Here is a 144,179-nt window from a genome sequence, read left to right on the forward strand (position 1 = left end):
GCTTCCTGGATTCCAAAGCAGCTGATTTGGAATCCAGGAAGCCATTTCCTGAAATACACACACACATATAAACCCACATCCCACAACACAGAAACTCGGGAACATAAGAAGAAGAAGGTGAAGATGATAACAACGCTCCACCCAGCAAACTGTTGAACAATCACGTTCACGTTGTAATGCTGTGTCACGCGATTGCAAAACTAATCGTCACACAATCCCTTCTAAAAGTCAGGTTGTGTCAAGAAACCTTCCTATTTTCCTAGAAAGTTAGTAATGTCACGATTTCTAAGCTATACGATATATATATATATATATTTTAACCTTTATTTAACTAGGAAAGTCAGGTGAGAACAAATTATTATTTGCAATGACGGCCTATTACAGAGGACAAGTTAATTATCTCAAATCCTGGAAAAGATTTGTAATGTTGACCTTGTTCACACAATTCTCGATCATGTTTTTTTTTTTGGTGCTAGTGCCCAATTGACTCCCATTAGGCAGGTTTCCATTGACCCAGGTTTATTCTACAAAAGCAATGTCGGCAAAAAAATTATTACGACATGTGTAATGGAAACGGCAGATATAGAATACATTTTATAAAGATCAACAACATTTTTATTTGTTCAACGGGTGGATTTGTATTTTATATACCTTTATTGCAGAAAAAAAAATCAAATACATTTTGATGGCTGAATACTTTTCAAGATACGCCGGCCGGGCACGTGATGTCATAACGTACTCGAAGCTCTACTCCATATTTAATTCTAAATGTCTACTGCTTGCAAAATAAAAAAGATTCTACTATAAAAAAAAAATTATTTGCAGGCAAGGATTGTCCTGACTTTCAAGAATGACTGAATTGGTTTGCCTTGCTTTTATGGTTGGCTAGCAAGTTTCGTTTAATTATTTTAGACCTACAGGAGATTCACCATGGCATGGACGTGGCGACATAAGAATGATTATAAACTTCGAGCCCTGAATGCTGATTTGCTGACAGTCGTGGTAAATTGGACTGTATACCATGGGTATGACAAAAGTTATTTTTACTGCTCTAATTAAGTTGGTAAGTAGTTTATAATAGCAATAAGGCACCTCAGGAGTTTGTGATAAATGGCCAATATACCACGGCTAAGGTATGTGTTCAGAACCATATACCACAACCCCTCATGCCTTATATCTTCATTAGAATATGGCAAATGTTATGCACGTGAGTGAGGACCCAAAAGCGGTTTAACAAAAACAGAGTCCTTTAATGTCAAAACACAGGTAAGACATAGATCCTCTTCAAATGTATATGATGGCAAAATAAACAACCCGCAGAGAGGGCGACAAATGAAACATAAAGTCCTTCTGAATATCACAGAAGAGTTCCCCTTCTAGCAGCAGAGGAGAATAGCTGGGTAGAGTCCCCTTCTAGCAGCAGAGGAGATTAGCTGGGTTGTAGAGGACAGAGGTACCTGATCACACGTAGCCTCAGATGAACAGGCAGATTCCGACAGGACAGGACAAGGTTGAAGCAAACGAGACGATAGTTTGGTTCTGGCATGAGAAACTCAAACGAGAATCTGACAAAGACAGAAGCAGGAACAGAGAGAGAAATAGAGACCTAATCAGAGGGAAAAAAGGGAACAGGTGGGAAAAGGGTGAACGAGGTAGTTAGAGAAGATGAGGAACAGCTGGGGGAAAGAGGGGAAGAGAAGGTAACCTAATACGACCAGCAGAGGGAGACGGAGTGAAGAGAAAGAACAGGAACAAGACATAATATGACAATACATGACAGCAAATATTAGTAAATGATTGCATTCTATCCATTCTGGCATTCCCTGACTACCTGAGACATGAAAGGTGGGAGGGCATACAGACTGTCGCCAATTTATTCATGCGCAATTTGCCTAAATGGATAATGTCAACACTTCAACCGTTACATTTCTATTAGATTGTGTAGGTTTTTACAGATCTGTTTTATTGGGTGGGATGACATCTTGATGTCCAGCTGTTTTTATCGACACAATATAGCTAAATGGATATGCACCCTAGCAGGCAAATGTCGCATCGATTCTATATTCCCACGTTCTATATGTAAAGAAAAAAATCACTTGACAAGTTAATGGAAACATAGCTCTCATTCAAGGAGTAAATAGCTATCTTTGTCGGTGTGTACCCAGAATGCACCGCAAGGCCATTTGCAACGTATGGGCAAAGTACACCGTAGGTTTTAATACAATTCCAATGGAGTTTCCCACCCCCTTAAAAGTATCTCTGATACACAGTAGGCTTTAATACAATTCCATTGGAGTTTCCCAGGCGCAACCTTGGGGGCCCCAGTGTGGAAGTGGTGTTTTTTCCTACCTTCACCACCTGGGGGAGGTCCGTCAGGTAGTTCCACGGGGCAGGGTTCAGACCCAGGGGCTCAAGCTTAATGATGAGCTTGGAGGGTACTATGGTGTTGAATGCTGAGCTATATTCAATGAACAGCATTCTTACATAGGTATTCCTCTTGTCCTGGGATAGGGAAGTGCGATTGCGATTGCATCGTCTGTGTATTGGGGCGGTAAGCAAATTGAAGTGGGTCCAGGGTGACAGGTAAGGTAGAGAGAGGTGTTATGATCCTTAACTAGTCTCTCAAAGCACTTCATGATGATAGAAGTGAGTGCTACGGGGCGATAGTCATTTAGTTCAGTTACCTTTCTTTCTTGGGTACAGGAACAATGGTGGCCATCTTGAAGCATGTGAGGACAGCAGACTGGGATAGAGAGAGATTGAATATGTCCGTAAATTCTATTTTCATTCTATTTTTACGAAGACTGCCTAGTTGAAATAACACAGGGAAAGCCCATTTAGAAGATTTATTCAGATTTGTATAGCCAGCTTTTTCATAGAACAACCAATGAAACTGTTTTGAAATACAACACTTTCCCTAATTCCACAGCTGTTAACTATGTAAAATGCTGGTAGTAGGCTATAGCCTATACAGAAACATCAAGGCTTTCCTACATGTTACAGAGCTGTTAATTAGCATGTTTCCAATCACTGACTCACCTTTCCACAGCCATCTCTGTGTTCTCAGCAATGGCTACAGTGTGTACAGTCTGTGAGACCTGGGGACTGGACGTGCAGGCCTCTGCTACTTACTCAATATCTGCTCCGGCCTTTCATCTGTATTTCCAGCACCCAGAAGACCCTCCTTTGTATGAGAGCCTTATTCCACCTTATTCCTTGAGCCTAAGCAGTGATCGTAACTAGTTCTCTTGTTGAGACGGTTTTCAATGTGTGGCGCAGTAGGAGAGAGAGGTGTATAGCTGGTTTAATGTTAACTGATGATATTTGGAGGTGAGGCCCGAGGCTGTGCTACAAGGCCTGATAAGGCATGCTTTACTGCAAACCCGTTACTGAAAAAAGTCATGAATTTCACATGTGAAGTGTTCCAAAAACCCATGCTTTAATGTGAATTAGCTACGTCTTATAGTGGTATAGAAAACAGCACCAAAAGTGAAAGTATCAGGTATAGGGTGGGTTAGTCCTAAGGTGTGGCCTTTGTCATTTTATAGATAGTAGGCCTAATTGTAGAAAAGTCAGATATGATATCGGCCCAGACAGTTATTGGAGTGTTACATTACATTTTAACTGTTGACACGATGCACTCAATCATTTATGTACTAATAACAAGAAGAATCACAATGTACATTTTTTTATTCTTTATTGTACTTACTTTTATTAGCACTTAAACATTAAGTAATGCTAAACTTGTAAACAAACACATTGCTCCTGTAACAACTACAGATCAATATAAGATAAAAACACTGCTTGTTTCACTCTAAATGAATTATAATCAAGTACTGTGCAATCAGAGATTGTATAACCACGAATAATCACGAATCACCATTTATAAGGTGACCTATTTCTACAATACTGCATTAATACTGAATCTGGTCTCAGGGAATTTTGTGTTATTCTGTACTTAAATCTGAGATGCATTTGGTATGGTTACATAAGACAGATGGTTACTCAAGGCAAAAATGAAAAGTTGGGTGGTTGGTCAGGCGCATAATGCGAAGGTCTAGCAACCCAAAAGTTGAAAGTTTGAATCTCATCAAGGACAACATTAACATTTGAGCTAATTAGCAACTTTCCAACTACCTACTACATTTTAACTACTTTGAAACTACTTAGCATGTTAGCTAACCCTAACCCCTAGCCTAGCTAACGTTAGCGAGCGAGCTATTGTTAGCCACCTAGCAACCTACCTAGAATTCATAACATATCATACGTTTTGATCATTCGTAATGTATTGTACATTTAGCAAATTCATGACATATTGCACGTTTTGCACATTCGTAACATATAATACGAATTGTAATTCGTGACAAATCATACGAAATGGGTAATAGACATCCACTAATTAATACATTAAAAAAACATTATTTAACCTTTATTTATAACATACGAAATGTATCATAACATACTATATGGGGTGTTTCGGATTGACATACAGAATAATACGAAATGCTCTTTAGGCAAGGTCGCAACACCACTTTTTGCTTTGGCACAGACTGATTTTCCAAGTTAAATAAAGGTTAAGAACAAAATCTTATTTACAATGAATGCCTACTGGGGAAAAGTGGGTTAACTGCCTTGACCAGGGGCAGAACAACAGATTTTTACATTGTCAGCTCGGGGATTCGATCCAGCAACCTTTCGGTTACTGGCCCCATGCAACCACTAGGCTACCTGCTGCCCCAGTAGGCTTAAATGTTTTGTGCTTATTGCAGCAGCAGAGGGCACTCTCTATTGGTTTGTCCCGTTCCCGTATAAAACAGAGCTAAACGAAAACAAGTTTGGAACTTCAGACCTTTTCCCAGTGGGGTCTTAAAGGTGAACAGAGAGGGGTTTGAAATTCTGGACATGAAAACATACCTTTCAATGAACAAGATACAAAACTAAAGGCATTTCTAATGTATCTTTTTATACAAAACACACAACATATAAAACCAGCTCTTTCAGGTTAAAATCACATGAGAAAAATTGTGTAGATCTGTTTTTGTCCACCTTGGAGTGGTTTGTGTTCTCAGACTGAGTCAGACAGAACAACAGCGCAGAAACTAGGCTCACAGTGCTCTGTTCCTAGTGCATCATTGTCCTGTTTACAACTACTGCTGAGTAGTCTTAATGACTTCTGCCATTGCTCATCAGCCTTTATACACACATGGATTCTTCAGGATGGTTGCATAGCAGTCTGTCTGTCCCCTCCAAACTACATTGTTCAGGCAATACCAATACTTTAGAGAGCATCCCTCCTTCCTTGGTTCCTCCCTTGAATTTGCTCTTTCCTACCTTCCTTGAAGGGAGGGAAGGGTGCATTTTATAAGTATTGCAACTGGGCCACTGTCCCCTACTCCTCAGACAGCCTGTAAGGGTTGGACCCGGGAGCCCTGGTATTTAGGCTTTCCACAGCAACAGCAGTGAACGCAGGATAGAACAATCATAAACAGGAAAGTGGCTGGAAGGAGAGAGAGAGAAAGAGATTTAGCTTTCTAACATTATTACAGTATCAATCAAAAGATTCAACGCACCAACTCGTTCAAGGGTTTTTCCTTATTTTTTACTATTTTCTACATTGTACATTGTACATTGAATAGTTAAGACATCAAAACTATTTAATAACACATATGGAATCATGTAGTAACCAAAAAAGTGTTAAACAAATCCAAATATATTTTAGATTCTTCAAAGTAGCCACCCTTTGCCTTGATGACAGCTTTGCACACTTGGCATTCTCTCAACAAGCTTCATGAGGAAGGCTTTTCCAACAGTGTTCCCACATATGCTGAGCACTTGTTGGCTGCTTCTCCTTCACTCTGTGGTCCAACTCATCCCAAACCATCTCAATTGGGTTGAGGTCAGGTGATCTGATGTAGCATTCCATCACTCTACTTCTTGTTAAATAGCTCTTACACAGCCTGGAGGTGTGTTTTGGGTCATTTCCTGATAAAAACAAAAACAAATGATAGTCCCACTAAGCGCAAACCAGATGGGATGGCATATAGCTGCAGAATGCTGTGGTAGCCATGCTGATTAAGTGTGCCTTGAATTCTAAACAAATCACTGATAATGTCACCAGAAAATCAACCCCACACCATCACACCACCTCCCCCATGCTTCATGGTGGGAACCACACATGCAGAGATCATCCATTCACCTACTCTGTGTCTTACAAATACACTGTGGTTGGAACCAAAAATCTAAATTTGGTCTCATCAGACCAAAGGACAGATTTCCACTGGTCTAGATTCCATTACTCTTGTTTCTTGGCCCAAGCAAGTCTCTTATTATTATTGGTGTCCTTTAGTAGTGGTTTCTTTGCAGCAATTCAACAACGAAGGACTGATTCACACAGTCTCCTCTGAACAGTTGATGTGTCTGTTAATTGAACTCTGTGAAGTATTTATTTGTGCTGCAATTTCTGAGGCTGGAAACACTAATGAACTTACTCTAAAGAACTTAACTCTGGGTCTTGCTTTCCTGTGGTGGTCCTTGTGAGAGTCAGTTTCATCACAGTGCTTGATAGATTTTGCGACTGGACTTACAAAATGAAAGAAACTTTCAAAGTTCTTGACATTTTCTGGATTGACTGGCCTTCATGTCTTAAAGTAATGATGGTCTGTCATTTCTCTTTGCTTATTTGAGCTGTTCTTGCACCAAATAGGGCTATCTTCTGTATACCACCCGTACACAACCACCCTTACACAACGCAACTGATAGGCTCAAATGCATTAAGAAGGAAAGTAATTCCACAAATGAAGTTTTAACAAGGCACTCCTGTTAACTGAAATGCATTCCATTTCATGAAGCTGGTTGAGAGAATGCCAAGAGTGTGCGAAGCTGTCATCAAGGCAAAGGGTGGCTACTTTGAAGAATCTCAAATATAAAATATATTTTGATTTGTTTAACACTTCTTTGGTTACTACAGGATTCCATGTGTGTTATTTCATAGTTTCGATGTCTTCACTATTATTTTACAATGTAGAAAATAGTTTTAAAAAATGTTTTTTTTTTAAACGGAACGAGTAGCTGTCCAAACGTTTGACTGGTACTGTATGTAAACAGAGACTAACTTGTTGCTCTGCCAATAACAGATTGAAATGTTGCATGATAAAATTCATTACTGATTACATTAGTGTAGTTGTGATCACTGTAATTCAACTCATGTGGTTTTACCCTGTTATCATTGAAACAGTCACTATGACATACTGTATGTAACATGCTACAATAACTAAGCACTAAGCGAGGCTGAAACAGTTGAGTTCTGGAACTGCCTTATGCTCCTTTCAGCTCTACGAGAGGTATCCAAGGGTTGGGGCTATGCCTCAACTCACCGACGAAGAGGATGATTATGAAGAAGGCCCCCAGCTCCAGCGAGTTGGCCTGAGGGAGGTTCTGTAGTTTAGTCCACACCTTATTTAGGATGTCCAACACCTCCTCCCTCACCTCCATCTTGGATTCCCCTGGTCAAGTCACACACAGAGGGAGACTGGGGATGGATCCAAATAGCTTTGGGGTAATGCTTTGAACTTATGGCACAGCACCTAAGGGGAGGATTAGGGTACAAAGACATGGAGAGAATTAGAGGATGTTTGCATCACGAGAGATTGTTGGTGGTGCTCATGCACGCATGCATACACTTTAGGCACACACACACTTCCTATAAGAACTTTCCTGAATGATATCTTTCATTCCTCACATCTATAACTGTGAACTTTTTGAGTGTTTCTTTAGGTAAAAGACAGTATTATGTGTTTGCATGAAACTCGCCCTTGACAAAATAGCCCTTTAACCCCACCCTAACCCCTCTAGTCAACTATGCAATTTGTTCTGGAAGCTCTACAATTACTCTCCACCATCTATGTTTTATGTATATTTATATCATTCTCTATATTTTAAAGCCTGTATGCTCATGCATTACATCTCACCCCTCTAATCAGGCTGCTGATGTGTGCGTTTATGTGTGTGTGTGTGTGTGTGTGTGTGTGCATATGCGTGTGTTTGTCTGTGTGTGTGTGTGCATATGCATGTGTGTGCATATGCGTGTGTTTGTGTGTGTGTGTGTGCATATGCGTGTGTGTGTGTGTGTGTGCGTGTGTTTGTCTGTGTGTGTGTGTGCATATGCGTGTGTTTGTGTGTGTGTGTGTGTGTGTGCGCATATGCGTGTGTTTGTCTGTGTGTGTGTGATGTGTGTAAGAAGTCCTGGTGTAGCTGGAACTGTCCATACTGTCATTTAATTATAACCCGTCCAGACTATTTCAGGATTGGCATTTCAGACTGGGCTCTGTCATCAGCTACAGCAGCTGTGTGTGGGCTATCCAACGCATGTTGATACTAGACTCAAATGTGTGTGTGTGTGTGTGTGTGTGTGTGTGTACAGTACATGCTTCCTTTGCACTTATCTAGTTCTCTAATCACTTATCTTTGTGAGAAGCTGCTCGGCACTGAGGTCAACTACCCAGTTACACCACTGTGTCAAATATCTGATGCAGCAACACAACACTCTGCCTGTGTACTGTTTCCTCTACTGTTACAGTAACTTACAGACTAACTGTCTGGGCAGTCTGCTCATTGGTCTTGTGATCTCCCTTATTGTTTCTTAAACGGTACCATCCCTGTACGAAGATGTTTATATGGAATTATTCACTATACTCTGATATTACAAGTAGGTTGTGTTCCCGTCTCCATCATTTTTTCCCATCAGACACCTCACAAGTCCTCAACTGGCAGCTTCATTAAATGGTACCTGCAAAACACCAGTCTCAATGTCAACAGTGAAGAGGCGACTCCAGGATGCTGGCCTTCTAGGCAGAGTTGCAAAGAAAAATACATTTCTCAGACTGGCCAATAGAAAGAAAGAACAAAATGGGCAAAAGAACACAGACACTGGACAGAGGAACTCTGTTGACATTGAGACTGGTGTTTTGCGGGTACTATTTAATGAAGCTGCCAGTTAAGGACTTGTGAGGCATCTGTTTCTCAAACTAGACACTAATGTACTTGTCCTCTTGCTCAGTTGTGCCTCCCACTCCTCTTTCTATTCTGATTAGAGCTGGTTTGCCTTCATTTCTCAGAACAAGAATAGACTGACGAGTTTCAGAAGAAAGGTCTTTGTTTCTGGACATTTTGAGGCTGTAATTGAACCCACAAATGCTGATGCTCCAATACTCAACTAATCTAAAGAAGGCCAGTTTTATTGCTTCTTTAATCAACACAACTGTTTTCGACTGTGTTAACATAATTGCAAAAGGGTTTTATAATGATCAATTAGCCTTTTAAAATTATAAACTTGGAGTGATAGTTGCTGATAATGGGCCTCTGTACGCCTATGTAGATATTCCATTAAAAAATCAGCCGTTTCCAGCTACAATAGTCATTTACAACATTAACAATGTCTACACTATATTTCTGATCAATTTGATGTTATTTTAATGGACAGAAAATGTGCTTTTCTTTAAAAAACAAGGACGTTTCTAAGTGACCCCAAACGTTTGAACGCTCGTGTATATGCTGTATTCTATTCTACTGTATTTTAGTCAATGCCATTCCAACGTCGCTCGTCCTAATATTTATATATTTCTTAATTCCATTCTTTTACTTTTAGATTGTGTGTATTGTTTGTGAATTGTTAAGATATTACTGCACTGTTGGAGCTGGGAACACAAGCATTTTGCAACACCCTCAATAACATCTGCTAAATATGTGTATGTGACCAATAACATTGGATTTGCCAGGGTAACTCTGAGGAATGACCTGACCTCTGCTGTTTCTCTCCCCCTCTTCTCTCTCTCTATGTCTGTCTATCTCACTCTATCCTACCCCCCATCTCATTATTTTCTCTATTCTCTCCCCCCACCCTGTCTCTCTCCCCTTTCTCCCATTCAATCTGTCCTGGACCCCTCTCCTGGTTCATGTTACTTTACGTGAATGTCTGAAGAGACCCCAAAGGTTTCACTGAAAGCCAACTTTATTCCCGAAATATCTGCAATGCTGAAAAGTTCTGAAAGTCATATTCAAACATATACTGTTTTCATGTAACAAGCAATTGTTAACCACTACAGTTTGTATTTTATCTTAGCAATTGAACATGTTAATGTCCGACAGACATGAAAAAAAACAACAAGTGTAAACGATATATAAAGAAATAAAACATCACTGACAGGGCAACTTCACTGTATCAAAAATCTTACCTTTGGGAGTGAATGAGTTTGGCAATGTATCAGTCTCTCCAACTTCAGTACAGAGTTTATCCACTTCTCTCAAAGTTTTTCAAATGTCCATTAAAAACTCTCTCTTTCACCATCCCCCTCTTCTTATTCCTATACCTTGTGTGGTCTCCTCTACGCCGTTTCACCTCATCTAATTAGCTTATTCCAGTTTTCCAGACTGAAAGATTTTACCTTTGTCCTTTTAAAGGTTCTGTATCTTTAGTTCTCTGGGTTGTCAGTTGTCTGTATGGCAGTTTCCAGCAGTTTCTCTCTTTTAAAGGTCTGTGTTCACTTACTGCTTTCTTTGTGCTGCTCTCGTCTTCCGAGAGAGTCTGTGTACCTCCTCTACTATGCTCTCTCTCCTTAGTCTTTTGCACTGGCAGTAAGTCTCTCCCCTCCCCTCTGCCTCCACTCCCCTCCGTCGCTCTCTTCTGGCGCCGTCTTTCCACACTCATTCACTCTCACTGTTTTTCTTGTTGTTTTGTTTTCCTCACACACCCCCTCTCAACCCCTACACCTCTCTGTCCCTCTCTATCTCTGGAGGCCAGCTGCTCTTGTTGCCCTGACTCCTTTTTTTGTGTTTGGTCACTGTGGAGACCAAGCTCCTTTTACCGCATAAGAACAAGGGATGAGGGATGTGTGTGTGTGTGTGTGTGTGTGTGTGTGTGTGTGCGTGTGTTTGCGTGTGTGTGAGCATTTGTGTGCGTGTGTGCATGTTCCGTCCATCTGGTCGTCTGCCAGCTGACACACGCATTCCTCAAGTGCGGGTGTGTGTGTATGTGTGTGTGTGTGTGTGTGTGTGTGTGTGTATTAGTTATTGATTTGATTAGTCCCCTTGCACTTCTCAATGTCAGCATGATACTTTAGTGAGTACTGCAGTCTGCGACCATGGATCTAACAGCACCCCAGTCAGCTCCAAGAAGCACAGTGAAGGTGGAACTGTTTTCCCGAAAAAATTTGTTATTTTACCACAATAAAAGCTCCCCTGTGTTCCTCCTTTATTTACTGTTCCATCTGATGTATTGGAGGTGTGGTCTCCTTCACTACGGAAGGGTTCCAGTAAGAATGGAACAGAGAACAATGTGGCTTCACCTCTGGTCTGTTTGTGTTTGTTCTCTGTAATAGAACCCTGAGCTACAGGGAGTGAGGGGTGTGTGTTGGCCAGTCAGAGGCAGACCTTTTCAAAGAAAGTATCCAAATGTTTATTTGGATCCCCTTTTTACTTTCTATTGTTAAATGTGGGAAAATGTGAAAGAATGTTAAGCGGGAAAGAATTCCCTATATGTCGTTTTTTTAGAATGTCTCCACTGTTCTTAAATGCCTGTTTGTTCCATGCATTTCCCTTTAAACACAGGATTACATGACCATGGTACTAATTGACGTAGTACATCTTGGCACTTTCTCTGGCAAAGCCACAGAATGAATAATGCTCTCTCCTCTTCTGCCATTCTCATCCTTTCATAGCGTCACGTCGTTGTGTCATTGTCAGACCCACTGTCACCCGATAGAACAGGGAGAGGTGGTGTGAATGTGGCTATTCCAACGACCGGAACACTAACTGTATGTGAGCCTGTTTCTGCCATCCTTCATGGTAAATACTGTTTTCGGTTCTGTTGCGTAACTAATTGGAAGACGGACACCGCAGCTCAGTGGAAAGAATAGATGGAACACTTTTCTCACAGACCACCAGCTATAGAAGAAAGTGAAGGGAGAGAATGAGAGGTTTCAGGTAATGCTAAATACTGAAACCTCAATTAAAATTACAGACAGTTGTAAGAATCCACAGCGGAAAGAGTGGGGTTGAAAGGTTCAATCGAGGTAACAATAAAGATACAGAATGCTCATTCAAATTCATGGCCATCACCGACAACAACCAATTAGTTGTAACAATGCAGAGCAACAATAGGCTGATCTGCATTGACCTCTGTGTGATCGGGTCAGTTTGGGGCAGGGTGAATGGAAGCCACAGCAGCAGTAGCAGCAGACTGTTGAGTTGAATCAGTATCATCCAGGCTTTTGTCTGGGCCAGACCGTGGCGGTTACACGATACCCTCTTAACTCTTTAACCCCTGACGCAGTCACACACACTGGGCCTCTGAGACGTACTGCCCAGGCAGGGTGCGTGTGAGAATGGAGGGGGTGCTGAGGGGGTTCTCTGTGTGTGTGTGCATGAGTGCAAGTACTAGTATGCTTCTGTGTGTGTGTGTGTGTGTGTGTCCAGGGTGGTAGAAGGAGGCCAGTGAGGTGGGGGCAGGGTTGTATAAAGCCTGTCTTTGTGCAGGTGGTCCCGGCCCTCTCTAGCTCCTCTGAGTCTCCAGTCTGCTATGGACAATGCTGTCCCTGTATGCAGAGCCTGAGTCCAGAGTCTGGTCTATACCAGAGCCTGAGTCCAGAGTCTGGTCTATACCAGAGCCTAAGTCCAGAGTCTGGTCTATACCAGAGCCTGAGTCCAGAGTCTGGTCTATACCAGAGCCTGAGTCCAGAGTCTGGTCTATACCAGAACCTGAGTCGAGAGTCTGGTCTATACCAGAGCCTGCTGAAGTGAATTTGGTTCCAACTGTAGCCATCATGGTGATTAATGGTAAAGAACCAAATGGGCTCAACGCTCAGGCTTCACCCAAAGTTGTGAGGATGATTTGGAACCAGACACACCCAGCCCACGTAGGCCAGAAACTCTTCATGAAACACGGGGCATAAGGAGGAGGATAATAGTATGATCAAATGTACATACTGTATACTGTTACATCTAATAGTAGGGTAGATTCCATTGCTGACTCTTTTAGCACTTCTCTCTCCTTCCAAGTCCACTTCCTTCCTTACTTGGGTATCCTTTCCTCTGCTGTATAGAGAAATAGGCAGAGTGGGCAGGGTACATGGATACTTAGTAAAGTGTTGTCTCATGTCGTATTAATGACGCTGTGATGACAGTCAGGGTTCAGCCAGGATTGGTCGAAAGGCAGGTTATTGGTTGTATAATCTATTAATCATGTATGAATATGTAATACAGTCTGAATCATAATGTGAGGAAGTGTCACCTGTGATCTGTTTACTCATGGTGTCAGTGTGACAGTCTACCAGGCTGTTACTGTAGGAGTCATGTAGCCAGTACTGTGGGGTAGAATGGAGTGTCACATCCTGTATAGCCAAGGCGTACACACATACACACTTCTCTCCTTCCTTCCTTGCTGTGGTACCCTTTGAGAGAGAGAGAGAGAGAGAGAGAGAGAGAGAGAGAGAGAGAGAGAACAATCCAGATACACTAGACAAGCAAGCACAAGAGGAAAGTCTCCCCCCCCCCCCCCCCACACCAGAAGGAGGAGGCACAGCGGCAGGAGAAGTTGAAAGCACTAGAGTAGAAGAATGGCTCCCCAGAGAAGCCAGCAGAACAGCCCACCCCAGATCCTGACCCCAGAGCCTGGTTTCAAAGACATTACATCGTAAATGTAAATCCAGGACACTCAGGACTCTATTTTAACAAACCTAATGCAATGGTAACTTTTTTTACCCCTTTTTCTGCCCAAATTCATGGTATCCAATTGGTAGTTACAGTCTTGTCCCATCGCTGTAACTCCCGTATGGACTCGGGAGAGGCAAAGATGGAGAGCCATGAATCCTCCGATACACAGCCGCACCAATGTGTTGGAGGAAACACAGTACACCTGGCAACAACTGTGTCAGCTTGCATTGCTTCTGGCCCACCACAGGAGTCACTAGTGCGAGATGGGACAAGGACATCCCTGCCGACCAAGCCCTCCCCTAACCCGGACAACGCTGGGCCAATTGTGCTCCTCCCCATGGGTCTCCCGGTCACGGCCGGCTGCGACAGAGCCTGGACTCGAACCAGAATCTCTAGTGGCACAGCTAGCACGGCGATGCAATACCTTAGACCACTGCGCCATTCGGGAGGCCTTATGCAATGGTAACTCGAAGCGTGGGCGGTAGTGCTATAGGTTCAGGGGTGTGTAAAAAATAATTTGAGCTATTTTCACTATTACAATTAACGACCTACTTGCTGGCATTAGCTCTAAAGGGCTGCGTTTTGATGAGTAAACAAGTTGTGGGTGTGTCGAGGCTTGGCCAATCAGAACGTGCTCCATAGCAAAATATGTAGTATTTATGGTTTTCTATGTATTCTCTTGGAATCAACTCCAATGTCATTGTTAGCCCATTATAGTTTGTTAAATGGCTTACAGAAACAAAATAACTAAATGTAGTCCTATATTTGCTAAATACTTTAACTTGAACCAATTTGCAGTCCACATTGTTCTAAGTTATTGCATGGCTTCAATAGCATTCACACTGATATAGGGGCCTACTGTAAATTACATTCACACTGATATAGGGGCCTACTGTAAATTACATTCACACTGATATAGGGGCTAGGTCTACTGTAAATTACATTCACACTGATATAGGGGCCTACTGTAAATTACATTCACACTGATATAGGGGCTAGGTCTACTGTAAATTGCAATATGGCTGAGCATGGGCATGCCAAACGTTGTAAAGTAGCAAGATTACATGAATTATTGATAAGGCCTAAAAAAGAGCACAAATAATTCTAATCAAAACAACTTGTTTTAAATGGGCTATGTCACACTTACAAGCACCATTATTTCTCCCCGTGGGCATGTAATATTAAAACAATGCAGACAATGGAGAGTTTAACGGACATCCACACTTTTCACAGGAGCTGGACAAAGATCCAATATAAAGAGAAAGGGAGAATGTCCACTCACCGTTGTAATGCTCCCAAATAGGCCTGTGTTTTATGAACAGAATAGGAACCATCTTACAGATCACATCGCATTCACACATCTTCTGAAGTTGCATTGCAAGCATGGCACGGACGTTGTCACCATGTCACGTTCTGACCTTAGTTCCTTTGTTTTGTCTGGTCAGGGCGTGAGTTGGGTGGATTGTCTATGTTAGTTTGTCTATGATTTTCTATTTCTGTGTTTGGCCTGGTATGGTTCTCAATCAGAGGCAGCTGTCAATTGTTGTCCCTGATTGAGAACCATATTTAGGTAGCCTGGTTTCCATTGTGTTTTGTGGGTGGTTATTTTCTGTTTAGTGTTGTGTTGCACCTTACAGGACTGTTCGTTGGTTGTTTATTGTTTTGTTTTCAGTGTTCATTAAAATATTTAAAATATGAACACTTACCACGCTGCACCTTGGTCCTCCTCTCCTTCCCCAGACGACAAGCGTTACACACCATAACATCAGGAAGGTGAATCGTTCTAATAAGTTTGTTTGTAAAAAAAAAAAAAAAAAGAACAATAAATACATGTAAAATGTAATGGTATCATAAAAATCGTCAGGATAAAAACAACAAGCATTTCTGTTGAACCAGCCTTCGTTATAGTGGGCCTAAGGGAGAGCTTGGATTTTGAACATATGAAACGAAAATCCAGAAATGCTTACAGGTTACAGATAACTTCGAAACACGAGGTTTATGTATTCACAGAGGTTTCATGTATTCACTCTCGTGTCATGATGGGCATGGACACGTAGCCTACATCGTGGAGGGGTTTTACGCATGTCCAAAACGGGACCAAAACGGGACCAAAACGGGACCTGCATGGCTAAGATAAATGGGAATGCCAGCTTACTGTTTTACTCTTTTAATATAGCTTTGGTGATGAAAATGTATTTCCAAGCTGTCTCAGGAACCAAACCCTTTATCGACAGTCTTGACTACGTCGCGATTGCATTGGGCAGACAAAAAAAGCCTTCATTGAAAGGAGGGGAGGCTATGCTTGGTTTTGAATCAAATAAAACATAATGGGAAAAAACATTTGTTTTATGTTTCTAAATATAAGTGTACATGCACCAAAAGCACATTAGGCTACTCTTGTTTCATGCACATATGGTCAGTGTGCGTCACGGCTGGATAGGCTGCTTTTCCATTGTCAAAAAGCATGCCATAACAAACTGTGTTACCTCTAAAACCAGCTTATGTTTGGTCTTAAATATCACTATCAGCGCTGCCTGAAATTTGCACTTTGGGTCATGTTTTTAAGGACATGCCTAAAATATTTCCACCTCGTCCATCTGAGTGCCAGCGAGCTGATATAAGACTACCAATTGCCGAACCTGGAGTTAGGACTGGAAAATGCAAGTGTCCCAGTTTTTTACATGACGAAATTACAAATGAACATGCGTTTGTCACCACTGTCGCCATAACGCCAGCCGAAAATAGAGCCCTCAAATTAGTATGATATTTTACTTTTGGTATGGTTACACAGTGGTGTAAAGTACTTAAGTAAAAATACTTGAAAGTACTTTATGTAGTTTTTTTAGGTATCTGTACTGTACTTTTTACTTCACTACATTCCTAAAGAAAATTATGTACTTTTTACTCCATTTCCCTGACACCCAAAATTACTCGTTTTCAATGCTTAGCAGGACAGGAAATTTGTCTAATTCACACACTTATCGAGAAAACATCTACTGCCTCTGATCTGGCGGACTCCCTAAACACATGCTTCGTTTGTAAATTATGTCTGAGTGTTGGAGCATGCCCCTGGCTATAAAAGGACATTTTAAAGACAAGAAAATGGTGCCACCTTTACTTTTAATCAAGTATAAAAATTGGGTACTTTTTTCCGCCACTGTGGTTACATAAAACAGATGGTTACTTGAGGCAAAAAAAATGAAAGTAGGGTGGTTGGTATATCGCAAACATCTAGCAACCCAAAGGTTGCGAGTTTGAATCTCATCACAGAGAACTTTATCATTTTAGCTAATTAACACATTTTCAACTACTTACTACTTTTTTTACTACTTTGAAACTACTTAGCATGTTAGCTAACCCTTCTCCTAACCATAACCTTAATCCTTTTAGTTAACCCTTCCCCTAACCTTAACCTTTTAACCTAACTCCTAAACTTAACCCTAAACTTAATGTTAGCCAGCTAGCTAGCGTTAGCCACCTAGCTAGAATACGTAACATATCATAGGTTTTTGCTAAATTGTAACATATTGTATGCTTTTCGCAAATTTGCAACATTTAATGCAAACTGTCATTTGTAACATATCATACTAAATGGGGTGTCTTTGCTTTAATTACAGAATAATACAAAATGCTCTGAGACCAGGTTGTAGCGTAACAATACCAAACGTAACATATCCTACTAACTTGAGTGTCCCGGATTTACATGTTCTGTGTTACGTATAGTCTATGAGACCAGGCTGTTGGATTGGGCTACACATAAACTATTGATCCTCTGTGGCAAAATTCTAGGCCTACCCCTGGTGTAGTTTCTGAGTTATTGTATTTATTTCTATACAGACAGCACTAATTCTATAACTTTATGTATTGAAATGTATTTCAATTTATCAGTGGTGCCGTGGCACCACCAGCACATAGCTCTAGTACGAATAGTAGAGGAAGGTAAATAAACAGATCAATTAAAATATTTACCAAAAAAATGAAAAAATAAATAAATGTACAATGTCGTTTGTGCTCCACTGGTTGCCCTTTTCTCATGGCAATGGGCCACACATCTTGCTGCTGTGATTGCAAATTGTATTTCGCCTAACAGATATGGGAGTTTATAAATGTTTGATTTGTTTTCAAATTCTTTGTGGGTCTGTGGAAAATATGTATCTCTAATGTGGTCATACATTTGGCATGAGGTTAGGAAGTGCTGCTCAGTTTCCACCACGCGTTGAAACCGGTTCAAGGAACAATTATTTTTTTTTAAGTAACAGAAATGGAACCAGGAACGAAAGTGATCCATACTGTTCCAGAACAGAACCTTTATTTTAAAAGCATGGAAACGTTATTTTACATTCTAGGCATTTTTTTTCTAGTCCCACAAAACAAAACAGAAAACAAAGCAACTATACAAAGCCCTCACTCGGTCACTCAGAAACTTATTCCAGGATCTGCCTCCAAGCTGAACATTCTTGCCCATGTCTGTGTGTTTAGACTACCTGCCCATCCCCCCTCCGAAGCATAGGCTACTGTACTGACTTTCCTAGCTTGATTCAGAAGATGGGGAGATTAGCTAGAGAAGAGATTTATTAGCTAGAGAAGAATGGATTAACTTTTTCAATGCTAGTTAAGGATACTATAGGCCTAGTTGTCACTTTTCACGTTGTATTTATAAACTACAAAAAAAGCAAGATGTGGTTTTTAATTCTGGTGCCACACTGCGCACAAAAGCTTGTTAGCTTGCTAGCTCAAGTTTGTTAGCTAGCTAGCTCAAAGGACATTCAATGGTCCTTCATAGAAGCCGCTCCTCATAGGTATAATTATATGGACCTAATTCAGATAATGCGTGTCATAACAAGATGCATAGCACTTCAAGCCTGCTCCTCAACCCTCGCTCTCTCTCTCTCTCTCTCCTCAGTTACATCTTGCACCATAGGCTACACTTGTCTCTCCATCACGCATGTAAACAACTAGCTTGCCTGCTCTATCCACACTGATTGGTGAAGTAATTTAATGAGATAAATGTAAAAAACTGTTGATTTCAAGAAGTTAAAAAAGGAACAGAAAGGAACAATATAAACCGGTTATTTTTTGGGGTTTGAACCGGTTTAGAACATTGGTCGGAACAGTGGAAACAAAGGAAAAAAATATTGGTTCTGTTCAGAACGAAACGACTGGAACATTATTTTGGTTCCAACTCCAGGTTTACAGCTCTTTTTGTGGGCAGTGGGCACATAGCCTGTCTTCTCTCGAGAGCCAGGTCTGCCTATGGCGGCCTCTCTCAATAGCAAGGCTATGCCCACTGAGTCTATACATAGTCAAGGATTTTATTCCTTTTGGGTCAGTCACAGTGGTCAGGTATTCTGCCACTGTGTACTCTCTGTTTAGGGCCAGATAGCATTCTAATTTGTTCAGTTTTTTGGTTGATTCTTTCCAGTGTATGAAATAGTTTTATATTTTTCTCATAATTTGGTTGGGTCTAATTGTGCTGCCGTCCTGGGGCTCTGTGGGGTCTGTTTGTTTGTGAACAGAGCCCTAGAACCAACTGGCTGAGGGGACTTTTCTCTAGGTTCATCTCTCTGTAGGTGAGGGCTTTGAGGTGGAATGTGTGGGCATTGCTTCATTTTAGGTGGTTGTAGAACTAAACAGCTCTTTTCTAGAGGGGATAGTCCTATTTCTGCTCTGCATGCATTGTATGGGGTTTGTATTGTACATATAGTATACTTTTGCAGAATTATGCATGCAGAGTTTCAATTGGGTGCTTCTCCCATTTTGTGATTTCTTCGTTGGTAAGTGGACCCCAGACCTCACAACCATAGAGGGCAATGGATTATATAACTGATTGAAGTGTTTTTAGACAGATCCTAATTGGGATGTGGTAGAATGCCCTTGCCTTGCCTCAGATTGTTTACAGCCTTGTGGAAGTTACCTGTGGTGTTGATGTTTAAGCTGAGGTAGGTATAGTTCTTTGTGTGCTCTAGGGCAACTATGTCTAGATAGAATTTATGTTTGGTGTCCTGGCTACTGGACCTTTTTTAGGAACACCATTATTTTTCTCTTACTGAGATTCACTGTCACGGCCCAAGTCTAACATAATCTGTGCAGAAGATCTAGGTGCTGCAGTAGGCCCTACTTGGATGGGGACAGAAGCACCAGATTATCTCCAAACAGTAGAAATGTGTTTTTCGAATCTAGTAGGGTGAGGCCGTGTGCTGCAGTCTGTTCTAGTGCCCTCGCCAATTCATTGATATACAGTACCAATCCAAAGTTTGGACACATCTACTCATTCCAGGCTTTTTCTTTATTGTTACTATTTTCAACATTGTTGAATAATAGTAAAGACATCAACACTATGAAATGACTCATATAGTAACCATAAAATTGTTAAACAAATCTAAATATATTTATATTTGAGATTCTTCAAAGTAGCCACCCTTTGCCTTGATGACATCTTTGCACACTCTTGGCGAGTTGTGGAGAAGTACAGATCAGGGTTGGGTTATGAAAAAAGATTCAAAACGTTTAACATCCCACGGAGCACCATTGAATCCATTATTAAAAAAATAGAAAGAATATGGCACCACAACAAACCTGCCAAGAATGGGCTGGCCACCAAAACTCACGACCAGGCAAGGAGGGCACTAATCAGAGAGGCAACAAAGAGACCAAAGATAACCCTGAAGGAGCTGCAAAAGCTCCACAGCGGAGATTGGAGTATCTGTCCATAGGACCACTTTAAGCCGTACACTCCACAGAGCTGGGCTTTACGGAAGAGTGGCCAGAATAAAGCCATTGCATAAAGAAAAAAATTTGCAAACACGTTTGGTGTTCGCCAAAAGGCATGTGAGGGACTCCCCAAACATATGGAAGAAGGTACTCTGGTCAGATGAGACTAAAATTTTGCTTTCATCGGGCAGGGACTGGGAAACTGGTCAGAATTGAAGGAATGATGGATGTGCTAAATACAGGGAAATTCTTGAGGGAAACCTGTTTCAGTCTTCCAGAGATTTTAGACTGGGATGGAGGTTCACCTTCCAGCAGGACAATGACCTTAAGCATACTGCTAAAGCAACACTCGTGGTTTAATGGGAAACATTTAAATGTCTTGGAACGGCCTTGTCAAAGCCCAGACCTCAATCCAATTGAGAATCTGTGGTATGACTTAAAGATTGTTGTACACCAGTGGAACCCATCCAATTTGAAGGAGCTGGAGCAGTTTTGCCTTGAAGAATGGGCAAAAATCCCAGTGGTTAGATGTGCCAAGCTTATAGAGACAAACCCCAAGAGACTTGCAGCTGTAATTGCTGCAAGAATATTTTGAATCTTCAAAGTGGTAGGCATGTTGTGTAAATCAAATGATACAATCCCACAAAAAAAATCAATTTTAATTCCATTCCAGGTTGTAAGGCAACAAAATAGGAAAAATGCCTAGGGGGTGAATACTTTTGCAAGCCACTGTATCTTCCCCTACTAGTTGTACCACAACTATTTGCACATTGATAAAACACTGTACATAGCTGAAAATATAGCACTTGACATGTCTATCTTTTTTATGTTAAATTATAATATTTTTTTGTTGTTTTGTGTCTTCTCACTTTTGTTCATTGTTTATTTCACTTTCTTTGGCAATGTAAACATGTTTCCCATGCCAATAAAGCCTCTTTGAATTTAATTGGAGAGAGAGAGAGGCCTGAGTTCGAGGGGGTAAACTATAGTTGAGAGCAGAAAGACTTGATTCAAACCAGCCTCCCTCCCTTTAGAAATCAAAGCAGCTGGATTCAGACTGGCTTTGTTGACAACAGTAGACCAGAGCTGAGCAGCTTTGCAATTCAAATGGGTGATTTGTGTAATGAAAGCAATGTGTGTTATTTCCCGCCATGAATGTATCACTGTAGGCTCAGTGATGATCTAATAATATAGCTCCCCTCTCTCAACCAATGCTGTGACCTAGTGCAAACTAAAGGGTGACATCCCTACAGACAGAATCCTCAGATCTCTATTCCTAATACTGTGTAGTAAACACACATATCTATCTCTTCCTGACATACTTACAGCACTGTGACCATATGTCCTGTCTTTACCCTGGCCTGGGCTGACCAAGCCCTTTTACTCAATCCCTCTCACACGGATAACTAGGGAGCTAGGAGTAGCCCGTATGCGTAGATCTAGGACCAGCTCCACCTCCCCCAATACTAGGGAGAAAACCGCACAACTGACCTTAGATCAGCGTCTGGGATCTATTGACATCCTCCTTTTTTCACTAAGCGAAATTAGTTACCTGTGATCGGCTCTCGCTATCAATACTGCTGCCATAAACTCACAGAGCTAAACGCTTTCATTGGGCAGAGTGCACTGAGTAATTAGTGTTCAGAGCCTGAGAGACGGAACCACATCCAGCTGAATAGACTGTTTTGATGGTGGTTGCTTGAAGTGAAAGATTGCCCCCTAGTGGCGCTATATGTGTGACACTCAAGCATTGCAATGAAATAGTGTCTGCTCTGCTGTGTTGCCTGGGGGGTAATTTGGGGGATGTGAATGATCTTCAATAGTGTGATTCACTGCTCCTCAATTGGCCCTCGGGCAACACAGCTACAATGGCTGTATTTCAATGCATGCATTTCATACACGTAGTGCACCGTACATGCAAAATAGTGTCTGTGTAGGCCTACACTCACTTATGGAATCATAGTGAACAGAATTGTAATATTTGAATCTGTAAGCGTGGCTACCTCTACTGGAACACTTGGAGAAATGTGAACACCATATGGACCGTCTCTACATTACCTAATGTTTATGTGTATTTGGCCAACATTTACATTCACCACAGCTTTGCCCCAGGAAGAGAAGGGAGAGAGACTATTGCGACATCTGCCACGTCTAGGCTACACAAGCCTGTCTCTAGCGGTCTTCGTAACAGGATGGGACAGGGGTGAGAGAGAGGTGGGAGTGACAGAGAGAGAGAGAGGGAGAGAGAGTGGGAAAACACACAAGTGTCAACAACTCAGTTTTATTTTAGACCAAACAAGTCCCCTATAAGAAACAATAATTGGGCAATTAAGACGTGATGTTTTAAAGCGGTGTTCGAGTCTCTCGTGTGCGTGTCATTGTGTTTCGTTTAAAAACGGTGAAACGACCCACTATCTTGAGAAGGTTGTTTGGCAGTGTTTTGTGGGACTGGGTGACTGCTGCCAAGAATAAACCCACGTTGTTTGTTTATCTGCTTCATCTGCCTAGATGCGGTTAACGTCACAGCTCTCTCCTCATTCTCGTGTGGCGGCAGTTGCTAATGTTATTCCAGAGGCGGGCGGGACAGTGAGTGTATGTGTGTGTCTGACTGTGGACCTGGTTTGTAACCGAGGTTCTTCTGGGCTGCAGGACAAGGCGGGTGGGAGTATCCGTGTTTCGATGCTAGGAATGGAGGAATTTGTTACCGAGGAGGAAGAGCCATGGTACGACCAGCAAGATCTCGAATCGGGTAAGTAGCGACGCATTTCTGGGGCCGCCGTTTGCAGCCAGCCGCATCCGCAATGTCAATGCACTTTTTCGTTATTGGTGAGCTCAGCTGTTCTTCTCAAACAAAGGCTTTTTTGATGACGGAAGGCTTCCAGATCAGTTTGCGATGCTACATTTGCCCGTGCATCTTGACAAATAAAAATATAAAATGCTTTCGAAATGTGTAACCGCACTTGAATCTTTTGCTACTCTCTGACAACAATACATTGAAGGGATGGATACCAAGGGCCTTTGTGACGGTGATGGTAAAAATCGTTTCCTTCTGTGGTTGTTGTCATATGGCAAGAAAAACCACATACACGATGATGGCTGGACACAGTGTTCTGTTGGTGGTCGTAAACAATGGATTACAATGTAATACAGGAACAATAAATAGAAGGCAATAGATGTCGGCTGTCATCAATGCAATGCAATTGTTCTTTGTAGGTTGCTTATGGCAAAGTCTCAAACATTGTTTGTGTGCGAAAGGCATTTATTTGCACTAACATCCATTGTCCCACAAAATGTTGTAGGCCTAATTGACATTGGCAGCATTTGCCTTTAGCCTAATGCAAATTGACAAACACTTTCGGGGACTTTAACCTCTAACCCCATCTTCTTACCTCTTTTCACAACATCAACATAACAACATTAATGGAATAGAGCAGGGCTTCCTATAGCACTTAACTTGGTTTATGCAGTCAATTAGGTTGCATTGATTTCCTCATTCAATCATGACATATTATGTTTTCCTTTTAGAATGTAGTGGCTTTCACAGCCAGTAGACTGTCATGTTCACGTCTCCATAATTCAATAAACAAGGAACATGTCATTTTAACCAGAAAGTGGTTGGTTGGGACAAAGAACATTACATGAGGGCCAACACAGACAGGAAACATGCTTGACTTGCATATCCACTGGAATAGTGTAGATAGCTATTTTCAATCACTAGGCTATTCCCCCAAAGATATTATTGCAGTAGCCTTTTCAACTTTGCCCCAGGCCTTGTGCATCACCTCTGTTCCACATACATTCTATGGGACCATACTATTTGCATAATAATAACCTACTTCGTCTGTGCCTTCATACTGTACTATATAGATTGTGTAATGCCATAATTCAGCGGAACCTCTATTAGTCTGAATTCGATTTGAATGTGGTTGGCACAATAAGCTTCATTCATTTGGGGTGGCAGGTCGCCTAGTGGTTAGAGCGTTGGGCCAGTAACAGAAAGGATGCTGGATTGAATCCCTGAGCTGACAAGGTAAAAATCTGTCATTCTGCCACTGAACAAGGCAGTTAACCCACTGTTCCACAGAAGGCCCTCGTTGTAAATAAGAATTTGTTCTTAACTGAGTTGCCTAGTTAAATAAAGGTTAAAATTACACTAAATCAAATGCATATTCAATCTCCCAAGCTGCTGATAATGTATCTGCTGAGCTGTAGCCAATCATAGCTTGTCAAAGTTCTTGACAGATTTAGGGCTATTTCATCTCTCCCCTCTTCCCTACTCTCTCTCTCCCTTCCTCACTCCATGATTCTTTTTCTGTCTGCCTTGCTCCCTGGCTCTTACCCTCCCTCTCTCTCAATCTCTTTTCCCTCGCTCCCTGCAATCCTTTCTTTTTCACTCCACTCTCATCCATAATCTCTCTATCGCTTCGTCTCTTTGTTCCAATTATTAGGATATCAGCCACAGGCTGAGAGGAGATGATGTTATGCTTTGATGCTGCTATTGATTTGACCTCATGCACACAGACACACTACACACACTATACACACACTATACACACACACTGGCGCTGAGAGAGGAGAGGAGGCTGGAGGGGGAACTGAGTGTGTGGACACATCAGTAGACCTGAGGATAAAAATAAAGGCTGATGTGTCTTCACATTACTCAGAACGAGGGAGCGGGAGGGAAAGGAAGAGCAAAGAGTGGTAGAGAAAGAGAGACACTAGAAGATTACAGGATAACGACAGAATGAGATATGAGAGAGAAGGGAGAAAGCTAAAAAAAAAAAAGAGCACAAGGCCCATGTCTCTCTATGTATGTCCCACTCTCTGCATCCACCCACCCGCTCTACATCTCTCTGGTGCAGCCTGTATTCTCGGTGCCCCATGGCACACAGTGTTCCTGGCCTCTCAGAGCAGTGCCAGGTGTTGTATTTTGTGTTAGCTCAGAATGCTGAGCTCACCTCTGGTAGTGATACTGTGAGGTGCCAGCAGTCTATCAGAGAGGAGGACACACTGCTGGCGTTGGATTACCCTGCAGACAGAGGCACAGGCTCCATCATCAGGGGTGCCATTTGGCCACAGGGTTTAGGCAGAATGAGATGTGGTGAAAACATTAAGGTCAAAAAGAGAACTTACATGCTGAGCAAGGCAGACATTTGATGGTGCAACGAGGCTATTTGTTGTTCTATACTGTAAGGAATCAGCAAACATGATGCATCTACAATACACAGACTCATACATTACCATGCATAGGAACACTGAGTAGAAAAACACATCAATGATCAGGGGTTCTTCAGCTGACCCCATAGGAGAACCCTTTGAATAATCCTTTTTGCTTCCTGGTAGAATGCATTTGGTTCCAGTTAGAACCCTTTTGGGTTGGAACCAAAAAGGGTTCTAACTGGAACCAAAAAGTGTTGTCCTATGGCACATGTCTCAAACTCATTCCACGGAGGGCTGAGTGTCTGAGGGTTATTTGCACCTCCCTTGTACTTGATTGATGAATTAAGGTCACTAATTAGTAAAGATTGGCCTGGTTGGCTTGGTCTTAATTGAAAGGAAAAACCAAAAAACTGCAGACACTGGGCTCTGCAGACACTTTGACACCCCTGTCCTATGGAGACAACCAAAAACCCCCTTTGAAACCCTTTTACTAAGAGTGTAAGGAACCCTTAGTAAGACAGACCAAGGCTTGCTCTAGCCCAAACTCTGTGCTCAGCTGAAGCTATGTGACCAGCTGAGTCTTTAGGCCTGTTGGGACCCATTGGTTAACAGGGCTGGACTTACATCTGATGAGAGGGTTGTTATAGCATGCACCAGCTCGTATTACATGCAGCTTAATAACGCTTCAACAACCACCTCTCTGAGGCTTTAAATAGAGTTTGTTTCCTTGTTATCCTGCAGACAGAAACGTGTGTTGAATCATTTGCATACAGAATTTGAGCCTTCTGTGGTATTGACTGCAGTGAAGTCGTACGGAAGGGTTTGGTCTGCTATACGGCTTATCTGCAGAAAAGGAAAGAAGGAAGGAGAGAAGGAGGAGAAAACAAGGAGAGGCCATGTTTTCCAGATTCCTGTGAATCCTATTGGAGATATCCACCTCCAAAAACAACATTCACGGCTAGAAAAGGACAGCCATATTCCAAGTCAGGCATGTTTCCTTTCACAGTGCACTGTACTGTACACATGCGCGCACACACACATAAACGCAGGCACACACACACTTCCCCAGCACTAAGCCCCAACTGATTTGATGACAGGGCTCAGACAGTGGCTTTGATACCCAGACAGTACAGTATGTTCGTGTGTGTGTGTGTGTGTGTGTGTGTGTGTGTGTGCGCGCACGCTTGTGCCTGCACTGTAAAAAAACACACCCACAAATCTAGCGGTTTCAACTAATTTTTATTAAGTAACTGGTTCCACAGCCGTTTTAGTTTACTCAACTTTTCGGTGAAAGTAATACCTGACCAAACAAAAAATTGTTGGCCCAAACTTAGCTCCAACTTCAGAAAAACGTAGGCAAAACTTGTCTAATGTGTCATTCAACTAGAATGTATTATTTGTGCATCTTAACTAAAAAGTGCCGTGCAACCAGTTATTTGTACAACATTGTCTACTTACATTTTTGATAACATTGTGCATGTTCAATTATTTGTCACACCTGGGATTTGAACTCAGAACCTCTTGGTTTATGGTGTTCTGAGCTTCCTGCTACACCACCATGTCTGTTTCAATTATTAGTTCATCTGATAATTCTCTCATCATTGATTTTAATTGACTTATTTAAGTAATTTTAGGTTTTTCTGAATAGTTGTCTGTTGGTTGGGTATATTACTCTGTTTTAATGTTACTCCTTAAAATATTTTTTCTTTAGTGTACTTTTAGCGGAGCTGAGATTTAAGTGCAAAGTGTAGCAATACATGTGAAGCCAGTCATTGACACAGACAAGTTGGCGTAGCAGGAAGCTTGGAATGCTGTGAACCAGGAAGTTTTGAGTTCAAATCCCCGGTGAGGACATGTTGAAAATACACAATGTGAGTCGAATGAATTGTATCTTAAAGGCACTGTGTGACTAGCTAGTTCCACAGCCCTCTTTGGCTAAGATACCCAAATAATACTTCATGAGACAATTTGAGCAAACACAGCATTTAAAGTTGACTGAATTTTTGCCTACATTTTCTCATGTTGGAGCTAAGTTTGGGTCAACTAAAAATGTCAAGTTCAGGTAACACTTTGACCGAAAAGTTGAGTAAATGAAAAAAGGTTTGTGGAAACAGTTACTTAATAATATGTAGTTGAAACAACTAGGATTTTTTTTGTTCATTGTGCCTGTGTGTGTGCCGTGTCAGTGGGTTGTGACAGGAGTTTGACCCTCCCCCTAACAACAATATAACCCTATTCAATCTGCAAAAGCATTTCCCTCCGCTATGCATGCAGCCAATGTGTGTTCCTGCTTAGGCCCTCAAGAAGACCTCCCCCAGTCAGTGTAACTGATACTGCTAAAACATGAAAAAAGAAAACCTGGAAAAACTATATCCAGGAAATACACATAATCCATTCCATTGTGACTGAGTCTGGGTGGTGATGTCATCCTTCATGCGTCAGTTGACTTCCTGGTTTCCTTGTTTGGAGACAATGGTCTGTAGAGGGTATTGATTGGGATGTTTGGTGCTGAGAAACAGTGCTTGCTCCTCTCTCTCTCTCTCTCCGTTAGATACCAATACCACACAGCAGTGAACCATGGTGAACGTAAACAGTGGGTCAGTGATTGGATTCTGTGGATTTTCCAGGCAGTATTTGGTTCTGAGTTCTGCTGTTTGAAATCTAGGAGATCTGGCGTACAGCGGCCAGCAGCAGAGCTTACATGTTTACATAATTCAATTTCCCCTCTTGGAATAAAGGACAAGAGGATTTATGAGAGTAATGCTATCCAGGGCCCAGTTTCTCAAAACATTTCATCCAGAGCAAACTGATCCCGTGTTGTGTTAAATACTGCTACCCCTTTAGATGTGGTGCATCCTTGTTTGTGGAAGCAGAAAACTGAAACAAATCTCCAACATACCACATGTTACAGCAAATATAGTTTTATATTATCCTTTGACATTTGGGCGGAATATTGTCTTTATACACTGAGTGTACAAAACATTAGGAACACTTGCTCTTTCCATGACCAGGTGAATCCATGTGAAAGCTATGATCCCTTATTTATGTCACCTGTTAAATCCACTTCAATCAGTGTAGATGAAGGGGAGGAGACAGGTTAAAGAAGGATTTTTAAGCCTTGGGACAATTGAGATGTGTATGTGTGCCATTCAGAGGGTCAATGGGAAAGACAAAAGATTTAAGTGTCTTTGAACGGGATATGGTAGTAGGTGTCAAGTGAACTGGTTTGAGTGTGTCAAGAACCGCAACGCTTCTGGGGTTTTCATGCTCAATAGTTTCCCGTGTGTTTCAAGAATGGTCCATCACCCAGAGGACATCCAGACAATTTGGCACAACTGTTGGAAGCATTGGAGTCTAAATGGGCCAGCATCCCTGTGGAACGCTTTCGACACCTTGTAATCCTTGCCCTGATGAATTGAGGCTGTTTTTAGGGCAAAAGGGTGTGCAACTCAAATTAAGAAGGTGTTCTTAATGTTTGTAAGTGAGTGTATGTCTTACTTATGTTTTATAATGTTCCTGTAGCCACATTTTAACAAGCCCTATTCTATTCGACACTATTATTTTTTTCAGACTGCCTTATTCTAACCGAGCAGTGGGACAGCACTGAAGCCACATAACTAGAGATTCTATTTCTATGATTGAAGCAGCCTCCTCATTAATTTGAATGAATGAAAATGAATGCAGGGGGTAGATCAGCTTTAATATTGCAGATAGATTGTAGCTTCCATCAATGTAATTGTCTGCATCATTTCCAATCCCCCATATTTATTTTTGTAAATATATATATTTATATACAGTGCCTTCGGAAAGTATTTAGACCCCTTGACTTTTTCCACATTTTGTTACGTTACAGCATTATTCTAAAATTTATTAAATTGTTTTTTTCCCTCATCAATCTATAATGACAAAGCAAAAACGGGTTTTTAGACATTGAAATATCACATTTACATAAGTATTCAGACCCTATACTCAGTACTTTGTTGAAGCACCTTTGGCAGCGATTACAGCCTCAAGTCTTCTTTGGTGTGACGTTACAAGCTTGGCACACCTGTATTTGGGGAGTTTCTCTCATTCTTTGCAGATCCTCTCAAGCTCTGTCAGGTTGAATGGGGAGCGTTGCTGCACAGCTATTTGCAGGTCTCTCCAGAGATGATCGATCGGGTTCAAGTCTGGACTCATGCTGGGCCACTCAAGGACATTCAGAGATTCATCCCAAAGCCACTCCTGCGTTGTCTTGGCTGTATGCTTAGGGTCGTTGTCCTGTTAGAAGGTGAACCTTCGACCCAGTCTGAGGTTTCCAAATGCACTTTCCAAATGCACTTTATGTATATATACACATACATACATACCCACACATTTATAAATATACATACATATACACAAACATATAAATATTGTTAGCGAGTTTTACCCTTTGAGGAGTGACTTAGTGTTCTCTTCCTGGATGCTATCATTCAGAATGGATTGAATCGACCATAGATTTTATATTGGAATGGTAATTAGCAGTCATGAAATAAAAATAGGTTAAGTCATGTTTAACAAAGGATTGAATATGATGTCCATAGTCCTCAAAGTGTTAAAGCCCATTCCGTGGTACCTGTGTAGTAGCAAAGGCCCCACAGGAGTTCATTTAGCTGGGAGTGCAGCAGGCAGGTCTGTGTATTAGACCATGCTGAGGGGCAGCTGGCAGCAGCCTGCTTTTCTCCTCATTAGTTTAATTGAGGCAAGACAGGACAAGACAGGGCAACAAGAGAGAGGAAACAGCATGGTTGAAAAGCAAGCGCTGGAACAAAATGATGTGTGTGCAACATGCTTCAGTGACACATCCAATGTCTGCATTTACTGACTGAAGAAGCAGTTCAAATTCAATCCACTTTGTTTATCAATGATCTTTACCAACAAGCACATTCGGAGCCTCTGGGACGTTTCTGGACGTGTTTGTGACATCACATAATTCACTTAGAACTCTGCATTCACGTGAGAGATTGTGTTTTTGATGTGTTTTTAGGTCTGTTACCTTCGAGTGCGGTGCCAGTGGAGGTGCATGTTTGTTTTGTAAATCCGTAGAAAATGTGACGAGTATTCCAAAATGTTTGTACAATCCATCGTCATCAGAGCCTTAATCCGTTAGAAGAGCAGGAAAGTATGCAGTGCGACAAAAAAAAAAATATATATATATATAAAAAACAAGAATTTCTAACATTTTACCACATTACTCTGCAGTGGCTGCCTGGAAGCGCCACTCCCTATTAAATGGGTTGGTTGCAATTGATATGATATCATACAAATTAGAGGTCGACCGATTAATCGGAATGGCTGATTAATTAGGGCCGATTTCAAGTTTTCATAACAATCGGAAATCGGTATTTTTTTTTTACACCATTATTTAATATTTATTTAACTAGGCAAGTCAGTTAAGAAAACATTCTTATTTTCAATGACGGCCTAGGAACGGTGGGTTAACTGCCTTGTTCAGGGGCAGAACCACAGATTTTTACCTTGTTAGCTTGGGGATTCAATCTTGCAACCTTACAGTTAAACTAGTCCAACGCTATTTCAAATCAAATGAAATCAAATGTATTTATATACCCTTCGTACATCAGCTGATATCTCAAAGTGCTGTACAGAAATCACTTGCTTCACGAGGAGCCTGCCTGTTACGTGAATGCAGTAAGCCAAGGTAAGTTGCTAGCAAGCATTAAACTTAACTCATAAAAAACAATCAATCATAATCACTAGTTAACTACACATGGTTAGATGATATTATTAGTTTATCTAGCGTGTCCTGCGTTGCATATAATCGATGCAGTGCGTATTCGCGAAAAAGGACTATCGTTGCGCCAATGTGTACCTAACCATGAACATCAATGCCTTACTTAAAATCAATACGCAGAAGTATATATTTTTAAACCTGCATATTTAGCTAAAATAAATCCAGGTTAGCAGGCAATATTAACCAGGTGAAATTGTGTCACTTCTCTTGCGTTCATTGCACGCAGAGTCAGTGTATATGCAACAGTTTGGGCCGCCTAATTTGCCAGAATTTTACGTAATTATGACATAACATTGAAGGTTGTGCAATGTAACAGGAATATTTAGACTAATGGATGCCACCCCTTAGATAAAATACGGAACGGTTTTACGTATTTTACTGAAAGAATAAACGTCTTGTTTTCGAGATGATAGTTTCTGGATTTGACAATATTAATGACCTAAGGCTCGTATTTCTGTGTGTTATTATGTTATAATTAAGACTATGATTTGATAGAGCAGTCTGACTGTGTGATGGTAGGCAGCAGCAGGCTCGTAAGCATTAATTCAAACAGCACTTTCGTGCGTTTTGCCAGCAGCTCTTCGCAATGCTTCAAGCGTTGTGCTTTTTATGACTTCAAGCCAATCAACTCCCGAGATTAGGCTGGTGTAACCGATGTGAAATGGCTAGCTAGTTAGCGGAGTGTGCGCTAATAGCATTTCAAACGTCACTCTCTCTGAGACTTGGAGTAGTTGTTCCCCTTGCTCTGCATAGGTAACGCTGCTTCGAGGGTGGCTGTTGTCGATGTGTTCTTGGTTCGAGACCAGGTAGGGGCGAGGAGAGGGACGGAAGCTATACTGTTACACTGGCAATACTAAAGTGCCTATAAGAACATCCAATAGTCAAAGGTATATGAAATACAAATGGTATAGAGAGAAATAGTCCTATAATAACTACAACCTAAAACGTCTTACCTGGGAATATTGAAGACTCATGTTAAAAGGAACCACAAACTTTCATATGTTCTCATGTTCTGAGCAAGGAACTGAAACGTTAGTTTTCTTACATGGCACATATTGCACTTTACTTTCTTCTCCAACACTTTGTTTTTGCATTATTTAAACCAAATTGAACATGTTTCATTATTTATTTGAGGCTAAATTGATTTGATTGATGTATTATATTAAGTTAAAATAAGTGTTCATTCAGTATTGTTGTGATTGTCATTATTACATTTTTATTTTATTTTTTAAATCGGCCGATTAATCGGTATCGGCTTTTTTGGGACCTCCAATAATCGGTATCAGTATCGGCGTTGAAAAATCATAATTGGTCAACCTCTAATACAAATGTTGCAATTTGTGTGATATGTTAAAATTCAAATTTGTGCATTAATGTTGCGAATTTGTTGTGTTTAAGATCATGCCTGTTCTTTCTGTTTCTGGACGCTTTTAAAAACAATAAACATACAGTATATCATCTCATGGAAGGTAAGATTAGTAGAATGAACGTTTGTTATCGATGGACTGGAGTATTGATCAGTAATCACAGTGTGCATCATTCTCCTCAACCTTGTTGTCAGCTCAGTCTCTCCATCGAGAGTGATTATATTCCCATCGAGCTGTTGTGTGTTTTCCATCTCAGATATGGCCACAGGTCCCAAAACACATCTCGCTGCTGAGTCAGACATGAAAATATAGACAATGTATCCTGCTGACTCACTCTGAAATCAGAATGCAGTGCAGCCCAATCCTGTTTGGCTGGGCCCCCAATGGCCCCACATCACTTTCAATATCTCTCATTTAGTTTTTTCCCCCCACTCCGCAACAGACTAACTATACTGATCAAAAATATAAACGGAACACGCAACAGTTTCAAATATTTTACTGAGTTACAGTTCATATAAAGAAATCAGTCAATTGAAATACATTCGTTTGACCCCAAGATATGGATTCCACATGACTGGGAATACAGATATGCATTTGTTAGTCACGGATACCTTAAAGAAAAGTTAGGGGTGTGGATCAGAAAACCAGTGGAATCCACATGCCTGGTTTGTGACCACCATTTGCAACCACCATTTGCTTCATACAGCGACACATCTCCTTCGCATAGAGTTGATCAGGCTGTTGATTGTGCCCTGTGGAATGTTGTCCCACTCCTCTTCATTGGCTGTGCTAAGTTGCTGGATCTTGGGGTGAACTGGAACACGCTGTCGTACACGTTGATCCAGAGAATCACAAACATGCTCAACGGGTGACATGTCTGGTGAGTCAGCTTCCAGGAACTGTGTACAGATCCTTGTGACATGGGGCTTTGCATTATCATGCTGAAACATGAGCTGATGGCGGCAGATGAATGGCACGACAATGGGGCCTCAGGATCTCGTCACGATATCTCTGTGCAGTCAAATTGCCATCAATAAAATGCAATTGTGTTCGTTGTCCGTAGCTTATGCCTGCCCATACCATAACCCAACTCCCACCATGGGGCACTCTGTTCATAACATTGACATCAGCAAACCGCTGGCTCACACGACGACATACACACTACGCTGTATGCCATCTACCCAGTACAGTTTAAATCAGGATTTATCCAGGAAGAACACACTTCTCCAGCGTACTAGTGGCCATCAAAGGTGAGCAGTTGCCCACTGAAGTCGGTTACAACGCCGAACTACAGTCAGGTCAAGACCCTGGTAAGGACGATGAGCACGCAAATGAGCTTCCCTGAGAGGTTTCTGACAGTTTGTGCAGAAATTTTTCGGATGTTCAAACCCACAGTTTAATCAGACAATCCCCCAGGTGAAGAACCCAGATGTAGCGGTCCTGGGCTGGCGTGGTTCCACGTGGTCTGCCGTTGTGAGGCCAGTTGGACGTACTGCCAAATTCTCTAAAACAAAATTATGGTTAAAAATATATATATATATATTTCTTTATATACAGTACCAGTAAAATGTTTGGCCACACCTACTCATTCCAAGGTTTTCATCTACTTTTACTATGTTCTACATTGTAGAATAATAGTGAAGACATCAAAACTATGAAATAACACATATGGAATCATGTAGTAACCAAAAATGTGTTAAAGAAATAAAAATATATTTTATATTTGGGATTCTTTAAAGTAGCCACCCGTTGCCTTGATGACAGCTTTGCATACTCTTGGCATTCTTTCAACCATTTCAGTTAACAGGTCTGCCTTGTAAAAAGTTAATTTGTGGAATTTCCTTTCCTTCTTAATGCATTTGAGCCTATCAGTTATTTTATGACAACGTAGGTGTAACGGAATTCTTCGTCCCCCTCTGACGAGGAGTATGAAATGTCGGACAAAATGCGCATCATGTGTTCATGATGTTTATTGACTGAACACTGAAAATACAAAATAACAATGTGAAAATAAACGAAAACCGAAACAGTCCTGAAAGGTGCAGAAAACACTAGACAGAAAATAATCACCCACAAAACACAGGTGGGAAAAATGCTACCTAAGTATGATTCTCAATCAGAGACAACGAACGACACCTGCCTCTGATTGAGAACCATACCAGGCCAAAGACAAAACTACAACATAGAAAAAAGAACAGACTACCCACCCCAACTCACGCCCTGACCATACTAAAACAAAGACATAACAAAGGAACTAAGGTCAGAACGTGACAGTAGGGGGATATACAGAAGATAGTCCACATAATGGCAAGAACAGCTCAAATAAGCAAATAGAAATGACAGTCCATCATGATGATGATGATGATGATGAATGATGAGGATGGACTGTCATTTCTCTTTGCTTATTTGAGCTGTTCTTTCCATAATATGGACTTGGTCTTATACCAAATAGGGCTATCTTCTGTACACCCCACCTACCTTGTCACAACACAACTGATTGGCTCAAACGCATTAAGAAGGAAAGAAATTCCATAAATTAACTTTTAACAAGGCACACCTTTTAATTGAAATGCATTCCTGAATGCAAACCCTCGTACTGGCTTTCTTCAAAGAAATGAATATGACATTTTCTGGCAACAATGCTGGTGGCCATTCCTGCCGTCAGCATGCCAATTACACGGCCCCTCAAAACTTATGACATCAGTGGCATTGTGTACATTTTAGAGTGCCCTTTTATTGCCCCCAGCACAATGTGCACCTGTGTAACGATCATGCTGTTTAATCATCTTATTGATATGCCACACCTTTCAGGTGGATACATTATCTTGGCAAAGGAGAAACACTCACTAACAGGGATATAAAACATTTGAGATAATTTTGCTTTTTGTGCTTATGGAAAATGTTATTTCAGCTCATGAATCATGGGACCAACACTTTACATGTTGCATTTCTATTTTTGTTCAGAGTATGATTTCCATAAAATGAGAGAGAGTAGGATTCTCTGTCTAGACTGAATGTCAATGCCAGTTATTGTTACACTACTAGAACAGTGGTTAACAACTCTGTTCCAGGGTGTACGCGACTAGACGTTTTCATTTGAGCCCACACTCAATTTCATATCGTGTCACTTTCTACACATTCACACCTCCTCCACCCCACTGCAGAGAGACTGCAGAACCTCTTTCTGTCATATAGTTTCTATGGAGCGGTGGTGTATTGTCTTTTGAACTTGGCACACATATCAGTGACGTTCACTGACAGAGATACAAGGGTAAAAATAGAGGAAATAAATCTTTAGAGAGAGACATGGTGCCTAGATGGGCTCTTTTAATTTGTATCATTCTCTCTCCTGAATACGCCCTTTCTCTCTCTCTCTCTCTCTAGACCTCTCTCTCTCTCTCTCTCTCTCTCTCAGTCCCTCTTTCTTTGTCTCCCTCTCTTCTATCTAGGTCCAGGATGATCTTGTTTATCTCTGTGTATCTCAGGAGGAATGTTTTGATGTTTGATTGTCCTGCTTGCAGCTGTTCTTAAAACCCTGCTGAAAATGGCTCGGTGCATCATCATGATCGTAGATTAAAACCTGTTACCGTAGGAACTATGTGTTCTGCTGTGGCTGTCATGCGGACCAGTGCAGACTGAAATTCTATGTTTTGTATCTTCACTGACATCACTCATAGATTTGGTTCCATCTGACTAGCAAAGAGAAACCTCTTCCTAATGCTGTCTTATTTAGATAATTTGTTACAGCTGAGCTCTCAAAACAAACCATCTCTCCCCCTCGCTCCCTCCAATCTATCTCCCTCTCCATCTCCCATGGTCCTCTCCATCACTCATCTCTGTCTCCCCTTCCTCCCTCCCTCCCTCCCCCTCTCTCTCTAGACCTCCACTTGGCGGCGGAGCTGGGGAAGACTCTGTTAGAGAGGAACAAGGAGCTGGAGGATTCTCTACAGCAGATATACATCACCAATGAGGAGCAGGTGCAGGAGATTGAGGTAAGACGAGGGCCAAGTGTCAACAGCTCCATGGATGCATCTCAATAGACCAAACTCTAATGTAACCCCAACTCCATAAGTAAGGTGTAGATTGGATAGCAACCGACCTGTCCCTCTGACTGAGCAGAGTCAGGTGATGCAGGAAGTTGGCTCTGCTGGCTGATCTCAATATAGCAGTACATCACCCCATTGAAATGGTTCACTGTTCACAACCAATGGGTTTTAGAGTTAACAGAGTACCATAGGCAGCAGAGTGGATAGAAGTGTCCCCCTTAACCAGGGATACTATGGTCAGAAAGTATCCATCCCCCTAATGGCTCCGGTTAGCATTGGGTAGGGGACCATGACCCCAAAATGTTCCTCTGTTTATGATCATGTGTGTATGTAGGTATATGTGTGTACAGGATATAAACATCCAGTATGTGTGTCTCTGTGCAGTACCTGGTTAAGCAGCTTGAGGTGCTGAGGGAAATGAATGAGCAGCATGCTAAGGTGTACGAGCAGCTAGACGGGACAGCCAGAGAACTGGAGCTCACCAACCATAAACTGGTTCTGGACAGCAAGGCATCGCAGCACAAGATAGAGAGGTCAGTGTCACACACACACACACACACACACACACACACACACACACACACACTAACCCCCCTTTCTCTCTTCCCTGGCTCTCGCAGGTTGACAGGGACCATCGAGACCCTACAGACTCAGGTGGAGTCTCTCTCTGGGCAGGTGGAACAGCTCCACTCCCTGGAGCAGCTTAGGGTCCGGAGGGAGAAGAGGGAGCGACGCAAGACCATCGCCTCCTTCCCTTGCCTTAGGGAACTCTGCACCGCACCAAAGTGAGGGCTAATAGCCTCCTACCGCTCCCTTTGTTCAGTAGCCTACTCAACAATGTTTATTTAGCTAAGCAATCACACTCAAATCTGTGTTTACTGGATCTCAAGGTCCCCAGACTATGTTAGAGGAGCTTTGTAGGTGGATGCTTGACTCTCTATCTGGCAGGTACAAGTAAGTTAGCTTATATTGTGTGTATCTGTGTGTCTCTATCTCTGTCTGTCTGTCTGTCTGTCTGTCTGTCTGTCTGTCTGTCTGTCTGTCAGGTATGAGGATGGGTTTGTGGTGGGCCGCTCAGACAGCTTTACCTCAGAGGCTAAACGGCAGCCAGCAGAGGAGGAGAACGAGCGTCTAAGAGAGGCGGTGTCGGCGCTGCGCTCGGCCGTGAGGGCGGAGCGGGGTCGCAGGGAGGGGGCGGAGAGAGAGTGTCACGTCCTCCTGGGGGAGTTCTCCCGTCTGGAGACACGCGTGCAGGTCAGAATCATTCCTATTTTCACTCCATTTAATATTCCAAAATGAGTGCCTCAAGTTTTTTTTTATGGTTTCATGTTCGACTACGTTTGTTGAATCCAACTAATGTTTTTTTTCATATTTTTCCTGATTCAAATATAGTAGAGCTACCTTATTTTCCCTCTTTTCTGGGAGAATACAAATATTGATTGGTTTATTGACTGACTGACTGACTGATTGACTTATTGATTGACAGGGTGCGGAGAGCTGCCAGGTACGGATCCATGAACTAGAGTCAGAGCTCCAGGAACTCCAGCAGCTTCGACGGGCGAGGACCCTCCTCCTTTGCAGCGAGGACGACGGCGTGGGCTTCACCCAGACCCTCCTCAACAACACCCCCGAAACAGACACCATGGAGGGGGAGGGAGGAGAAGTGGGTGGAGGGATCAGGGATGAGGGCGAGGGGGGAGGAGGCTTAAGCGGAGAGTCGTTACCTGCCTCCAGCCCCGTCAGGAAGAGCTGCAGCGACACGGCGCTGAACGCCATCGTGGCCAGGGACGCATCCGGGAGGAGAAGAGGGAGCTACGCGATCCACGCCAACAGCGTCCGTAAGAGAGGGATGTCCATCCTGAGGGAGGTGGACGAGCAGTACCACGCTCTGCTGGAGAAGTATGAGGAGCTGTTAGGGAAGTGCCGGCGTCACGAGGAGTCCCTGTGTCACACAGGGGTGCAGACCTCGCGCCCCGTCTCCAGGGACCCCTCCATGAAGGATTGCGCCATGGGCTCCACCCCTGCACCCCCGCCCACCCCCACCGAGTCCCCTTCCACCCCCGAGGCCATGGAGAGCATCAGTAAGCAGGTGGAGGCGGTGGATAAGCGGCTGGGCCAGAACACGCCAGAGTATAAGGCTCTGTTCAAGGAGATCTTCTCCCGTATTCAGAAGACCAAGACAGAAATCAAAACTACCAAAGCCACCAAAGCCCCTAAAGCCAGCAAATCTGGCAAGTCTAGTAAATAAGAATGATAGTGGACTGGCTTGGTAGCATAATGCTTTTTTCATGCTTAAAGCGCTTCAGATTGTAAGGGGGCAACATGCCTCATACACTACCGATGTGTAGCACTTGTGAGTAGGCTTCTGTATGGGGTATGGTCTCCTGTCTGCTTCTGTTACTAAGTACCAATCGACCAATATGCTACTAAAACCAATCTACTGCTAATGCTATCCGCTATTAGCACCTGCCTACCTTTTCCCTTGAGATGGAACACATTCTTTCAGCTCTCTTTTGCTAGCTAACTCACAGGGAGGATACCTGGCACCCACAACCCGTTGGACATGAAACATGGATAGAATAGGTGCACTAAACCCCCAATGCTTCACAGTAAAAACGGTACTGTTGATTCTCCACCTCAACAATGACCTATGAGTTCTCCAAACGTTGGATTGTACTGAAACAAAAAAGTTATGTTGGACAAATAACAAGTCAACTCAAGGTTCTACCTTCAGACCCTGCTGTGCTCCCCCCCCCCAGCCTACATCGCCTACTGTCCGCCTGAACAATGGACTTCAGATGCCAACAAAAGCGAAACAGAAAATGTATGACTTTCTGCCCAGAGGACATTGCGACCTTGTCTTGCACTGCGCTGTGACTGTATACTCGTGACCTTAGTACTGTATTTTATACTCTAGAGGTGCTTACCTTCCAGGTCCGGAGAGACATAAGCAATTAGTGTCTTGTCAGAATGTCACAGGGTTGGAACCGGGTTCGAGGTACACATTGGCTCTTGGGGCAATCCTGAAAAAAGACCATTGTTCATATTTTCAGTTTGTGGGGGTGTCAAGATTTGTTCTAGCAGTTCCCAGAGACTCCTGTAACCCTGGAATTGAATGGTAGTTGGCTGGGTATGTCCACTAGCCTAGCGCTAGCTATAGCTGCAGTCTGTGTACTGACAAGATGCAACAGACAATCCAAACAGATGGTTGTCTTTTCTGTTTCCTGGGGCATTATCAACACTCTCGCTATATTAGGTAAAGGTACAACTGACGCATGGTCAAGTCAAATGTGATGTTTTAAACTGTCAATATTTCGTGGTCTCGTTCCATTTATGCCGTTTTTTTTGATTGTCGGGTTGATGATTTTCACCCTCCACTACAAACAAAACGCGGTGGGAAAGAACGCTGGGATTGTATTGCAAATTGTAACGTTAAGCCTAAGACACATTTTTACGTTTAAGCCTGTTTAGACAAAGTTGCTTTAGACAGGAAGTGACGGATAATTATATAGCCTAACCACCACCAGTATTACTAACCATTAAACCTGGTCTGTTAACACTAACCCAGCTCACTAACTAAACACTAACACTACTGCTGCTGCATTGCACCTTACAGCATACAGTAGGAGCAATGCCCCTGTCTTGGCTAGCAACACTCCAACCACCTTTCCTTATTATCATGAATGTTATTGTGGTTGCATTACTTTGAATCATGTACTCACATTGTAATGCCATACCATATGGGGAGGAGAAAATGTACTCAGCAATGCACCTGCAGTATACAGGAAAGAGTATGTATTTCTTAGAGCTAACTAACTCAAGGTCTTAAACTCAACGGAAGCTTCAAACCTATTATAGCAGCCACGGCATTTGGCGAGAGATCAATGCTGGTGTGGCGTTGTAAAAGTAAAGCTGTCGAGTGGAACAAAATGAGGAAAGAAAAGAGAAGTCAACAGAATCATTTAAAGCAGAAACGTCTTCTTGTTTGCTTCACAGTGTTATAATGGGTTGAATGTGCCAGTTCCAAGCGGAGTTTTATTTTCCTCTCAGGGTCAATCAAGTGTTACTGAGTGAAGAAAAGGGGTATGATGTCTTGTGGAGGCTTACTGTCAGTCTGTCATAGCAATGTTCACTCCTGGTCCTGGAGGGTCGCAGTTTGTGCAGGCTTTTTCCCCAGCCCAGCATTCAGCTGTACTGCTGGGCTGTAACAAAAGCCTGCACTCCCTGTAGCTCTTCAGGGCAAGAAGATAAGGACACTGTATCATAGTAATGGTAACAGAAAAGGTTCCGATATATTCTAAGAGGGAACAATGCCAAAATGGAACCATTTGACTGTCCTTTGATGGCTCCTTGGCTTTCTCTGTACTGTAATGTTTTACAGATTGCACTTTGACATTTTTTTTGTTTCTGCCTCCTCATTTCTTGCATATTTATACATGGGTATTTACTGACTATTACATGTGTACATATTACATTCTTGTGTGTGTCTGTGAGCATTGATTCATGATAACAACACTTATCTGCTATGGTGCCTATATGTGATTGTATTATTGATATACTGTATCTTTAGAATGAAAATCATACTTGGTTTTTATTTAGCTATCTACTCAACCTTTGTCATTCAGATGAGCATATTATTAGTTTTATTAGCTTATTAGTTAGCCTTTGGCACCATAGGTTTGCCATTGTAGCAAGCCATGTTAACTCTCTCTCATTGAACTAAGAACCATTCTTGTCGCATTCTGTATCATTGACTAACTTGTCTGCTCTGTGCAATTAAAGCATTGGAATTTAAATATGACTCTTTGTGGCTGGTATTGTTATATTACGGTGGTAGGACTATAAAATGTATACTAAATGTTAATTCATTTATTCACGTCAATTGCCTGGTGGAATTATTAATGCAGGTGCACGCACACACGGTCAAATCAGTCCGATTTTAATTTACCCACTCCGACGATCCCCGAGCCTTCCACCAATTGGCGCTAATGAACCGGCCAACCGCATCTACCTTTTTATATATTATATTATTTCGACCCGCGTTAGCCAGCAGAGACAATAGTACTCGAGAACCCGTTCAACAATGTTATTCTTTATATATAAAATATGTTTCTTATTTCTAACACAGACCGCGTGGCCTAATGGATAAGGCGTCTGACTTCGAATCAGAAGATTGAGGGTTCGAGTCCCTTCGTGGTCGCTGCTTTTTTCTCATTGAAATATTTGCACGAATCGATTATTATGGATTAGTCTTATGTCTTCTTTGATAAACAACACTAACGAATATGCGAAAGTGTCAGGAATTGACACTGGCCTGATTCAGCCTAATAGGTAAACAAGTTAAATGTTCTCAGTTCTCATACTGGACACGGCCGCACAGCATTTATAGTTTCTCTTGCAGTTGTGCTAGCTAGCGAGTGCACTCCCATATGCCTTCAACCAATGGGCGTTCCTAGTTAGTTTTATATTTGGAATTTCGCTGCTTTTTGTCAGATAGCAGAGTGGCGCAGCGGAAGCGTGCTGGGCCCATAACCCAGAGGTCGATGGATCGAAACCATCCTCTGCTAGTTTTTTCGTCCCCGTCACCATTCGCATTTTCACGTAGAATTGACATCGTGGATCTCTTACTCATTCTTTGAAAAGCTTTTATTTTTAATTAATGCAAAAATACTGCCACAACAATCACCTCAAATCAGCATGTCTCCAAAAACTCAACAAGTGGAAATACTTTCAAACAAATTGAGTGTTCAATTTATTGGTTAACCAAGAAAATAGACAACGAATGAATGTTTCCTTGTGTGTCCGACCCTCAGTCGAAATACACTTGTCTGGTGTGCTTGACTGCTGAATGGAGCTTCTTCTGTTTCAGTCTCTCCTTATTCCTCTTCTCTAACCTGAGCAAAACACATACAAAAATGTATTTACTTTAGTAATCATCCAGTAAAGCCATCTGACATGGACATTAAAGTATGCACACCACAACAATGAAATAAATATAGCTAGATGAAGATTTTTTTTTTAGTGCTGTATTTGGTTATCGATTCTGGGTTGAACCATCGTATCAACTAGGTGTGAACGTCAGCCACACATGAGTCATTCTCTACCTGGATGCTCTGAGGGCTATGTCCTCTGCTGAAGGCTCATGGGGCTTTTCAGTGGCCTTGGCTATGATGTCAGAGATCTTCTGGATGCAGTCCCCCATGTTTCTCTGCTGGCTCCTGCTCTGCTCTGACGTCACCAGCAACTCCCCTGCCTTGTTGATACGGTTTTTATTCTGCAGTGGAAGAGAGAGTAAAATCATAATGCATTCAATATTCTACTTGGAATGCCACGGAGGATATTGCTCAGGGAAGATAGAGGGGCACAAAACCAATCTACATTTTGACCGCTTTGGGGTAGTTAACGTACATTTAAGATGATCTTTTGTCGAACGTCTTCTGGGATCCAATCTGCTGTATAGACGTGGAAGCGGACCTCTGCTTTTGTGCTGACTATGAAGACAGACAGACAGTAAATCACAATAACATTTCAACAGGCTCTCATACAGACTGTATAAAACAATCTATTCAGTGCACTCCAAGTTCGCAGACTAGACGTAACATAAAACGAAAATCCGGGACACTCAAATTAGTAGGATATGTTACGTTTTGTATGGCTACATAAGATAGGCAAAAAAAAACAAATGTAGCTCCCGAGTGGTGCAGGCACTGCATCTCAGTGCTAGAGGCGTCACTACAGATCCTGGTTCAATTCCAGGCTGTATCACAACCGGCTGTGATTGGCAGTCTCATAGGGTGGCACACAATTGGCCCAATGTCGGCAATCATTGTAAATAACTATTTGTTCTTAACGGACTTGCTTAGTTAAATTGGAAAGGCGGCTGGCTGTATTAAACCCAAAGGTTGTTCTAATCTCATCACGGACAACTTCAGCAAATACCATGCAACTAACTATTTGGCATGTTAGCTAACCCAAGAGGTTCCCAAACTAGTGGTCTCAACCTCATGTGTTGTTGCCTGATATGAAAATGGTTTTGCAGGAGAATTTCCAAAATCCTTAAAAATGTAAATGAAATTATTAAAATCTAAAAGATCAAATTCAACCAGAGCGCGCCCTTAGAAAAAGGCCGCACATTCCCACCACGCTATGAACCCATACCCTATTGCAGAGACATTGATATTTCCGGCCGCAATTGATATGTGCGTGGGGAGGCAGAGGCACAAAAACTCTCATGAATCAATACCTTTGTCAGATAACATAGTTAAATGAAGAATTTATGCTACTGCTAGCAATCAAGAGGAAACTGAATGAACGACTCAAACTCTACAGTTTATTCTTTCCAAATGGACTTTAGCTGAGAGGTCCGAGATGCCCATGTATTGATTTTTGGTCCCTATACATGTCGGGGGATACTATTCACGAGGACATATTGTTCTGTCTCACGATTCCCGAGCATGAAAGGGCACTGGGGATTTTCAGTGTGTTGCGTGGCTATATTGACAAAAAAAAACTCAATGGGATCAAATGGTGGGCTTTTGCACAGATGGGGCTCCATATATGGCGGGACGGTAGGCATGATTAGCCGATGTTAATGCGAGTGTAGCGAAATGCTTTTGCTTCTAGTTCCGACCATGCAGTAATATCTAACAAGTAATTGATCAACTTCACAATGACTACCTTATACACATTATGTAAGGGGATGAAATAAGAATATGTACATATAAATATGTGGATGTGCAATGGCCGTTCAGCATAGGCAAGATGCAGTAGATGGTTTAAAATACAGTATATACAGTTGAAGTCGGAAGTTTAAATACACCTTAGCCAAATCCATTTAAACTCAGTTTTTCACAATTCCTGACATTTAATCCTAGTGAAAAATCCCTGTTTTAGGTCAGTTAGGATCACCACTTTATTTTAAGAATGTGAAATGTCAGAATAATAGTGGAGAGAATGATTTATTTCAGCTTTTATTTCTTTCATCACATTCCCAGTGGGTCAGAAGTTTACAGACACTCAATAAGTATTTGGCAGCATTGACCAATTGTTTAACTTGGGTCAAACATTTTGGGTAGCCTTCCACAAGCTTCCCACAATAAGTTGGGTGAATTTTGGCCCATTCCTTCTAACAGAGCTGGTGTAACTGAGTCAGGTTTCTAGGCCTCCTTGCTCGCACACACTTTTTCAGTTCAAATCAAATCAAATTTATTTATATAGCCCTTCGTACATCAGCTGATATCTCAAAGTGCTGTACAGAAACCCAGCCTAAAACCCCAAACAGCAAACAATGCAGGTGTTGAAGCAGTTCTGCCCACAAATTTGGGTGCACCTCAGCCACGCTGAAGGTCCTAATTGATATCATAACCGCCATCGATAAGAAACAATACTGTGAAGCTGTATTTATTGACCTGGCCAAGGCTTTCGACTCTGTCAATCACCACATCCTCATCGGCAGACTCGATAGCCTTGGTTTCTCAAATGATTGCCTCGCCTGGTTCACCAACTACTTCTCTGATAGAGTTCAGTGTGTCAAATCGGAGGGCCTATTGTCCGGGCCCCTGGCAGTCTCTATTGGGGTGCCACAGGGTCAATTCTTGGACCGACTCTCTTCTCTGTATACATCAATGATGTCGCTCTTGCTGCTGGTGATTCTCTAATCCACCTCTACGCAGACAACACCATTCTGTATACTTCTGTCCCTTCTATGGACACTGTGTTAACAACCCTCCAAATGAGCTTCAATGCCACACAACTCTCCTTCCGTGGCCTCCAATTGCTCTTAAATACAAGTAAAACTAAATGCATGCTCTTCAACCGATCGCTGCCTGCACCTGCCCGCCCATCCCACAGAAGAATAGAATATGTGGACAACTACAAATACCTAGGTGTCTGGTTAGACTGCAAACTCTCCTTCCAGACTCACATCAAACATCTCCAATCCAAAGTTAAATCTAGAATTGGCTTCCTATTTCGCAAACAAAGCATCCTTCACTCATGCTGCCAAACTGACCATCCTACCGATCCTCGACTTCGGCGATGCCATTTACAAAATAGCCTCCAATACCCTACTCAATAAATTGGATGCAGTCTATCACAGTGCCATCCGTTTTGTCACCAAAGCCCCATATACTACCCACCACTGCGACCTGTACGCTCTCGTTGGCTGGCCCTCGCTTCATACTCGTCGCCAAACCCACTGGCTCCAGGTCATCTACAAGACCCTGCTAGGTAAAGTCCCGCCTTATCTCAGCTCGCTGGTCACCATAGCAGCACCCACCTGAGCACGCGCTCCAGCAGGTATATCTCTCTGGTCACCCTCAAAACCAATTCTTCCTTTGGCCGCCTCTCCTTCCAGTTCTCTGCTGACAATGACTGGAACGAACTACAAACATCTTGGAAACTGGAAACACTTATCTCCCTCACTAGTTTTAAGCACCAGCTGTCAGAGCAGCTCATCGATTACTGCACCCGTACATAGCCCATCTATAATTTAGCCTAAACAACTACCTCTCCCCCTACTGTATTTATTTATTTTCCTAATTTTCACCTCATTATTTCTATCTCTACCATGCACATTCTTCCACTGCAAATCTACCATTCGTGTTTTACTTGCTATATTGTATTTACTTTGCCACCATTGCCTTTTTCTTTTACCTTTACCTCCCTTATCTCACCTCATTTGCTCACATTGTATATAGACTTATTATTCTTCTGTATTATTGACTGTATGTTTGTTTTACTCCATGTGTAACTCTGTGTTGTTGTATGTGTCGAACTGCTTTGCTTGATCTTGGACAGGTCGCAATTGTAAATGAGAACTTGTTCTCAACTTGCCTACCTGGTTAAATAAAAGTGAAATAAAAATAAACAGTCATATTTGTGTATGTAAACTTCCGACTTCAACTGTACATATGAGATGAGTAATGTAGGATATGTAAACATTATTAAAGTAACTAGTTATACCTTTATTAAATCCATTTATTAGGGTGGCCAGTGATTCATCAATCTATCATGTGACCGAATACATTCACGTGTCACTACGGAGGAGTTTTAGTTCCTGACTCAAATACCCTGTCGTCTGCCTCTGAGCATTAATGCAGAGTTCAAAACAACTGGGAAATCTCTGACTTCCGACTTCAATGCATTCAAGACAACTGTGACAGAAAAAAAGAGCTCAGACTGGAAAAATCATTCTTAACGGTCATCCAACTCGGAATTCCAAATCGGGAACTCAGACTCTTTTCTAGAGCTCCAACTTTCCAACCTGAAAATCACTGACGTCATGATTGGCCTCGTGTTTTTTTAACTTCCAAGTTCTCTTAAAAGCACCATAAAACTCATGGTACCCTTCACCAGCTTATATCTGTGTGAAGCTGGATTCAGTGCTCTAGTCTGCATTAAAACCAAATATTGATCCAGGTTGGATGTGACAGCAGAGATGAGGTGCGCAATGCCGGTCACGCCTCCTGACCTTGAGAAGCTCCAAGGCGACATGCATTAAGCACACCCATCTTATTAGTGGTGGTAAGATATGATACATTATGTCAGACTAATTTACAATTGACCGTCATAGCCCCACATTAAAAGTATGTGATGGTGAGTTGAGAAGACAATCTGAAATACTGTTAGGATGTCTTTCAATTGACTGCCATTGCCCAAAATACAAATTAGTTAACACTGGCTATTAATTACATACTTTTTTTCACATGGTTGGGTCGAGAGAATGTTAAGATATCAAAATGAGATTGTGGGCCAAACAAGTTTGGGAACCCCTGCCCTAACCTAATCTTAACCTAGCTAATATAAGCCACCTACCTAACGTTAACAGCACATTTGAATTCTTAACTTATAATACGTAATGCAATCATACCATATGTAACATATAATAATTTGAGTGTCCCGGATTTTCGTTAACTATGTTACTTCTACCCCGAGTCCAGGTTGCAGGCACAGGTATGTGAATAGTAATAATGATACCTTTGTTAACATGTTGACCACCTGGACCACTGCTTCGGCTGTAGGATACTGTAAGACGGTCTATAAGACAGACAGCATACAATAAAAATATCTATGTACATGCATATGGGTGAAAAGGTAAATAACCATTACATTTCTCTAATGTATAGTTTGGTATTTATACTTACCGACTGGAATGTTCACATGTCCATCCTGCATCAGATATAGACATGCATTTAAAATCGAATCGATCAGTCACTGCATACCAACTACTTAACATCACTCCAAGCACTTACACAACACACTGTCCGTGGTAAACTAGCTACAGCTTGTGACATGTAGGCTACTTTCCAGCTAGCTGCCCTATGCGTTGTTAAAAGCAGCAAATTTCCTGCAAGACATCTTGAGAATTCGTTACTAGTACTTGTTACAACTTCATTTGTAGACAGCTCAATGTATTTACACTTGATACATTCACCTAGCTAGTACGACAGTAGCTCTATATCGTGTTGAATTCTCAGCTTGTGCGAGAGATATGATTGTGTGTAGCGTTGCTAAATCCACTAACCTGTGGGTTGTCAGACGCTCTGTTACCATAACTAATACTTGGACATTGACTGAGGAGGTTTCTGTTTCTTATACACACAGGGGGCAATTTCCTTTGTCGAGTAAAGGACCGAATGATTTCTGAACATCGAGAGAGTAAAAAATATTTAGCTACGGAGGTCGCCATGTTGGATTAACCCTTTTACCTCTCTTCTCGATGGGTTGCAAAGGGGAAGACAGTTTGGTTACAAACAGTCTTGATATTGCACAGCTAATGAAAATCGAACTAGCAAGAATGCAATTACACAGCGTAAATGTAGCTAGAACAACTGTCTATGATGGTGACAAAATGTTACGTTCAATCGAGATTTGAACTCCGATCGCTGGATTCAGAGTGCTAGTCATTGCGCCATACGTCGCTAATTGTATTGTATCTGTGAAAAAATACACAGTTCACAGTTTGCCGATGTTTAGGGTTGAGAGATGGCCTCACGTGATTAGTTCTAAAAAGTACATCACCCCAGATGGGACTCGAACCCACAATCCCTGGCTTAGGAGGCCAGTGCCTTATCCATTAGGCCACTGGGGCTCGACAAAGTTGGTGGGAAAATGCGAATATAAATTAAAAGTACAAACTGTTAGCTATTGGTGTTAAATGTACTAATAGAATCCAATTGACGATTTCCATAAAGAATGGAAATTGTAGTCTTTTTTCCGAACTGCGTAACAATTTTTATCAAGGAAAACGAGAGTTGGCTAAACCTTTTCAGGTTTGCCCGTGGTAGCAATTTTTCTTAAGTCTCGAAATACACTCAATTACCAAAAGTATGTGGACACCTGCTCGTCGAACATCTCATTCCAAAATCATGAGCATTAATATGGAGTTGGTCCCCCCTTTACTGCTATAACAGCCTCCGCTCTTCTGGGAAGACTTTCCACCAGATGTTGGGACATTGCTGCAGGGACTTGCTTCCATTCAGCCACGCCTTAGGTAGGAAGGACACTGGTGTTGGGCGATAAGGCCTGGCTGGCAGTCAGCAATCTAATTCATCGCAAAGGTGTTTGATTGTGTTGAGGTCAGGGCTCTGTGCAGGCCAGTCAAGTTCTTCCACACTGATCTCAACAAACCATTCCTGTATAGACCTCGCTTTGTGCACGAGGGCATTGTCATGCTGAAACAGGAAAGGGCCTTCCCCAAATTAGAGCCACAAACTTGGAAGCACAGAATCATCTAAAACATCATTGTATGCTGTAACGTTAAGCTATCGCTTCATTGGAACTAAGGGACCTAGTCCAGGAACAGCCTCAGACGATTATTCTTCCGCTACCAAACGTTACAGTTGGCACTATACATTCGGTCAGGTAGCGTTCTCCAGGCATCGCCACACCCAGATTCGTCTGTCAGACTTCCAGATGGTGAAGCATGATTCATCACTCCAGAGAACGCGTTTCCACTGCTCCAGTCCAATGGCGGCAAGCTTTCACCCCTCCAGCTGACACTTGGCATTGCACATGGTGATCTTAAGCTTGTGTGCGTCTGCTCAGCCATGGAAATCCATTTCATGAAGCTCCCAACTAACAGTTCTTATACTGAGGTTGCTTCCAGAGGCAGTTTGGAACTCGGTAGTAATAGTTGCAACCGAGGATAGATGATTATTACGCGCTACGGGCTTCAGGTCCTAAACGATATCATAATCTCCATCGATAAAAGACAGTACTGTGCAGTCGTATTCATCGACCTGGCCAAGGCTTTCAACTGTCAATCTCCACATTCTTATCGGCAGACTCAATAGCCTTGGTTTCTCAAATGACTGCCTCGCCTGGTTCACCAACTACTTCTCAGATAGAGTTCAGTCAAATCGGAGGGCCTGTTGTCCGGACCTCTGGCAGTTTCTATGGGGTGCCACAGGGTTCAATTCTCGGTCCGACTCTTTTCTCTGTATATATCAATGATGTCGCTCTTGCTGCTGGTGATTCTCTGATCCACCTCTACGCAGATGACACCATTCTCTATACATCTGGCCCTTCTTTGGACACTGTGTTAACAAACCTCCAAACGAGCTTCAAAATGCCATATAACACTCCTTCTGTGGCCTCCAACTTTTAAATGCTAGTAAAACTAAATGCATGCTCTTCAACCGAATACTGTTACACGGGCAGCAAAACTTTAGACCGTCCCCTCGCCCATACCCTGGCGCGAACCAGGGACCCTCTGCACACATCAACAACTGACACCCACAAAGCATCGTTACCCATCGCTCCACAAAATCCACAGCCCTTGCAGAGCAAGGGGAACTACTACTTCAAGGTCTCAGAGCAAGTGACGTCACCGATTGAAACGCTATTTAGCGCGCACCGCTAACTAAGCTAGCCGTTTCACATCCGTTACACCCGCACCCGCCTGCCTGACTAGCATCACTACTCTGGACGGTTCTGACTTAGAATATGTGGACAACTACAAATACAAATACCTAGGTGTCTGGTTACACTGTAAACTCTCCTTCCAGACTCACATTAAGCATCTCCAATCCAAAATTAAATCTAGAATCGGCCTCCTATTTCGCAACAAAGCCTCCTTCATGCTGCTAAACATACCCTCGTAAAACTGACTATCCTACCGATCCTTAACTTCGGCGATGTCATTTACAAAATAGCCTCCAACACTCCAGCAACAGATCAACAGAGCAACAGATCTCGAGTGGTGCAGTGGTTTGTTTGTCTATGGCGATAGCATGGCTGTGTGATCAATTTTATACACCTGTCAGCAACATGTGTGGCTTAAATAGCCAAATCCACTCATTTGAATGGGTGTCCACATAGTTTTGGCCATGTAGTGTAGCAACCTACATGGTTAGCTAAACGTAATCTAATGAAGCTCAAAGTCTGTCTCTGGTGGATACTAATAATAATGCAGTTATATCTGCCATACACTCGGGTTGCGACTACCATTCCTCTTTTTTTTGAAAAATGTCTTACAACTGTAGGAAGACCCTGCCCCAACCTGGTAAAACCAGTCACTTTTATTGTTTATGTGGTTGTCATGGTAATAGAAGGGGGGCTGCACATAATTTTGGGGGCAATGATTAGTGGGGAGGGCCCCATTTTCTCTCTCTGGTGTTTATCTCTCTGGGGAGATACCTCCTGCTGGACCGTGATTTATGGCTAGGCAGTTCAGGCTAGGTTTGTTGTTTTGTGCAGCTACCGATTATCACGTCCAGTGTAACATTAAAACGTTATTTCCCTCTTGGTTGGTTTGTTATTGAATCTAATGAAGTTAAAAGATCAGAAAACCCGCAAACGTCAGTATTCCTGTAAAGATTAGAGAGGATCTCATGTTAAATACTGTTGAAGTAATATGGCTCCAGGTTCATCTGCCTCACCTAAAGCCCATTCTGTTGGGAAGCTGCTATAGACCACCAAGTGATAACAGTCAGTATCTAGATAACATGTGTGAAATGCTTGATAATGAATGTGATAAACAGAGAGGTGTATATTCTGGGTGATTTAAATATTGACTGGCTTTCATCAAGCTGCCCACTCAAGAAAAAGCTTCAAACTGTAACCAGTGCCTGCAACCTGGTTCAGGTTATCAGTCAACCTACCAGGGTAGTTACAAACAGCACAGGAAGGAAATGATCAACATGTATTGATCACATATTTACTAATGCTGCAGAAATGTGCTTGAAAGAAGTATCCAGATCCATCGGATGTAGTGATCACAATATAGTAGCCATATCTAGGAAACCAAAGTTCCAAAGGCTGAGCCTAAAATAGTGTATAAGAGGTCATACAATAAGTTTTGTAGTGATTCCTATGTTATTGATGAAAGTAATATATATTGGTCCGTGGTGTGTAATGAGGAGCAAACAGACTTGACACATTTATGAAATTGCTTATTCCAGTTGCTAATTAACAACATGACTGTAAAAACTGTTAAATGCCTGTGGTTTGATGATGAATTGAAAAAGTGTATGGTTGAGAGGAATGAGGCAAAAGGAATGGCAAATAAGTCTGGCAAACTTATTGCAAATTGACAAATCATGTGACTAAACTGAATAAAAAGAAGAAGAAACTACACTATACACTACACTACTAAGATAAATTAAATAAAGAATGATAGTAAAAAGTTTTGGAGCACCTTAAATGACATTCTGGGAAAAAAGGCAAACTCAGCTCCATGATTCATTGAATCAGATGGGTCATTCATCACAAAACAAACTGATATTGCCAACTACTTTAATTATTTTTTCATTGGCAAGATTAGCAAACTTAGGCATGACATGCCGGCAACAAATGCTGACACTACACATCCAAGTATATCTGACCAAATGATGAAACACAAGCATTGCCATTTTAAATTCCGTGAAGTTAGTGTGGAAGAGCCACCGGGGTCTGACAACTTGGATGGATAATAGAGGACGATATTGGCACTCCTATTTGCCATATTTTCAATTTAAGCTTGCCAGAATGTGTGTGCCCCCAGGCTTGGAGGGAAGCAAAAGTCATTCCTCTACCTAAGAATAGTAAAGCCCCCTTTACTGACTCAAATAGCCAACCAATCAGCCTGTTACCAACCCGTAGTAAACTTTTAGAAAAAATGGTGTTTGACCAGATACAATCTTATTTTACAGTAAAGACTTTCAGCACACTTATAGGGAAGGACATTTCAACAAGCACAGCACTTCCAGAAATGACTGATGATTGGCTGAGAGAAATTGATAAAAATATTATGGGGGCTGTTTTATTAGACTTCAGTCCGACTTTTGACATTATCAATCATAGTCTGTTGCTGGAAAAAATGATGTGTTATAGCTTTTTTTTTTATTGCCTACTTCCTCATGCCTTTTGCACACACTGTATATAGACTTTCTTTTCTCTACTGTCATTGACTTGTTTGTGTTATTGGCTTGTTTATTGTTTACTCCATGTGTAACTGTGTTGTTGTCTGTGTCACACTGCTTTGCTTTATCTTGGCCAGGTCGCAGTTGCAAATGAGAACTTGTTCTCAACTAGCCTACCTGGTTAAATAAAGGTGAAATAAAAAAATAGAGTGCTCAGCACTCAGGGAGAAGGACACAACGGCCACAGGCCGTAAAAGGCATGGATTTTTTTAGGGTGCATTTCGGCCACACAAAAGGGCTGCCACCGTGAAATTCTAGGCATTATCAAGTGCTTGTCTAACTGTGAACGACTGATGTAGTGTTCAGCCTGCGCAAAAAAACTAAGCGGAGCTCATGGCTTTCAAGCTACTTTTTTCAAATCATCATTAGAGTCTCATCACGCAGCCTTACAATGTATTAAACATCTAAACATACAGCCCAATGTTTGTAGAGCTACTAAAGTTATATTAATAACTAAATTAAGTACAAGTAGGAATGCCTATTTCTTTGTTACCCACTCAACACAGAATAGCCGTATGTGCACACTCCCTCAAATCGTTTGGAGAAAATATCCTTTCAGCTTTGTTCAATTGTATTCTTCATACTATTAAATAAGGCCACGGAATTCTAAGCAAATCTTCTCTGCTAAATTAACTAGTGTAGCCCTCAGACATTTGGCATGGCCAGATAAGGACCTAACAACTCTGAGTATGCTACTATGTTCTTCTGAAATAGACTACATTTTCTTCATATGATGTTTCCTTAGACCTGTCTAATATAAATCATGGATTTATTGTGAAGGTGTAGGCTATATTACATGGATTTATTAGACTTTAAAAAAAATGTAGATGTTCCAAAGGTCTGCATCTGTGGCTTGTGTAGAAGCCAGGAAATGCTAAATGTGTTTATGTTAATTAACAGTAAATTACTGTGATGGCCACAGCCCTAGATGCATCTACAAATTCAATGTTTTACACAATATTGTATCATATGAGTTATTGGCCTGTCCGTCCACAGGGTCAATGTGCTGTAGTCTCTATAACTGGACGCCCGCGCTCAGATCAGACTGGTACAGGATGTCCATGTACCGGATGGTCTGAGGGATGCACTCCTGTTGGACTGGAAAACAAAACATTTGGTCAGTGGTAGGTCTTTTTCAATGCTGTATCACCATCTTTATCTGGACAGAAAACACACTGATTATCATAGCATACGCACACCTTGGACAATGTGGCAAGTGGTCCCTCAACACCCAATCCTCATGCCTCATTGTTTGTTCTTGTTTCCCATTCAACAGTCTGGCATTTCCTATTCTGCCATGGTGGATGAGCTTCCTTTCCTAGTAAATACATGGCCATTTCTCTTTCCCACCGGATAATGGCAGCCCACCTGAAAGACACATTTTGTTTTTAAACTTTTACTTTAAGTTGATTCCTAAAATGGTAACATGTACAGTATATTAAAATACAATAACCCACAGACTTGTAGTGACCAAAAAAGTGTTAAATCAAAATATATTTTGTATTTGAGATTATTCAAAGTATCCACCCTTTGCCTTGATGACAGCTTTGCACACTCTTGACATTCTCTCAACCAGCTTCACCTGAAATGCTTTTCCAACAGTCTTGAAGGAGTTCCCACATATGCTGAGCACTTTCTTGATGTTTTTCCTTCACTCCACGGTCCAACTCATCCCAAACCATCTCAATTGGGTTGAGGTTGGGTGACTGTGGAGGCCATGTCATCTGATGCAGCAATCACTCTCCTTGGTCAAATAGCCCTTACACAGCCTGGAGGTGTGTTGGGTCATTTTCCTGTTGAAAAGCAAATGATAGTCCAACTAAGCGCAAACCAGATGGGATGGCGTATCACTGCAAAATGCTGTGGTAGCCATGCTGGTTAAGTGTGTCTTGAATTCTAAATAAATCACAGACAGTGTCACCATCAAAGCACCCCCATACATCACACCTCCTCCTCCATGCTTCTTGGTGGGAACCACACATGCAGAGATCACCCGTTCACCTACTCTGTCTAGACATGGCAGTTGGAACCAAAAATCAAAAATTTGGACTCATCAGACCAAAGGACAGATTTCCACCGGTCTAATGTCCATTGCTCGTGTTTCTTGGCCCAAGCAAGTCTCTTCTTCTATTGCTGTCCTTTACCAGTGGTTTCTTTGCAGCAATTCAGTCTCCTCTGAACAGTTGATGTTGAGATGTGTCTGTTACTTGAACTCTGTGAAGCATTTACTTTGGGGTGCAATTTCTGAGACTTGTAACTCTAATAAATGTTAACCTCTGCAGCAAAGTTAACTCTGGGTCTTCCTTTCCTCTGGCGGTCCTCATGAGTGCCAGTTTTATCATAGCGATTGATGATTTTTGCGACTGCACTTGAAGAAACTTGCTAAATTCTTGAAATTTTCTGGATTGACTGATCTTCATGTTTTAAAGTAATGATGGACTGTCGTTTCTCTTCGCGCCATAATATGGGATTGGTCTTTTACCATATAGGGCTCTCTTCTGTATACCACCCCTACCTTGTCACAACAACTGATTGGCTCAAACACATTAAGAAGGAATGAAATTCCACAAATTAACAAGGCACACCTGTTATTTGAAATGCCTTCCAGGTGACTACCTCATGAAGCTAGTTGAGAGAATACAAAGCTGTCATCAAGGCAAAGGGTGGCTACTTTGAAGAATCTAAAACACTTTTTTGATTACTACATGATTCCATATGTGTTATTTCATAGTTTTCATGTCTTCACTATTATTAAGCAATTTAGAAAATAGTAAAAATAAAGAAAAACCCTTGAATGAGTTGGTGTGTCCAAACGTTTGACTGGTACTGTATACTACTGTATATATCCTTTCTGATTCTGATTCTCAAGAGGAAAGTTAAAACCCTCAGCCGTGAGGTCACTGAGAAGGACCAACATTGATAAGGGAGGTTGTCTGAAAGGAACTGTCATGCAGGGATGGAACATAAGCATTTTGGGCACTGTCCAGCTGACCAAGATATAAACTAGAGGTAAGAGAACTGAGAGGGGCAGTTTATGGTTGGGTATATGTGTTCGTTCCTGTTTGGGCAGGGATACGTGCAATGACTTGAGTCAAGCGGATAAGTTTGGCGCTGTATAATATATGAGCTATGTGTATGAATATGTATATATGACACTACCGGGACTATTTGCATTGTGTGCCCCCCTCAAACTCCTCTTTTACACGGCTGCTACTCTCTGTTTATCATATTCACAGTCACTTTAACTATACATTCATGTACATATGACCTCAACCAGTGCTCCCGCACATTGGCTAACCGGGCTATCTGCACAGAACCATTCTTGCTTCTGATCGAAGGAGAGGTTAGCTGCAAAGGTAATTTAACAAAAGTTATAGTAATTTTAAAAAGGCTACGGTAGCTAGCTAGGTAATTTGAAAAATGCTAAACAAGAATACACATGAGAAATCCGCAATATCAATAATTTACTTGAGAAACTATAAAGGCTATAATATCGACTCCTAGGTTACTTGCATGGAGAAATGTGGAGGATTTTCATTTTTGCGGGTAATTACAGGCAAATATATTGATAAAAGTTACCTTGTCCAGGAGAGATTTGCGCAGTTATCAAAACGTCACGCCAGGGTAAACCTACACAAAACACTGTCCTTATTTTAAGTGTTTCTAAAATCCCCTATGGGAAAAATGAATGGTGGAAAAACGATTGAAAACATTTTCCTGTTTGACCGCTAGATTTTATGGGAATTATGACACCTTCACTGTGGGTCTCTATTACACACTTTAATCGTATTCCATGGATCCCTTGGCCAAAAGTAGTTTAATCTGTTGTTAGTATTATTCATTTAAAAAAATGAAATGTAAAACATATTTTGAGATTTGACCGCGGACCCCATGCAGTACCTCCACGGACCTCTCCCAACTTTGAGAACCTCTGAAAGCTGACTGCTATCGCAGTGTCTATGGGAGTGCCATCCCCTTAAGCAGACAACGGTAAAAGGCCTGATTGAACTATCTTCATTTATCGACCATATTTGATGAAACTCCCACTCGATCACTCGGTGCTCTTTTGACCGTCCTGGATGAACCAAGAGCTGTGTTGTTTTTCCTAACTGGCTCTGGCACAGGAGAAATGGTAGCTAGCTAGCATTCTGTGAAAATTTGTCTAACGCACGACTGTGATTATCTGATCGAAATAATGAATTTACTACCATCAAACGCACATGGGAACGGACTACTGTACGCGGGATTCAACCAGGATCATGGTGAGAAATTGTTTCTTCATCGAAATCTTCTTTGGTTGCCAGTTCTGTCGTCGGAGCCATGCTAACGACGTTTTGAGGCCGGGCTGTAATGCTGCATTCATAACCAAGTGGGAAGGTGGTAATTACCAGTTGTGACGTCGTAAGGGCAAGCTAGATCTACTTTAAAACATTTTTTAACCTTTATTTAACTAGGCAAGTCAGTTAAGAACAAATGATTATTTACAATGACGCTCATCCCCGGCCAAATCCTAACGTCACTGGGCCAATTGTGCGCCGCCCTATGGGACTCTGAATCACGGCCGGTTGTGATACAGAATGGAATCGAACCAGGGTCTGTAGTGATGCCTCTAGCACTAATATGCGCCATTCAGGGTTTCCTAAAGCTAACTAATTTCAGTTAACTTCACATTCCAGCTCAGGATTCATCCATACTACGACAGTGGATATTGCACCTCCGCCTGCCGCTAACTCTAGCAGGCTTGTAACTGCCTGTACATGTCGCACATGGCTAGTCGAATGTCGAACTCTTCATTGAGACAATGCTAAAATTTAAATTCTTGGGTGAGTCAGTGCCACATTTTCATTTGTGCCTAAATACAAATTAAAGAAAAGGTATCTTGCAAGTTCAGCAGGCTATGGTGTGAAATAGGCATTTAGAAGCACTGTCTTTATTTGATTACTTATCGCTAGTGCCATCTTTGTATTTATAATGATCCCCATTAGTTGCTGCCAAGGCAAAAACTATATTTAATGATGATGAATCTTTGCAAGAGGGAGGGAATCTGATTTAATTGCTCCTCAACTCGCAGCTCAGTCATTTCATTCAGTGCAATTGGAGTTAGCAGTGAGCTAGCCTGTCCTGGAGCAGGTTTGTTTACCTGGCTAAAAGGTGAGCCACTTTCGTATGGCCGGTTATCCCGACTTGACCAAAGTTACCTCACCAGCTCCTCAAACCTGCTTCCTGGATAACACTCTGTTGGATGCATTCACGTGCTTTGACTCGTTAATAAACTCAGATTTGCTAATTGCCAACAATCTGTGTCAACCATAAACTAAAAGGACAGCTGTCATGCTTGTAAACTTATTATATGTTCAAAAACCGTATTAATATATTGCTTTTTATAAATAATGTTTTATTTAACCTGCCAAAAATGCTGTTCTCAAGGTAATTTCTCCGCTAGGTAAAGGTCAGCATGTGGAGCTCAGCGATGATAGATGAGTTTCCCACTAGTAGGAGGGACAATTTGGGATGTCAGTCGTATGTGGTAAATACCACCTTCCCACTTGGTTATGAACGCAGCATTACATCCAGCCTAAGCTAGTTAGTTATGTCTAGCTAACGTTAGCATTATTCAGTTGTTGTGAAATACAAGTGATTGGATTGTCATTTGAGCAAACTAAATGGTATTACATGAAACTCTGATCTTTAATCATATTAAGAGCTAAATATCATGGATATGTTGGGCTCTCACGTTTTAGATTTTAATAATACGCTAGCATCAGCTAACAACGTAACGTTAGCTAGCCGGAAATACAGCTGTGGGGGGGTTCTACTGTTCCACGAGATAGCGCTAATGTTGTGGCTAACGTCAAATAAACAAATATTCATTTACAGTCAACAGTAGCTATACGCTTGCAGGGTTGTAACATTTTATCATTTTTATCTCTGTCGTTAGCTAGCTAGCTATTGTAGCTACATATTTAACGTTATATGGAACAAATCATGGTTATAACAAATATAGAACTGCCCCCTTTATCTGTGGTTAGAACTTTAGTTTGACAACTGCTAAGATACTACTAAATAGTTTACTGTACATCAAAAGCTTGCTCAAGCTGTGAGTATGATGATCCAGTGTTTAGTTAGTGAGTGTAGCCCTAGAATTGGCAGGGGAAAGACTAATTATGTTTTACACATCAAACTTGGTCAAGTGCACAATATACCTTCCTTTTTAAACTCATAACATATACATAATTTTAGATGCAGAATCAGATAGTACAATTTCATATCAGTCTAGGCAGACAGACATGTGACAGGTACAAGCTTGGTACCAGTGTGTGTGGGTCGGGTGTAGGAGTGGGTGGGGTGGCCCTAGTCAGCTTTTCTTCCCTGAGCAGTGAATGAATGGGTCTCCCTCCAAACAAAGCAATGACTGTTAGCTAATATTCCAACACTGCTCAATGATCACTGTGTGCTCATTCCTCGCAGGCAACTTCAGGTTACCGGAGTCGTAGGACATGCTCCAAATCTGATAGGAAAGAGAGAGAACCTGACTGGAAGCATAGACTGTCCATAGTTTATCTCCCTCATAATCACGATGTCTTTGAAGTTGGATAAATATTGTGGTTATTCATTCACTGTGAATTTGGACCTAGCTTTGATCAGGGTTGCTTTAACCATTGGTATTGTCTGTCGGTGCTCCTTCCAGGATGCTTTGCTTGCGGAATGGAGAATGGGTTTAGAGTGTACAACACAGATCCACTCAAAGAGAAAGAAAAACAAGGTAAATATATGTTTAAAAATAATGACTGTACTGCAAATATGAAACATACAATCATAATTAGAAGTGTATCAAACATATCCTTTCTGATAATCATGATTCATCATAATGTGCCCTTTTCCACGGTTTACTGTTAATCAAAGGTTCTTGTGTAGCCATTTTGTTGATATGTAAATAAACTCAATGGGTCACTAGCATTGCTTGCAGTAAATCGAGGCCATTCTGCTGCACACAGGGACACAGCATTGTGACAGCGAGAGCCAAGGTACTTCCTTCCCGCTCCTGATGTTTGTGAGATGAGATGGATCTGTCTGTCTGTGGCTGGGTTGGTGCTCTGGTTGGATGAGGAGGGCTAAATGAGGAAGTTAATCATTTCGCCACTGAGCCCTGCACATGTGACTCCTCACATGACCTGGTCCAAAGTCATAATAGGAAATGGCTTACTGTACTGTAGGGAAACGATTAGCCTATAGTATAGGCCAGGGATGGCCTAACCTGGTTCTGGAGGGTTGCTGCAGGGTGTGCAGGCTTTTGTTGATATGGGTCTAAATAACACCAGGACTACAGTAATTTGTATTACAGTGATGCATCATGCATGCTGTAAAGGTTGGCTATAATATGCAGATGGAGCGAAGAGTTGTTTGCTATTTAGTAAATCTTTGAGATGTTAAAACTATTTAAATTCTCCTTGTCAGGGACGGATCTCTCTAGTCACATTTATAGATCTTATTGGAATAATGGTTTGGATAATTGCGGTGGTTTTTGAGGCGACACCCTTGATTCTCATTGGCTCAGTTTATTCGCCACCCGCCAGATTGACAGCTTAATGGCCAATGAGGTGATTATATGTGTCTTCCAGAGTTCATGGAGGGCGGGGTCGGGCATGTGGAGATGCTGTTCAGGTGTAACTACCTAGCGCTGGTTGGAGGAGGAAAAAAGCCCAAATACCCACCTAACAAAGGTATGGTGGTTACTGTGTGTGTGGTTCTTGTGTTGAACTTTCCGTCACATATGTAATATGAGCATTAGAAATAATATATTTTGGAACCCCCAAAATGATCTCCCAGTGGTAGACTTTTTCCATCACAGTGACCTTTTATCTAGTTATTTCCTTACATTGGTCTGGCACTAGAGACAAACGTCATCATGTCATGTTGGTCTTGTCGGTTGTAATTCCCACCATGTCCTCTGGTGTTTTCCTCCAGTGATGATCTGGGATGACCTGAAGAAAAAGACGGTTATAGAAATTGAGTTCTCCACAGAGGTCAAAGCAGTGAAGCTTCGAAGGGACAGGTAGGAACACTCCTCACCCTGTTTCTTCCTTTAATGTGTCTCTATTAGCAGTGTTGCGTGCCAGTACAAATGAAGTAAGAAGTTAGTACCACTTTAACTCCCTCTTCGAGCATTTTACCGACCAACCAGGAATGCAATCTTTGTGTTTCACACTGCCGGGATTGATTTCATCATCAATGGCTGCTCCTTCAGGAGGAATTTGACACAATGACACAGCAATCTGGTTGGAAGTATTGTAGTGCACTGTATAGGGAACAGTGGTGTAAAGTACTTAAGTAAAAAAATACTTAAAAGTACTACTTATGTGGTTTATGACTGTTAAGATGTTCACCTTTTTAGGTAACATTAAAGGGAATGTCAGAAGGTAATATGTTGGTGTCAGGAGTAGTGAAATGTTTTCTTACCAATGTTTCCCCATTAGATTGCTGTATGTTAGTGGGCCAGATCTCTCCCTTTTCTCAGTCTTGAGCCTAATGTCTGCATCTCTCTGATGTCCTCAGGATCGTGGTTGTCCTGGACTCTATGATCAAAGTGTTCACGTTCACCCACAACCCTCATCAGCTGCATGTGTTTGAGACCTGCTATAACCCCAAAGGTCAGTACTACTACACAGACAGTCCAGCTACTGTCTACTGCAGCTCTCAGATTCCTAACCAGCCTGCTAGATGCATTAGACACGCCCATCATTTAAGTAAGCTAACCATTTTCACAAGAATATTAAATGGCTGTAATGTATCCTAGCTTCTTTATCTCACTCTCTCTCTCTGCTAAATATATTGGACACACTCATAATTGATGTAAACACACAACCCTCACAAGAGTGTTACATGGTTGTAATGTGTAGCCATTGACACATTCTCTTTTTTGCTCTTCTCCTTTCCTCTCTCTCTCTTTTGCTCTCTGTCTCTCTTTCTCTCTTCATGACTATATCCATAACTCATCTCCCTCCTCCTCCAGGTCTGTGTGTGCTCTGTCCCAACAGTAACAACTCTCTGCTGGCGTTCCCGGGGACCCACTCTGGGCACGTGCAGATCGTAGACCTTGCCAACACAGAGAAGCCTCCAGTGGACATCCCCGCCCACGAGGGGGCGCTGTGTTGCATCGCCCTCAACCTGCAGGGAACCAGGATAGCCACTGCCTCCGAGAAAGTATTACAACCCCTTTAGAACTACTCATTGGCTTAATCCTTTTAACACTACTCCTGGGCCTAGACAGTGCCTTAGGCTTTTTATATCTAGCATTGGTTGTCCTTGTTGCTTGAAGACTAGGGGTGACCAACTCCCAACGCTGTGTCTCGGTGCCTTTGTTTATTTCTCTCCAGGGGACCCTGATCAGAATATTTGACACCATGGCAGGCCACCTGATTCAGGAGTTGAGGCGAGGGTCACAGGCTGCTAACATCTACTGGTGAGAACAACCGACCTGGGCCTTTTCTTCATCTGAAGTTAGATGTGAGAAATGCTCTAAAGCCGGGTGGACACAACACGACTTTCTAAATCCTGACATTAAACAACCGTCTTTCCTTCAGTTTATTTTTGTGTTGCCAACATAGTGGTGGGCACACTAAACCATGTGGCTTGGTCTTTAGGTTTTCTCGCTACCGCGCTGTCTCGCGAAAACAATGATGTGGTTAGATTTAACGTAGCTACGAGCCGTGGCTCAAAGCAGCCTCAAAAACGTTCAGTCAGACATTCACGCTCGCCATACAGAGTTGAAATATCTAGCTAACCTTTTGAATTGAATAACATTGCTTGTGAACTTCAGAGCTGTAACGATTTGACACTTTGGCTTTTATTAAAGGCGAGTACAAATGCGTACTAGTAGTAGTCATCGTTCTGCTTGAGAGTACACATTCTGGGTGATGCAAAACAACGTCATCACCTCACTGGCTTCTTCTCTGGTGAGCTCTCATTGGCTATTGCTGATCACCGCTCTCAAAACATGTTGTTGCACATCTCACACTACAAGAGCATTGGAGATTTTGTGCAGATAAAATCAAACATCTGCCCAACGCATTACCGGGGGCAAACTACCTGCCCTCCAGGACACCTACATCACCTGATGTCACAGGAAGGCCAAAAAGATCATCAAGGACATCAACCACCCGAGCCACTGCCTGTTCACCCCGCTATCATCCAGAAGGCGAGGTCAGTACAGGTGCATCAAAGCTGGGACCGAGAGACTGAAAAATGGCTTCTATTTCAAGGCCATCAGACTGTTAACAGCCATCACTAGCACATTAGAGGCTGCTGCCTATAGGCATAGACTAGAAATCACTGGCCACCACTGGCATTACTCATCTCGTATGTATATACTGTATTTTATACTATTTTACGGTATCTTAGTCACTTAATAATGTTTACATATACTGCATTCTCATATGTATATACTGTATTCTATACTATTCTACTGTATCTTAGTCCATTCCACTCTGAAATCGCTCGTCCATATGTATATGGTGTACATGTGTGTATTGGGTACATGTTGTGTAGTTTGTTAGATATTACTGCACTGTCGGAGCTAGAAGCACAAGCAATTCGCTACACCCGCAATAACATCTGCTAATCACGTGTAAGATTTGATTTGACATGTTTGAAAATATAAGGATGTCTGAAACTGTTCAAAGACGAGGTCGGTGGCCCTCCGATTGCGTCTTTGACCCGCTCACATTAAACAAGCATTGATGGCGGTCGCACGCCCAGACTAGGCAACGACATAGGGATTTTGTCTCCGATCTCAAACTTGTCTGGGACAGCTAAATCGTGTAGTGTACACCTGGCTTAATGTTTACATTTGAGTCATTTAGCAGACGCTCTGCTCCAGAGTGATTTACAGTTACTGTACCTGTCTTAAGGTTGCTAGGTACGATAACTACATTAAGTAAGTTGCTTGTTATAGTCCTGTTTGGTAACTTATTTCCCCTCCCCAGCATCAATTTCAACCAGGATGCGTCCCTCATCTGTGTGTCTAGTGACCACGGTACAGTCCACATATTCGCTGCAGAGGACCCCAAGAGGAACAAACAGTCCAGGTCGGTCTGAGACAAACATTTAACCTTTCTCTGCACTGTCAACTTGATCTCTTAACCGAAGTCCAAATTCTGCCACATTGATTAAAAGTGTATGTAGTGCCTTGTTGCACATGTGGTCAGAGATGAGTGGCAGTGGTGATGAAGCTCTTTTTGAGAGAGGTGTCTTATTGACTGTTCAAGGATAAACACCCTGTTCTTTTGGAGGAATAACTTAAAAGTGAGCACATTGTTTTTCAATGTTAATCTTTAAACCAGCCACCATTCCAAACCCATTCTCCAATCCTTACCAGTGCTTCCTGTAATTCCAAACCCATCCCGGAATCATTTGTTGTTTCCTTTTATTCTTAGCCTAGCCTCGGCTAGTTTCCTTCCTAAGTACTTCAGCTCCAAGTGGAGCTTCTCCAAGTTCCAGGTTCCATCAAACTCGCCGTGTGTGTGTTCCTTCGGAACTGAACCCAACTCTGTCATAGGTGAGTAATGCGTGTGTGTGTGTGAGGTAGTATCTCTCTCTGAGTACTTGTTTGTGTTGGCAGACCTCTGGAACAGAGCCCAGTGCAGTCATGAGCTATACATACTCCAGCTACTTCCTGCCCAGTGTTTATAGAAGGATTCGGAGTGACATTTCTTCCATATTGACACATACAGTACCAGTCAAAGGTTTGGACACACCTACTCATTCCAGGGTTTTGCTTGATTTTTACTATTTTCTGCATTGTGCATTGTAGAATAGTAGTGAAGACATCAAAACGATGAAATAACATAGTAACCAAACAAAAGTGTTAAACAAATCCAAATATTTTTTACATTTGAGATTCTTCAAAGTAGCCACCCTTTGCCTTGACAGTTTTGCACACTCTTTGCATTTTCTCAACTAGCTTCATGAGGTAGTCACCTGGAATGCATTTTAATTAACAGGTGTGCGTTGATTTGTGGAATTTCTTAATGCGTTTGAGCCAATCAGTTGTGTTGTGACAAGGTAGGGTGGTATACAGAAGATAGCCTTATTTGGTAAAAGACCACGTCCATATGATGGCAAGAACAGCTCAAATAAGCAAAGCGAATCAACAGTCCATCATTACTTTAAGACATGAAGATCAGTCAATACAGAAAATGTCTAACTTTGAAAGTTTCTTCAAGTGCAGTCGCAAAAACCATCAAGCGCTATGATGAAACTGGCTCTCATGAGAACCGCCACTGGAAAGGAAGACCCAGAGTTACCTCTGCTGCAGAGGATGAGTTCATTAGAGTTAACTGCACCTCAGATTGCAGTCCAAATAAATGCTTCACAGAGTTCAAGTAACAGACACATCTCAACATCAACTGTTCAGAGGAGTCTGCAAGAATCAGGCCTTCATGGTCGAATTGCTACAAAGAAACCACTACTAAGGACAGCAAAAATAAGAAGAGACTTGCTTGGGCCAAGAAACACGAGCAATGGACATTAGACCAGTGGAAATCTGTCCTGGTCTGATGAGTCCAAATTTTAGATTTTTGGTTCCAACTGCCGTGTCTTTTGTGAGATGCAGAGTAGGTGAATAGAGGATCTCTGCATGTGTGGTTCCCACCATGAAGTATGGAGGAGGAGGTGTGACGGTGCTTTGCTGGTGACACTGTCACTGATTTATTTAGAATTCAAGGCACACTTAACCAGCATGGCTACCACAGCATTCTACGGTGATACGCCATCCCATCTGGTTTGCGCTTAGTGGGGCTTTCAACTGTTTTTTGACAGGACAATGACCCAACAATCCTCCAGGCTGTGTAAGGGCTATTTGACTAAGAAGGAGAGTGATGGAGTGCTGCATCAGATGACCTGGCCTCCACAATCATCCAACCTCAACCCAATTGAGATGGTTTGGGATGAGAGGGACCGCAGAGTGAAGGAAAAGCAGCCAACAAGTGCTCCGCATATGTGGGAACTCCTGTTGGAAGACCGTTGGAAAAGCATTCCAGGTGAAGCTGGTTGAGAGAATGCCAAGACTGTGCAAAGCTGTCATCAGGGCAAAGAAAGGGTGGCTATTTTGAAGTATCGAAAATATATTTTTTGGTTTTTACATGATTCCATATGTGTTAATTCATAGTTTTGACGTCTTCACTATTATTCTACAATGTAGAAAATAGTAAAAAAGAAAGAAAAGCTTTTGGATGAGTAAGTGTGTCCAAACTTGACTGGTACTGTATATTATTGTTGACTTGACACCACTTATTTGATTGTTTTATTGTTGACACCATTGACTCATTTTACTGTGTTAAATTTATGGATACTTTTCTATAAAAAAAAGTTTTTATTTGAGAATATAGCTGATGTATGGTCTCTTATTGGGACCTCTCTCTCTCCTCAGCCATTTGTGCTGATGGCAGCTACTACAAGTTCCTGTTCAATCAGAAGGGGGAGTGTTCCCGAGACGTCTACGCACAGTTCCTGGAGATGACAGACGAGAAGATCTGACCTTTCACCCTACCACCTCCTGCAAACGGACAGACGTGTGTGTGTACATGGCGGATGGGTTTATTTTCTGGAGCAGGAGGACGAGGGGGATGGATAGAAGGAGGAGATGATGTTTCTGCTCACCCACTGCTGATGAACTCTACATGAAGCGTCAGAGGGAAGGTGAGAGAGACACCATCTCGGAAACAACAGAGGAATGAAAGATGGGCCGAGTGCCCTCTGACAACCTACTTAAAGACTCCCTGTACAACTAGACAACTACAGCAAGACAGGGGGACGAGAACTCTAACGGACGTCACCTGGGCCTCCTTGTCCTGCTAGTCCGGGGACGAACGAGGGAGACTTGCTTTTTAAAGATGTCTTCCGTGAAATGTACGATGATCGGGCGGTTATTTTTTAAAGGTGTATAGCGTTGATTCTAATAGGTAGATGCATAGAAAACAAATCTTGTCAACTAACACCGCCTAATCTAACTATAGGGAGTGCCTCTGAGCTGAATCGAGAGTGGAGTGTGTGTATATACTCGCATACATACAGTGCATTCAGAAAGTTCAGACCCCTTCACTTTCTATATTTTGTTACGTTACAGCCTTATTCTAAAATTAAATACTTTTTTCCCATATTATAATCTACACACAATACCCCATAATGACAAAGCGAAAACAGGTTTTTAGAAATACCTTATTTACATAAGTATTCAGACCCTTTGCTATGAGACTCAATTGAGCTCAGGTGCATGCTGGTTCCATTGATCATCTTTAAGCTGTTTCTACAACTTGATTGGAGTCCACCTGTGGTAAATTCTAATGATTTGGAAAGGCACACGCCTGTTTTATATATTGTCCCACAGTTGACAGTGCATGTCAGCAAAAACCAAGCCATGAGGTCGATGGAATTGTTTGTAGAGCTCTGAGACAGGATTGTGTCTGCGATGACACCAAGATTGAACTCTTTGGTCTGAATGGCAAGTGTCACATCTGGATAAAACCAGGCACCATCTCTATGGTGAAGCATGGTGGTGGCAGCATCATGCTGTGGGGATGTTTTTCAGTGGCAGGGACAGGGAGACTAGTCAGGATCGAAGGAAAGATGAACGGAGCAAAGTACAGAGATCCTTGATGAAAACCTGCTCCAGAGCGCTCAAGACCTCAGACTGGGGAGAAGGTTCACCTTCCAACAGGACAATGACCCTAAGCACACAGACAAGACAACACAGAATTGGCTTCGGGACAAGTCTCAATGTCCTTGAGTGGCCCAGCCAGAGCCTGACTTGAACCTGATCGAACATCTCTGGAGAGACCTGAAAATAGCTGTGCAGCGACACTCCCCATCCAACCTGACAGAGCTTGAGGATCTGCTGAGAAGAATGGGAGAAACTCCCCAAATACATGTGTGTCAAGCTTATAGTCATACTCATGAAGACTCGAGGCTGTAATCGCTGCCAACAAAGTACTGAGTAAAGGGTCTGAATACTTATGTAAATTTGCAGAATGTGTGTAGATTGAGGGGGAATGATTTAATTAATTTTAGAATAAAGCTGTAACATTAAAAATGTGGATTAAGTCAAGGGGTCTGAATACTTTTCAAATGCACTGTGTATATATACAAATTGCATGGGTGGGATTTCACAAGGTAAGGCCATTGAGTTGGTCAGATAACTTTGAAATAAATATTTATTTCAATCATCGTACAGTTGAAGAATTTAGTATTTTGATATGAACTTGATATTAAAAGGCTGAGTATTTACGGTGGTTATCTGGTTAACCTCAGTGATTCCTCTTGGTGAAACACCACCCTGGTAGAGCTAGGTTTAGCTTTTACTCACTGTATAAACACAATGAATACGCCAGACTGAACATATGTAACTTACAGCATAAACTGTACAGAATTAGAAGACATTTTCTGATTAACAAGTGTTATTGTTTCACTCTTCCTGCCATTTTCATGTCGCTGTGTGTGTATGTATGTGCAATATTCTTTACAGTATGAGTCTACATGAGGATGAGGTGAATTAGTACCTATAAGCCGACCCAAAAACACAGATTTTGGGCTAGATTCAATCCGACTGCCCCTATTCGGCTATGTACCTTTTTAAAAGCAAGATTTCCGTGTTCGCAGAGACTGCATTCATGGTAAACGCTGCATATGTCGGCTCAATCGGAAATGAATGTCAATCACGCTATAATGCAGCTCTTCCGTGATCCGGATTGAATCTAGGCCCAAGTACTTTGATTAGGATGAAAACTCAATGTAAAGCTCAAACTCAGAAACTTGATCAGTCTCCGGATGAGAATTTGAATAACGTACATCTTCTTAACGGATCCTCACAGACAAGCTTAATTCGTTCAGGTTTATCATACAACCGTTTTCCCAGAGCCAAGCCTTCAAGTCATTGTGTGAACTGATGAACTGTTCTGCCATGATCACAGTGAATAGAAAATACAGTTTCCACCCCCTGTGCTTACATAAAAAAAAAAAATGATTTCAAGATTAAGGGATTGATTCAATCAGATCCGCTTTAGTCGACATCCGCATTCCATAGTGGTTGTTTTGGCATTGGGACTGCGATAGAGCTGTCAAATCCACAAGCGTCTCCTGCCATTATACTTAAAGCAGACATTAACATTGGCTGCATGGTTTAAAGGTGGAATGTAAAATACGCCTTGATTAGGATGATAGAAATCCTCATTATTTAGTTTTCAATTTGAGCGTGTATAGCCTACACGTTCCTGTTCTGAACTTTTAACGTGAATGGAGCGGTGGGCTTTGTGACAATGATCGTAAGAGCAGCTGCTCAAAGTTGACAGCTCCAACTCAGCTCCACCGTCAAAACATCTGCTATGCGGGTGTCTGCTATCACAGGTTGACGCTTGATCTGATTGAATCTTAGGCATAGATTCAATCTGATTTAAACCAAAATCCACCTTCTCTTTGTGTGACAATGTACACCCATTCCTTTCTGGTGAGGTTTAGTTGGCTGGTGTAGTTTGCCCATGAAGAGAACTCTTCTGCTTGTTCACTATGGTCAGCTTAAGCAAATTTCTAGCATAAATTATGATCTACATACGACTCAATGTGTGGATCTACATGCAGTATTAACTTTAGAACCCATCTTATGTTTGTCACAGCATCGGCTCATGTGCATGACCTTACAATGCTGTGCTACAATGTATTTTTTAGTGTATTTGTCATTTGTTCCGTTAAATCTGAACTTTGTACCAACGTTCATTTCTCGGTGTTCAATGGGAACCACTCTGAATGCATTTCATGTGTTGCTTCCTGCTCTGATTGTGCAAGTGGAATTCACTCACTACATGATTGTAAAATCCTGCATTTAAATTTGTGAATAAAACATCAGGTAGTGTAGGTGACTTAGTTTGGGGGGGTCGTGTGATCTGTTTGTGTGAAGATTACTTTAGAAGGAAACATGCTTGCTCCATAAACTCCAAGACAGCTCATATGCCTTTTAGTGTTTTTTTAATTTGACCTTTTATTTAACTAGGCAAGTCAGTTAAGAACAAATTATTTTCAATGGCGGCCTAGGAACGACAGAGTTGATCTTGCAACCTTTCGGTTACTAGTCCAACGCTCTAACCACTAGGCTACCTGCAAACCTGTGTTTGCAGCTCTAAAGTAGTACTATAGTAAAGGATATGGTTTTCAGGCAGTTAAAATGTCAGCATATGGACATAAGTGGTCCAGTTGGTTCTGTTATCCATTACATGAGAGCTCCATGTGGGGGAAGTTTGTTGCCAGATCCAAATGGCTCCCTATACGGTGCACTACTCTAAACCAGGGCTATAGACTCTTGTCAAAAGTAGTGCACTATATAATGAATAGGGTGCCCTTTCAGATGCAGCCTTGTTTCATAGAGAAAAGTGTTCTCCCCGTTTCCCACACATCTGGCCCGTAGTAACTTCCTGGAACACTAAACTCCCAGGAATGCAACTGCAGTGTCATGGTGACTCAATCAACAGCACGGTCCTCCCTACTTCCCTAGAACTAGATTAGTATTCCCTAATCTCAACACCAGGCAGAGATGTAAACTATCTGCTTAGCAGCTGTTTCTCTCCAGTGTTACAGAACATATCTTGGGCCCCTAAAGGACCACTGCATTAAGAGTTGAGGAATATACGATTTGGTGATGTTTCCAGCATTGTCACCCAGAGATGCCTTGCAAAAGGATGGTTGATCTCACTGTGGCTGGCTGCTGAAACTAACATCGCCACCTCTTCGGGGCATCTCAGGTTGAAAACAATGTTCTTTGACTGCTTGACAAGGCAACAAACATTCCGTATCGGTCTCTGGGAATGAGAGCCAGAAATACACAGAGGCGGGTACGACACAGGACGAAGGTTTAAATTAATTTATATATATATATATAAAAAAGAAAAAAAAATGCATTTTACTGAAGCCAAACAAACATCTCACTTGTTTTTCCTCATGGAAACATAGAATACCATCTGAACAGAAACAGCCATTGATGACAAGGAGAACAGAAGAAAGGAGGGGAAGAAATAACTAATGAAAAGGGTAAGCGCAGCACTGTTCAGAATCATACAGCATAGCATTGATTCAGTCTTATTTTTCTTCAGTTATCTGCTCATGTACATTCTCTAAATTCAGTAACATGCAAGCATTGATGAAGCATACAGTCAAACACGCATGGAAATATACTTTTATCTTATAGGATATTTTGTTAAAATATGAAAAATCTAGATGTACAGCGATAAAGAAACGTAAGATTTTGACAACAGAAAAACAATTCACTCCATAGTGTTTTCTTGAAGGAAAAGGGGACTACATTCATTTCACTGAACAGAGTCCACACCCCCCCCCCCCCCCAAAAAAAAATACAGGATTCCACAATATCAGGTGACGTAAGATGTTTTTGACCCCACTTCTAGTTTTTAGTATGGTTATTACTAAATAGATGTGTGTGCCTTGGGAAACGGGTGGTACACTCAAAGAAGATCCTAGGATTCAAGTGTATCTACTCACGACTGCATTAGATAGGTTGACATGAAGGCTAGCTGCCAGAGATATAGGGAATGGTTCCCCAAACACATTATTTTACAGAATACACTACTGTTAACTGTCTTAGGTAATTTCTTCCCCAAAATTAAGCGCTTGCCTATAATGCTGCCGGGATGATGCCATTGGCTACTTCCCTCTCTTGGGGGTGTGTCCTATGTAAAAAAAAAAAAAAAAAAAGGAACTTTCCAATCAGCAGTGGAAGGCTTGGTGATTCTGGTGGTCAAAGTCCAGAGGTCTGTTTTGATCACATTTACATTTTTATAGACTTAATTTACATTTAAACGTTATCAAGACTTACTGTGCTTCACTTAAGGTTTAGTTGTCGTTTATCTCAAACAGGGTCACCTCTAACAACTTCTAATTTTCCTTTTTTGTCGTTGTTGCTTGTCCTTGTTTTGGTCTTTTATATTATTTTCTGCTTTTTATACCAATGGGTGGGTGGTGGTCTGTCTACTACTCACACATACTGTAGTCCGGAGGTGGATCCATACCTCGTTTTCTTTTGGCACCTTGGAGTAGAGGATAAACGTGGTTTCGAGTGGGAGTCCGGTTGTGGGAGTGAGAACAGAGGGGGCGGGATAGTAGAATAGTAGAGCTCATTAAGGAGAGGGGTCAAGACCTCTACTTATCGCCAGCCTTTTCACTAACCCCATTGTCCCCGTCTCCGCTTGTGCACGAGTTGGTTACAACGGGGGCTATGCTCTCGCCCCCCTCCTCAGTTTTGACCCTCTTGGGTTCGGGGTGGTCGGCCAGCTCCCCGTTTTGCCTCTTGGTGGGCAGCGATGCAGAGGCCGAGGCATGAGCAGCCAACAGGTGGAGGGGGTTCACCACTGCTGAGAGAGGGGATAGAGAGGGAGTTTCACTACTGGATTCCTGGCAGGCCTGACATAAACATGCAGTACGGAGTGAAAAGGCTGGTAAAGTAATTTTAATCTGCCATTTTTAAAGCTTCATGGGTGTTGGGTGCCATTTTGAAAATGTCTCACCTGTGTTAGCAGCAGTAGTGATGGGAACCAGGTGAGTCCCGTTCTGTGTGATGGCCTTGATAGGAAGCCGATGCTGGCCCAGGGGAGGTTGTTGCACGATGGTAACTGTTAGGGGTGTGGCCTGGGAGGTCTGGATTATGCGATTGGCCCCGCCTATAGAGGAAGTAGTGATGGCTGGAACAGACTCCACTTTGACTGGGAAAGAGCGACAAACACTTTGCAATATAAGACTACAAATCTTAATTTATAAAAGGGACTGTTACAGCAAAGAATGGAAAAATGTACTGTAAATCAGTCTCCCCACCTTTGACCCCATTGTGGTCTCCCCCTCCGTTCTCCCGCGGTTCTGTTTTCAGCGTAACAACTGAATTCTGTGTGGCAGCGACGGTAGCCATGGTGACCATCGGAATCTGTTGGAGTACGTGCACTGTCTGCATGATGGGGGCAGAGCTTACAGCTGTTGTCATGACAGGCGTTGCCATGGTGTAGGTAACAGGCTTCATTGTCGTCTGGGGCAACTGTCGCTGCATGGCGATCAGCACCGGCTGGCTGTTCAGAGGGGAGCCTGTCAGAAACAAGCGTCAGAGGTCAGACACGAAATGGAGTGGTTTACCACCCACCACCAGAGTTGAAAAAAAAAAAACTTCCAACATAACTCACCAGTAGCACTCTTAGCGAATTGGGCCTCCTGGATGACAGCTAGTTTGGGCTGTAGGGCAGTGGCCGTGGTGGGAGCTGTGGCCCGAGCTGGCTCTGGGTCCATGGGGACAGGGGAGCCCTCCCTGGATAGGCTTTCTGGGGTCTGCACACCACTGGAGTGGGCCGACAGCCCCCCTGTGTGGCTAGGAGAGGCCGGGGCACTCCTGAAGGGAAGACAGCAGGAAGACTATTAGAATGATGCAAACGTGAAAGTGTGTGCTGTCATCTGTGTGCGCATACCAATAAGAAACATCCTCCCTAGAGCCCATTGACTCATTTAGAGCTCAGTAGCCTTTGCAAGTTCCCCAAAAACCTGATGATCCGGTTTTAGAGTTAAGGCGACACTACACATTTTTTTCAGTTTTCGTCAAGACAAGCATCTAGGGGATCTGGTTTCAAATGTTTATTTTACACGTGGTATGTTAGGTTAAGAGCTCAGTGTCCCAGGCAGACAAATCATTTAATCTACCTGCAGTGCCTAACTGAGCTCACAGGGGGCATGCCATTTCAAACTACAGTATATATACACACAGTGCATTTGTAAAGTATTCAGACCCTTTGACTTTTTGTTACAACCTTATTCTAAAAAAGAAAGAAAGAAGAAAGAAACAGATTTTGTGGAAAGAGATTGGGGTGCCTTGTGAGGATCAGTGGCTAACCTGCCTTTGCCATCCGTATTGTCAGCTAACATTAAATCGCTGGAAAATAAATGGGACGAACTGAAAGCACGTATATCCTTTACCTACTGTAAATATTTTATGTTTCACAGAGTCATGGCTGAACGAAGACATTAAGAACATACAGCTGGAGGGTTATACCCTCCATCAGCAGGACAGAACAGCAGCCTCTGGTAAGACAAAATATTTGTAAACAACAGCTGGTGCACGATATCTAAGGAAGTCTCAAGGTTTTGCTCACCTGAGGTAGCCATTAGACTCCTGAACATCTAATCAAATGGCTACTCAAACTATTTGCATTGCCCCCCCCTTCTACTCTCTTATCTATGCATAGTCACTTTAATAATTACCTACATGTACAGTTGAAGTCTCCGACTTTACATACACCTCAGCCAAATACATTTAAACTCAGTTTTTCACAATTCCTGACATTTTATCCTAGTAAACATTCCCTGTCTTAGGTCAGTTACGATCACCACTTTATTTTAAGAATGTGAAATGTCAGAATAATAGTAGAGAATAATTTATTTTTAGCTTTTATTTCTTTCATCACATTCCTAGTGGGTCAGAAGTTTACAGACACTCAATTAGTATTTGGTAGCATTGCCTTTAAATTGTTTAACTTGGGTCAAATATTTTGGGTAGCCTTCCACAAGATTCCCCACATAAGTTGGGTGAATTTTGGCCCATTCCTCCTGACAGAGCTGGTGTAACGGAGTCAGGTTTGTAGACCAGTTTGCTCGCACACACTTTTTCAGTTCTGCCCACAAATTGTCTATAGGACTGAGGTCATGGCTTTGTGATGGCCACTCCAATACCTTGACGTTGTTGTCCTTAAGCCTTTTTGCAAGTATGCTTGGGGTCATTGTTCATTTGGAAGACCTATTTGCGACCAAGCTCTGACTTCCTGACTGATGTCTTGAGATGTCGCTTCAATATATCCACATAATCTATTTTTGTGAAGTGCACCAGTCCCTCCTGCAGCAAAGCACCCCCACAACATGATGCTGCCACCCCCGCGCTTCACGGTTGGGATGGTGTTCTTCGGCTTGCAAGCCTCCCCCTTTTCCCTCCAAACATAACGATGGTCATCATGGCCAAACAGTTGTTTTGTTTCATCAGACCAGAGGACACTTCTCCAAAAAGTACGATCTTTGTCCCCGTGTGCAGTTGCAAACCGTAGTCAGGCTTTTTTTTTTATTTGTACCCGTTTCCTCCAGCATCTTCACAAGGTCCTTTGCTGTTGTTCTGGGATTGATTTGCATTTCTTGCACCAAAGTACGTTCATCTCTAGGAGACAGAACGCACCTCCTTCCTGAGCGGTATGACAGCTGCGTGGTCCCATGGTGTTTATACTTGCGTACTATTGTTTGTACAGCAAAAGAGGCACTGAGTTTGAAGGAAGGCCTTGAAACACATCCACAGGTACACCTCCAATTGACTCAAATTATGTCAATTAGCCTATCAGAAGCTTCTAAAGCTATGACATAATTGTCTGGAATTTTCCAAGCTGTTTAAAGGCACAGTCAACTTAGTGTATGTAAACCTCTGACCCACTGGAATTGTGATACAGTGAATTATAAGTGAAATAATCTGTCTGTAAACAATTGTTGGAAAAATGACTTGCGTCATGCACAAAGTAGATGTCCTAACAGACTTGTTAACAATACATTTGTGGAGTGGTTGAAAAACGAGTTTTAATGACTCCAACCTAAGTGTATGCAAACTTCTGACTTCAACTGTACATATTACCTTGACAGCAGTGCCCCCGCACATTGATTCTGTGCCAGTATCCCCTGTACATAACCCGCTATTGTTATTTACGGCTGCTCTTTAATTATTTGTTATTCTTCTTTTTGTATAGATATTTTCTTAACTGCATTGTTGGTTAAGGGCTTGTAAGTAAGCATTTCACTGTAAGGTCTACGTCGCATGTGACAAATCAAATTTGATTTGAAAATACCCCATAACGAGAAAGAAAAAACAGGTTTAGCCATTTTTGCAAATGTAAAACATAAAAAGAACCTTTACTCAGTACTTTGCTGAGGCACCTTTGGCAGAGATTACAGCCTCCAGTCTTCTTGGATGTGACGCTACAAGCTCGGCATACCTGTATTAGGGGAGTTTCTCCCATTCTTCTCTGCAGATCCTCATGCTCGGTCAGGTTGGGTGGGGATCGTTGCTGTGCAGCTATTTTCATGTCGCTGTCTTGGCTGTGTGCTTAGGGTCATTGTCCTGCTGGAAGGTGAACATTCGCCCCAGTCTGAGGTTCTGAGCGCTCTGGAGCAGGTTTTCATCAAGGATCTCTGTACTTCCGTTCACCTTTGCCTCGATCCTGACTACTCTCCCAGTGCCTGCCGTTGAAAAACATCCCTACAGCCTGATGCTGCCACCACCACGTTTCACCGTAGGGATGGTGCCAGTTTTCCTCCAGACGTGATGCTTAGTATTCAGGCCAAAGAGTTCAAGCTTGGTTTCATCAGACCAGAGAATCTTGTTTCTCATGGTCTGAGAGTCCTTTAGGTGCCTTTCGGCAAACTCCAAGTGGGCTTTCATGTCTTTTACTGAGGATTGGCTTCCGTCTGCCCACTCTACCATAAAGGCCTGATTGGTAGAGTGCTGCAGAGATGGTTGTCCTTCTGGAAGGTTATCCCATCTCCACAGAGGAACTCTGGAGCTCTGTCAAAGTGACCATTGGGTTCTTCTTCTTCCCCGATTGCTCAGTTTGAGCAATATGCACAACTTCTTCCATTAAAGAATGATGGAGACCTCTGTGTTATTGGGGACCTGCAATGCTGTAGAAATGTGTTGGTACCCTTCCCCAGATCTGTGCCTCGACTCAATCCTGTCTCAGAGGTCTACGGACAATTCCTTTGACCTCATGGCTTGTTTTTTTCTCTGACATGGACTATCAACTGTGGGACCTTAAAGACAGGTGTGTGCCTTTCCAAATCATGTCCAATCTAATGAATTTACCACAGGTGGACTCCAAGTTGTAAAAACATCTCAAGGATGATCAATGGAAACAGCATGCACCTGAGCTCAATTTCGAGTCTCATAGCAAAGGGTCTGAATACTTATGTAAATTAGGTACGTTTTTTAAAAATACATTTGCATACATTTCTAAAAACCTGGTTTTCGCTTTGTCATTATGGGGTATTGTATGTAGATTGAGGAAACAAATATAGTTAATCAATTTTAGAATAAGGTTGTAACGTAACAAAATGTGGAAAAAGTGAAGGGGTCTGAATACTTTCCGAATGCACTGTATATGAGGGAAATATATACTGAGTGTATAAAACATTAGTAACACCTTCCTAATATTGAGTTGCACCCCCTTTTGCCCTCAGAACAGCCTCAATTCATCAGGGCATGGACTCTACAAGGTGTTGAAAGCATTCCACAGGGATGCTGGCCCATGTTGACTCCAATGCTTTCCACAGCTGTGTCCAGTTGGCTGGATGTCCTTTGGGTGGTGGACCATTCTTGATACACATAGGAAACTGTTGAGCGTGGAAAACCCCAAATGCGTTGCAGTTCTTCCCACACAAAATGGTAGGCCTGGCACCTACTACCATACATACCCCATTCAAAGGCACTTAAATACTTTGTCTTGCCCATTCACCCTCTGAATGGCACATGTGCACTATCCATGTCTCAAGGCTTAAAAATCCTTCTTTAACTTGTCTCCTTCCCTTCATCTACACTGTCTGAAGTGGATTTAACAGGTGACAATCAACAAGGGGTCATAGCCTTCACCTGGTCGGTCTGTCATGGAAAGAGCAGGTGTTCCTAATGTTTTGTACACTCAGTGTACATGGAAATATCAGAGTATCTGAGTTATAGTGAGTATTACCTAGATGAGAGGGGCCCCAGCGGGGTCCTGAAGCAGGGTACCCCCCTGGCCCTGCGTTTCCTGAACGCCTGTTCACACAACTTGCCCTCTGATGAGGGGTCGATCCTCCAGAACGATCCCTTACCCGGTTCTTCCTGAGACCGAGCCACTTTGATGAAGTAGCGGTTCAGAGACAAGTTGTGACGGATCGAGTTCTAGAACATAAAAGAGAGAGACGGTATTCATTACTATGGAAAGGTTATGGCGGATTGAGATTCTGGAACAAGACAGAAGTGAGAGCGAGAGAAACAATGAATCAGTTTCTGGAACACAAGGGAGGAAGATGTAAGCAATCGAGTTCAGTTCCATAACACATGAACGAACAATTGTGATGGATAAAGTGAGACAGGATAACTTAAAAAGAAGCTTACTTCAAAAAAGAAGTTTACTTCGATGTCAGTTTGTCTCTCATTCTAAGAAATACCACAGCAGCATGAAATACAGGGTGGATTCACCAACCTGCCAGCCTTTGTCTGCGGTCCTGTAGTAGGGGTAGTTCTTGGTGATGTGTGTGTAAATCCCATTCAGAGTCAGCTGCTTGTCGGGGGCCATGGTGATGGCCTGGACTATTAGTTGGGCATAGGAATACGGTGGCTTGGAGTCATCCTGAGGACAGAACAAATGGTGAATTGGGCTTTATTTCATGCTACAGATATGGCAGCAGTTAGATTTTTTGCTATAATTGCATGTGCTTATCTGGGTCAATTTCAAAACAAATAAAAGGGGTTGGTTTTGTGGGAACTTGTGTGAGGAACATGAAACTGAAAACATGTTGGAAAACAAGTAGAGCCCCACCCTCCCCCTATTTTACTAGCATTCACCAGGGTTCCTCACTCAAATTTATATTTTCCCGAATGTTTCAACAGACTTCAATGAGTAACCCACCCCAGAGAACCAAAACCAGTCCAATGTGTTCCGTCACCCTGGGCTCAGGGATGTATTCAAGAGGGTGCAACAGAACGTTGAGACAGAAGCGTATTGGGTAGAACAGATACCACTGTCTGTCAGGTAGAACAGGGAATAGTTTAACTCTTTTAGTCTCATTTCTATTTGCACCGTTCTGAACGCTTCACTTTGCCGACTCACCTCAGGACTAGGAGTGCATTTCAACTGTCTACTGAGGAATCCTCTTCTCATATACTTTCCTTCATCAGTACTGGTCTGTCAGATGTGGCCTGGTCTCTCATTTAGCTTCCATTATACTACCTTGACTGATCTTCTCTTTTTCATATCAGTGTAAAGGAAAGGAGACAAGGAGAGGAAGCCACTTCAGATGCATCCCCGAGTTGCTGGTGTCTCACCTTGGGGCTGTCTCCTCCCGAGCCGTCCTTGTCGTCTGTTTGGGAGTTCTCGTTGACGAGGTCAGCGGTCAGCACGCGGCCCATCCTATAGCCAGACAGCCCCGCCCCTCTGGGACTTGACGGACAGGAGTTTGGACAGGAGTTGGCGGCACTGTGGGGGACGAGAAACAATTTAAGTGAGACAGTGGGAGAGAGCATGGTAATCCTGCGATGGCAAAAAAATAAAATATCTAATAAATAATGAAACATGTTTAAAGAATGCAAAAACAAAGTGTTGGAGAAGAAAGTAAAAGTGTAATATGTGCCATGTAAAAAAAGCTAACGTTTAAGTTCCTTGCTCAGAACACGAAAACATATGAAAGCTGGTGGTTACTTTTAACATGAATATCTTCAATATTCCCAGGTAAGAAGCTTTAGGTTGTAGTTATTATAGGCCTATTTCTGTCTATACCATTTGTATTTCATATACCTTCGATTATTGGATGTTCTTATAGGCACTTTAGTAATGCCAGTGGAACAGTATAGCTTCCGTCCCTCTCCTCGCCCCTACCTGGGCTCGAACCAGGCACACGTCGACAACAGCCATCCTCGAAGCATCGTTACCCATCGCTCCACAAAAGTCGCGGCCCTTGCAGAGCAAGGGGAACAACTACTTCAAGGTCTCAGAGCGAGAGACGTCACCTATTGAAAACGCTATTAGCGCGCACCCCGCTAACTAGCTAGCCATTTCACATCGGTTACATCAGCCTAATCTTGGGAGTTGATAGGCTTGAAGTCATAAACAGCTCAATGGTTGAAGCACAGCGAAGAGCTGCTGGCAAAGGCACAAAAGTGCTGTTTGAATTCATGCTTACGAGCCTGCTGCTGCCTACCACCGCTCAGTCAGACTGCTCTATCAAATAATAGACTTAATTATAACACACAGAAATACGAGCCTTAGGTCATTAATATGGTAAAATCCGGAAACTATCATTTTGAAAACAAAACGTTTATTCTTTCAGTGAAATACAGAACCGTTCCGTATTTTATCTAACGGGTGGCATCCATAAGTCTAAATACTGCTGTTACATTGCACAACTTTCAATGTTATGTCATAATTACGTAAAACTCAACGCAAATTAGTTCGCAACGAGCCAGACGTCCCAAACTGTTGCATATAACCTGACTCTGCGTGCAATAAACGCATGAGAAGTGACAATTTCCCTAGTTTAATATTGCCTGCTAACCTGGATTTATTTTAACTACATATGCTTGTTTAAAAAAATATATACTTCTGTGTATTGATTTTAAGAAACGCATTGATGTTTATTGTTAGGTACATTCGTGCAACGATTGTGCTTTTTTCGCAAATGCACTTTTGTTAAATCATCCCCTGTTTGGTGAAGTTGGCTGTCTTTGTTGGGAAGAAATAGTCTTCACACAGTTCGCAACGAGCCAGGCGGCCCAAGCTGCTGCATATACCCTGACTCTTGCACAGAACGCAAGAGAAGTGACACAATTTCCCTAGTTAAAAGAAATTCATGTTAGCAGGCAATATTAACTAAATATGCAGGTTTAAAAATATATACTTGTGTATTGATTTTAAGAAAGGGGTTGATGTTTATGGTTAGGTATACATTGGTGCAACGACAGTGCTTTTTTCACGAATGCGCTCGTTAAATCACCCGTTTGGCGAAGTAGGCTATGATTCAATGATAAATTAACAGGCACCGCATCGATTATATACAATGCAGGACAAGCTAGATAAACTAGTAATATCATCAACCATGTGTAGTTAACTAGTGATTATGTTAAGATTGATTGTTTTTTATAAGATACGATTAATGCTAGCTAGCACCTTACCTTGGATCCTAGCTGCACTCGCAGGGAGTCAGCCTGCCACACAGTCTCCTCGTGGAGTGCTATGTAATCGGCCGTGATCGGTGTCCAAAAATGCTGATTACCGATTGTTATGAAAACGGCCCTAATTAAAATCGTCCATTCCGATACATACATACACACCAGGAGTATTCAAATCTAAGCCTGGGGGTCCGGTACTGCTGGTTCTGTTCTACCTGATAATTAATTGCACCCGCCAAGTGAGAAAGGTCTAAATCCGTCCCTGATTAGGGGGGGGAAGAATAAAAATCAGCATTGGAACTCGCGTCGAGGTCCATATTTGAATAACCATGCTATTTGCTCTGACCGTTTCATGGCTCCAACTTCACTCCAGTCTCACCTGAGGGTGCCAGTGGGTGAGGGCAGCGGGCTTATGAGGTGGGCGATGTTGTCTGGAATGTTGATGGTCAGCGGCGCCATCTGGTGCTGGACGGGCTTGACCGGTGACTCCGACACGTTCCTACGCTCCTTCTTATCGCTGGACAGGGCTGTGAACGTGATCTTGATGTTGGTGCTGGGGAACCGGAAACAGCACCTAGAGAACAAAGAGAGGGAGGGAGAGTCAGATAATATCAGAACATGACAAGTGCAGGCCATCCAGACTCACTCAACAATTGTGAGAATGTCTCTTTCATTATGCATATTGACTGCTACACACCAGCAGTGAAGCTATGGGCATCTTTGCACACAGTCAAAACAAGCAGCGCAGCTCTAATAAACCAATATGGGCCAGAAGAGTTAGCCATTAAACTGGGTTTATAAATGGATGGCCATCATGACACTTACATAACAGGTCTTATTATTACATGGGGGTATATTTGGACCATATCATCTGCTCTGGGACCAGCTGACTGGCCTGCTGTGACATAGGCCTAGTTGATATTTCAGACCTCATAGAATCAGAGTTGTAAACAGGTCTACTAATCAAGACTATTTCAAACCCCCCTACTTCTACTGGCCATTTCCTACAGGGAACATTTGGAAAAGTTAGCAATTCAGCTTGATCTACTAACCATACTGACGATAAAAGCATGAGGTAGGTATAGTTTGTTTCTACATGATGCTGCGCAAACATTGCAACACATCCAACATGAAATAATGCTGAGAATGAGCACGGCCCATCGCAAACGTACAGGTAACTAGCTGAAGGGCCTTCAGAAAGTATTCAAACCCCTTGACTTATTCCACATGTTGTTGTTACAGCTTGAATTCAAGATGGATAATAATATATCTACACACAATACCCCATAATGGCAAAGTGAAAATATGTTTTTAGACATTTTTGAAAATTAAACACAGATATCAAATTGACATAAGTAGTCACACCCTTTTGCTATGACACTAACTTGAGCTCAGGTTCAAGTCCACCTGTGGCCAATTCAATTGCTTGGACACGATTTAGAAAACAACACACCTGTCAATGTAAGGTCCCACAGTTGATAGTGCATGTCAGAGCAGAAAATATACCATTAAGTCCAAGGAACTGGCCGTAGAAAGATTTGTGATGTGGCATATATTTGGGGAAGGGTCTAAAACTATTTATTGAGTGTTGAAAGTTTCCAAGAGCATAGTGGTCTCCATCATTGTGAAATTGAAAAAATATAGAACTACTCAGACTCTGCCTAGAGCTGGCTGTCTGACCAAACTGAGTAACCAGGCAAGAAGGACCTTGGTCAGGGAGGTGACCAAGAACTCAATGATCCCTCTGACAGAACTACAATTCCTTGGCTGAGATGGGCTAACCTGCCAGAAGGACAACAGTCTCTACAGCACTTTACCAATCTGGGCTTTATGGGAGAGTGGCCACTCCCAGGCTGAGAAAAAGGCACATGACCACATGTGATGGGTTTGCAAAAAGACTCTGGAAAATTATTCTGTGGTCTGATGAGACAAATGTAACGCTTTAGTCTGAATGCAAAGCTCTACATCTGGAAAAGGCACAGCTCATCACACCATCCCTCCCGTGAAGCATGGTGGTGGCGCATCATGCTATGGGGATGCTTTTCAGCGGCATGGACTGGGAGACTGGTAAGGATAGAAGGAACAATGAATGGAGCCAAACAAATGCATATCCTTGATGAGAACCTGCATCAGTGCAAATGACATTTGACTAGGGTGAAGATTTACATTCCAACAGGACAGTGACCCCAAGCATACAACCAAAGCAACACTTGAATGGCTTCAGAACAAGAATGTGAAAGTCCTTGAATGGCCCAGCCAAAGCCCGGCCTTTAATCCCATTAAATATGTTGAAAGACTTGAAGATTGCTGTTCAACACCACGCCCCATCTAATTTAACAGAGCTTGAGAACGTCTGCAAGAAAGAATGGGAGAAAATCCCCAAATCCAGATGTGCAAAGCTGATCCAGACATACCCAAGACGACTCAAAGCTGTAATCACCACCAAAGGTGCTTCTACAAAGCATTGACACGAGATATTTCACTTTCAATACATTTGAAAACATTTTCACTTTGTCATTATGGGGTATCTAGATGGGTGACGGAAAAAATATTAATTTAATTCAGGATGTAACAACAATGTAGAATAAATCAAAGGGTTCGAATACGTTCTGAAGGCAACTGTACATATTCCCCCAAACACTGTGTTAGCAAGAGATATTCACACAAATTAAGCACGCTTAGCAATTGTATTAATGTTAAATTACAACATTTTCAGGTTGTTTCGCGAAACAATTCTATGCAAAGAAAACAAGCGTTTCCAGTTGACATTAGCTAGCGGCTCACTAACGTTTGGTGGGGACAGGCGCCTTGTGTTGCTTGACACAACACGTGCGGCGGCGGGGGAACAAAACAATAACAAAGCGGAGGTCAGAATATAGTCACATTAACGTAAGCTAGCAGTTCTATCTCGACATAAAATGTAAAATACTACCCATCTTACATTCGTGGGAGCTGCAGAGGTGGAGCCCCTCGTCTCTGGAACACCCCATCCACAAACACCCCGTTTTTGCCGAGGCATCGGAGGTAGAATTCCCCGCTACCGGTGCCGTCTTCACCAGCGGTGAAAATTTCGAGGTGCCGGCGAGAGATGAAACTGGAGTGGCCCATGCTAACGTCCACCGAGCCCTGCGATGAGTTCCGTCCGATGGTCGCCGACCTCTTCTTCATCAGGTATTCGAATTCTCGGCCCTCAAGCCGGGCGACTGCCGACCCCATCGCCATCTTCTTGGGGGTTCTAATGTTGAGACTGTGCGCGGAAAAATAGAATTGGAGAGCACTTTAAATTTGGCAGAGTTGAGAATTTCAGAGATTTCGTAAAAGGGAATCCAATTTTAAACCGAGAATAATTTGGACAGGAACGTGCCAGATCGGGGACACAGCGGCTCCAACCCACCGCCGCGACAGAGAGAAAGAGAAGGGACAACAGCCAACCAAAGGAGGCCAAATGGGCGGAAAGGAGGTTACTGATGGCTCAACGATCCAATCACTTCAAAGATTGGGTAGGCAAATAAACCGTGCTTACCAATGACAATCACATATAAATACTGGTAAAAAACAAGGTTGATTGCACTGTAGGCTGACACGCAAATCGATGGCTGAATGTAAACTATGGTATCCGAAAATTACGGAATGGACGGAAGTTTTGTAAATGGGTAGTTGATATACAGTATTGCTAAAACAAAAGTTATAATAAATAAATAAACTTCTAAAATGGAATTAAAAAACATATAGTTGCAATAAATTATGTCTTAACTCAAAATATTGTGGCCACCGTGGATTTGAAATGTATATGCAATTTATGTCGGTGCTTTGAATTTGTCCTCTGGTGTGACTATAGCATCACTATAAATGTTAATATAAAGGTTTAATTATTCTCAAATAGAAAATACAAAATATTTTCACTCCTTATTTAAAATCGATCTCACCTGCCTTCCTGGAAACCTACAGCACCCAATGTCACAGGAAGGCCTAAAAGATCACCAAGGACAACAACCACTCGAGCCACTGCCTGTTCACTCCCCCATCAAAGCTGGGACCTAGAGACAGAAGCTATTTTTCAATCTCAAGGCCATCAGACTGTTAAACAGCCATCACTAACACAGAGAGGCTGCAGCCTACATAAAGACTTGAAATCTTTAGCCTTTAATAATGCCACTTTAATAATGTTTACATATCTTGCATTACTCATCCCATATGCACACTACCTTTCAAAAGTTTGGGGTCACTTAGAAATGTCCTTGTTTTTTAAATAAAATCTTTTTTTTTCACTCCTATCTTAATCACTCCTATCTTAATCTTAGTCTGTTCAGACCATGTGCTCCATCAATGGCTTTTGTACTTCCCAGTGGCGACCCATCATTCAGGGCAGGTGGGAGCAGAGCCCCACCTTTTTAGCTAAAAAACCCCCAAAACAATAACAAATATTTGTTAAACAATGCAAAAAAGATATAAAATCATTGAGTTAACAAATACAAACTTGGTCTCTGTTTTGATTTCTTGGGTAAGTCACCTCCAAAATGCAGGTGTTTCAGCCTAGCCTATTGGTTAACTATTTAACTAACTATTTAGCAGTCTTATAGCTTGGGGGTAGAAGCTGTTCAGGGTCCTGATGGTGTCAGACTTGGTGCATCAGTACCCCTTGTCATGCGGTAGCAGGGCGAACAGTCTCTGTCTTGGGTGGCTGGAGTCTTTGACAATCTTTAGGGCCTTCCTCTGACACTGCCTGGCATAGAGGTCCTGGATGGCAGGGAGCTCAGCCCCAGTGATGTACTGGGCTGCACGCACTACCCTCTGTAGCGCCTTGCGGTCGGATGCCAAGCAGTTGCCATATCAAGCAGTGATGCAGCCAGTCAAGATACTCTCAATGGTGCAGCTGTAGAACTTTGTTCAGGGGGTGTGCCGTGATGTGGCTTGAAGTGACATATTTAATGGACAGCGGTGGACTTTGAACACACAACTCAACCCTTCCCCCCTTTTTCCCGGTTTGGGTTTGGTAAAGTTGTATGGGGTGAGGTAGGTCCTGATCAAAGTGCTCCTTCTTGGAACAGATGATTTCTTCTTGGACATTTTAAACATAATGAATTGACATCCTCTAGTAGTACTTTTTACTATTCTGTTGTTGGGTCACATGATTCAAATTCAAATAGTCGATCCTGCCGTGTCTTCTATGCAGCCGAGTAGCCTTTTAGTTTACAAATCGTAATACCCACAATGCTTCAGGCTACTCGAAATGTTATGGAGGTCAAATACAAAGGTGTGGATATTAGAAATATTTAATATATTTAATAGCCTATTAATTCACAAGACGTGTAAATGGCCGACTTGACAAGGTGTCACCGTTAAATGCCCGGTGCTTAACTCTTTATGATTGCAACATGAACAAGCGTGTCGCATAGAGAACGTTCCATGTGGCATGCATGCGCTTTCGTTTATCGATGACATCATCACATAGTGGCGTTGCATTCAAGATCAAATCGGTCTCTAAACGTTTTACTGAAATGTACAAGTTGTGAAAACCAGAAGACTACCTTCTTTTGAATTTCACATTTAGAAATCTCTAGATACACATGATGTGGAGTCGAGTCAGTTTGCCCTTTTTATGTCACTGAAAATATTTGTAGACGTGTATGTGTGTACAGGGACGGGTACTTGGTTCACATTCCTCCATAATTGTCTCTGCACTGCTGTGATCAAGACTAGATAGCTTGGGGGTGCATGCATCTCAATAGTCTACTAAATTAGTTGCTGTTTATAATCTCCTACTTCCTTTGCACTGATTTGAAAACGAAGGAGTGAAAGTAGAACATTTGATGCTCTCAGATCTGCGCAAGTGAAGGAGGGGTCATCAGGTGCAAGCAAACAGCTAGATGTCCATTGCAGCAACTTCAGTCTGTTTTAGAGACAACATTGCCATCTAGTGTTAATGATGTATATAGTAGTGCATGTGGTGTCACTAAAGTCTACTTTCTTTGAGGGCCAGACATGGAAAAAGACTGAACAAAGTATTTTATAGTGTGGAATAATTCACCTCTAATTTGCTAATATTATTCAGAACCATCACTTGTGTTTATAATGCAGTAAAGCATAAGCCAGGTGCTTGGCAAGGTCTGAGGTTTTGGCAGGGATCAATGAAACGGCATCACCACAGGGGACACCAGAGGGCCACAGAAGTGTCAACTGTTGGCAGAGTGGTGGGCTGTCTGTAGTCAGGTAGAACTGAATCCCAGCTCTCTTTGTTAACACGGACGTGCAACACGGTGTTAAGTTCTCTTGCCGCAGTGTGTTAGCACTTGATTCCGTGGTTGGCACCGGATATTGGAAAGACTCAGCGGTATACACATGCTTGGTGTGAACTGGAAACTTAACCCCAGGGGAACAATAGGGGCATTTCAACACCTGTGTGACATGTCAACTGCAGCCTTGATTCTGTGGAACTACCCTCCAGAGATGAATTAGTAATGCACGCCTGACACATTTACAAATTGCAGTTCAGCTAAACACAATGCCTAAGTGCCCTATGGCCATTATAAGCAAGCTGGGCCTTTATGGCACAGGAAGTAGAGGTATGTTGTCTTTGGCACACTGTTAGGCTGAAGTGAAATACTTTTTAGAACATGGCCGTTGGTATTTACCATCAATATCCATCTACTTTTGTCGTTTTTCCCCCCTCTCTTTCAGATGACAATCCCAAATGCCCCCCCCCCCCAAAAAAGAAATTGTGGGTGAGCAGAAATGCTCTGCTTAATATCACCAAAGTAACATTTTCAATCTTATAAAATAGCTGAAGGAAACTGAAACTAAAAACGACTAGGCCGACATTATTTCCCCGAGTTGTTGGCAGTGATCATGGTTATTTCTCCAGCCTCCATTGTTCATGTAGAGAGATTATCACCCAGCACATGGGTGCGTCTGTTTGCCACCCTAAACCAGTTGTGTCACATTCTACAGTACACGGAAGGTTTACTTTGGTACATGGCTGGCAACATATCTGTCCATAAAATCTGGTAAATATTTGATCAGACCAAGGCAGAAGAACTTTCCTTGTCATTGTGACTCATCTTGGTGGGAAACTCAGTTGTTTGAAAAAGGTAATTAGGAAACAAGTCATCATTTTTCCCATTACAGAGACCCATTCTTGTAGGGAGCATTCACTGCCCCACTCCAGGCAATGTTACATTTCAGTAATTTAGCAGACGCTCTTATCCAGAGTGATTTACAATTCCGGTTTACGTGCCTTGCTCAATCGCACAGTCACATTTTTCACCTATTTGGCTCAGAGATTGGAACCAGCGACCTTTCGGTTACTGGCCCAACGCTCTTAACTGCTAGGCTACCTGCTGCCTTCCTGACAAACTGGACATACCCAGTTGGTTTTTATCGGTCAGAGTAACCGAACTCTCAGATTTCACAATAGGAAAATCACAAGAACAACTTATTTCAAGTGTAAAGTAACAGTGCTTTAAAAAAAAACATTGATCTAAAAAGTCAAATGCGATTGTACAATTTAATTCAGTGTATTCTTTTTAAAAGTTGATAAACAAAATGCACAGCCTCAAAAACAAAATCGTATCGACATGATACAAAAGTGAGGAGTCCCAGGAAACCAAAACACAAGCTAATCTCTCACGTTTAGGTGAAAGTCTTCACCTTGTTGAGTCAGTGTAAACGTCACCTGATGATCCATTATTCAGTACTGCAGTTCCAGCAAAGAACGATCACTTGAAAGAGAACATAATACATTCAAGTATTGAAGTACTTACTCCAAAACAAATGTTTATACACTAAGCTTTTTGACAACATTGCAGACTTCATTTAAACCCAGAAGTCCTATCGAGATAATATATTAAGACAGACCTGAGCAGAAGAACACAGTTAGCAAATCTATAATTCTCTCTTTATGGAACAATGTCAGAATAACACACCTAGCTCTAGCAGAGATTGAGTAATTGATGTCCAGGGTGGATCCTCGGTCTTCAAAAGTGCTCGATTGTAAATACATTTTCACTCCATGTCTGCCCCACTGGCTAGACTCTCATCAGTCCACACCCCCACCACCGTCTCTCTCCAATCCCCAGAAGTAAGTCACTTGGGCAGAAAGTCGTCCACAGCAACCTCCAGGTTGCCTACGTACCAGAAGATCCAGAAGAACAGGCTGAGGAAGATGATGATGGGCCCAGAGAAGACCAAAAAGTCCCAGAAGCTGAAGGGTGCAAAGATGCCCAGGAAGAACACGATGAGGCCCACAGCATCCAGGAAGATGGCGATGAAGAAGAAGAGAAGGCAGCGGCCCAGGTACTGAGTGTAGCCCATGGTGGAGAGAGTGTCTGTCGTGAAGGTATTTATCCTCCTCCTACCACTATGTAAATACCACTTCTAATGATTCTATGGCTGCTAGCTATTTCCCTTGCATTCACTGTAACAAGATCATTTCAATGTTTACACTAGGATAACTACTCATACATATATCCCTGTACTTTCTCTGCATTGTTCGGGTAATCTACCCTACAGTGCATCTGACTGAATGAGGAAGCAAGGAAGAGGTGTTTTATAAAAGGCCCGTGTAGGCTACATTCCAGTGAGCTTGATCTATCACACTTCACATCTCACATAGTTCCCATAGCGGGACTGCTGCCAGGGGGAACATGTGCGTTAGTCTCACTAATGATGACAAAAAGGTTCAAATGTTCTTCTTCCATCTCTGTTGTGGGGGTTTTGGACACGTTTCCAGTTCATAAACATACCACATTCCAACACTAGGGGTTGGTTGGGCCCTTATCGTATGCCCTACAGGTGGCTTCAAAGGTTGGAGAATATTAATGTTTGATAGACATGAGAAACATCTTTGCTAACTAACACTCCAATAACTAATGGTGTTCATTTCATTAAAAAAAATGTTTTTTAATATGTAACAAGCCAGTAACCAAAAGGTTGCAGGATCGATTCCCCAAACTGACAAGGTAAAAAAAATAAAATCTGTCGTTCTGCCCCTGAACAAGGCAGTTAACCCACTGTTCCTAGGCCGTCATTGTAAATAAGAATTTGTTCTTAACTGACTTGCCTAGTTAAATAAAAGGTTACATTGAATATGGAATGGAGATGCAGTCCTTGTGCTAGTGTGTATTCCCCAAGGTTCAGAATGTTCCAGAAAATATAGTTCTACACGATACATTCTCTACCGTCTCTCTCGCTCTCTGTGTGTGTGTGTGTGTGTGTGTGTGTGTAGGGATCTATCAGTATAACCAGTGGCAGACAGCCAGCACAGTGCTATCAACACACTTGCTCTTACAAACCCCAAACAGAACAGACAGATAGCATATCAATACTACCTACCTAACCAGATACAAACATACACTATACATTAATAAATCATAGGATCTGAGCTTTGGAAGATGTTTTGATTTGTTTATGTCCCTCATGGATTTAAGTATAATGTTTTTGATGTGTAACTGTGAGCTATCCAGTTAATGATGTCTGATTAACAACTCAGAGATGACGTTAGAAAAAAAATTAACTAAACTTTATTTCAAGAAAATATCTTCAAAATGAACCATGTAAAATTCAGGACATAACATTTTTAGTTATTTAGCTAATTACAAGTAAAATTCTGCCATTTCTATCCTCAGTGCAGGGGCCCGGACATTGTGTCAGACAGCCTCTTCCTGAACAAAAATAGTATTCTCTATTGAAAAAGTGTCTTTGGTTCATATAGGCTAAAAAGGTATTCAGTCGGTTGGGATTTGAAAAGCAGGGCTTGGAGTAGGCATACGTTTTTCAAACTGGAGAATCCGAGAACACCTGCAACAGAGGAAAAATGAGTGAGAAGGAGAACACCAAGATTACAAAAACATTGTGAGAAAATGTTTGACACATTTTCTTTATTTCCTAGTATTGCGTTACTTCCACAACATCCTGTGTTATGCAATGTGCTGCAAACTAAATTTCCCTTCTGAGACAATAACGATTTATTCATTCAAATGTTTTAGTCCCTAGAACACGACGTTATACCACATGGGCGGAGGGCATTTGTATTAATGAGCCTGCTATAGCAAGGAAAACCACATGATTTGAATCATCTGGTCTTTTGCAGAGAGAGAAATCACAGCAAACCATTAGATCAAGCTTTATTTATACAGAACATTTCAGACATGGAATGCAACAATGTGCTTCACATGAGAAAAAAACAAACAAATAAAAACAATGAAAACAAAAGCTGAAATATTTACCACACAACAAACAAGATAAAAAAAACAACTAAAGAATGAAAAGCAAAGCTAAAAAGATGACCAGTGTCGGCCCCCTTCAGATTCACTGGCAGGCGATTCCAGACGCTGGGGGCATAATAACTCAAATGCTGCGAAAATCCTCTGGTGACACAAATGTAATGTTGTATATCGTCTCCGTAGCAGTGAAAATTAATGTTGTGCTTTCTGATAATGCTGCAAATGGGTAACATATACTGAACAAAATACAAAATATAAACATGTAAAGTGTTGGTCCCATGTTTCATGAGCTGAAATAAAAGGTCACAGAAATTTTCCCAAAAAAACTTCCCTCGAATTTTGTGCACAAATTTGTTTATATCCTTGTTTGTAAGCATTTCTCCTTTGCCAAGATAATTCATCCACCTGACAGGTGTGGCATATCAAGAAGCTGACTGAACAGCATGAACATTGCACGGGTGGCTGGTCTCAAACGATCCTGCAGGTGAAGAAACCGGATGTTAAGGTCCTGGGCTGGCGTGGTTACACGTGGTTTGCGGTTGGGAAGCCGGTTGGAATGGCTATATTCTCTAAAATGATGTGGAAGGCAGCTTATGGTAGAGAAATTAACACTACATTTTCTGGAAACAGCTTTGCTGGACATTCCTGGAGTCAGCATGCCAATTGTACACTCCCTCAACTTGAGACATCTGTGGCATTGTGTTGTGTGACAAAACTACATTTTAGAGTGGCCTTATATTGTCCCCAGCATTCTGATTGGCTAGGCCTTGCTCCCAAGTGGGTGGGCCTATGCCCTCCCAGGCCCACGATGACTGCGCCACTGATCAGTCATGTGAAATCCATAGATTAGGGCCTAATTTATTTATTTCAATTGACTGATTTCTTTATATGAACTAACTTGAACTTGTTGCGTTAATTTTTGTTCAGTACTGAACCGTACCGGACCCAAACATCGAACCTTGTGGAACGCCACATGTGATAGGTTCTCTGAGTTATGGTCACCAAGGGTGACAAAAAACCTCGACCAGTTAAATAGGTCCTAAACCAATTTAGAACTGAACCGGAGAGGCCAACCCACTTCTCCAGTCTGTCCAGAAGGACATCATGGTCAAGTGTCGAATGCTGCACTTCAATAAGAGTACAAGGACAGAGAGCTGTTTGGCATCTACGATAATTTACCACTTTAAGTAAGGCGGTCTCTGTGCAGTGGTGGGCACAAAAAAAACAGATTGACATTTTTCAAAAATACAGTTGGCACTGAAAAAAAAAATGTTTTAGATGTTTGAAAACGAATTTCTCCAGAATTTTGCTTAAGAATGGAAGGTTGTAGATTGGCCAAAAATGCCAAAAATGCCACGCTGATCCTCAACACAGGGGCCCCTCAGGGGTACGTGCTCAGCCCCCTCCTGTACTCCCGGTTCACTCATGACTGCACAGCCAGGCACGACTCAAACGCCATCATTAAGTTTGCTGATGGCACAACAGTGATCACCGACAACGATGAGACAGCCTATAGGGAGGTGGTCCGAGACCTGACCGTGTAGTGCCAGGACAACAACCTCTCCCTCAACGTGATCAAGACTAAGGAGATGATTGTGGACTACAGGAAAATGAGGACCGAGCACGTCCCCATTCTCATCGATGGGGCTGTAGTGGAGCAGGTTGAAAGCTTCAAGTTCCTTGGCGTTCACATCACCAGCAAACTAATATGGTCCAAGCACACCAAGCCAGGAGACTGAAATTATTTGGCATGGGTCCTCAGATCCTCAAAAGGTTTTACAGCTGCACCATCGAGAGAATCCTGACGGGTTGCATCACTGCCTGTTATGGTAACTGCTCGGCCTCGGACCGCAGGGCACTACAGAGTAGAGGTCGACCGACTATGGTTTTTCAACGCCGATACCGATTATTGGAGGACCAAAAAGCCGATACCGATTAAAATCGGCCAATTTAAAAAAATGTTTTATTTGTAATAATGACAATTACAACATTACTGAATGAACACTTATTTTAACTTAATATAATACAACAATAAAATCAATTTATCCTCAAGTAAATAAACATGTTCAATTTGGTTTAAATAATGCAAAAACAAAGTGTTGGAGAAGATAGTAAAAGTGCAATATGTGCCATGTAAGAAAGCTAATGTTTCAGTTCCTTGCTCAGAACATATGAAAGCTAGTGGTTCCTTTTAACATGAGTCTTCAATATTCCCAGGTAAGAAGTTTTAGGTTGTAGTTGTTATAGGAATTATAGGACTATTTCTCTCTATACCATTTGTATTTCATTAACCTTTGACTATTGGATGTCCTTATAGGCAATTTAGTATTGCCAGTGTAACAGTATAGCTTCCGTCCCTCTCCTTGCTCCTCCCTGGGCTCGAACCAGGAACACATCGACAACAGCCACCATCGAAGCAGCGTTACCCATGCAGAGCAAGGGGAACAACTACTAGAAGGCTCTGAGCGAGTGACGTTTGAAACGCTATTAGCACACGCTAACTAGCTAGCCATTTCACTTCGGTTACACCAGCCTCATCTCGGGAGTTGATAGGCTTGAAGTCATAAACAGCGCAATGCTTGACGCACAACGAAGAGCTGCTGGCAAAACGCACGAAAGTGCTGTTTGAATGAATGTTTACGCACCTGCTTCTGCCTACCACCACTCAGTCAGATACTTAGATACTTGTATGCTCAGTCAGATTATATGCAATGCAGGACACGCTAGATAATATCTAGTAATATCATCAACCATGTGTAGTTAACTAGTGATTATGATTGATTGTTTTTTATAAGATAAGTTTAATGCTAGCTAGCAACTTACCTTGGTTTACTGCATTCGTGTAACAGGCAGTCAGTCTCCTTGTGGAGTGCAACGAGAGAGTGGGGCCATGCTTCCTGCCATCCAGGACCTCTATACCAGGTGGTGTCAGAGTAAGGCCCTACAAATTGTCAAAGACACTCCAGCCACCCTAGTCATAGACGGCAAGTGGTCCCGGAGCCCCAAGTCTAGGTCCATGAGGCTACCCAGACTATTTGCATTGCCCCTCCCCCGGAACATTGCTGCTACTGTTATTATCTATGCAGTCACTTTAAAAAAACTCTACCTACATGTACATATTACCATAAATTACCCCTGACACACATTGACTCTGTACCCCCATATATAGCCCCGCTATTGTTATTTACTGCTGCTCTTTAATTGAGTTATTCTTCTCTTTTTGGGGGGGGAATTTTTCTTAAAACTGCACTATTGGTTAAAGGCTTGTAAGTAAACAATTCACTGTAAGGTCTACTACACCCATTATAGTCGGCGCATGTGACAAATAAAATGTTATTTGATGTAGAGAGTAGAGGTGATTTAAGGACTGCCCAACTCCATCCAATATAATCAATAAGCACTACTGCTGGTGCTCTGAAGCCCATTAAGACGCATTGCAGGCTGCGCCCCAAGGGTGTCTAGAGTAGACTGAAGCCTGACCCACCCGTCATCCCTGTTAGAAGCACTGCTTTAAACTACCAGGTAAAAAAAAAGCCTATAAAAATGTGAGGTTGGGAAGCTGAATAGGAATGGCCAAAGGCCACTGAAGCTCTTTATATTGTAGCAGCCAGTATAGAACGATAATTAATTATTACACTCGTTAGCAAAGTGAAGTGTGCGATCAGGGCCTGGGGCATGATGGAGGGCTCTGTGAAGGACATCTATTCTAAAGGACTGGACTTTGCACGGGTTGTGTATTGCAACAATTAGATGTGACGTTTCATAGTCTTCTCGAAAAGAGAAGAATGTTGTCATATTAACTGCATCATGGAAACATGCATCTGTATACTATTGGAGTGGCTTGACAGTAGAAATGGGTCAGTGTTGTTGACATTGATGTTGTAGCAGGGTTAATTAACCTCATACCCGCTATAGGACTTCCTCAACTGATCATTCAAATATGGCATAATGGAGGTTTCATAATCCCTTCAAGGCAAGAGGGCAGAAAGAATGTTTACACTAAAAGAGATTCCCTGGTACATTTGTATACATTTAGCCAGTAGTTCTGAAAGTAGCGCTCACGAGCCAATGGTGGTCCCCGAATATTGCGTACTACGTCACATACTGTATGTGCACCCAAGCCGTGCTTCTACACCTGCATTGCCTGCTGTTTGGGGTTTTAGGCTGGGTTTCTGTACAGCACTTTGTGACTGATGTAAGAAGGGCTTTATAAATACATTTGATTGATTGCGCTTGCTCTGCATTGCTCTGAAATGAGACTAATTCTGCTCATACTATGCATACATGAACTACACATCGACACATCCAGCCCAAACTGGGAGGTTTAATTCAGATTTCCTGTTAGAAGGAAATAGGGTCGAATCATATCAAACAAATGTAAAAATGACTTTGTAATGTTATCCACCCACTAAATAAATCCCACAGATATAGACAATAATTCTGATCATAAAATTATCAAGACATTCATGGGGGTCATATTGAGGTCATTTTGACCATAGTCCAGTGGCTATGGGAACAATTGTGGACTTTGTGATAGAGCCACCACATTTCACACAGCTGGGGCATGTCTAAGTAGTTCTGGATAGATAGATATATATACTTATTTATTTATCCCATTACCCCCACTGGAAGTCATTTCCAATATGGCCACCGACCAGCTGCATGGGTCCATATTGGACTAGATTCACTTGGACAGATCTCCATAAATAATTGGTACATACAGCCCAATTATGGCTTAAAATGTTTGAGGTGGTCTTTTGTAGAAAAAGTGTGAAAAATCTACCAAAATCCATGATTCCTGAACATACATCCTCATTTGTATTATGTTACATTTACAGTGCATTTGGAAAAACCCCTTGACTTTTCCCACATTTTGTTACGTTACAGCCTTATAAAATGTATTGTTTTTTCCGCTCATCAATCTACACACAATAGCCCCATAATGACAAAGCAAAAACAGGTTTTTGGAAATGTTTGCAAATGTATTCAACATAAAATAACGGAAGGATCACATTTGCATACATTTTCCCCTTGATCCTGACTCCCAGTCCCTCCCAATGAAAAACAACCCTGATGCTGCCACCAACATGCTTCACCATAGGGATGGTGCCAGGTGACTACCTCATGAAGTTGGTTGAGAGAAGGGCAAAGGGTGACTACTTTAAAGAATTTCCTAAACAAAATGAGAGATATCGGTAACAGAACTCTGGTCGCTGCAGCAGAGGAGAGAGAGCCAACACTATAAACACTGCTGATGTTCTGTGGTGGTCGCTGCAGCAGAGAGGAGAGAGAGCCAACACTATAAACACTGCTGATGTTCTGTGGTGGTCGCTGCAGCAGAGAGGAGAGAGAGCCAACACTATAAACACTGCTGATGTTCTGTGGTGGTCGCTGCAGCAGAGAGGAGAGAGCCAACACTATAAACACTGCTGATATTATGTGGTGGTCGCTGCAGCAGAGAGGAGAGAGAGCCAACACTATAAACACTGCTGATGTTCTGTGGTGGTCGCTGCAGCAGAGAGGAGAGAGAGCCAACACTATAAACACTGCTGATGTTCTGTGGTGGTCGCTGCAGCAGAGAGGAGAGAGAGCCAACGGATGCTAGTCACACAGTTGCTCGCTGTCATTTTTAACACAGTGCCATAAGTTTGAGCCGGCCCGGCACAATCAAATCAATTGCAATCGGACTCCCTCTACTCATTTGTGTCTCAATGATTTCATCAAACAGCGTGCTTAAACCTTCAGACAAGCTCAATGCATATGGTTGATTTGATTAAAACACGCGTATTTGTCAATATATAGACATCCAGTTTAACAACAAAAAATCCCCCACATAGCCATTGGAATAGGGTCAAAATGACCTCAATACGACCCCTATTAAAAAGGTCTCAATAGTACTTCATGATCAGAATTATCATCTATATTATCTGTGGGGTTTATTTAGTGGGTAGATTTTAGTCATGTTTCTATTGTTTGGAATGACTTAACCCTATTTTCTTCTGAAAGGAAAGATGGCAGCCATTTTATTAGAATGTTCACCCTGGTTGACTGGTTCCCACACTGCCTCCAATCTTTAAAATGTTCCTCAAGGCATCTGGAATTAGCGTACCAAGTTCGATCCTTGTATGGTAAAATGGAACAATGATTTCACCTATCTGCTGGACTATTGGGAGGATAGAGTTTCCACCCAGAGCCAAATTGACAGCTTGTACAGTCCCAAAACAATTGACATGATCCAATCGGGAGGATTGCCTACTGTTTGTCAAATTTTGTCTAGTTAGAAAATATGAGTGGGTGAAAGTAAATATTATGACAATCACTAATTGAGGCATGACCTACAACAGATTGAGAGGTCGTGGGGGAGAATATAGGTTGAGGAAATGGAGCAGGGTGGGAAAATCTGATCTAACAATAGAATGAGGCCAAAATTATAGCGGATGTTCACCTAATTAGAGCCACTTGTAAATGAGATGTTATTGCTTTTGAGAAACACCTACCAGCTCTGTCAGAGAAGCCTCTCCGCTTTGCTATCCACGATGCTTTGCAATAACACTTCAGAGTTCTTCAGAATCCCCAACTCGACCGTTTTCTCCCTCGGCGGGTTGTCAAAACTTCGGTCGTATCCTCCATTGTCGTGTCCGCTGATGCTGTGTTCCCACGTAATTCGTGATGGAGCGTGAACAGGCACTGTTCTGTTGACCGATTCCTTCCTATTCACCATGCACTTCTCCCCGGCTTCCAGAGTTTTTATCCCGCTCTTCGAGAGCCGCTCCGAAAACTTTCTCGCCCAGTGCGCAAAGTTGTCCAGGGTGCTTTTCTCAAAGTCCTCGGAGTAAATCTTTATGTTGCCCGTGTACCACAAAATCCACCAACCCAGACTTAGGAAGATGATGAGTGTACCCGTGTAGATGAGGAAATCACCGTAGAAGTGACCGTCCAACTTTAGATCCGCGAAAATACCAACTAAAAGCAATGTCAAACCGCCGACGTCAAAAGCGACGGCTAGGAAAAATAACGGCGCACAGTTCCCCAGGCAGTTTTGAGCCATGCCTAAGCTGTGATGAGGTCAAATAACTTCAGTGGAGAGTTTAACTTGTTTTTCATGAAGCACCATTTTCATTTCCTCGCCATCACCTGTGGTGAACACCTGTACGCGCAGAGAGCCGCCTTCCTGTGACGTCAACGTAAACTAGAGGGTGTTAAGGCCATCCCCCATCCTTGGTATACCACTCAGGTTAAGTTGCCCTTATGCACAGATCTGGGACCACTTTACAGAACACCAAAATGTATAGCCTTGACCATTTGTGAGAGAAACGCAAAACTGATGTTAGATCAGTGTCATTGGTAAAAACAGCGAGTAATGAAACAAACAAACAGATACACAAATACGACGTGTTACAAAATGCGCTGGATTTTTAGCATTCCTCCGCACCCATCCAGGTCATGTCACACTTCAAGTGTTTATGTTGGTTGTAACCTGAGAATTGGCTCAGAAACCCATGCTGGCTTTGGGAGGAATATCTATCTTGTTTGTTGAACACAAGCATAGAGTTACGTTGTAGGCTATCCATCACACAAGCAGTATTTGGTGGGTGGGTTGATCCAAGGTTGAATATGACTCTCATGTTTTAAATGCTACGATTGCTTGTCTTAATTGGTAAAAGCAAGGTTGGCCAACCTTCCTGGAGAGCTGTACTACTACTGCAGTGGCTAGATTTCTCTGGAGAGAACCATCAAGCACCAATTTAGAAGAAACTATAGAGCAGTTGCTCCCAAAACGTATTCTGTGACGCCCATCAAAGACACCAGTTTCTGGCCACATCAACCCAGAACTATTTAGCCTGAGCCGTTCCCGACCATCAATAGCGAAACACCCGTTTATGCAACGTGGTCTCAGAGCATTTCATATTATTCTTAATTTGAGACACTCCATTTAGTATGATACACTACATGACCAAAAGTATGTGGTCACCTGCTCGTTGAACATCTCATTCCAAAATCATGGGCATTAATATGGAGTTGCCCCCCCCTTCCCCTTTGCTGCTATAACAGCCTCCACTCTTCTGGGAAGGCTTTCCACTAGATGTTGGAACATTGCTGTGCAGCCACAAGGGCGTTAGTGAGGTTGGGCTCTTATATTGTGTGATTAGGCCTGGCTCGCAGTCAGCGTTCCAATTCATTGCAAAGGTGTTCGATCGAGTTGAGGTCAGGGCTGTGCAGACCATTCAAGTTCTTCCACACCGATCTCGACAAACCATTTCTCAACGGACCTCGCTTTGTGCATGGGGGCATTGTCATGCTGAAACAGGAAAGGACCTTCCCCAAACTGTTGCCACAAAGTTGGAAGCAAAGAATCGTCTAGAATGTCATTGTATGCTGTAGCATTAAGATTTCCCTTCACTGGGCCTAGCCCGAACCATGAAAAACAACCTCAGATCATTATTCCTCCTCCACTAAACTTTTCAGTTGGCACTATGCATTCCAGCAGGTAGCGTTCACCTGGCATCTGCCAAACCCAGATTAGTCCGTCGGCCTGCCAGATGGTGAAGCATGATTCATCACTCAAGAGAACGCATTTCCACTCCAATGGCGGCGAGCTTTACACCCCTCCAGCCAGGCTCTTGGCATTGCGTATGGTGATCTTAGGCCTGTGTGCATCTGCTCGGCCATGGAAACCCATTTCATGAAGCCCCCAAAGAATAGTTATTGTGCTGACGTCGCTTCCAGAGGCAGTTTGGAACTTGGTAGTGAGTGTTGCAACCGATGGACAGATGATTTTTACTCTCTACGCACTTCAGTACTCAGTGGTCCCATTCTGTGAGCTTGTGTGGCCTACCACTTCGCGGCTGAGCCGTTGTTGCTTCTAGATGTTTCCACTTCACAATAAGAGCACTTACAGTTAACCAGGGCAAACTGACTTGTTGCAAAGGTGGCATCCTATGACGGTATAACGTTGAAAGTCACAGAGCTCTTCAGTGAGGCCATTCTCCTGCCAATGTTTGTCTATGGAGATTGCATGGCTGTGTGCTTGATTTTATATACATGTTAGCAACACATGTTAGCAAATTTGTACAATATGTTACGAAGTAGCTAAATGTACAATATGATTCAAATTTTCTAAACCTATGATATGTTATGAATTCCCAGCTAGCAGGCTAACGTTAGCTAGGTTATGCGTTAGAAGTTATTGTTAGGAGTTAGGTGGAGGGTTAGCTAAAAGGGTTAGGGTGAAGGGTTAGCTAACATGCTAAGTAGTTGCAAAGTAGCTCAAAAGTAGTAAGTTGTTGCAAAGTTGCTAATTAACTAAAATGCTAAAGTTGTAATGAGATTCGAAGATGCAACGTTTGGGTTGCTAGACGGTCACGCTATACAAAACCTAACATATCATACTAATTTGAGTGTCCCGGATTGACTTTACTATGTTACGTCTAGTCTATGAGACCAGTCTGGTTTATGGCCGCTATAAAGTTCTTATAAGATGCTTCACCATCTGGCAGTCCAAAGGACGAATCTGGGTTTGGCTCCCGAGTGGCGCAGTGGTCTAAGGACCTCATCTCAGTGCAAGAGGCTTCACTACAGACACCCTGGTTGGAATCCAGGCTGTATCACAACTGGCCGTGATTGGGAGTCCCATAGGGCGGCGCACAATTGGCCCAGCGTCGTCTGGGTTTGGCCTGTGTAGGCCGTCATTGTAAATAAGAATTTGTTCTTAACTGACTTGCCTAGTTAAATAAAGGTTAAATAAAATAAATAAAGGGTTTATGAAGGCTTCATTCAAGTGTTTGTTTAAAAGTGGACCATAATTTCGCCAATTTATATAAATACTGTATGTGCTTCTGCTTGGATGTTCAAAGCTAATGCTGAGTAATTGGTCTGCAGCAATAATCATTAATCTTTTTTATCTTTACATTTATAATTTTTACCGAATGGAAACGTTGAGCTGTTGTTTCTCCATTCGGCTGCTAGAGGGCACCAAACCCCTTTGCAACAGGCCCACGCCACGAACCCTGCTGCAGGAACTCACTCACTGCCTGTATAACACCTGGGTTGCCAAGTAAGTGGCGTGTGTGTGTGTGTGTGTATTTTGTGTTATTCAGAGCAAAGCTTGAAGGAGGGTGATAACATCCTTTCAAAATGTGTGTTAGGGATGAAGTGTGTTCACAAAGACTGTGAGCCAGCCCATTATGCACTTTGAGGTGTGATTTGAGTTGAGATTTCTGTCTTTCAACACACTGCATTGCATAAACGTTAGGGGTTTTGAAGAGAACAAGCTCACCCCATGTCTCAACTCAAAGTGAGGGTGATACCTGATACCCTCCAAAGTGTTGGCAGCTTCTGGACACATATCTAAACTGCCCACCAAGTTACGCCCCTGCATTAATACGGTACACTGCATTGCAGGGTTCCTGCCTGCCCAGTATATTCTCTTATAAAGAGGATTTTCCATAGACTACCTGGTAGATACCTGCAGTGAGAGTGAACAGGCTGACTCTCCATCTTTCACTGAATACAGATTAGTCCTATCCCCCAGCGAGGCTGAGACGAAGGGAGGCAAGAGGCTCAAGCCCAGTGAAGACTCACACTCTGTCCTATCATTAGGAGATAAGGCAGGAGGAGATTTCCGGTGTTCAGGCATAACAAGGTTTCACATTTCCATAAACTAGCTCTGCGACAAGGGATTTGTGAAACGGATTGTTACGGCTACTACTTTTAATTGGAAATTACTACTATGTTTAGAATGTGAGGCTATTCGAAGAGACTGGTGTTATTAGTGGTCTTTGAAGTGGTGGGCATGTATCGTTAAAGCGACTGGTTAACCTATTCAACACAGAGATGTAATGGCTGTGATAGGTAGGATATACTCTTAAACCCAATAGAGTGATTTACAAATCATGACATTGTATGCATTGCGGAGAATGAAATGGACATCACTCCCAAAGTACAAACATATATCTGTACACAAATGCGGGGCGATACATTCATTACTTGAGATTATCCGACGGAGTACTGTCCACTCCATTATCTACAGATGTTATGTAACAAGACTGCAGCAGCAGTGCAACTCTTAACCATTTTCAAAGTGTATTATTTCACCGAATATAGTATGAACATCAAACCTAAAGTGCTTTGGCACGTAGATACTTTGTCTTGCAAAACTCCGCTTTAGATCAATCTGAGTAAGCGAGTTTGGAGTTGAACCTTCTTCTTTTCTCTTTGAACAACTTCTAGGGAGAGAGAGAGAGAGAGAGAGAGAGAGAGGGGGAGAGATAGATAGAAGCCTTATTAAATAATTGAGCGTGGGAAGGTAATTGAAGGCATAGATCAATAATATCTAGGGTTTTGTTCTCATTATAGCCATCCTCGGACACTTCCAGAGCTATAGCTCAATGAGAGAGTTGGCAAGAGAGAGCCGAGAGAGAGAATTGAGATCTAAAACCGTAACAAATGAGGCCCGTTTCACCACTCTCTGTCCTGTCTCTCTCATCAGGGTTACATGAAGCTTGGATGCGGCAGGTGGTTTGGCAACTTCACATTTCAGTAGGATGTCAGATGTTAGAAGTGTTAGCGGTCCGGGATGTTTCCGGGAGGCTGGCGGTTTCCCGGCCCCTGATTTCCCAGAGGTTTAGCAGTCTCGACACGCATGACCGTCCCAGAGCGCTTTAGCAGGCAGACCACCCTTAAAAGTGTATGTGTATGTGTGTGTGTGCGTGTGTGTGTGTGTGTTCGTAGACCCATCGTAGACTCCTCCACTTCACTGTCACTTTTCTCTTCTTCTATAGAGCTCAGCTCATTTCTGGCCTGTCACCTTTTTAGAGGTGCAGAGGGATTTGATAACTTTCTGAAGTTACTCTTTGATTAGATAATGGAATGATGGATACAAGTTACAGAACAGATTTGTTATGCAGTTTGTCAGAATGTGGCCACAGCTCCAAGGCTGATGTCAGGATTGGTTAAACGATGAAGGAGCAGATGTATCAATATACAGTATCAGTCATAATAGGCTTCAAATCTGACATTTCTAGAAGGATGGTGACATGAGTTTAGGCTTCAAATCTGACATTTCTAGAAGGAAGGTGACATGAGTTTAGGTTTCATATCTGACATTTCTAGAAGGATGGTGACATGAGTTTAGGTTTCATATCTGGCATTTCTAGAAGGATGGTGACATGAGTTTAGGCTTCAAATCTGGCATGTCTAGAAGGATGGTGACAATTCTCCTTTGTTCAGGTCCAATATCAGGAGCATCTTAACTGATTGACTGTAATTTTAGAGAGACAGTGTTTATCCCAGAGGGGCTGACACACACTCACACACACACTTCTTGGTGGAGGTCAAAAGGCACTTCTCATCAGCTATCATCCAGAAAAAGATTGTCCCACCAAGGACAGTAGCAGCTATTTATAGTACCAGACCATGATGTCCCGACTCCCTAACACCCATCTATAACAGGGCTGGGGGACAGACAGGGGGAGGCATGATGTCACCAATGCAATCTCTCCTCTTCTGCCACCCTCCCTTCTTCTCTAAGTAGCCATTATCTTCTCTCCTGGGCATATAAATCAGGATGGGTAGAGAAACAGGGTGGGAAAGAGAGAAAGAGAGGAATGGATGGAGAGACAGAGATGGAGGGAGGGATGGAAAGAAAACAGGTGTTATGGCCAAGCTGTCCTATTGAAGGTCGTTATGGTGAATAGGATGGTGTGTGGAAGATGCAACCCAGTAGATTAGATGACAGGGCTGTGATATATGTGTGTATGTTTGTGTGTGTCTGTGTGTGTGTGTGTGTGTGTGTGTGTGTGTATGTGTGTGTAACAACCTGGTATTAGACTCTGGTCCAGAGGGAGACTGTTGACTTCTCAGCTCCTGAAGCTATGACTTCGCTGTATCCTATGTGTGATTCTACTGGTACAATGTGTTTTTGCATTTAGTGTGTGTGTGTGTGTGTGTGTGTGTGTGTGTGTGTGTGTGTGTGTGTGTGTGTGTGTGTGTGTGTGTGCATGTATTTAGTGCATGCGTGTGTGTGTGTGTGTGTGTCTCCATATGGATGATTGATTGTAAGTGACAGCTAGCTAATGGCTGTCACTCCCTTTCTGGTTTCATCAGTGTTGGAGGAGGTGTGATCTCACACTATAGTATAAACAGACACGTGTGATATATTCCCTGTTTGATCCAGCCAGCTAGGGCAGTCATACTGCGGGTTGTATATACACTGCATTACTTACAGTACCTGTCCTCTTCCTTCCTATGTGGATCATAAGGTTTCCTGGAATCTTCCTTCCTCTTGTCGACTGACTACTAATTTCCCCTGGAGGTGTAACATTTAAACGTTGAGAGCTATTCAACTTAGATTTCAGAACATTCTGTGCTGCTGAGGTAAGGACGAGTCCTGGGAGCTGGGGAGGATCTGATATTTGAGTAGCCTTTAGCCCAGACAGCCTCTCAGGATAGCTGGAGAAGCTGCCCTGGCCAACCACAACTTCTACAGCTGAGGCTCTGTGTAGGGACTGGAGGAAGAGAGAGAAAGAAAGCTGGGTGAGAGAGAGAGAGAGAGAGAGAGAGAGAGACACACACACACACACAGAAGGCCAAGAGCTGAAGAGGAATAAGAGAAAGATAGATTCTTCTTATCAGCTCCATGGTGGATTATAATCTTGGCCAAAAGATACAACATGTGAAGTTCAATTACTCTTCCCTTTGACTGATTAGCTATTTGTCAACATCTCTCAGTCCTTATTTCTAAAGTCCACGGGATATGTTTGAGTATCGACTTCCTCCTCCTGATTCCTACCTAAAACGATTTGAACCTCTCTCCAAGGCTAAAGATGCCTCTAGAGCTTGAAGTGTTTTTGGTTTTAAACCAGGCAGGTATTTAATCATTGACTTGGCCTACATGTGGCATAGTGCTACTGTGGTGTTTCCTTGCTGTTTCTTGTAATATCCCCCAGGAAATATAGCTACCCTATTAAAAATACATATACTGTATACTTTAAGGAGCTAAGCAATGGGCCATGTCAGCCAGGGATTTGTCAAAGCACCAAGATTAATTATTTTTCACTTATCGACCACAAATACCACCCTTGCATCCTACTTAATCCCAAATATCTGAATTGTTTAATTTAAAAAGCAGCAAATGAGTTAAATGCACCTATGTAATTAAAAAACGATCAGCTGAATTCATGGCAGCCGCCAGATTGTGTAATTGGATTACTAATAGGGAACAATACATTAATGAATGAATCCTGGGGTTTCGGATGCAGTGGCCTTATTGTGACAGAGGAAAATAAGTGCTATAAATCAATGTCATTATCGTAGAAGTACGGAGTCATTAAATTTCTCAAATTAGTGAATTTTAGATAACCCTGGCTCAACCCCTTTGGAACCAAGTCCAGGACAATAAGGCAATGTCTCATTAATTGGATGAAATAAATGATTTTTTCCTGTGGGAAGGTGATGATGGGAATGTTAAGTGTTGGGTAGACGCCAATGATATCGAGTCATGCATAACAACTACCATATCATGACTTTCATACTGTCTTGTGTATAGATCGCCCATCGCTCATATTCCCTAGCAACTTAGTTCAATCCATGAACTGTATGTATTTTTTATTTGTATAGTTTTTTTCAACACAAATCACAAAAACAAGAGAGGCCTATAACACAAAACAACTTTCTGCCCAAAACATCACATTTCAATCCAACAGTTATTTTTGGTTCATTCCACAGACCAACTCGGTCCACTAAAAGTTGTTATTGTGTTCCATTGTTCTTCTGCAAAGATCCAAAGTGTGCTTTGTCCGACAGTACTTTACATAGAAAATAGAAACTACTGGTTCAGCCACCACAGGGGAGCTGGGTATCCCATCTCGCAATATATTCTCATCATCTGTTCTTTAGATCTGTTCTTTACTTGTTGTTTTCTTCTTTGCCGTTTGGTTCACTATATGTTTGTGTTTGTATGTGTGCGTTTGTGTTAATGCATGTGTATGTGTGTATTTCTGTGTGGTTCAATATTCCCATGCCTCACAAGCAATAAAACGTTTTCAATCTCACTCTTTTCATTTTTTTCCCACCACTCGTTCTATCAGGCTGCAAGACATTTAAGTGCATTTTTTGATTAATCTCCCTCCTGTCGGTAGCTGAGTAACTGTCACGTCAGTAGCTGAGTAACTGTCACATCAGTAGTTGAATAACTGTCACGTCAGGAGCTGAGTAACTGTCACGTCGGTAGCTGAGTAACTGTCACGTCGGTAGCTGAGTAACTGTCACGTCAGTAGCTGAGTAACTGTCACGTCAGTAGTTGAATAACTGTCACGTCAGTCGCTGAGTAACTGTCACGTCAGTCGCTGAGTAACTGTCACATCGGTAGCTGATTAACTGTCACGTCGGTAGCTGAGTAACTGTCACGTCGGTAGCTGAGTAACTGTCACGTCGGTAGCTGAGTAACTGTCACGTCGGTAGCTGAGTAACTGTCACGTCGGTAGCTGAGTAACTGTCACGTCGGTAGCTGAGTAACTGTCACGTCAGTAGCTGAGTAACTGTCACGTCAGTAGCTGAGTAACTGTCACGTCGGTAGCCGAGTAACTATCACGTCAGTAGCCGAGTAACTGTCACGTCAGTAGCTGAGTAACTGTCACGTCGGTAGCTGAGTAACTGTCACATCAGTAGTTGAATAACTGTCACGTCAGTCGCTGAGTAACTGTCACGTCAGTCGCTGAGTAACTGTCACATCGGTAGCTGATTAACTGTCACGTCGGTAGCTGAGTAACTGTCATGTCGGTAGCTGAGTAACTGTCACGTCGGTAGCTGAGTAACTGCCACGTCGGTAGCTGAGTAACTGTCACGTCAGTCGCTGAGTAACTGTCACGTCGGTAGCTGAGTAACTGTCACGTCAGTAGCTGAGTAACTGTCACGTCGGTAGCTGAGTAACTGTCACGTCAGTAGCTGAGTAACTGTCACGTCGGTAGCTGAGTAACTGTCACGTCAGTAGCCGAGTAACTGTCACGTCAGTAGCTGAGTAACTGTCACGTCGGTAGCTGAGTAACTCACGTGAGTAGCTGAGTAACTGTCACCTCAGTAGTTGATTAACTGTCACGTCAGTAGCTGAGTAACTGTCACGTCAGTCACTAAGTAACTGTCACATCAGTCGGCGAGTAACTGTCACGTCAGTCGCCGAGTAACTATCACGTCAGTAGCCGAGTAACTGTCACGTCAGTCGCTGAGTAACTGTCACGTCAGTCGCTGAATAAATGTCACGTCAGTCGCTGAGTAACTGTCACGTCAGTAGCCGAGTAACTGTCACGTCAGTAGCTGAGTAACTGTTACATCAGTCGCTGAGTAACTGTCACGACAGTAACTGAGTAACTGTCACGTCAGTCGCTGAGTAACTGTCACCTCAGTCCCTGAGTAACTGTCATGTCAGTAGCTGAGTAACTGTCACGTCAGTAGCTGAGTAACTACCACGTCAGTAGCTGAGTAACTGTCACGTCAGTAGCCGAGTAACTGTCACGTCAGTAGCCGAGTAACTGTCACGTCAGTAGCCGAGTAACTGTCACGTCAGTAGCTGAGTAACTGCCACGTCAGTAGCTGAGTAATTGTCACGTGAGTAGCTGAGTAACTGTCACCTCAGTAGTTGATTAACTGTCACGTCAGTCGCTGAGTAACTGTCACATCAGTCGGCGAGTAACTGTCACATCAGTCGGCGAGTAACTGTCACATCAGTAGCCGAGTAACTGTCACATCAGTCGCCGAGTAACTGTCACGTCAGTAGCCGAGTAACTGTCACATCAGTAGCTGAGTAACTGTCACGACAGTCGCCGAGTAACTGTCACATCAGTCGCTGAGTAACTGTCACATCAGTAGCCGAGTAACTGTCACGTCAGTAGCTGAGTAACTGTCACGTCAGTAGCTGAGTAACTGTCACATCAGTTGCTGAATAACTGTCACGTCAGTCGCTGAATAACTGTCATGCCAGTATTTGAGTTTTGGTGCTGTCTATTAAGACAATCGGATCTATTTGTCTTTCTGTGTGATCATAAGAACCTGTGACAGGTAGATGTACCGAGGAAAGACAAAAAGACAAGCACGTCTGGTGCTGGGCTGCACTTATGAAAAGCAATAATCTCTCATGTTTCTTATCTATGCTATTGAGCATTATGTTGTGTTTCTGTGTTCTTCTGACTCCAGGACAGGTGACAGGGATCCAAGATCTTGACTTTAGGCTGTCACTACAGACATACTATATAGGGTGTATGCATAGTGAGCAGTCTTGCAGGTGCATCTCAATAGTCTAAAGTGGTTTCCTCTCCTCATCTCCTTCCCTTCATCTGGACTGAACTGAAAACACAGAGGAAAAGACGGCTACTCTGGACTATTGAGATGTACTCTTTTGATTGGCATCCATACCCCTGCTATGACATGAATTTCACTAGATGGCTATGTTTGTTGTCAAAGAGAAGAGCTGCTGCAACAAAAGATGAGTGCTGAACCACAGAAAAAAAAGGACTTATATGATCAATTCTAATCCACCCTCAAACATCATTTCATTGCTAGACTCAGATACATCCTCAAACATCATTTCATTGCTAGACTCAGATACATCCTCAAACATCATTTCATTGCTAGACTCAGATACATCCTCAAACATCATTTAATTGCTAGACTCAGATACATCCTCAAACATCATTTCATTGCTAGACTCAGATACATCTTCAAACGCCACATCATTGCTAGACTCAGAAACAGCCATTTTATATCCAGTATAGCACCCAGTCCCCATTGCATATTTGTTGTTTTTAAGTGGATTTAAGTGGGTCAAATTGGGTTCCATTGATTGATTATTTTGATTTTTCAATTGAAGAAAACAATGACCAATAAACAGAAACCCCGTGGAAGCAAATTGAGTTACACTGAGGTTGTGTGATAATTTTGACACAGCAGAGTTAAAAGTATGTATAGTGCATTCAGAGAAAGACACAGGTAACTGCCAAACTAAAGGAAACACTTGGGTAAATGAGGGATACATAGTATATTGAAGGCAGGTGTGGTTTCTGAGTTAATTAAGCAATTAACATCCCATCATGCTCAGGGCCGTGTATAACAATGCCCAGTTGCCCATTATTTTGGCTACCATGGCTAGAAGGAGGATAGGGTGTTTTAATGTTGTGCGTGTGTCTCTGTCTCACCAATTGAACACTTATGGGAGATTCTGGACTGGTGCATGAGACAGCGATTTCCACCACCATCAACAAAACACCAAATGATGGAATTTCTCGTGGAAGAATGGTGTTGCATCCCTCCAACAGAGTTCCAGACACTTGTAGAATCTATGCCAAGATGCATTGAATGTGTTCTGGCTCGTAGTGGCCCAACACCCTATTAAGACACTTTATGTTGGTGTTTCCTTTATTTCGGCAGTTACCTGTAGATGGATAGATGGAGGGGGAGTAGCGACAGTCAGTATTGGGCTTACCAAGATCACTGGACCATCGATAAGCTATTGCCTGGCAACACTGGGTCTGCGTCACAAAGTGAGAATTGGATTGCAGGATACTGAGTGTGTGTGTATGTAGGGAGGGGTTAGAGGGGATGAGGGGACATTATAATTGCAGTTTGTTGTCAGATTCTCTGTAGTCCTGAGGGGTAGCTAACAGCTATAGTGTGTATTTGGTCATTGGGTTATAGAAGAGTCATATACTTACTAATAGAATCCACAGCAGTAACAGAATGCAAGTTCTCCATTGTTTGGGGCTGTACATTGCTATGTCTTCTTAGTCAATGGGAAAAATTGGATCAGTCTTGGATCAGATTCTTCAAAGCCAATGGAATGGTTTGGCTGCAGAGAAGGTCATTTAATTCCAGTGTGTATGTGTGTGCTCATGTTTGCCTATGTGCCTGTGTGAGATTGTGTGTTGTGTCTATGCATTTCTGTACCCATGTTTGCCTGGGTGTGCTCGCGTGTGTGTGCCTGTGTGTGTGTGTTCGTGAGTACATATGTGTGTGCAAACGCACGTGTGTGTGACAGATATGGCTCGGCGTGTCAAAGACAGGCCTGTGAGGTGAGAGCCCCCCATCATACCCAGTGACAGGGGTCTGGGATAATGAGGTCCCTAAGCAGAACACCAAGACCCCTCTGTCACACAATCACACATGGTGTCAGGGCAAGCACACACACACACACACACACACACACTGGTGGTTAATTTCTTTACTATAAAATGAGGAGAGACAAACTTATCACACAAGTCAGAGTTATACTAAAACTAAATCATTAATCACTTATTAATAAGGGAGCAGGTCAATACAATGCACACATATAAAGTTAATAAATTGAGTTAACTCATGCTCTGGAATGCGGTCTCTTTAGGTTTTTAACACCCAAAAGACATTGTAAATCTCCTGTCAGTGTTATCTCCCAGAGGCCCATCCTCGGTAGAACACACTGTTACATCTGCTCCTGCCACGCCCTCTAGTGCTCATCCCGTGTCTCCTTGACCTGCCGCCACTCCCCAAGTGCGCGCTCTCTCCCTCTCTCTCTCTCTCTCTCTCTCTCTCTCTCTCTCTCTCTCTCTGTGTGTATGTGTGTATGTGTGTGTGATTGTGTGGGCGGAGACAGGTGTGCTGGAGTCAGAGCAGATCCCCACCAGCTGCAACCTGTTCCATAATCAAGACCTCTACAAATACTCACTCCTGCCTCTTCCACGCTGCCAGATCGTAATCTCTGCTCAGTCAGTCCATGTTTCTAGCCGTTTGTTCCTGGTTAGATCCTGTTGTGCCTGTTTTCCTTGCCTGACGCTGTTTTCCTCTCCGCTTCAGTTCTGCCCACTCTGACTCTGGACCCTGTCTCCAGTCTCGTCAGTCTCGTCGTCCACTTCTCGTCAGTCCTGCTACTCTGTCCTGGTTTCCCCACTCTACGGCTCCCTTGGATTCCCCTCCGGACCTGCTTACCCTGTCCTACAACACCTCTCGCTCTCGCACCTGGTTTCCAGCAACACTCCCAAGCTTCCCCTGACCTACACTCCATCTTCCCCCTGTGTTCCAATAAATACCTTGCTTACTTCATCCCAGTCTCCTCGTCTGAGTCTGCTCTTGGGTTAACCTGTTCCGCTCTGCGTGACACACACACACAGATGAGCGTTCTAACATCCTCATATTCTGTTGCATAAAACAACAACGTTTGATGCGATAATAGCATTATAACATAACCTTGTAATTTCCACCATAACACACACACAGAGGGTTGAGTGATTGTTGAATAAACACATTAAGGGCGAAACACTAATATTAGTCATCCTGTCTCTCTTTGAATTGGCACAGGGTGCTGTATGACAAGTAGACATATTTGTCTCCAACCCTCCTTACCCCTGCTTCAAGTCACAGACAGAGACAGGGCTGTGTCACACACGGTTATGTCAGCGAGACACTATTTGTGTCACCTCGTGTGTGTGTGTGTGTGTGACCTCTGCTTCGCGTCAGAGATAAAGACAGGGCTGTGTGTATGTGTCACCTCATTCACAAAGCAGTGTCGTTCCACTGCCACTCCTCTCTCTGCTCAGTGACTGGGGACAGAGGTTTGAGAGCCACAGCTACACAGGCAATAAATCTAACTGACGGAGGGAGGAAGGGAGAGAGAGAAAGAGGGGGGGCATCTTCACCTCTCTGCTCCATCTCTGCCATGTCATCATCGGCGCATTGTATGAAGCAAGGTTAGTATAGTAAACAAAAAACTGTAACGAATGAAAACGAATCATGAAAAACTATTTAGTTAACTGAAATAAAATAATGAACAAACCTGTTTGAAAAACAAACTATACTGAAACTATTATCTTCGAAGTAAAAACAAACTAAAATAAAATGAATTATGTTCCGTTTTGTTTTTTTGAGGGGGGCGGCACAAATCAAATGGGGTTTTCAAGCATCTGAATCTGGTGGGTCACATTGAGATTGACATTGTAATTTCCACGAGCAGCCACGAGATATTGAGTGGTATGGCTAAAGTAACCGGCTGTAGAAAGAAAGTCGAAGAGTGAAATTGGGGTGCACCAGCAACCACAGAAAGTCGGACTAATGTGGTTTTCCAACAGCAAGGCTCAGCTCAACACGGCAGTGTCTTTTCATTGTTTATAAAACGTTGTCTCTATAATGTCGAAATAAACATGTATCTAACCCCCATCTCACACTCTCACAAAACTGAAATCATAATATAAAATTGTGTACACATTGTTCAATTAATTAGTAAGAGAGAGCCTCAAACACAACATGTATTTGAATAAATGCACTGTATAGATAGATTGCTGCAAATTGGTTCATGTTTCAGTCATGTATTTGGTCACGTTTGTGTGGGTCAAACAAAAAGACCATAATGAGTGGAACAGCCTGAATTGACAATAGAGCCTCTAACATTACAGGCGGTGGCTGCAGGATGAACTTACAGTCGACTGCAGTAAAACAATTCATGACCTTTGATCACATGATTTTTGTAAAGTTCATGCAGTTGACATGTAGGCGCAAGTCAGAACATTGTTATCCCCAGAATGCAACACATTTTGTACACATTTTGACCCTTCACAAAAGTGATCCTCTAACAAATCACTTTTTTTGAGATGAGCACGATGCAAGACTTTTCTCTCGCACAATCACACAGAGTATCTGGGCATGTGCACGGGTACGCCTCATGCTGCTACAATGTGGTAGCTACGGGACCAAAACAGCGGAGAAGTATAGCCTTGCACTTCAACGCTCCTGGTTGCTGCAGAAATGGACCCACTACTGCTCTTTACTTTGTGCATCTACGTCATCTCGCTGAGTTGACCTTTAAACCTAACCTATATCCTGATGCATTACTGCCACACAGTGGCAAAAAGTGACATCACCAAAAACACAAAAACTATACACCACATACAGTGCCTTGAGAAAGTATTCACACCACTTAAAACCTTTTCCACATTTTGTTGTGATACAGCCTGAATTAAAAATGTATTAAATCAACATGTTTTGTCACTGGCCTACACACAATACCCCCATAATATCAAAGTGAAAATATGTCTTTTTAAATTAGATTTTTTATTAAAAATGTAAAGCGGAAATGTTTGAGTCAAAAAGTATTCAACCCCTTCGTTATGCCTAAATAAGTTCAGGAATAACATTTCCTTAACAAGTCACATAATAAGTTGCATGGACTCTGTGTGCAATAATAGTGGTTAAAACTAAAAAAGCAGACATTGAATATCCCTTTAAGCATGGTGAAGATATTAATTACACAATTAACAAAGTTATTAATTACACGACAAGGCATACTGCAAAAAATGTGTCAGAGCAATTCACTTTTTGTTCGGAAAAAAAAAAGTGTCATTTTTGGGGCAAATCCAATACAACATATCACTGAGTACCACTCTCCATATTTTCAAGCATAGTGGTGGCTGCTTCATGTTATGGGTATGCTTGTAATCATTAAGGACTGGGGAGTTTTTCAGGATAAAAAATAAACTGAATGGAGCTAAGCACGGGCAAAATCCTAGAGGAAAACTTTCCACCAGATACTGGGAGATTAATTCACCTTTCAGCACGTCAATAACCTTAAACACAAGGCCAAATCTACACTGGAGTTGCTTACCAAGAAGACAGTTCCTGGAGGGGCACAGTGTCAGCTTTCCGTTCTTCAAATCAAATCAAATGTTATTCGTCACAGATGTGGACTAACAGTGAAATGCTTACATATGGGCCCTTCCCTTTCAATTAGTTTCCAATTTCGACCTAAACAACCAGGTGTGTTGACTTCCCAGCCAATCAATGACCTAATTTGATCAATTAAGTGGCAGGGAGGAATGAAAACCTGTTGCAGACACTGTGGCCCTCCAGGGATTGAGTTTGACATGTGGTTTAAAGGCTCCAGTCATTCACAAAACGCTTTCTGTTATTCTACTGTATTTGTTCTGTGTTGTACATTTCTTATATACTTTCCTCATTGGGGAAATGTCATTTTCACAGCTTGTGGCAACACAAAACAATAAGACATACACTAACAACTCCCACCGGGGAGTACAACACATCAAAATAAACATCACCCTGCATCCGCCATGTCTCGAAACAGAGTAGGCCAACATCAGTTCATTTGATGAAACAGAATCAGACGTTGGTAGGTCAGTGATCATGGGAGGGAGTGGCACTTTTTGTATTGCATCCTAGTGGAACAGAGCCTGTCTGGGTTCAAAGTCATTACAATGGATGACAGGTGAGACATAAAATATTATTACAAGCAATGTTATTTGATTACTTTCTCCCTTCCTCCCTCCCCTCTCTCACTCCTCTTGTGTTAGTTTCCCTTCCTCCCTCCCCTCTCTCACTCCTCTTGTGTTAGTTTCCCTTCCTCCCTCCCCTCTCTCACTCCTCTTGTGTTAGTTTCCCTTCCTTCCTCCCTCCCCTCTCTCACTCCTCTTGTGTTAGTTTCCCTTCCTCCCTCCCCTCTCTCACTCCTCTTGTGTTAGTTTCCCTCCCTCCCTCCCCTCTCTCACTCCTCTTGTGTTAGTTTCCCTTCCTCCCTCCCCTCTCTCACTCCTCTTGTGTTAGTTTCCCTTCCTTCCTCCCTCCCCTCTCTCACTCCTCTTGTGTTAGTTTCCCTTCCTCCCTCCCCTCTCTCACTCCTCTTGTGTTAGTTTCCCTTCCTTCCTCCCTCCCCTCTCTCACTCCTCTTGTGTTAGTTTCCCTTCCTCCCTCCCCTCTCTCACTCCTCTTGTGTTAGTTTCCCTTCCTCCCTCCCCTCTCTCACTCCTCTTGTGTTAGTTTCCCTCCCTTCCTCCCTCAATCCTCTTGTGTTAGTTTCCATTCCTCCATCCCCTCTCTCACTCCTCTTGTGTTAGTTTCCCTCCCTTCCTCCCTCCCCTCTCTCACTCCTCTTGTGTTAGTTTCCCTTCCTCCCTCCCCTCTCTCACTCCTCTTGTGTTAGTTTCCCTCCCTTCCTCCCTCCCCTCTCTCACTCCTTTTGTGTTAGTTTCCCTCCCTTCCTCCCTCCCCTCTCTCACTCCTCTTGTGTTAGTTTCCCTTCCTCCCTCCCCTCTCTCACTCCTCTTGTGATAGTTTCCCTCTCTTCCTCCCTCCCCTCTCTCACTCCTCTTGTGTTAGTTTCCCTTCCTCCCTCCCCTCTCTCACTCCTCTTGTGTTAGTTTCCCTTCCTCCCTCCCCTCTCTCACTCCTCTTGTGTTAGTTTCCCTTCCTCCCTCCCCTCTCTCACTCCTCTTGTGTTAGTTTCCCTCCCTTCCGCTCCCTCTCATCAAGCCGTAAATGCAACTAATATAGCTGCAAGCTGCAATGAACAGGGTTCACTGGATGACAGAAACGACACAAGATCAGTTGGATAAAGTAAGCACTCCATCATGTAGAAACTAACTTCCTCTATGTCACTAAATACAAAATCTGGCGTTCCTGACGAGAAGATGATTTTGAGCGTTGGTGTTACATAGCCAAAGAATGAGTTGTTAATAGCTTCCTTGTTTTTTGAGCTATCAATACCAAATTCATTGTAGTTCATCTTACGGATGTCTATGTTAGCGAATACATATGTCAAGTTGATAGGACACTGTGGAGTGGATTTACAGTGGTTTAAAAGGACACGCAAAATCACATTTGTTATTGTCACCAACTCAGCCGTGTTATGACCCATCCCTTAGCTTTTCTCAAACCAAGTTAAGACATGTACAGTACCATGGGCCTACTTTCCAAATGGTGTCATTTGGTCCTATGGTTCATGAGAAGATTGAAGCATTTCTAGCATATTTTAGCATATTAGCATATGTGTTAATATGCATCGATCCAAATACCACATTTGGAGTGAATCATACTTTCTTTGTCCCATGACAAGATTTTCTTTGATTATTGTAGTCATTAATAGTTTCCTTATTGTTCATCAATGCCAAACTTAACATGGTTCATCATGGTAATGTATTTGATCATCCTAAAATGTTTCAAGTTGATAGGCCGTTGTGGATGTAATGTGTACGCTGAGAGTCAGAAAGTACAGGGAGTGAATCATTTAATAAATACATTAACAAAACAAGAAACACGGGTTGCGTACAGAAATGAAACACAAACAGAGTCAATAACGCCTGGGGAAGGAACCAAAGGGAGTGACAGATATAGGGAAGGTAATCAAGAGGGTGATGAAGTCCAGGTGAGTCTGATGAGGTGCGTAACGATGGTGACAGGTGTGCATAATAATGAGCAGCCTGGTGACCTAGAGCGTCGGAGAGGGAGTATATGTGACGGTACCACCTCCCTGACGCGCGGCTCCAGCCGCAGCACGCCGACCGAAGGGACGATCCCGGGGACCAGGAGTGGACCGGTCGCCTCTGCTGAGGCGCGGGAGCCTGACGAGACGGCTGAGGATGGACCCGACGTCACCTACCAACACAAAAAACACTCCCTGATGCTCCTCTTTGGTGAGGCGTTATTCTGTAACGTGTACGCTGATAGTCAGGAAGCAAGGACAGGGAGTGAATAATTTAATTAATAAATGAACATAGAACAAAACAAGAAACATGGGTAGCGTACAGAAATGAAATACAAACAGAGTCAATAACGCCTGGGGAAGGAACCAAAGGGTGTGACAGATATAGGGAAGGTAATCAAGAGGGTGATGAAGTCCAGGTGAGTAATGATGGTGACAGGCGTACGTAATAATGAGTAACCTGGTTACAGGTGAGATGTGAACTCCTATTTACAGGTGAGCTGTGAACTCCTAATTACAGGTGAGCTGTGAACTCCTAATTACAGGTGAGCTGTGAACTCCTAATTACAGGTGAGCTGTGAACTCCTAATTACAGGTGAGCTGTAAACACCTATTACAGGTAAGCTGTGAACTCCTAATTACAGGTGAGCTGTGAACTCCTAATTACAGGTGAGCTGTGAACTCCTAAGTACAGGTGAGCTGTGAACTCCTAATTACAGGTGAGCTGGGAACTCCTAATTACAGGTGAGCTGTGAACTCCTAATTACAGATGAGATGTGAACTCCTATTTACAGGTGAGCTGTGAACTCCTAATTACAGGTGAGCTGTGAACTCCTAATTACAGGTGAGCTGTGAACCTCTAATTACAGGTGAGCTGTGAACTCCTAATTACAGGTGAGCTGTGAACTCCTAATTACAGGTGAGATGTGAACTCCTCATTACAGGTGAGCTGTGAACTCCTAATTACAGGTGAGCTGTGAACCTCTAATTACAGGTGAGCTGTGAACTCCTAATTACAGGTGAGCTGTGAACCCCTAATTACAGGTGAGCTGTGAACTCCTAATTACAGGTGAGATGTGAACTCCTCATTACAGGTGAGCTGTGAACTCCTAATTACAGGTGAGATGTAAACCTTGAATTACAGGTGAACTGTGAACTCCTAATTACAGGTGAGATGTGAACTCCTAATTACAGGTGAACTGTGAACCCCTAAATAGGGATGTGTCAACTCTGTTAGCAGAAAGTTTGCCAAATCTGCCAATTGCAACAATTGATTTCCTTCCAGAAAGGCTTTATAGAAGACTTAGCTTTCCACTCATGTTCCAGGTAATTCGGGGGGATTGCATCCATTGCCATGGGCTTCAGTTATCGCTGCGATCCCATCTTAGGCTGCATGAAAGGGCACGTCGAACCAGGAATAATAATGAATAGGGCCAAGTGCCATTCAGTCTAGGTCCACAGGGGCCTAGCGGTATACAGGCTCCACAGTCATGTCAACTCCCCCGATCTGACACTCAGAGTGACATGACTATATCTCATTATCTACACTGTAAGACCTGTGAAATATATCAGGATACATGTCTTTGATACATGCAACTTTAAAAATTCAATTTGTTCTGTCTTTGTAAGACATGCACCTGCTGTCTTCAGCTGTGAAGGCACAATAGCCTGTTCAGAGCGTTGGAGTTAGTGTTAGAACACCAACCAAAAGATTTGCCGGTTCAACTCCCCAAGCTGACTAGGTGAACATCTGTCAATGTGCCCTTGAGCAAGGCATATCCCTATCCACTCTTGCTAGTTGCTCTGGATAAGAGCGCATGTAGTGAAGGTTTTAGTGTACAATCTATTGGTGTTCCTTTGCTGCTTGGAAAGTCTTTGACAAAGAAGTTCAACTTAGTACAGTGTGATTTGCATGTGAATGTCAAAGAGACCAAGCTCAGGAGAACTGAAGGAATGGATACGAGGAGAAGTAGGTGAAGTAGTGGAGTAATGGAGCAAGCCCACTGCTTGGCCTGCTTTGAACTGTTCAGCTGTCAAGTTCTCATTACATCCATTCAGATGAAGGAAATTAAACAAGGAGAGGAAGCTACTTTAGACTATTTAATTCAGCTCATAAGATGACACAGCCTAAATACTTCCCAGAAGCACATAGTCAGTCCTCTCTCTGTCCATCTCCTCTCTCTGTCCATCTCCCCTCTCTCTCTCTCTCGCTCTTCACTAGTTTACCTTTTCTTGTGGAACAGGTCACAAATCTTGTTGCTGTGATGGCACACTGGTATTTCACCTAGTAGATATGGGAGTTTACCAAAAGGTCTGCCTTCAGCGGCCTTTCTCAATAGCAAGGCTATGCTCACTGAGTCTGTACATAGTCAAAGTTTTCCTTAAGTTTGGGTGAGTCACAGTGGTCAGGTATTCTGCCACCGTGTACTCTCTGTTTAGGGCCAAATAGCATTCTAGTTTGCTCTGTTTTTTTGTTAATTCTTTCCAATTTTACAAGTAATTATCTTTTTGTTTTCTCATGATTTGGTTGGGTCTAATTGTGTTGCTGTCCTGGGGCTCTGTGGGGTGTGTTTGTGTTTGTGAACAGAGCCCCAGGGCCAGCTTGCTTAGGGGACTTTTCGCCAGGTTCATCTCTCTGTAGGTGATGTGGTGGCAAATCTGCAAGGCTATGTAATAATACTTTGATTGCATCAAATGGTTGTTCTATGCAACAGAATAGAGAAGTCTGTTAACTATTGTGTGTGTGTTCTACTGAGGATGGGCCTCTGGAAGATAACACTGACAGAGGAGATGTATGTCTTTTGGGTGATAAAACCTAAAGAGCATTCCAGAGCATGAGTTAATGTTTCTGTTCTATATGGTACCAGGGAGAGATGGTTCCAGTTTGGAGTCAGAGGGCCAGACACTGGTACAATGAAAACTGTTGACACAGCAGATGCTGTCTGCTATGTATTATAGGTATCTTTCCTTCAGATCTAACCCTTGTGACTCGTTCTATATATCGGTTGTTCGTCATGTAGGTTGAAAGTGGTGTATCTTGGCTATAAAAGACCTTTGTACTTTTGTCTCTGTGCTCTCAACGAATCATCTGAGATGGCCATCGCTATTGCAAAGCTCTCACTAATAAAGATTCAGTTTAAGTAGAACTCTGATTTATGTGATAAGTTTGTCTCTCCTCATTTGATATTTCAGAAATGAACCACCACAGGGATGGCTTTGTTATGGAAGGTTCGGGAATCGCTTCCTTTTAGGTGGTTGTAAAATTTAACGGCTCTTTTCTGGATTTTGATAATTAGTGAGTATCTGCCTAATTCTGCTCTGCATGCAGTATTTGGTGTTCTACGTTGTACACAGAGGATATTTTTGCAGAATTCTGCATGCAGAGTCTCAATTTTGGGTTTGTCCCATTTTGTGAATTCTTGGTTGGTGAGCGGACCCCAGACCTCACAACCATAAAAGGCAATGGGTTCTATAACTGATTCAAGTATTTTTAGTCAGATCCTAATTGGTATGTCGAATTTCATGTTCCTTTTGATGGCATAGAAGATCCTTCTTGCCTTGTCTCTCAGATCGTTCACAGCTATGTGGAAGCTACCTGCGGCACTGATGTTTAGGCCAAGGTATGTATAGTTTTTTTGTGTGCTCCAGGGCTACGGTGTCTAGATGGAATTTGTATTTGTGGTCCTGGAGACTGGACCTTTTTTGGAACACCATTATTGAGGACTTACTGAGATTTACTCTCTCTCTCTCTGTCCATCTCTCTCTCACTCTGTCCCTCTCTCTCCCCCCATCTCTGTCCATCTCTCTCTCTGTCCCTCTCTCTCCCCCATCTCTGTCCATCTCTCTCTCTCTCTCTCTCTCTCTCTCTCTCTCTCTCTCTCTCTCTCTCTCTCTCTCTCTCTCTCCCCCATCTCTGTCCATCTCTCTCTCTGTCCCTCTCTCCCCCATCTCTGTCCATCTCTCTCACTCCCTCTTTCTCCCTCTGTCCATCTCTGTCCATCTCTCTCTCTCTCTCTCTCTCCCTCTCCGTCCATCTCTCCACCTCTCTCTCTGTCCATCTCTCCATCTTTCTCTCCATCGCTCTCTTCCTCTATGTCCATCTCTCTCTCTGTCCATTTTTCCATCTCTTTCTCCATCTCTCTCTCTCTCCATCTCTCTCTCTGTCCATCTCTCTCCATCTCTCTCTCTCCGTCCATCTGTCCATCTCTCTCTCCATCTCTCTCTCTCTCCGTCCATCTCTCTCTCTCTCTCTCTGTCCATCTCTCCATCTCTCTCTGTCCATCTCTTTCTCCATCTCTCTCTGTCCATCTCTTTCTCCATCTCTCTCTCTCTCTCTCTCTCTATCTCTCTCTCTCCGTCCATCTCTCTCTCTCTCTGTCCATCTCTCCATCTCTCTCTCGCTCTCTCTGTCCATCTCTCGCTTTATTCGCTTTATTGGCATGACGTAACAATGTACATATTACCAAAGCTTACTTTGGATATTTACAATATGAAAATAATAAGAATCAAAATTGTCAATGGGACAACAGTAACCAAGGGTCAAAATAACCATACATTGAACAATAACAATAAGCATACAGTAGAGGACATGTGCAGGTTGATTGGTCTGTCAGACACTGTCCCTCAACTTATGGCAGGCAGCAATGTAGTGCGCTGCCAACCCACAGCTCTCTGTGTCCTCCCCCAACAGGATGGGTAGCCTACTCTCATCAGAGAGGTCTTTGAAACCTTGAATAAGGGTTTCAAATTTGGGGAAATGACACTCCTAAATTGTTTTATATCTTCAAATTTTGTGAGGAAATGCATCTGCATCTCAGGTTCTGCTGTTGTGCAGTGGTTACACAGCCTTTCCTCTACAGGGAGCCAGGTTTTCCTGTGTCTACCCTTCTCAATGGCAAGGCTGTGCTTACTGAGCCTGTACTTTGTCAAGGTTTTTCTAAGGTTTTGATCAGTAACCATGGTCAAATATTTAGCCACGGTGTACAGTAGTGTCGATTTAGGGCCAGATAGCACTGCATTTTGCTTTGTGCTTGTGTTTCCCAATAAGCAATGTAGTTTTGTTTTAATTGTGTTGTAATTTGGTTTATTCTGATTGATTGGATGTTCTGGTCCTGAGGCTTCACTGTGTTAGTAAAACAGGTTTGTGAACTCAGCCCCAGGACCAGCTGGATGAGGGGACTCTTTTCTTTGCTCAGCTTTTGGCATTTCAGGGCTTTGTAATGATATGAAAGGGGATCACTGTGTTTCCAAAACTTAATGGCTCTTTTATGAGTTTTTATTATTAGTGGATATTGGCCTAATTCTGCCCTGCATGCATTGTTTGTAGTTTTCCTCTGGACATGTTGGACAATCCTACAGAACTCTGCATGCAGGGTTTCAATTGATTGTTTGTCCGATTTGATGAAATCTTGTTTTGCAAGTGGACCCCACACCTCGCTGCCATAATGTGCAATTGATTCAATGACACATTCAATTAGTTTTAGCCAAATTTCAAATCTCTGTCTCTCTCTCTCTCTCTCTCTGCCCGTCTCTCTCTCTTTGTCCGTCTCTGTCTCTGTCCGTCTCTGTCTCTGTCCGTCTCTGTCTCTGTCCGTCTCTCTCTCTGCCCGTCTCTCTCTCTGCCCGTCTCTCTCTCTGCCCGTCTCTCTCTCTTTCTCTCTCAATCTGTCCGTCTCTCTCTCCGTATCTCTGTCAGCCTCTCTCTCTGTCCGTATCTCTGTCAGCCTCTCTCTCTGTCCGTCTCTCTGTCAGTCTCTCTCTCTCTCTCTCTCTCTTTCTCTCTCTCTCTCTCTCTCTCTTCTGGCCAGAGCTGTGAAGTATCTACTCCTCCATCACAGGTCTTTGTGACTGCTAGTGGGATCATGGAGTTTCTAGATTTATGAGCACCAATCAGAAATGGATGGCTAATTCAATCAACTCTATTATTCCCGAGGAAGCAACGTGTTATCGGCAACACAGCAAAGTCGTTTTGATGCATCGCCTCTCTCTCCTCGCCTCTCTACTCCCTCGCTCAAAAGAAATCAAAGTCCTTTTTGGTAACAGGGGGTAGGGGTGAGGAAAGGGGGTGGAGGAAAAATGGGAGGGAAAGGAAGGGGAGGTAAACAGAACATTTGGAAATTCTAGGGGATGTATCTCAATGGTGTGAAGTGGCTTCGTCTCCTCATGTCCTCACTGTAATTGACTAGCGGGATGCAGCCTTGGGAACTGACAGCGTTCCCGGAGACAGGGAGAATAGGTAACACATCGGCACAAACAAGCTACCGACACAGCGGGGGGATCAGGTGTTACCCTCACACTGACTGACACATGGCGGATCATGGTTCAGGTGCTGCGTCTCTCTCTCAGTCTCTCTCTCGCTCTCATTCTCTCTGTGGATACAAGGGCTTGGACTGGTCCTCTGGGGATATGAGATGAGTTAAGTTGATTTTAAACTCAAATGTAGAAGAGGTGTCCACATCGGCCAGATGAGAGCGGTAGAGAGGGAGGGGGGTTAGAGGCAAACAGATGGAGACATAGTAACAGAAATATAGACAGAGATAGGAGAAACGGAATGGGTGAGAAAAAGAGCGAGGGAGAAAGAGAATAGAACAGAGGAGAAGGAAAGATTGACTCCATCTCAATGTCTGGCAGTGGCTCTAAGGCACTGAAAGAAAGACAGACAGAGTTAGGAGAGATGGAGTGAGTGAGAAAGTGACAAGTGAAAGAGAGAGAGAGCACCAACAGTGTCTCTATTTGTAGACAACCTGTGTAAGAAATAATTGACCATCGCGACAGACCTATTTTTCATTGAAAACATTAATCACAACCATGATGGAGAGTTGCCTGACTGAGCCTGCTCTGTACACTGCTCACACACGCACTGGGAAGAGCCCTACCAACTGCCAACTCCAGGGCCAAAGGGGAGAAGGCTAAAACGTTATTGAAAGCAAAGCCGATTTCACAAAGCCATAGCTGGTTGCTAAGAAGCAGCCACGTCCCGTGTGTGTGTGTGCGCGCGTGTGCGCGTGCGTGTGTGTTTGTGTGTGCGTGTGTGTGCATGTGTGTGTGTGTGTGTGTGTGAATAGAACATTAGGTAGAGGATTGTAGACATGGATTTGAGGTCTGTGTTCTTGCTGTGAGTAAAAATAACGCTATCGGGGCTAATTTATCTCTGTTACTATAGAATGGTTTTCATTGTGAACGGCAGAAGCTCAGTGATTGTTATCATTACCATCTATTGAGGAACAGTAATGGGATAGTTCTGTATCGTGAAATTGCATTTGCTTCAAGGCTGCTCTGACACTTTGTATCAGCGTGTGTCAGTGCCAAGGCTTTATAAAGGGTTTTCAAACAGTTAACAGCGATTCTAGCTGCCACGTACATTGATATTCAGAAATAGCTGCCCCGTCACTTTGGATTACTTGCACTCGTACCTGGACTCATACCCGGAGTGCTGTGGAAATGTATTACATGTATTACATTCACCTGGACTCATACCCGGAGTGCTGTGGAAATGTATTACATGTATTACATTCACCTGGACTCATACCCGGAGTGCTGTGGAAATGTATTACATGTATTACATTCACCTGGACTCATACCCGGAGTGCTGTGGAAATGTATTACATGTATTACATTCACCTGGACTCATACCCGGAGTGCTGTGGAAATGTATTACATGTATTACATTCACCTGGACTCATACCCGGAGTGCTGTGGAAATGTATTACATTTACCGTTGTTTTCAATTGCTAACAAGCATCGGTCAATGCTGAAGCCACTTTTTCAAAACTCTTCACACAGTCTGCATTACCAACATGCATCTTGGCCAAACGGTTCATCTCACCTCCAAAACTCACTCAAGCCCCCAAAACACTTCGTGCATGTCTCAAAATAAGCTTGTTCGATCGTAACAATGGCAACAATTCTCACTCAGCAAGCATACAGTTGAAGTCAGAAGTTTACATACACTTTAGCCAAATATATTTAAACTCAGTTTTTCACAATTCCTGACATTTAATCCTTGTAAAAATTCCCTGTCTTAGGTCAGTTACGATCACCACTTTATTTTAAGAATGTGAAATGTCAGAATAATAGTAGAGAGCATTATTTATTTTAGCTTTAATTTCTTTCATCACATTCCCAGTGGGTCAGAAGTTCACATACACTCAATTGATATTTGGTAGCATTGCCTTTAAATTGTTTAACTTGGGTCAAACGTTTTGGGTAGCCTTCCACAAGCTTCCCACAATAAGTTGGGTGAATTTTGGCCCATTCCTCCTGACAGAGCTGGTGTAACTGAGTCAGGTTTGTAGGCCTTCTTGCTCGCACATGCCTTTTCAGTTCTGCCCACATTTTCTATAGGGTTGAGGTCAGGACTTTGTGATGGCCACTCCAATACCTTGACTTTGTTGTCCTTAAGCCATTTTGCCACAACTTTGGAAGTATGCTTGGGGTCACTGTCCATTTGGAAGACCCATTTGTGACTAAGCTTTACCTTCCTGACTTATGTCTTGAGATGTTGCTTCAATATATCCACATAATTTTTCTTCCTCATGATGCCATCTAATTTGTGAAGTGCACCAGTCTCTACTGCAGCAAAGGGATTGATTTGCACTTTTCACACCAAAGTACGTTCATCTCTAGGAGACAGAACGTGTCTCCTTCCTGAGTGGTATGACGGCTGCGTGGTCCCATGGTGTTTATACTTGCGTACTATTGTTTGTACAGATGAGCGTGGTACCTTCAGGCATTTGGAAATTGCTCCCAAGGATGAACCAGACTTGTGGAGGTCCACAAATTTTTCTTCTGAGGTCTTGGCTGATTTCTTTTGATTTGCCCATGATGTCAAGCAAAGAGGCACTGAGTCTGAAGGTAAGCCTTGAAATAAATCCGCAGGTACACCTTCAATTGACTCAAATTATGTCAATTAGCCTATCAGAAGCTTCTAAAGCCGTGACATGATTTTCTGGAATTTTCCAAGCTGTTTAAAGGCAGTCAACTTAGTGTATGTAAACTTCTGACCCAGTGGAATTGTGATACAAGGAATCATAAGTGAAATAATCTGTCTGTAAACAATTGTTGGAAAAATTACTTCTGTCATGCACAAAGTAGATGTCCTAACCGACTTTCCAAAACTATAGTTTGTTAATTAACAAGACATGTGTGGAGTGATTGAAAAACAAGTTTTAATGACTCCAACCTAAGCGTATGTAAACTTTCGACTTCAACTGTACATTGTCACTCATAACACACTGACCTAAAAAACACTAACAACAGGGAGCATTACATAAATGATTAACTTTTCTCTTTGAAGTTTGAAAAGATTTTTCACATTAATCAGTATTTCTTCATAGAATTAGAATAACACCTTTTCACTTTATTGACTGTACTAAAGTCTATGTAACAAGAATGAATCAGAAATGCAGCAATTTGCTTTAATAGCCTTTAGTATTTTCTATATCTTTGCATATAGTAATTTACTTGTGAAAAATAAAAAGTTGAAACAAAAATCTAATTCCTGAAATTCCAGGGCTGCAATAATAATAATTAAAAAAACAAACATGTATAGTATAATCCCTCATACTGTACAGTACTGTGAGGGTTCTAGTTCTCATCAACATGTATAGTATAATCCCTCATACTGTACAGTACGGTGAGGGTTCTAGTTCTCATCAACATGTATAGTATAATCCCTCATACTGTACAGTACCGTGAGGGTTCTAGTTCTCATCAACATGTATAGTATAATCACTCATACTGTACAGTACTGTGAGGGTTCTAGTTCTCATCAACATGTATAGTATAATCACTCATACTGTACAGTACCGTGAGGGTTCTAGTTCTCATCAACATGTATAGTATAATCCCTCATACTGTACAGTACCGTGAGGGTTCTAGTTCTCATCAACATGTATAGTATAATCCCTCATACTGTACAGTACCGTGAGGGTTCTAGTTCTCATCAACATGTATAGTATAATCCCTCATACTGTACAGTACCGTGAGGGTTCTAGTTCTCATCAACATGTATAGTATAATCCCTCATACTGTACAGTACTGTGAGGGTTCTAGTTCTCATCAACATGTATAGTATAATCCCTCATACTGTACAGTACTGTGAGGGTTCTAGTTCTCATCAACATGTATAGTATAATCCCTCATACTGTACAGTACTATAGGGGTTCTAGTTCTCATCAACATGTAGAGTATAATCCCTCATACTGTACAGTACTGTGAGGGTTCTAGTTATCATCAACATGTATAGTATAATCCCTCATACTGTACAGTACTGTGAGGGTTCTAGTTCTCATCAACATGTATAGTATAATCACTCATACTGTACAGTACTGTGAGGGTTCTAGTTCTCATCAACATGTATAGTATAATCCCTCATACTGTACAGTACTGTGAGGGTTCTAGTTATCATCAACATGTATAGTATAATCCCTCATACTGTACAGTACTGTGAGGGTTCTAGTTCTCATCAACATGTATAGTATAATCACTCATACTGTACAGTACTGTGAGGGTTCTAGTTCTCATCAACATGTATAGTATAATCCCTCATACTGTACAGTACTGTGAGGGTTCTAGTTCTCATCAACATGTATAGTATAATCACTCATACTGTACAGTACTGTGAGGGTTCTAGTTCTCATCAACATGTATAGTATAATCCCTCATACTGTACAGTACTGTGAGGGTTCTAGTTCTCATCAACATGTATAGTATAATCACTCATACTGTACAGTACCGTGAGGATTCTAGTTCTCATCAACATGTATAGTATAATCCCTCATACTGTACAGTACTGTGAGGGTTCTAGTTCTCATCAACATGTATAGTATAATCCCTCATACTGTACAGTACTGTGACGGTTCTAGTTCTCATCAACATGTATAGTATAATCACTCATACTGTACAGTACTGTGAGGGTTATAGTTCTCATCAACATGTGTAGTATAACACTCATACTGTACAGTACTGTGAGGGTTCTAGTTCTCATCAACATGTATAGTATAATCCCTCATACTGTACAGTACTGTGAGGGTTCTAGTTCTCATCAACATGTATAGTATAATCCCTCATACTGTACAGTACTGTGAGGGTTCTAGTTCTCATCAACATGTATAGTATAATCCCTCATACTGCACAGTACTGTGAGGGTTCTAGTTCTCCCTCTCTCCTGCATTTGGCCACAAGTTCTCATCAACATCACATCTTATGTCGTCTCTGGCGATGCATCTTGGAAAGTATCTTCTGGAAGGCCTAATACAACCTGGCAGTCTTCAGGAGAAGTGTTACCATTACCATTACCAATGGCAATTTTCTACGCATCTGGTCATTGAATGATGCACATCTCACCTGTTGTTTTGCAGGAAAATTCGTACTATTGATGCAACTGTTCAACCCTGCAGATTTGGTTGCACCCTTAAACCGGCCTCTTTCAAAGAGAGACCATGGTTTACAACATGTTCAATAATTGTGGCCCTTGTCTCATCAGAGACCACCGCTCTTGGTCTTCCTCTCCTTTGTCCTCCACACATTCTCCCTCTCCCTGCCACTCTTCTTTCCCCCACCAACCTGTCTTCCTTGATCCATGTCTCCAAACTAAATCATTCTGAAGTCGTCCTCTTTTGTCTGTTTGGTAACGAGACTAAAAACAGGATACTTGGGTCGGCTTTCAGCTTAAATTACAATCAGCTGTGTTAAGAATGATTAAATATTCTGCTGGATTTTCTATATGTTTCAATCTGGTTATTGCAGAAATGCACGACATTTGCCATCGTTCTGTTTTGAATGTGTTTTTAACAGTTTTGGAAACAGTGTGCTCACATTTGAAAACGTGCTGCAAATAAATAGTTTTGCAGGTGGTGGAGTATGAATGAGAAAAGAGTGTGAAAGCAATTAAATATTATTCACAGTTTGGTCCACATACACTTCTGTTTCGCTGACTGTGTGAAGAGTTTTGACAATGTTACTTCAGTTTTGACCAATGCATGTTAGCAATTGAAAAAAACTGTAAAGGGCCTGTTCAGCTTGTTAAAACATTGCGATTTTCATTTCCATTCTTACGTTTTTTTTTCTCACAAAACCCCCAAACATTTTATAAGTTTTAGCAAAACCTTTCCGTGTTTTAGTTACAATAAGTGCAGACGTAATTATTTGGGGGGAGTTTAATTGCCACCCCTCAGAAGGCCTGAGCTCATCCTCGTCTTATGATGTCATCTCCTCTCAGAGTTCCCTCGTCAGCAAGGTCAGGAGTCTCTCAGCGTGAGGCCTTCCTGAGAGAGGTAATCTATTCACAAGGAGATAAGTGTGTGTGTGTGTGTGTGTGTGTGTGTGTGTGTGTGTGTGTGTGTGTGTGTGTGTGTGTGTATGTGTGTGTGTGTGTGTTTGGTATTTGGGAAGTGGCCTGCAGTCTGACCCTGCAGGGAAGTAGAAAAGCTGACTAAATAATTCATCAGCTGCCATTAATACGAATAAGAAAATAAATATGAGATGAGTCACATGTAAATTAGTTATCTGTCTGATCGGGTCTGCAAAGGTGTGGATTGTTACACACACACACACACACACACACACACACACACACACACACACACACACACACACACACACAAACACACACACACACAAAAGCAGTGCCACTCTTTTATTTGAGACCATAGAAGAACAATGTCATTAAACGTAGTAGATAACAGGTGACAGAGGCCACCCTACACCAATCAACATGTACTCCGCCAAATTGTGTGTGGGTGGTCTTCGCTCTGCAGTATCCAAGTAGCAGCATATACACAAGTTAGGTAAATACAATGTTACTAGCCTCTTGCATGTGGCCATATTGATGTAGGCTTCGTTTTCAAAGAGAGTGCGTACTGTGTAGGTCTACAGTGTTTACATTTTGAGTGATGTGTCTTTCAACTAGAGCTGGTGGAAGTTGAACATTGAGAGGCACATTTCCACAGTGGGAGGCCACCAAGAGCAAGCCAATATTGTTTCCCTGTTGCTCCGTTGGCTGTGAAATGGGCTTTGTTGTTATCCATTAGAGTGTTTCATATCCAGCAGCTGTTACATCAAAACCCCCTCAGTACCCCCATAGTGGGGCCTAGACACACACACACACACACACACACACACACACGCACACACACGCACACACACGCGCACACACACACACACACACACACACACACACACACACACACACACACACACACACACACCATGCCCTCAAAGGTGGTAGATAGCTAGGCTTCCGGATAAACAAGCCAGTGTTAGTTACTATGGCAGCCAAGACTATCTTACCTCCTGGAATTCACAACACAGAACATGTAACATAGAATACAATATTCAGAACGGGGAGAATAGTGACACGAGACCACGAGGTCTTTTTTTTCTTTTTAGATTTGTTCCTAAAGAAAAGGACATCCCTCAGATAGTACCTTTCTTACATAAGGTCCACAGGTACAAAAGTATGCTTTTGGAAAGGGTACATTCATCCTTTAAAGGGGACCACCAGAGTGACAACACCATTCCTTAACAGTGGCAAAAATGAACCTGCACCCTAGGCCACTTAAACACACAACACTTCCAACTGTAGGTGGCCAAGAATAACTAACTGAAAACTACGCCCCCATTTAGCCACACCTCCAATGTAATTTCCCAGTGTGCCTTTCATGTAAATTGTGGAGTTACCCCCATGTCTGTATTTGTTAGTGATAGAGACATGGTTGTTCAATTCATTCGTTTTCAGTCCTGTGGCCTTCACCAAGTGAGTTTGTAAGTGTAAGTTATCATTAAAATATAACTATTTTTTACAATGTATTACATATATCATAAGGCCATATTTTGAGGCCTAATTTTACCTTAATACAGTTGCCGGAATGTTGTGGTTTACAGGCCACATCAGGCCTGCAAGCAGTAACTTTTCCCAAATCCAGAGAAATCCTGGTAGAAGTATTCCAGATTTATTGGTTATTCCCTCCCATTTCCAGGAATCTTCTAGTGACGTTACGTTTGATTCCAGAGCTCCGAAGCGTGCATCGAAATTGCTAAGCAGTGTACTTCGAAGCAGTGTGCTGATGCCTGTATCACTTTATCAGATGCACGTGCTCAATGACGTCCAATGCCTAGTTTTGGCGAACAACCACCTGATTGGTTTGGTAGAATATAAAAAGGCTACACTGCGCACACCCTACGGTGTGTGGGACGTCATCTTTAATAATTTGGCTGTTATAAATTCTTTGCACCACCAGGTGCCACTAGTGTACACTGTGTTGATCAAAGCCTCGAGTAATGAATCTGTTTTCGACACTTTTGGATAGAAAACCTCAATGCTTCAGGAAGCTTTGTTTCCACATTGCTAGAATCTTTCAACTGGGATTTTTGGAAAACGTAGGAAATTTGTGAAAGTTTCCAGAATTTTGCAACCCTACCTGCAGGTCACATTAAATTGGCTTGCAAAATTATGTGTAATTCACATCGGAATCCAGCCAGAGTTAGGATATCCAACAGTTGGAATTTTTATTCCCACACAACCTGCATTCAGAATGACTACCAGGAATAGGAACATTGTGAGGACACATTAGCCATTTAAACTGGAACAACCATTTCAGTAACGGGTGCAAAAAATCGAACTAACTGATTGGATTAGTTTAGAAAAATGTATCTTTGTGTAGTATAAGATTAATTACTCAATCAATTTACATGAAAACACACACACACACACTCACACTCACACTCACACACATACAGTACCAGTCAAAAGTTTGGACACACTCATTCCATTAAAAAAAACTATTTTCTATATTGTAGAATAATAGTGAAGACATCAAAACTATTAAATAACACATATGGAATCATGTAGTAACCAAAAAAGTGTTAAACAAATCAAAATATATTGATGCCTTGATGACAGCTCTGCACACTCTTGGCATTCTCTCAACCAGCTTCATGAGGTAATCACCTGGAATGCATTTAAATTAACAGGTGTGCCTAAAAGTTCATGCGTTTGAGCCAATCAGTTGTGTTGTGACAAGGTAGGGGTGGTATACAGAAGATAGCCCTATTTGGTAAAAGACCAAGTCCATATTATGGCAAGAACAGCCCATCATTACTTTCAGACATGAAGGTCAGTCAATCAAGAACATTTCAAGAAAGTTTCTTCAAGTGCAGTCACAAAAACCATCAAGCGCTATGATGAAACTGGCTCTCATGAGGACCGCCACAGGAAAGGAAGACCCAGAGTTACCTCTGCTGAAGAGGATAAGTTGATTAGAGTTACCAGTCTAAGAAATTGCAGGCCAAATAAATGTTTCACAAAGTTCAAGTAACAGACGCATCTCAACATGCATGAATCAGGGCTTCGTGGTCGAATTTCTGCAAAGAAACCACTACTAAAGGACACCAATAATAAGAAGAGACTTGCTAGGGCCAAGAAACATGAGCAATGGACACAATGGAAATTTGTCCTTTGGTCTTATGAGTTCAAATTTTAGATTTTTGGTCCCAACCGATGTGTCTTTGTAAGACGCAGAGTAGGTGAACGGTTGATCTCTGCATGTGTGGTTCCCACTGTGAAGCATGGAGGAGGAGGTGTGATGGTGTTGGGTTGTTTGCTGTTTAGAATTCAAGGCGCACTTAACCAGCATTGCTACCACAGCATTCTGCAGCGATACTCCTTTGGTTATAGTCACAGCCGTGTATATTCCCCCTTAAGCCGATACCACGATGACCCTCAAGGAACTACACTGGACTTTATGCAAACTGGAAACCACACATTCTGAGGCCGCATTTATTAAAGCCGGGAAAGGAAATTTAAGGAAAATGCTACCAAAGTTCTATAATCACATTAACTGTAGTACTTGCGCTGGGACAACACTTGACCACTGCTATTCCCTCTTCCGGGATGCCTACAAGGCCCTCCCTCCCTTCGTCAAATCAGATCACATCTCCAATTTGCTCCTCCTTTCTATAAACAGAAACTCAAACAGGAAGTACCCTTGCTAAGGTCTATTCAACACTGGTCTGATCAATCGGAATCCATGCTTCAAGATTGTTATGATCACGCAGACTGGGATATGTTCCTGGTAGCCTCGGACAATAACATTGATGTATACATGTACACGTTGACTGATTTCATCCAGAAGTGTATAGGGGATGTTGTTCCCACTATGACTATTAAAACCTACCCAAACCAGAAACCGTGGATAGATGGCAGCATTCTCGCTAAACTGAATGCGCGAACCACCAATATTTAACCAAGGCAAGGTGACTGGGAATATGGTCAAATACAAACAGTGTAATTGTTCCCTCTGTAAGGCAATCTAACAGGCAAACGTCAGTACAAAGGCAAAGTGGAGTTGCAATTCAACGGCTCAGATACAAGACGTGTGTGGCAGGGTCTATAGACAATCACGGATTAGAAAGGGAAAACCAGCCACGTTGCGGAACCCGATGTCTTCCTCCCAGACAAGCTAAACACCTTCTTTGCCCGATTTGAGGATAACACAGTGCCATCGACGTGGCCCGCTCCCAAGGACTGTGGGCTTTTATTCTCCGTGGCCGACGTGATAAGACATTTAAGCGTGTTAACCCAGACGGCATCCCTATCCGAGTCCTCAGAGCATTCACAGACCAGCTGGATGGAGTGTTTAGACACATATTCAATCTCTCCTTATCACAGTCTGCTGTCTCCACTTGCTTCAAGATGTCCACTAATGTTCCTGTACCCAAGAAAGCAAAGGAACTGAACTAAATGACTATCCCCCCATAGCACTCACTTCTGTCATCATGAAGTGCTTTGAGAGGCTAGTTAATGATCATATCACCTCTACCTTACCTGACACCCTAGACCCACTTCAATTTGGTTACCGCCCCAATAGATCCAACGACGATGCAATCACCATCGTACTGCACGCTGCCCTATCCCATCTGGACAAGAGGAATACCTATGTAAAAATGCTGTTTATTGACTACAGCTCAGCATTCAACGCCATAGTACCTTACAAGCTCATCATCAAGCTCGGGCCCTGGGTCTGAAGGTAGGAAACAACTCCTCCACATCACCGATCCTCAACACAGGGACCCCACAAGGGTGCGTGCTCAGCCCCCTCCTATACTCCCTGTTCACCCATGACTGCGTGGCCACACTAGCCTCCAACTCAATCATTAGGTTTGCAGACAACACACCATAGTACGCCTGATTAGCAACAATGATGAGACAGCCTACAGGGAGGAGGTGAGGGCCCTGGTGGAGTGGTGCCAGGAAAAATAACCTCTCCCTCAACGTCAACAAAATGAAGGAGCTGATCATGGACTTCAGGAAAAAGCAGAGGGAGCACGCCTATCCATATTGACGGGAACCCAGTGGAGAATCAAATCAAATGTATTTATATAGCCCTTCGTACATCAGCTGATATCTCAAAGTGCTCTACAGAAACCCAGCCTAAAACCCCAAACAGCAAGCAATTCAGGTGTAGAAGCACGGTGGCTAGGAAAAACTCCCAAGAAAGGCCAAAACCTTGGAAGAAACCTAGAGAGGAACCAGGCTATGAGGGGTGGCCAGTCCTCTTCTGGCTGTGCCGGGTGGAGATTATAACAGAACATGGCCAAGATGTTCAAATGTTCATAAATGACCAGCATGGTCAAATAATAATAATCACAGTAGTTGTCGAGGGTGCAGCAAGTCAGCACCTCAGGAGTAAATCTTTAAGTGTATCTCTACCACTCCTTCTGTCTCTAGAGAGTTGAAAACAGCAGGTCTGGAACAGGTAGCACGTTCGGTGAACAGGTCAGGATACCATAGCCGCAGGCAGAACAATTGAAACTGGAGCAGCAGCACAGCCAGGTGGACGGACAGCAAGGAGTCATCATGCCAGGTAGTCCTGAGGTATGGTCCTAGGGCTCAGGACCTCAAAGAGAAATAAAGAGAGAAAGAGAGAATTAGAGAGAGCATACTTAAATTCACACAGGACACCGGATAAGACAGGAGAAGTACTCCAGATATAACAAACTGACCCTAGCCCCCCGACACATAAACTGCTGCAGCATAAATACTGGAAGCTGAAACAGGAGGGGTCAGGAGACACTGTGGCCCCATCCGATGATACCCCCGGACAGGGCCAAACAGGTATATAACCCCACTCACTTTGCCAAAGCACAGCCCCCACACCACTAGAGGGATATCTTCAACCATCAACTTACCATTCTGAGACAAGGCCGAGTATGGCCCACAAAGATCTCCGCCACGGCACAACCCAAGGGGGGGGCGCCAACCCAGACAGGAAGATCACATCAGTGACTCAACCCACTCAAGTGACGCACCCCTCCTAGAAGGTGGAAAGCTTCAAGTTCCTCGGCGTACACATCACTGACGATCTGAAATGGTCTACGACACACAGACAGTCTGGTGTAGAAGGCGTAAAGCACCTCTTCAACCTCAGGAGACTGAAGAAATGTGGCTTAGCCCCTAAGACCCTCACAAACTTTTACAGACGCACAATTGTGATTATCCTGTCGGGCTGTATCACCGCCTGATACGGCAACTGCACCGCCCGCAACCGCAGGGCTCTCCAGAGGATGGAGGGCACACTGCATGTCCTCCAGGACACCTACAGCACCCATTGTCATAGGAAGGCCAAAAAGATCATCAAAGACATCAACCACTCGAGCCACTGCCTGTTCACCACGCTACCATCCAGAAGGCTAGGTCAGTACAGGTGCATCAAAGCTGGGACCGAGAGACTGAAAAACAGCTTCTATCTCAAGGCCATCAGACTGTTAAATAGCCAGCTACCACCTGGTTACTCAATCCAGCACCTTAGAGACTGCTGCCCTATATACATAGACATGGAATCACTGGTAACTTTAATAATGGAACACTAGTCACTTTAATCATGTTTACCATGTTTACATACTGCTTTACTAATTTCATACGTACAGTGCCTTGCGAAAGTATTCGGCCCCCTTGAACTTTGCAACCTTTTGCCACATTTCAGGCTTCAAACATAAAGATATAAAACTGTATTTTTTTGTGAAGAATCAACAACAAGTGGGACACAATCATGAAGTGGAACGACATTTATTGGATATTTCAAACTTTTTTAACAAATCAAAAACTGAAAAATTGGGCGTGCAAAATTATTCAGCCCCCTTAAGTTAATACTTTGTAGCGCCACCTTTTGCAGCGATTACAGCTGTAAGTCGCTTGGGGTATGTCTCTATCAGTTTTGCACATCGAGAGACTGAAATGTTTTCCCATTCCTCCTTGCAAAACAGCTCGAGCTCAGTGAGGTTGGATGGAGAGCATTTGTGAACAGCAGTTTTCAGTTCTTTCCACAGATTCTCGATTGGATTCAGGTCTGGACTTTGACTTGGCCATTCTAACACCTGGATATGTTTATTTTTGAACCATTCCATTGTAGATTTTGCTTTATGTTTTGGATCATTGTCTTGTTGGAAGACAAATCTCCGTCCCAGTCTCAGGTCTTTTGCAGACTCCATCAGGTTTTCTTCCAGAATGGTCCTGTATTTGGCTCCATCCATCTTCCCATCAATTTTAACCATCTTCCCTGTCCCTGCTGAAGAAAAGCAGGCCCAAACCATGATGCTGCCACCACCATGTTTGACAGTGGGGATGGTGTGTTCAGCTGTGTTGCTTTTACGGCAAACATAACATTTTGCATTGTTGACAAAAAGTTCAATTTTGGTTTCATCTGACCAGAGCACCTTCTTCCACATGTTTGGTGTGTCTCCCAGGTGGCTTGTGGCAAACTTTAAACGACACTTTTTATGGATATCTTTAAGAAATGGCTTTCTTGCCACTCTTCCATAAAGGCCAGATTTGTGCAATATACGACTGATTGTTGTCCTATGGACAGAGTCTCCCACCTCAGCTGTAGATCTCTGCAGTTCATCCAGAGTGATCATGGGCCTCTTGGCTGCATCTCTGATCAGTCTTCTCCTTGTATGAGCTGAAAGTTTAGAGGGACGGCCAGGTCTTGGTAGATGTGCAGTGGTCTGATACTCCTTCCATTTCAATATTATCACTTGCACAGTGCTCCTTGGGATGTTTAAAGCTTGGGAAATCTTTTTGTATCCAAATACTGTTGTGAAGAAGTTTAAAACCGGATCTCGGACCTGCCTGGTGTGTTCCTTGTTCTTCATGATGCTCTCTGAGCTTTTAACGGACCTCTGAGACTATCACAGTGCAGGTGCATTAATAGGGAGACTTGATTACACACAGGTGGATTGTATTTATCATCATTAGTCATTTAGGTCAACATTGGATCATTCAGAGATCCTCACTGAACTTCTGGAGAGAGTTTGCTGCACTGAAAGTAAAGGGGCTGAATAATTTTGCACGCCCAATTTTTCAGTTTTTGATTTGTTAAAAAAGTTTGAAATATCCAATAAATGTCGTTCCACTTCATGATTGTGTCCCACTTGTTGTTGATTCTTCACAAAAAAATACAGTTTTATACCTTTATGTTTGAAGCCTGAAATGTGGCAAAAGGTCGCAAAGTTCAAGGGGGCCGAATACTTTCGCAAGGCACTGTATATACTGTATTCTATTCTATTGTATTTTAGTCAATGCCACTCCAACGTCGCTCATCCTAATATTTATATATTTCTTAATTCCATTCTTTTACTTTTAGATTTGTGTGTTTTGTTGTGAATTGTTAGATATTACTGCACTGTTGGAGCTAGGAACACAAGCACTTCGCTACACCCTCAATAACATCTGCTAAATGTGACCAATAAAGTTTGATTTGATTTGATCCCATCTGGTTTGCGCTTAGTAATTGTTTTTCAACAGGACAATGACTCAAAACACACTTCCAGGCTATGTAAGGGATATTTGACCAAGGAGAGCGATGGAGTGCTGTATCACATGACCTGGCCTCCACAATCACCCGACCTCAACCAAATTGAGATGGTTTGGGATGAGATGGACCGCAGAGTGAAGGAAAAGCAGCCATCAAGTGCTCAGCATATGTGGGAACTCCTTCAAGACTGTTGGAAAAGCATTCCTCATGAAGCTGGATGAGAGAATGCCAAGAGTGTTCAAAGCTGCCATCAAGGCAAAGGGTGGCTACTTTGAAGAAGCTAAAAATCTAAGATATTTTTTTATTAGTTTAACATCTTTTTGGTTACTACATGATTCCATATGTGTTATTTCTTAGTTTTGATGTAGAAAATAGTAAAAAATAAGGAAAAACCCTTGAACTAGTAGGTGTTTCCAAACTTTTGACTGGTACTGTAGATGATATATATGTTTAAATCTACCTGTATAGAGCATGCTGGGGAACCATTATACTACATTATCTGCATGTGTACCCTAAAAGGTACCAAACAGTACCATGTGAGATGATATGTGTACCTCGTACCTGAAGGTACGTTATGCATATTGTGATATTTTTGTACCCCAGGGAACAATGCGGTACCAATTCTTTTCAAAGAGTGTAGGAATTCATCGTGCTGAAGCTAGTCTGAGGTGATATAAGGCAAGCCTATTTTAATATGTACTGTATGCAAGTTGAAGACATTCCCTAACAAACAGACAAAGAGTTGTGAATGGATCAGTGGTTCACCAACCAGGGCCTTAATGGGCTTGGCAGTAATAACAAGGGGTGATGTGTAATGAAACTAGGGTGTGTGTGCCCTGGGCGGAATGTTTTTTTTTGGGGGGGGGGGGGCGTTTCTTCGCCACCATCAGGTGACGTCCCCGGAACAAGCGGGGAACTAGACAAAAACCTCCAGGAAAACATGACAGAACGTTCTAAGAACGTCCTATAAATGTCCTTGGGGACAAAAGTGTACTAGACATCAACATGCAAGGGACCATGACAAAACTTTAAAAAAATGTCCTATAAACATAATTGGGGATGTCCCTGGAATGAACCGGGAACTAGACAAAAACCTCCACGCAACCATAACACAACATCCTGAGAATGTCCTAAAATTGTCATTGGGGATGTTTCGGGAACTAACTGGGAAATAGACAAAACCTCCACAGGACCATGACACAACGTTCTGATGACTTTAGGCAACCATTTCGTGATGTTCCTGGGACGTCCTAACGACAAATGTTTGTTTGCAGGGAATAACTGGAAAGACTAGAAAGAGGAACAAATGAAAATAGATTACAGGGATTCATCCATTTATCAAGCCATAGCAGACATATCTGCTAGGAGATAGCAGGGACATTCAAAGACAGACTACACCAATATCTACTTCTCTCTCTCTCTCTCTCTCTGAGTGTGTGTTTTTGGTTGTGTGTGTTGCATCTGAGCGAGCATCAACTTTGTATCTACTTAAAAATGGAGAGGATTACTCATGAAACATTTTGGCTTAACAGTGTGTGTGTGTGTATTCTATTTCATTCTCACTCTTCTAAAGTAGCGATAGCTTTCAGTTCTGATTTCAATTCCAGTTGCCTTTATATGATCAGCAAACAGTCCTCCAACTTGATGTGAGTCATTGCTGTGTCATCTATATACTTCTCAAACCATTATCACACTCACACTTCAGAGTCCCAACCGGAACCAAAGTCGTATCTGTGTCCAGGCCTGAAAGTAACTGAACATAGGTAGCCTTTAAGTTATCCTTAAAGTTGAGAACAGTAAGTGATTGTGGTTAAGGGTTAGGGGGTTAGGGCTATGGCTAGGGTTAGGGTTCGGCCAGGGTGTGGAGATGAAGCTAGTGGCTAAAGTTAGGGTTTAAATAAGGTATAGACAGTGGTGTAGTACTTAAGTACTACTTAATTTGTGTTTGGGGGTATCTGTACTTTAGTATTTTTTTTTTGACAACTTTTAATTTGACTTCACTACATTCCTAAAGAAAATAATGTACTTTTTACTCCATACATTCTGAATGCTTAGCAGGACAGGAAATTGGTCAAATTCACACACTTATCAAGAGAGCACGTGGTCATCCCTAGTGCCTCTGATCTGGTGGATTCCCTAAACACAAATGCATAGCAATGTTTGAGTGTGCACCTGGATATCTGTATATTTTAAAAACAAGAAAGTTTGTCATCTTGGTTTCTGCGCTTGTAACGGCTTTCCTCCTGGGAAGGAGAGGCGGACCAAAATGCAGCATGGTTATAGTTCATGTTTTTAATATAGGAAAACTCAACATGAACTTAAGACAAAACAATAAACGTGGCAAAACCGAAACAGCCCTATCTGGTGTAACAAACACAAAGACAGGAAACAACCACCCACAAAACCCAACACAAAACAGGCTACCTAAATATGGCTCCCAATCAGAGACAATGACTAACACCTGCCTCTGATTGAGAACCATATCAGGCCCAAACACAGAAACAGACAAACAAGACATCCAACATAGAATGCCCACTCAGATCACACCCTGACCAAACAAAACATAGAAACATACAAAGCAAACTATGGTCAGGGTGTGACAGCGCTGACCGTGGCCTGTAACGAGTTCTTTGTAGAGAGCCTGAATGAATGAGTTTGGAAACAGTCTGTGACTTCGGCTTTCTGCTCGTTATTCCTTGTTAATAAAACAAACATGTATGCTTTCATTTGATCAAAATAACTAATTTGAACAAGTCTGCCTTAATTTGAAATGATTTATTATTTTACTTTTCATTTTGATACTTAAGTATATTTTAGCAATTACATTTGCTTTTGACTTTTAAGTATATTTAGAACCAATAACTTTTAGATTTTTACTCAAGTGGTATTTTATTGGGTGACTACTTTTACTTGAGCAACTTTCTATTAAGGTATCTATACTTTTACTCAAGTATCACAATTGGATACTTTTTCCACCACTGGGTGTGGACTTGAAGCTAGGGTTAGGGTTAGGTTATGGCTAGGGTGAAGGTAAGGGTTGAACCAGGCTATGGACATGAAGGTTTAGGGTCGACCAACATCTCTCAGGAAATGTTCTTATCAGTACCTGTACAAAATAGATTCAACAATAATAAGGTCACAATGACGTGCACTGGAATATGAGTAGCGTCACTAGGAGATGAACCATTCCAAAATGGCAAAACATCATTTTTCTCATAGTCCAATTACAACACGACACACACACACAGAGAGAGAGAGAGAGAGAGATAATGTGAGAGCTGCACTCTCCCTTGGTTAATATTAGAACCTCCTTAACACACATTATTGCACTCATCTACCTCTCTCCGCCTCCTAGTTGTTTTTCTCTCTGTCTCCAGGCGTCACTGGAACTCCTTGGCAACCAAACCTGCTCTTTCTCATCACCCTGTTTCATTCATATTTTCTCTTTGACCCAATTTTCTCGGGTTTGTGCAGCAAACAAAGCCATGGCACAGAGGCAATTTTTCACAGCGCTTAGCCTTTTTCCTACCAGACAAATTGTGCAAATGGGGTCACGGCATAATAAGCCCCTGCTATTTTAAGGCATATTATACCAGTTGTGTACGAGCTGCTCAATGTGGTTGTTGATTTTACATGACAGATATTTAATTAGCAGATGTGTACAGTCAACTGCATGTTCACGGATTGTCACGTAAGCTGCAATGTCTTGCATTTTCAATGATATCCCTCAAAAAAAAAGAAAAAAAAAGTGAATTCAAAGGAGAGTAGAACTACATGCTGCTAGATTAGCAAACGATACATGGCCAAGAAAGTTGGACATCAAATCGTTATCATTACCATATGAAAATGACATAACACACCTCACGAGTGCTCCAAACGGCAATTGACAGAAGGAGAATGGTGTGCGAGACAGATGGGGGAATACAGGTACGTTTTACATTGCTCTGATTATCAAATGCATTTGAACCTGCTCCCAAGACTTCAGCTTAATGATCCCGGTTGCTATGGAGATCAGCCAGGGAGCGTATTGGTGATTGTCTCTGATAAACTAAGGAGAGTCCGACTTCCAAGAGCAAGTTTTGGATCGTGTCCAGAATGATCTCACTCTGGCTTTGTAGCTCAGTTGGCTCGAGGAATATAACCAGGGCCCTCTCTTCCTGTTGGCTCGAAGCCCTGGAACAAAACGATTATTCCTCAAATTTCAGCTAATGACTGCACACACCCATCAGCGTATCTTTAGTCTGGAACACACAGCCTATCAATTAGTTGGGGACTGGCTTTCATGCCTGAGAGTAACTCATGTAAGCAAGGTACTGACACTGACAAGGACAAAGCGGGAGCACAAAAGCCTGGCATGCACCTTTCTTGTTTTGAAGAACCACTAAATGAGAGAACAGCTTGTTTGTTAAGGGTTTGAAAAGCCTTCCGTTATGGAAAGACCACATGAGTTTCTCATGTGATCATGTGAAGTGCTCCAAAAACACCTGTTCTCATGTAAACACATCTGATCTTATGTGAAATGTCATGTGAAATCGTGTAGTTTTGTGTAGTTACATGTTATCACATGTTGTTATCACATGTAAAGCAACGTGATGGCATTGAACGACACAAAATAATTGTTTTCACACGATTAAAGGTGACGTTTTACATGTGAAATCATGTGTTTTTTCTTTTAAGGCCTTACTCTGTGACCCTGGTATTAGTTTAAGCTCTACTTTGGCTTCCACACTCCAGCCTTCAGAAGCAATGGACCCTGCAGCATAGCTTTCTAGGTGGGGATAGCATGATATAGACAGGGTTGAGTGTACTTAAGTGTAGCCATACGTATATGAACTACCAGGGCCAGAAACGGCTGATAAAGTTCTCCTGTCTAACTCTGACACGCCCTTTGCCATAGTATGAAGGAGGGAAGGAAGAGAGAGGGGGGAGATGGAGTGGGAGAAAGTGAGAAAGAGAAAAGGTGAGACAGAGAGACAGAATGAGAACGAGGTGAGAGAGGATGGAGAGACAAGGTAGAGTGAAGGGTAGAGAGAACAGAAAAGAAGAGAGAAAGGTATTCTCTTGATTGACTATACCTTCTCCCTTTCCTGTAAAACAAAAAAGAAAAAAAAAAGATGTACACATCCACCACCTTGCCAGCCATTTCATCACCATGATCAGAAACTGTTGGAAAACAAACACTTCAAAACCTCCAGTCAACCCATCCCAACAACAAAGCACAGGTGCATCTCCCCTATAGCGCTTCTTTCATTTCATTTCAACACTCTCGACTCTATCCGAGCCCACTCTCTGAGCTCCAATCGCAGTCCCCCTGTATTTCTTCTGTAGGCCTATAGGTACGCATCAGAGAGATAGTAGGCTGCATGGAAATGGGTCAGAAGTATCAGAGACATCATTGTCCTGGTCATCAGATGAATAGACTGTCTGGGTGCATTATCTGGGTGCATTATCTCCCCTCCTCAGCGGCCCGCGCTTGGATCGTGTCCCGGAGCAGACTGATTGAAAAGCGTGCGCTCAAGCGCGGGCATGTATATGTGTGTGTGTATGTGAAGCAGAGTAGAGTAGGCTATGGGCCAAGGCCAGAGGCATGGCCATAAAACAAGGCAATATAACTAAAGACGGGAGCACTGTGCAGGGAGAGAGAGGAGTGGATTTTTTAAAGGTTTGGCTGTAAATGGCATGAGGGAAGCCAGTCAATTGAAATATGAAATTGGGTCATAGAAAATGAGGGTGTTTTATAAAGTGCAATATTGGCTGGTTACGGAAGATAACACACACACGTACGCACACACACACAACTTTTTAAAGACACATAACTTTATGAACTATAACTGCCCTGTTGTGAGCACACTAAGTTGCCGAACATTTTTAATAACCTTCGTCTGAAACAGTGAGAGTAATAGGACGGAGTCTACTCTGCGGAGTGAGACAGTCAGGCGGCCATTTTATAATGAGGGATGGAGCCACTGAGCCATACAGCACCACTTCTCCTGTTAGGATCCTTAAATTAAAGAACCAAACCAAGCGTGCAGCAAATTTCTTCCCCCAAATCTCTACGGCAACCTTTCTCTGAGTGGAATCTAACTTCCCCTTGTACAATACGATGAGCACAACTCCTATCTGCCCCAGCGAGTCCTGAGATCTCAGCCATGGTACGTGACTTCCCTGTTTGGTGCATGAGTGTGTGCTGAAACTGTAGGAATCATCTTCTAACTCTTTACGCTGGATGGATCTCAATAGCCTCAATTTTCCTTCACAATCCTTGACAGCTTACTGGATGGGTTCCACCATATTGCTTATTGCTTTCCGCCCGTCAAGTCCTTCAGATAAGTGGACATGATGACGCAAAGGAGATTAGCGAAGGAACCAAAATAAGTCACAATATTGACAATAATCGATTCGATTTATATGGGCGTTTTCCAGATGCTCCATACATTGATGCCACGGAAATCATTTTTGCACTTATTACACATCATAATTATTAAATATACACTTTATGGACTGGGTTTATTAATTAGAATCTGAATGAATAGTCCTTTTTTGATACTTAGTAGCAGTAGTTTTAATTGGAGTTTGCATGTCGCCATCAGAACTAAAAAAAATCCTCCTATGACAGATTTGACAGGCAAACGCCACTGCCATTTCACATGAGAAATGAGTTCCCCAGTTATGATTAGCTATGATTACAAACCGACACATACGATCCAACTGGCAACTTACTGTAGCCATGCTTTGGCAGCTAGGGAGCGAGTCGGCCAGCGAGCATATGGATTATGAGGACTTTGCATGAGTTAATGGA

The 144,179-nt window shown here is 42.5% G+C and overlaps 5 protein-coding genes, 1 long non-coding RNA gene and 2 other non-coding genes across 10 annotated transcripts; 3 read left to right on the top strand and 5 right to left on the bottom strand.

Moving 5' to 3' along the window:
* Positions 1-3,674: 3,674 nt before the first annotated feature.
* Positions 3,675-10,786, bottom strand: LOC139375619 (uncharacterized). Its single transcript, XR_011627832.1, has 3 exons — positions 10,230-10,786; positions 7,374-7,583; positions 3,675-5,497 (listed from the first exon to the last, which is right to left on the bottom strand). It is a non-coding gene; the product is annotated as an uncharacterized lncRNA (long non-coding RNA).
* An 11,869-nt stretch (positions 10,787-22,655) lies between these two features.
* Positions 22,656-41,557, top strand: LOC139376652 (cerebellar degeneration-related protein 2-like). Its single transcript, XM_071119475.1, has 6 exons — positions 22,656-23,164; positions 36,595-36,707; positions 37,146-37,294; positions 37,382-37,546; positions 37,808-38,015; positions 38,248-41,557. Exons 1-6 carry the CDS (start codon positions 22,924-22,926, stop codon positions 39,007-39,009), a joined length of 1,638 nt encoding a protein of 545 aa, XP_070975576.1. The 5' UTR covers positions 22,656-22,923; the 3' UTR covers positions 39,010-41,557.
* Positions 41,558-41,888: 331 nt separating this feature from the next.
* Positions 41,889-41,961, top strand: trnar-ucg (transfer RNA arginine (anticodon UCG)). The gene has a single exon. It is a non-coding gene; the product is annotated as a tRNA-Arg (tRNA).
* A 427-nt stretch (positions 41,962-42,388) lies between these two features.
* Positions 42,389-48,467, bottom strand: LOC139375620 (mitochondrial ribosomal protein L58). Its single transcript, XM_071117411.1, has 6 exons — positions 48,286-48,467; positions 47,906-47,930; positions 47,739-47,798; positions 43,170-43,252; positions 42,866-43,035; positions 42,389-42,655 (listed from the first exon to the last, which is right to left on the bottom strand). The coding sequence occupies exons 1-6, from the start codon at positions 48,448-48,450 to the stop codon at positions 42,571-42,573; spliced, it is 588 nt and encodes a 195-aa protein (XP_070973512.1). The 5' UTR covers positions 48,451-48,467; the 3' UTR covers positions 42,389-42,570.
* Positions 48,468-48,779: 312 nt separating this feature from the next.
* On the bottom strand, positions 48,780-48,852 carry trnar-ccu (transfer RNA arginine (anticodon CCU)). The gene has a single exon. It is a non-coding gene; the product is annotated as a tRNA-Arg (tRNA).
* Positions 48,853-56,476: 7,624 nt separating this feature from the next.
* LOC139376653 (WD repeat domain 45B) lies at positions 56,477-70,072 on the top strand. Of its 2 annotated transcripts, XM_071119476.1 has the most exons (11): positions 57,088-57,426; positions 59,853-59,927; positions 60,160-60,189; positions 60,784-60,885; positions 61,130-61,217; positions 61,718-61,812; positions 62,175-62,365; positions 62,539-62,624; positions 64,147-64,248; positions 64,597-64,718; positions 66,591-70,072. In XM_071119476.1, the coding sequence occupies exons 1-11, from the start codon at positions 57,360-57,362 to the stop codon at positions 66,695-66,697; spliced, it is 1,065 nt and encodes a 354-aa protein (XP_070975577.1). In that variant the 5' UTR covers positions 57,088-57,359; the 3' UTR covers positions 66,698-70,072. The 2 variants fall into 2 exon arrangements, with proteins under 2 accessions (XP_070975578.1, XP_070975577.1); XM_071119477.1 differs by lacking the exon at positions 60,160-60,189 and having other exon boundaries at positions 56,477-57,426.
* Positions 70,073-71,912: 1,840 nt separating this feature from the next.
* LOC139376655 (forkhead box K2a) lies at positions 71,913-84,648 on the bottom strand. 2 transcript variants are annotated; one of them, XM_071119478.1, is made up of 9 exons: positions 84,073-84,648; positions 81,511-81,705; positions 79,293-79,443; positions 78,451-78,597; positions 77,953-78,146; positions 73,381-73,583; positions 73,025-73,285; positions 72,721-72,915; positions 71,913-72,567 (listed from the first exon to the last, which is right to left on the bottom strand). In XM_071119478.1, exons 1-9 carry the CDS (start codon positions 84,351-84,353, stop codon positions 72,356-72,358), a joined length of 1,839 nt encoding a protein of 612 aa, XP_070975579.1. In that variant the 5' UTR covers positions 84,354-84,648; the 3' UTR covers positions 71,913-72,355. The 2 variants fall into 2 exon arrangements, with proteins under 2 accessions (XP_070975579.1, XP_070975580.1); XM_071119479.1 differs by having other exon boundaries at positions 71,913-72,564; positions 84,073-84,540.
* Positions 84,649-88,634: 3,986 nt separating this feature from the next.
* Positions 88,635-89,615, bottom strand: LOC139376656 (transmembrane protein 238-like). The gene is made up of 2 exons (XM_071119480.1): positions 89,054-89,615; positions 88,635-88,849 (listed from the first exon to the last, which is right to left on the bottom strand). Exon 1 carries the CDS (start codon positions 89,439-89,441, stop codon positions 89,214-89,216), a length of 228 nt encoding a protein of 75 aa, XP_070975581.1. The 5' UTR covers positions 89,442-89,615; the 3' UTR covers positions 88,635-88,849; positions 89,054-89,213.
* Positions 89,616-144,179: the final 54,564 nt, after the last annotated feature.

Source organism: Oncorhynchus clarkii, chromosome 20 (assembly GCF_045791955.1).
Source record: "Oncorhynchus clarkii lewisi isolate Uvic-CL-2024 chromosome 20, UVic_Ocla_1.0, whole genome shotgun sequence".
Lineage (NCBI taxonomy): Eukaryota > Metazoa > Chordata > Actinopteri > Salmoniformes > Salmonidae > Oncorhynchus > Oncorhynchus clarkii.

Bases quoted from the DNA above. Each gene is read 5' to 3' on its own strand.
- LOC139376652 (XM_071119475.1), top strand. From the start codon at position 22,924: ATGCGGTTAACGTCACAGCTCTCTCCTCATTCTCGTGTGGCGGCAGTT. The intron at 36,708-37,145 runs GTAAGACGAGGG...GTCTCTGTGCAG, and splicing joins AGCAGGTGCAGGAGATTGAG to TACCTGGTTAAGCAGCTTGA. The intron at 37,547-37,807 runs GTGAGGGCTAAT...TCTGTCTGTCAG, and splicing joins GAACTCTGCACCGCACCAAA to GTATGAGGATGGGTTTGTGG.
- LOC139375620 (XM_071117411.1), bottom strand. From the start codon at position 48,450: ATGGCGACCTCCGTAGCTAAATATTTTTTACTCTCTCGATGTTCAGAA. The intron at 47,799-47,905 runs GTAAGTATAAAT...TCTGTCTTATAG, and splicing joins ACATGTGAACATTCCAGTCG to ACCGTCTTACAGTATCCTAC. The intron at 42,656-42,865 runs GTAGAGAATGAC...TGTTTTGCTCAG, and splicing joins ATAGCCCTCAGAGCATCCAG to GTTAGAGAAGAGGAATAAGG.
- LOC139376653 (XM_071119476.1), top strand. From the start codon at position 57,360: ATGAATTTACTACCATCAAACGCACATGGGAACGGACTACTGTACGCG. The intron at 57,427-59,852 runs GTGAGAAATTGT...TGCTCCTTCCAG, and splicing joins GGGATTCAACCAGGATCATG to GATGCTTTGCTTGCGGAATG. The intron at 59,928-60,159 runs GTAAATATATGT...TGCTGCACACAG, and splicing joins CAAAGAGAAAGAAAAACAAG to GGACACAGCATTGTGACAGC.
- LOC139376655 (XM_071119478.1), bottom strand. From the start codon at position 84,353: ATGGCGATGGGGTCGGCAGTCGCCCGGCTTGAGGGCCGAGAATTCGAA. The intron at 78,598-79,292 runs GTGAGACACCAG...TTCTGTCCTCAG, and splicing joins CGGGAGGAGACAGCCCCAAG to GATGACTCCAAGCCACCGTA. The intron at 72,916-73,024 runs GTGGGGAGACTG...GCTCTTTCCCAG, and splicing joins AGACCACAATGGGGTCAAAG to TCAAAGTGGAGTCTGTTCCA.
- LOC139376656 (XM_071119480.1), bottom strand. From the start codon at position 89,441: ATGGGCTACACTCAGTACCTGGGCCGCTGCCTTCTCTTCTTCTTCATC.